The 138,090-nt window shown below is 57.4% G+C and overlaps 1 protein-coding gene across 5 annotated transcripts; it reads right to left on the reverse strand.

Moving 5' to 3' along the window:
- Positions 1 to 3,377: 3,377 nt before the first annotated feature.
- EPN2 (epsin 2) lies at positions 3,378 to 103,553 on the reverse strand. Of its 5 annotated transcripts, none has more exons than XM_066264394.1 (10): positions 103,412 to 103,553; positions 50,229 to 50,989; positions 48,236 to 48,406; positions 26,941 to 27,053; positions 24,508 to 24,603; positions 22,189 to 22,363; positions 10,305 to 10,460; positions 9,739 to 9,825; positions 7,602 to 7,817; positions 3,378 to 5,795 (listed from the first exon to the last, which is right to left on the reverse strand). In XM_066264394.1, the coding sequence occupies exons 2-10, from the start codon at positions 50,821 to 50,823 to the stop codon at positions 5,515 to 5,517; spliced, it is 1,890 nt and encodes a 629-aa protein (XP_066120491.1). In that variant the 5' UTR covers positions 50,824 to 50,989; positions 103,412 to 103,553; the 3' UTR covers positions 3,378 to 5,514. The 5 variants fall into 5 exon arrangements, with proteins under 5 accessions (XP_066120491.1, XP_066120489.1, XP_066120490.1 ...); XM_066264392.1 differs by having other exon boundaries at positions 24,508 to 24,666; XM_066264393.1 differs by lacking the exon at positions 103,412 to 103,553 and adding an exon at positions 68,077 to 68,334 and having other exon boundaries at positions 24,508 to 24,666.
- Positions 103,554 to 138,090: the final 34,537 nt, after the last annotated feature.

The raw sequence follows: 138,090 nt of genomic DNA on the forward strand, positions 1-138,090 counted from the left end.
TGAAACACCCTTACCGGGAACACCCACACGTCAACCACTTAACCATTTTACCGGTGTTTTCACCTCTGCCCGGCTCCCCCGTCGCCAAGCCATCCTGTTGTTAGAGCTTTTCAGACCGACTGCTTCAGCACACCTGCCATCAGCTATAGTTCAATGTGTGTTTCAAGTGTTGTTTTTTTGAGGGAACACTTACGTCCGATGAAATGCATAAATCTTACGTGTTCTCCATGCTGAGCTGAGGGGGCAGGCCCAGGCCCCACCGGGTGGCAGCACGTGCTGTCACCCCAGAGAGCCCCCTCCACTCGCCCCAGTCGAGGCAACGGAAGGATCCAGCGAGGAGGTGGTGGCCGAGGGCGTGCTGGTACCCGGGAGGCGGGCGGTGTGTGAGCTCGTGACCACCTGCCTGAAGAGCCAAGGCCTGGCCCTCAGCCCCCCAGCTGTGCCCGGCCCTTGGCCCCCCAGCAGAGCCCCCCAGCTGTGCCCCGGCCCTCGGCCCCCCAGCAGAGCCCCCCAGCTGTGCCCCGGCCCTCGGCCCCCCAGCTGTGCCCGGCCCTCAGCCCCCCAGCAGAGCCCCCCAGCTGTGCCCCGGCCCTCGGCCCCCCAGCAGAGCCCCCCAGCTGTGCCCCGGCCCTCGGCCCCCCAGCTGTGCCCGGCCCTCGGCCCCCCAGCTGTGCCCTCCTCCTCCGCTGTGACGGGGTTGTCGCCAGGCCACGCCCTTCCCTGCTGGTCTCCCCACATCTACGTGGGTGGTGGGATGATGTCACTAGCCGGCTGAGAGAATGTGGCTGAAAGGACACTCACCACGTGGACGTCTGGCCCACTGACCACCTCCCAGAGCAGCCCTCCAACTGCCTCCTTCCCCAGGACACGGGGCCAGTGTCGGTCTAGGGTGGCCCCTCACAAGGAGGCTGCTGGGAACACCCGCACGGGCGTTCTGTGAGCGAGAAACTGCGTTCAGCCACAGAGGACTTGGGGTTTATTTGCTCCTGCGGAACCTGCCCCACTCTGATACGGAAGCTGGCGTCAGAGTGGGCTCCTGGGCGCTGGCCTGACGGCTGGGTGGCAGGCGGGAAGAACGCGAGTGGACGCCGGACGGCAGGACAGCCCTCTTGTGGAAGACAGCAGGCTGACCCGGGCTGGCTGTGGGCTGCTGGGCCGCCCTCCCGGGAGAGGGTGTGGTGAGCACCGGCCCCTGTGGACAGCCACCTCGTGGGAGACAGCGGGCTGGCTGTGGGCTGCTGGGCCGCCCTCCCGGGAGAGGGTGTGGTGAGCACCGGCCCCCGTGGACAGCCCTCTCGTGGGAGACAGCGGGCTGGCTGTGGGCTGCTGGGCCGCCCTCCCGGGAGAGGGTGTGGTGAGCACCGGCCCCCGTGGACAGCCCTCTCGTGGGAGACAGCGGGCTGGCTGTGGGCTGCTGGGCCGCCCTCCCGGGAGAGGGTGTGGTGAGCACCGGCCCCCGTGGACAGCCACCTCAGGGACCAGCGCAGCTCAGGAAAGGGCTGGCCAGACTGCAAGCGGAAGTGACAAGAAATAAGAGAATCCAAAAACAGCATCAAAGATTGGAAAAGGAAACTTTCTGGAACTCCTACGGGAAGGGGTGAGGATGACGTCTGCTTCAAGCCACAACCGCCTGGTCAAACTGCTCACCAGAGAGGTAACCCGCCTTTCAGGAAACCTCTGACTCACAGGATGGCACATCCGCCAGGGTCCCAAACGGCCTCACAGCAGTGACCACTAAGTTGAAATGGAATAAGCCCAGGGAGTGCGGGGGGCAGGGGGGCAGCAGGGAAGAGGAGGCTTCTCCTGGGGAGGGGCCAGCGTGTGACAACTGGGGGACAGGGAGGCAGCAGGGAAGAGAGGAGGCTTCTGGGGAGGGGCCAGCGTGTGACAACTGGGGGACAGGGAGGCAGCAGGGAAGAGAGGAGGCTTCTGGGGAGGGGCCAGCGTGTGACAACTGGGGGACAGGGAGGCAGCAGGGAAGAGAGGAGGCTTCTGGGGAGGGGCCAGCGAGTGACAACTGGGGGACAGGGAGGCAGCAGGGAAGAGAGGAGCCTTCTGGAGAGGGGCCAGCGTGTGACAACTGGGGGCAGGGGCCGCGCTCGGTGTCTGTTGCTGTGTAACATCTACCCCCAAACCCTGGAGCTGAACCACTACCCAGCGCTTGAGATTCTACAGACCACCGGACTGGAGGGGACGGAGGGAGCCCCCAGGGGAGGGAGGTCTGTGTGGGAGAGTGAAGCGTTTGGTGACCAGAGGGCCAGCTGCGACAGACTGGCCAGGCGCTACCTGAACCCACTCCCACCCCCTGGGCACAGGGGGAGCCTGCACTTCCTCCCCTGCACCTAGATGAGCCGCAAGACCAGCTCGGGGTGGGACGGGGTTTACGTCCTGCACTCCCAGGCCTGGCCCCTAAGTCCCCCTCCCCTCTGCTCCCTGTGCCCACACAGCAACCGGCAAGCCTGTACGCGGAAGGAGCCCGCGTCCCTCGTCACTGCCCAGAGAGCTGCCCGATGGGAGCACCTAGGGCACCCTCCCAGTCCTGCACGGGGACCCCGGAGCCCCAGGCTCTGCCAGACCCCCCGTCAAGCACTGCTCCCTGAGTGGGCAACAGGACAGGTCTTTTGCACAGAGAGGCGGGCGGCCATGCAAGGGGGCCCCACGGCAGAGGGTGGAGCTGGGGGCCCCCGAGAGAAGCTGCAGCCTCCCCGTCTCTGCACCTTCGTCCCCTCCGGCCAGCGCTGCCCGTGCTGCGTGCCTGCCATCGGGGCGCCCTCCCACCCCTGCCTGCAGAGGGTCTATGCCTCAGCCGCCGCGCCTGCTCCGAGCACAGGTTCTTAGGGGTGGCCCCGGCCCGGTCAGCTACCGGCCCAGTCAGGCCACACAAGCCACCCAAGAACCAGCGGCCACGACCACCGTGGTCTAGAGCGTGCAGGCTGGCCGGCAGCTTCCTAAGGATCAGCCTTCTGGTGGCCTGGACGCAGACTGGCAAGTCTGGGGTGAGCCCAGAGGACACTGGTGGTAAAGGTGCGCCCCACCGACAAGACCACAGGGAGGGGCCAGCACCCCACCCCCACGCCCCTGGGGGCCCAGAGGGCCGAGGCTGCATCCCAGCCCATCGCCCGACACTCGGAGCCTCGCTCGGCACCAGGGCGGTCAGTGGCCTTGTCAACTGCAGGTCACACAGGGTTCCAGGCGGTCAGTGGCCTTGTCAACTGCAGGTCACACAGGGTTCCAGGCGGGACGGGCTCCCAGCCTGCCCGCCCCACTCCAGGGCCGTGGGGTTGATAAAGAGGGGGGTGGGGGAAGGACAGCCAGAGACCGCGTCATGATACAAATGATAAATTATATTTATACAGTAAGTAAGTATCAATGGTCAACACAATCTGAACACCAGCTACCAGCCCCGGGACTGAGCGCGGCTGGTGAGGGCCCTGCCAGCGCCCCCGGGAGGGAGCAGGGTGGCCTGTGCACGGCACGTGTGCGGCAGCTGGCGGCGTCATGATCAGTGCAGCGGGCGACAGGGAAGGGTGGGAGGGACGCCCCTGTGCGGGGCGGGGTCCAGGGGTCTGGGGGCCACACTGCAGGGGCTCCTGAACGCCACCAAGAACCACTGACCTAAGCAGTCGGTTCAGTCTGACCTGGGAGGTGGCCAGGACACGGCTCCTGGGGCAGCACCGGTCTGAGCCCACCTGCCTCGACCCGCCTCCAGACCGAAGTGGCCTTTGATGTCCTCGGTCAGGCCCCAGGAGACCTGAGGAGCAACACTGGCGGTAGGAAACGGGCCAGCAGAGGGGCCTGAGAGGGCTGTTCTGAGTCAGGCCTCCAGCCTCTGCCAGGGCTACGGGTCAGACCCCTCCTTGAACCAGAGCGGGGACAAGCCCACTCCGAGGGACCACACAGTGGTCAGCTGCCCTGGAGGTTCGAGTTAAGAAATCCTCGGTGGAAGGTGAGGCAAGCTGACCAGACACAGGGTTCAGGGGGGTGGGGGAGGTCCCTTTCTTGAGGAGAAGCATGTCTTTTCTGGTCTTTAATTCCTGACCTAACACTTCTTTTTTGTAGCGGTAGGGGGTGAGGTGAGGAGAGCAGGAAGTGGGGGAGGGAGGTTAGTGTTAGTGCACGTTTGTGAACCGTCTCCTCTGTGTGAGGATCCTCTACTTCCTCTCCAAAACCAGAGACGCTGCCTCTCAAGTCTGCAATCTGTGCCTGGGGCTAGCAGGTGGGTGGGTCAGGGCCAGCCCTGGCCTCCACTCCCTCTGGGCCAGGAGACCCCAGGGAGCGAGGGGACACCGGAGGGCATGGCTGGCTCCACAGGACCCCATCCCCACCCTGAGCGTGGATTAAGACAGAGGAGGTCACAGGCACACAAGGTCCAAGGTGTCTCTTCCATTGCCAGTTCTATCCTAAGCGGAAGTCCCTGGTCATCCACGCGAGCCTTGTTACAAAATGGAATAAGCTGATAAAAAATGGTGAGTCACATTCACACGTTAGATTTTCTCTTTTAACTTTCTTGGTGCTGGTGTATTGGTAAGGAAAAGAGCCTCTTTCTTAGCATCTGGCGGAAAGGGCAGGAAGTCAATCAGTTTGTAATTCACCAAAATGGGAATTAAAGGAAAAGGCAACTGGAGGCTAGAGTTCTGTTGTTGTAGTCTTTGTTTTTTTAATAAACATCATCTTTTAAGTGTAATCAAATTCTCATATTTTTTCCTATAAAGAATTTGCTTTAGTTTTTCCATAAGGCATTTTTTGTCTCTTCCTATTTAAATTTTCTTAGAGTTAAAACCATAAATAAGAGAATTTAAACTACTAATGTGACATGTGCCAATATCTTAATTCAGTCCAACCTGGTAAATCCTATCAAAACTAGACAGTTAAATAAGAACCACGTTATAAAAATATTAGCCAAAAAAAGACTATTAGATAATTCTGCAAACTCAAATAAGAAACTGTACTAAACAGAATGTGTGCAAACGTGTACAGCATAGAGCCACGTGGCGGTTACGCTCGGGTTAGGTTAAAGCTTGCCCTCGTGGGTTTAATTCAAGAGCTGTCCACGGTGGTTTTTACTTGGAACTCCCACGCGAGTCAAAGGGATGCACGCACAAACACTTTCCCAAAGCCAGTGTCTCATGGACCAGGACTTCCTCCCAGCCACAGCAGGACCGCCCGGTGTCGGCAGGGCCGGGGCCGGGCGAGGACGAGGCGGCGTCCCTGAGACCCTCGGGCAGAGGCTGGAGGCAGGGACAGCACCGGGGAGCCCGGGGAGCCAGCACCCCGCACTTGGGAGGAGGCGGTCGGGACGGCCACGGGGTCAGGGTGCGTCGGCGCCTCCGCAAGCCGCCAGCTCAGGCCTGAGGATCGGGGCATAGAGACGGCCCTGCTCTCAGGAAGCCAGGACTGGAGAGCCCCAATGCCCACCCCCCAACTCTGGACACCATTCCACGACAGCGCCCGCTCCGTGTCCGCGGGCAGGGACCCTCGGGGCGTCTGCTCTGCAGCGGGCCCCAGGCCTGGGCACTAGAGGAGGAAAGGGTTGGTTGTGCCCGGAGCCTGTGCAGCCGATGGGGGGATCCCCACACTACCCACCATGTTCATTGTAGGGCCCAGTGGCGTCAAGGAGGAGCCGCCGGCCCCCAGAGCTGGGTGGGAGGTTGTGGAGGCCACGGGCTCCACACCCGGGCCAGGCCTAAAGGATGTGCTGGTCCCCGGTACTGGGCTCCCCCGCAGCTGGTTGAGCGTCAGTGGCTGGGGCTGGTTCACCTGGAAGGGGTTGACAGGGCCGGAAGCCACCGCTGCAGCTGTGGAGAGAGCAGGAGGGACAGTGGGTGCTCAGAACAGCCGCACCCAAGCCAAGGGCTGGGCGCATCTGCATCCAGGTCCTGGTGGGGTCGCTGAGCCCACAGCAGCACCGACCCACTCACGGTGGACACGTCTGCGTGCTGAGTCACCCTCCACTGTCTGGGGGAGGAGACGAAGGGTGTGACTTTGGAGAAGCCAAGTGACTTGTCCTGGTCACCAAGCCTCAACAAGGCAGTGCCAGGAACATGCCAGGCTCGTGGGGCTGCAGCTCCTCCTCAGGGCTGGCACCCTTTGCTGGCTTCAGCAGCCAACAGGAGAGACGCCGCGCCCTCAGGCGTCTGCGGGGCTCTGTGACAGCAGGTCCCGGGGGGCTCTGTGACAGCAGGTCCCGGGCGGGGCAGCTGTCTTCCCACTTCCAGCACCAGCATCCCTTCAGAAAGTCTTCCCTCTTAGCAAAAGCATCTATGGACACTCTGCTAAAAACACGCTCGCTGCCGACACACAGTCTCCAACAGGGCCCAGACCCCTCACACAGGCTCCCCGCGAGGGCGCCCCACAAGGCCCCGCAGCCACAGGGCTCCCACACTGCTCCCCACCGCACACCAGGGATGCGCCTGAAACTACTGCATCGCCCGCCCAGTAACCCTGGCAGGGGGCTCTGCAGACCACCCCCCGTGCAAGAGAACCAAGCTGAGACTACAGAGCAGGACAGTGACTTGCTCATCATTGTTAGAACCAGCACCCCACAAATGAGCCTGGAGGTCCAGGATGGCCTCCGAAATCCCCGACATCTTGGCTGCAGCCCCAGGGACCATGACCTGTTGGCGGACAGCACAGCTGCCCTAAAGCCCTGACAGGTCCATCCCCAAAAGCCCGGAGGAGGGTGCCGACGGGCACGCTGCCAGCGGACCCTGTGGACTCCCAGGAGCCCTTGGGGACAGGGACAGGGACAGGGGCTTCCTGCTGACTGAGGAGGCTTCTGATCTAGCTCCGCCCAGGAAGCCAAGGAGCCACAGAGCCACCCCCCCTGTGGGCAGCCACGTCCTCACCCATCCCAGGACCAAGGGGTTCAGCAGGACCCAGGACTTCACACACCCCACTTCTGCCCCAGGGTTCCCAATCTCAGCCCCTAAGTACTTGGGAGCTGTGGTCAGACCCTCAGATCCCTTCACCATGGGACGGGTCTGGGCTGAACCCCTTGAACACAAGTTCTTGCCCGTGGGGAGCCCAAGGTCTTGCTGAGAAGACTGTGGGGAAGGAGGGGTGCCCAGCGAAGGGGCTATCTGGGGCGGGAGCTGGAGGGCAACACGACTCCCACAGGCACAGAGGGTGTCCAAGGGTGGGGACAGGCCACAGCGCCCGGTCTCCGAGGCAGGGACGGGCTTGCCCTGCCATCCGCATGGAGCCCGGGGGAAGAGCAGGAAGGCAGAACCGAGGGGGTGGGAGGGTGAGTGAGGACAGCCCGGCTGAGGGCCCAGGGACGCTGCACCTGAGGGCGCTGGGCAGCAGCCCCCCGCCCCCTCCTGCGGGCACAAACTGGCACTCGCCTGAGGGTCTCCCTGCCTGAGGCACCAAGCTTCTGCCCAGCGCCTCCACTGCGAGGGCCTGCTTTTTTCCCTGCCCCCCAAAACAAAACGGCAGCTTTCACGGCCCACCCACCAAGTGCTGTCCCGGCGTCTGGCTGGCTCCAGCACGGTCCTCACACGAGGGACAGCAGAGTCCCCTGCAGGTGGAGGACAGAGGCCCCCACAAACCCACTCCCAGGAGGAGTGGACAGCCAGTAGAAGCAGTGGGAGCCAGCATACCTGGAGCCAAGAAAGGGTTGAGGGATGGGGCCGGCGGGGCCGGCCTGGCCACCAGTGAGTCCAGGTTCACCAGGGCTGCATTGGGACCCAAAAAGGACTCCGGTGTTTTCCGGGCACCGCTGGGCTTGCTCGAGGTGACGGTCAGGGGCTGAGACTCAAAGGGGTCAGGGCTCGTAGTTCTGTTCTTCGGGGACGGCAGAGAGGCCGCCGCCTCAGCTAAAAGAGAGCACAGACACAGGCCGTGAACGTGGAGGGTGCGCCCGAGACCAGTGCACCCAGTGCTCCAGCCGCCCCAGGGACACCTGAGCAAACACAGACGCCCCAGACCCTGGGGCTGTGCGGAGCTCTGTGGGGACGCTCACTGCAGGGCTGTGTCCAGCAACCAGGCCCGGGCAGGTCCCCAAGTGCAAGGACAGTGAAGACAAGGAGGAGGAGGCCGTGTCACTTTCGGACGAGGAGCGCAGGGCCCGATGGCACATGCGGCACAACCCTCAGACACAGCGCGACCTCCTGGGGTGGCTACGCCTGGGTAGTTTCCATTTTTAATGTTTTCTATTCTAAAATTTCTACAGCAAACATAAAATTTCTTGATAACTAGGAGAAAGCAAATTATTTTCTAAATTTTAGCCAACAGAGAGGGTGTGCTGAGACAGGCCGGTGGGAAGCTGTCGCTCTGCCAAGATGCAGGGTGGCAGGGTGGCACAGGGGTCCCAACACACAGGCATACTCTCCGCTCAGCAGTCCCACTTCTGGGAACTCGGTTCCAGGAAGTAATGCAGAAGGTGAACACGCCGGTCAGCACAAAGATGTTCGACATTGTATTATTTACTTTAACAAAACCTGAAACCAACCTGAAATGTCCTCCCAAAAACTAAAGATTAAATACAGTACTGCTGAATGATACCAAGATGTGAAATACTCTCTAAGGTGTTTTTAATGTTATGAGAAAACGTTCTCCATCTGCTCTTCCACGGGTGGGGGCGGGGAAGCAGAGGACTGCGGTCTGAGCTCAGGAGAAACCCGGAGGAACACACGGCTGGGGTCGGAGAGGGTCACAGGGGGTTTCCGTTTTCTCCCATAAACTCTCCCGGATGTCCTACAACAGGAGTCCTTGTAGACTTGGGGGGGGGGCTCTGCAAGTCGACGGGGGGGGGGGGGACATTCAGGCAGCGAGCCAGGCCGCCTTCTTGCGGAGGGGGAGGCGGAAGGGGGCAGGAAGGACCGTTAGGGTGCCCGGGCCTGCAGAGGGTGACGGGATCTTGTTGCTTTCTAACTCAGCGAAGGAAAGGCCCCAGGCGCTGCACAATCTACGTTGCCTCCAGTCCCGGGCTGAGAGGGGCCGGACCAGGACCACCAGGCTTCCAGCTGCGGCAGGGGGGAGGGTGGGGGGGAGGAAGGAGGTGGAATGGGGGGAGCTGAGGGAGGAGAGCAGAGAAACTGTTCTGTCTGAGGAGGAGGTGTGGTGGCCCCCCTGAGATGTGGAGACGCACCCCGGGCCAGGACACTCTGCACCCACTCTGACCCTGCCCAGCCTGGGGACACCGGGAAGAGGTGACCCTGGAGGCCACCCACTCTGACCCTGCCCAGCCTGGGGACACCGGGAAGAGGTGGCCCTGGAGACCACCCTCTGACCCTGCCCAGCCTGGGGACACTGGGAAGAGGTGGCCCTAGAGGCGTGACCACGAGTGTCCTGGGAGGGGCCTGCACAGGGGCTGAGCAGGTGCACAGCTGAGGGGATGGAGTGGGAGACAGGTGCCCGTCCACGCCCAACGCCAGGCACGGGAGTGGGAAGTTAGGAGGAAGGTGAATGGAAATCATGGCTCAGACCTGGAGGTGGGACCATGCTGGACTGGGGGGCCAGGGCGGTTCTGAACCTCATGGGGACTGAGGTCAAGACAAAGAAGTGACCACGGAGAGAAACACAGGGCCCAACAGGAAGGACACTCAACCACATGCCTTCTCACTGCGGAGGCGTGGACTCGGGTGGGCTCATGCAGGAACTCCACGGCTCCCAGGATCAAACGCACAGAAAATGCAGGAGGCTGACATGTTCTGGAAGCTAGTTATTGTTTCAATACAGTAACTGTGCTGGTCAAACACACAGAACTTTATGGAAACTACCACAACTGTTACATACCTGTATTTTTTGAAGTGCGGAGGTTGTCAAATTCGGAAAAGTCATCTTTAACCGTCCCATTCAAATTACTGAAGAGATCAAAGGCCCCTGGTTGGACACAAGAGGCCAGTGACCGCGGGCACCTCACGGCTTCTCCGTGTCCCGCCTCCCAGTGTCCAGCCCATGGGCAGGTGGGCCCGACGGGGGCGACCCCACCCCCCCTCCCAGGAGGGCATGCTGAGCGGGCAGCTCAGGTTCCGGGTCAGCTGGCAGGCTGGAACGAGACCGGGGAAGAGACCCAGCCAGGGCCGCCAGCCTCCCGGTAAAGGGTGGGGGGTGCTCCCTGCCCACGCGCCCACCACCCCCGAAACTAGAGGAGGGGCTCGTGGAGGCGGGCTGGGTCTGGGGGACAGGATGGGGCCTGCAGGGAGTGGCGGGACAGAGGCCCCGGGGAAGCTTCCTCTGGAGGGAGGGTGTGTGCCCAGAAGGCCTGTGGGTTCGCCCCACGGGCGGGCGGGGTGCATGGCGTGGAGACCAGGGACAAAGGCCGTGGGGGACGGCAGGGCCCAGGCAGAGCAGGGTCTCACCAGAGGCTGCTGCCCAGGCGTCAGCTGTTTTCTCGGAACCGGCACTGGGGGCTGGTTGCTGTGGGGCGGCCCAAGAATCTGAGCTCTTGGAGACGGGGTGCGTACTGGGCCCAGGGGGAGGCCCCCACGGGTCGACAGAGGAAGCTGACTTGGCACCTGTAGGAAGGTAGGACAGGGCTCAGAGACGCCCCAGAAAGTTCCAGGCAACAGGGACAGGGCCAGCAAGGGCGCTGGGTCTGAGACACAGCAGGGTCTGCACCCATGTCAGGAGCGGCCCAAAGGGCGCTGTCCCACACCAGCACCGCAGACAGTGCCCAAGCCCAGGGCGGAGAGCCATGGGGCCCTCCCCCTCCTGGGCGCTCCTCCTGAGCAAGGCCCGGCTGGGACGCCCCTCCTGGGCGCTCCTCCTGAGCAAGGCCCGGCTGGGACACCCCTCCTGGGCGCTCCTCCTGAGCAAGGCCCGGCTGGGACACCCCTCCTGGGCGCTCCTCCTGAGCAAGGCCCGGCTGGGACACCCCTCCTGGGCGCTCCTCCTGAGCAAGGCCCGGCTGGGACACCCCTCCTGGGCGCTCCTCCTGAGCAAGGCCCGGCTGGGACACCCCTCCTGGGCGCTCCTCCTGAGCAAGGCCCGGCTGGGACACCCCTCCTGGGCCCCCCTCCTGAGCAAGGCCCGGCTGGGACACCCCTCCTGAGCAAGGCCCGGCTGGGACACCCCTCCTGGGCCCCCCTCCTGAGCAAGGCCTGGCTGGGACACCCCTCCTGAGCAAGGCCTGGCTGGGACACCCCTCCTGAGCGCTCCTCCTGAGCAAGGCCCGGCTGGGACGCCCCTCCTGGGCGCTCCTCCTGAGCAAGGCCCGGCTGGGACACCCCTCCTGAGCAAGGCCCGGCTGGGACGCCCCTCCTGGGCGCTCCTCCTGAGCAAGGCCCGGCTGGGACGCCCCTCCTGGGCGCTCCTCCTGAGCAAGGCCCAGCTGGGACGCCCCTCCTGGGCGCTCCTCCTGAGCAAGGCCCGGCTGGGACGCCCCTCCTGGGCGCTCCTCCTGAGCAAGGCCCGGCTGGGACGCCCCTCCTGGGCGCTCCTCCTGAGCAAGGCCCGGCTGGGACGCCCCTCCTGGGCGCTCCTCCTGAGCAAGGCCCGGCTGGGACGCCCCTCCTGGGCGCTCCTCCTGAGCAAGGCCCGGCTGGGACGCCCCTCCTGGGCGCTCCTCCTGAGCAGGGCCCGGCTGGGACGCCCCTCCTGGGCGCTCCTCCTGAGCAAGGCCCGGCTGGGACGCCCCTCCTGGGCGCTCCTCCTGAGCAAGGCCGGGCTGGGACGCCCCTCCTGGGCACTCCTCCTGAGCAAGGCCTGGCTGGGACACCCCTCCTGGGCCCCCCTCCTGAGCAAGGCCCGGCTGGGACACCCCTCTGGGAAAAACCAGGTGGTAACTGCTGAGAACCCCCCCACACTCCCGGCCACGCCTCGTCCTGCACAGAGCTGTCTGGGCTGAGTCTGAGCCACCTTCCCAGAACCCACGGGCACCCTTGTCAGAGTGAGCGCTGCCCGGGCACCCACTGCTCCAGCCTGGCCCTGGCACTGCCCTGTCCCGCCTGCGTGGAGCGGATTCTGCTTTGAAAGCAGGTTACTGAAGCAGCAGGTGCAGGCAGAGAGGCAGTACACACACCTGGCACCGACCTCCCGGCTCCCACTTCAAGGACAGACTGGGAACACTCGAGCAAACGACCGCGAGGTGCCGGGCCTGCCACGCGGGTCTTCCCCGCCGTCCGCACGGACACACCACGCGCCTCCCACCCTCCAGGGGGTGTGGCCAGGCCTCCCCCAGGGCACCCTCGCCCGTCCCTGTGGACTCTCAGCCTCTTGGTTCCCCCTGGTCACACAGTACATGGTCACCGAGCCCACTTTCTGGACCATACACAAATGGAAACACTGTGCACCTTCCCTCACGAGAGGACTATCGGTGCTCAGGTGCAGCCACAGGAGCCCGTCTCACTGCTGTGAGCTGCTTTCCGTAGAAAAGGCCATGCGGGCTCCGTCTGAAAGCGCCGTCTGGTTTCCACCGTGCTGCTCTGTTCTTGTCTCATGCAAACACACGTGTGCACCTTCCCTTGACTGGGCAAGGCCAGAACGGCACCCGTGTGCTCGGGCCAACGCCGCCCCCCGCCCCGCCCTGGGCCACGCCCGTGCTCCAGGAGGTGCCCCGTGACCCACAGACGCTCAGTGCCAGCTCACTCTTCCAAGGACGCCAGCCTGCTGGGCCTGGGACGTTACTTTCTCGTGGTTTGTCTGTCTGGCCTCTCCTGCTCCTGCGAGAAGCTGTGGGTCTCACCATTTCCCTGTGGGTCCTCTGCGACTTCCCGCTGAACGCCGCTCCTGTCCTCTGAGGATGCCGCAGTCATCACCCCCTGTCTTCCGGCCGTTTTTCTTACGGATTTCATAGCCTTCTTTTCATGTTCTAAATACTGATGCTTTTCTTTGTGTCTCAAATATCTTCCCCTTCACTGTCCGTTAAGGTATCTTTTTAGGAACAGATATTTTTCTTTTTTTAGTAGCAAGAGTGAGCGAGAGACAGAGAGAGAGAGAGAGAGAGAGATAGGGAGGGAGAGAGATGAGAATCAACTCATCGTTGTGGCTCCTTAGTTGTTCATTCATTGCTTCTCATATGTGTCTTGATGGGGGGGCCTCCAGCCAAGCCAGTGACCCCTTGCTCAAGTCAGCGACCTTGGGTTCAAGCCAGCAACCCTGCACTCAAGCTGGTGAGCCTGCGCTCAAGCGGTGACCTCGGGGTTTCGAACCTGAGTCCTCAGCATCCCCGTCTGATGCTCTATCCACTCACCACTGCTTTTCATTTTTTTTAAAAAGATTTTATTTAGTGATTTTAGAGACGGGAGAGAGAAAGAAAGCAGGGGGTGGGAAGAGCAGGTAGTATCAACTTGCAGTTGCTTCTCACATGTGCCCTGACTGGGCAAGCGCAGGGCTCCACCCCCATGTCATTGCTCTAGCTATTGGGCCACCACTGGTCAGGCTGTTACTGACTTGTAACTTGTACTGTGGTAGAAAAATACATTCTATGAGATCCCAGTTTTCTGAAATCCTTGGAGGCTAGCGTTCCTGCCTAGCACATGATCCGCTGTCTGTGAGTCACACTGTCACTGAGAAGCACGTGTGTCCTCCAGTGGCCGGGAACACACTCACAGGTTCAGAGCCTCGTTCCTTCACGGACATTCTCCCCCCGTGAGTCCCCACTCCCGACGTCGTCACTGTCCTGAGAGCTGGGTGCCCACCGGGCGTTCTTCCCGCAGACTGAGGAGCACACCTCGGCACCCCCCGGGGCCGGCGTGCTGGCCACAGGCTCTCCTAGCCTCCTGTTACCTGGGCGGGCACTACTTTGCCTTAACTGTTGAAGGATACTTTCACGGAATAGTGAATTCTGGAGGGTGACAGTTGTTTTATTTTGCTCTTCATTTCAGAACTTAAACTCTCTTTCTTCTGCATCGCTGATGCTGACTGGTGCCTGCTCGGTAACCGATGGGGACCCGTGAAGAAAACCACAGGCCTCAGGCTGCAGGGTACCCGGCTCCCTCCAGTGGGCATCTGAACCCCGAGTTCAGTGACCACCTCCAGAGGTTCCAGGGAGATGTCTGGTCAGGTGCTAGAGACACAGGCCGGCAAGAGCTGCTCCCAGACTCAGACAGCCCACACAGGAAGCTTCCCAGCACCTGGGACCCAGGGGGCATCACTCCCCGTGCAACTCAGGGGGCACCAGCCCCACGTTCTCAGCTGCGGCCGCCCCTGCCAGTCTCCCGAGGGAGTCTCGTAAAGCACCGATGCCAACCCCTTCCGCCACCACCCCCACGGAGCCCGGGAGGCCTGGGCACCGGGACTCTCAGCCGCGCCCCAGGGGACCGAGACGGGCGGCCCGCAGGCCAAGGACCCCTGAGCTCCCGCGGCACCCCTGCTCTCGGCCGAGACTCTCAGACGTGAGGCCCGTCTGATAGCCCAGCTCAGACACACAGACTGGATGGATGGACATCCATTCCAGCCAAGCCCTGCCTCCCAAGGACAATCCAGGAGTCACTTCACTGTCTGAGTAACACCTGGCCCGTGTCCCTCAGGCCCCGCCCTCCTCTGAGAGATGACACCTCCGGTCACTGCCCATGAGCCCTGCCTCCCTTTAGAGGCTGCCGAGACCCCAAACACAACAGCGTGGCCCAGGAGTTCAGAACTCCACATCCTGCGTGATGCACAGTGTTGCCAGCAACAAGCATCGGCCTGGCCTGACCAGGCGGTGGCGCAGCGGATAGAGCATCGGACTAGGATGCGGAGGACCCAGGTTCAAGACCCCGAGGTCACCAACTTGAGCGCGGGCTCAGCTGGTTTGAGCAAAGCTTACCAGCTTGGACCCAAGGTTGCTGGCTCGAGCAAGGGGTCACTCGGTCTGCTGAAGGCCCGAGGTCAAGGTACATATGAGAAGGCATCAATGAACAACTAAGGTGTTGCAATGAAAAACTAATGATTGAGCCTGACCAGGTGGTGGCGCAGTGGATGGAGCACCGGACTGGGATGCGGAAGGACCCAGGTTCGAGACCCCGAGGTCGCCAGCTTGAGCGCGGGCTCATCTGGCTTGAGCAAAGAGCTCACCAGCTTGGACCCAAGGTCGCTGGCTCCAGCAGTGGGTTACTCGGTCTGCTGAAGGCCCGCGGTCAGGGCACATGTGAGAGAGCAATCAATGAACAACTAGGAAGTCGCAACGTACAGCGAGAAACTGATGATTGATGCTTCTCATCTCTCTCCGTTCCTGTCTGTCTGTTCCTATCTCTGCCTCTGTAAAAAAAAACCAAAACTAATGATTGATGCTTCTCATCTCTCCATTCCTGTCTGTCTCTGTCTGTTCCTCTCTCTGACTCTCTGTCTCTGTAAAACAAAAACCCCAAACAAGTATCGGCCTGAAAGGAACAACCGCTCCCAGTCAGCCAGGCACAAGGACAGATTCAGCCACAGCCTGGGGCGACTCAAGTGTGAAACTAAAGATCAGCCCAGTTCAAACCCTGCTGACCCCAAATCAGCCAGATGACCTTGGACAAGCTGCTCAGCCCCGGCGAGCTCTGTGGGTCTCCAGCCCGCAAGTGGCAGTTGGGGACCTACGTGTGCACAGGATGCCACACACTGTGGCAACACACCTTATTCAAACCCAGCGTGGGCACCATGCCTCCTCCACCTCCACCTGCCCATGGGTGCCTACACCAGCCCGTGGGAAAGCGGGCAACAGGGCGGGGCACAGGATGCCCCATGAATGCCCACTGGCAGTGCTCTGTCCGCCCCGTGAATGGACAGTGGCTTCACTGCATGGCTCCCCTGCGCGCTGAGCCCCCACGCCCTCAGTGGGGCCCTGGCCGCGCCACACAGCCAATAAATAAACGCTTGTTGAGAGCTGCAGTGAATGAGAGGAAGGGGGATGAGACCTCGAACACAAGGATCCGGCAGCTTCCCGCCTTGGTCTGAGGGACCATTCACACGCAGCATGTGGCCGCTCACAGACCAGCCTGCTGCATCCCCAGCCTCCCACATGAATATTCACGAGCACAGGGGGAAGCCACAGCCCAAGCCACCTGGGAGTCATGGAGACACAGCGCCACCACCTGCTGCCACCAGAGCGGAAGAGGCCCTGCCCGGCCTGGGCGGTGGGGGGAGAGGCCCGCGCCTGCCAAGGACTCGGAGTCGCCAGGCTGTGTGCCCTCCGCCTGCCAGGTGGGCTGCCCGCGTGTGAACAGGGCAGGAAGCGCCCGCTGGCCTGGCAGCCCCCAGCCCCTCCCCTGGGCCCTCAGCACTTCCTCCAGGCCCTGTGGTCAGGCTGCACCACAATCGTGCCGCCTGGAAGCAGTGGTCACGGCGGGGCTTGCCAGACAGTGGCTTTCAAAACAATGTTTCTTTCATCCAGAGGGTGCGACCAACGCTGGAAACGAGACGCTCTGATCTTTCTAATTTCTGATTCAGGGCAGAGGGCGGACCTGACCGCAGAGAATCGTTAACCCGACACCCGCCTTAGAGCACGGGGCGTCACCGTCCCTCGTGAGCTTGGGAGCCGGTGCCAGACTGTCCCCTGCGGCATCCCTGACAGCAGAGTGCCGGACATGCAGCCTGGGCCGCGGGGTCGCGGCTGGCAGCCTGCACCGGGGCCCTCTGTGGCCACGCCCGTCAGTCTCTGCGAACGATGCCCAGGAATTCTCACCATCCAGTCAGTGCACACGGAAACCTCTCTTTCTACACACACACACACACACACACACACACACACACACACGGAATTCTACACACAGTGTAGCACGGACGACATAAAAGCGTCTGCTCAGAATAAACAGGAAGCGGATGAGCTAACATTGAACACTGCCTCTCTCTCCGAGGGGACCTTCCCGGGACCTTCGCAGCAGGCGAGGGTACCAGGCTGACTCCGGCCCTGAGCCTGCCTCGAGCTGGCTTTGTGACCCTGGAAGGTGAACAGCCTCTCTCCACTATGGTGGCCCGTTTTCTCCCCACGGCACTGGTAAAAACGCCGGGTGCCTCAGAACCCGGGCGAGGGCCCCTGGGGGGGGGGGGTAGCGGCCTGCCAGTGTGTTCCGAGTCACCCACAGGTTCTTCATTGTTTAAATTCATTGTCAACATTTAAAAAGCTAACACGCAGGTTTCAGTCTTCTCTTTAAAACAACTGGATTCCTAACAGTAGGATTGACCCAAATATCCATCAACTGCTCAGTGGCTAAACAAACGTGGTATTCTCTGGAGTGGACGTTGCTCAGCCGTGAGGCAGCGTGAAGCAGGGCGCGGCAGCACGCAGACGAGCTCTGAACACACGCGAACTGGAGAACCCAGGCACGCAGGCCTCGTGCCGTGCGACCCCATCACGCACACGAAATGTCCAGAACAGGAAATCCAGAGACAGAAGCAGCTGTGGTGGCCGGGGTGGGGGCGGGCAGGGCGGGGGTGCTCACTGGGCACAGGGTGACGGGCGTGTCCTGCCATCAGCACTGACCCTCAGCACTGTGGCTGGGGACCACTGAACTTTAGCTTACATGAATTTTAACTTTTTAAAAATTGGAAGAGCCAGCCCGTGTGGGTAGCATCCCACGTGGTGCTTGCCTGCTGCTGGGCACCGGCCGCCTTTCCTGGCCACGCCCCGCCTCTGGCCAAGCCACTCTGGGCCGCCTGCCGGGCTCTGAGAACCCGGGTGCTGCAGGTGGTCCTCCCCGCCAACAGGAGGTGCCCCAGCGCCCCAGGAGGGCCCTGTCACTGGCTCGATCAATACACTGAGTTCTAGGGCACAGCCCCGTCCACCAGCCGGGCAAACTTGCTCTCTTATAAAATATTTATTTTACCCCTCCCTACAAGGTAACACAGACAGCAGCAGAAAGGCCTGGGGGAGCGTCTCTCTCTGTGCCACCACCCCAGCCCCCAAGTCGCCCCATCATCAACCACGATTCAGCACAACCCAATCTTAACCCCATCTGGCTCCTCCCACAGTGACCGCCTCTTTTCTGAGCACTGAGAAAACGACACATTAGGTTTTTGATTTTTGATTTTAGTGACAGAAATGGGGAGGCAGTCAGACAGATTCCCACATGCACCTGACCGGGATCCACCCGGCATGCCCACCAGGGGACGATGCTCCGCCCATCTGGGGTGCTGCTGCTCCATTGCAACCAGAGCCACTCTAGCACCTGAGGTGGAGGCCATGGAGCCATCCTCAGCGCCCGGGCCAACTTTGCTCCAATGGAGCCTCGGCTGCGGGAGGGAAAGAGAGAGACAGAGAGGAAGGAAGGAGAGGGGGAGGGGTGGAGAAGCAGATGGGCACCTGACTGGGAATTGAACCCAGGGACATCCACACGCCAGGCTGATGCTCTAAACTACACATTAATGATCAAGTATAACTCTGAAAGGGATTACTAGTCTTTTCTGAAGAACAAACATCCTTATTCATAACATAAGGGACTCATCCCTTTATAGACCTATTCTCCAGATTTAAAAATACTAAAGTCAAAGATACAGTCTGGAGAGACCTGCTGTCCTCGTAGGCAGTGCTGAGTGGGCATTTCCAGTGGACCTGCCCTCACTGTCCCGTGTGTGTTCAGCAAGACTGTATAGTACAGGCTCCCTGGGACAGCGACAGGCCCGGACCGTGCACAGGCTCCCGGGGACACAGCGACAGGCCCGGACCGTGCACAGGCTCCCGGGGACACAGCGACAGGCCCGGACCGTGCACAGGCTCCCTGGGACACAGCGACAGGCCCGGACCGTGCACAGGCTCCCTGGGACACAGCGACAGGCCCGGACCGTGCACAGGCTCCCTGGGACACAGCGACAGGCCCGGACCGTGCACAGGCTCCCTGGGACACAGCGACAGGCCCGGACCGTGCACAGGCTCCCTGGGACACAGCGACAGGCCCGGACCGTGCACAGGCTCCCTGGGACACAGCGACAGGCCCGGACCGTGCACAGGCTCCCTGGGACACAGCGACAGGCCCGGACCGTGCACAGGCTCCCTGGGACACAGCGACAGGCCCGGACCGTGCACAGGCTCCCTGGGACACAGCGACAGGCCCGGACCGTGCACAGGCTCCCGGGGACACAGCGACAGGCCCGGACCGTGCACAGGCTCCCTGGGACACAGCGACAGGCCCGGACCGTGTAGACAAGCTCCCGGAGACACAGCGACAGGCCCGGACCGTGCACAGGCTCCCGGGGACACAGCGACAGGCCCAGACCGTGCACAGGCTCCCTGGGACACAGCGACAGGCCCGGACCGTGCACAGGCTCCCTGGGACACAGCGACAGGCCCGGACCGTGCACAGACTCCCTGGGACACAGCGACAGGCCCGGACCGTGCACAGGCTCCCTGGGACACAGCGACAGGCCCGGACCGTGCACAGGCTCCCTGGGACACAGCGACAGGCCCGGACCGTGCACAGGCTCCCTGGGACACAGCGACAGGCCCGGACCGTGCACAGGCTCCCGGGGACACAGCGACAGGCCCGGACCGTGCACAGGCTCCCTGGGACACAGCGACAGGCCCGGACCGTGCACAGGCTCCCTGGGACACAGCGACAGGCCCGGACCGTGCACAGGCTCCCTGGGACACAGCGACAGGCCCGGACCGTGCACAGGCTCCCTGGGACACAGCGACAGGCCCGGACCGTGCACAGGCTCCCTGGGACACAGCGACAGGCCCGGACCGTGCACAGGCTCCCGGGGACACAGCGACAGGCCCGGACCGTGCACAGGCTCCCTGGGACACAGCGACAGGCCCGGACCGTGCACAGGCTCCCTGGGACACAGCGACAGGCCCGGACCGTGCACAGGCTCCCGGGGACACAGCGACAGGCCCGGACCGTGCTCAGGCTCCCTGGGACACAGCGACAGGCCCGGACCGTGCACAGGCTCCCTGGGACACAGCGACAGGCCCGGACCGTGCACAGGCTCCCGGGGACACAGCGACAGGCCCGGACCGTGTAGACAAGCTCCCGGGGACACAGCGACAGGCCCGGACCGTGCACAGGCTCCCTGGGACACAGCGACAGGCCCGGACCGTGCACAGGCTCCCTGGGACACAGCGACAGGCCCGGACCGTGCACAGGCTCCCTGGGACACAGCGACAGGCCCGGACCGTGCACAGGCTCCCTGGGACACAGCGACAGGCCCGGACCGTGCACAGGCTCCCTGGGACACAGCGACAGGCCCGGACCGTGCACAGGCTCCCGGGGACACAGCGACAGGCCCGGACCGTGCACAGGCTCCCGGGGACACAGCGACAGGCCCGGACCGTGCACAGGCTCCCTGGGACACAGCGACAGGCCCGGACCGTGCTCAGGCTCCCAGGGACACAGCGACAGGCCCGGACCGTGCACAGGCTCCCTGGGACACAGCGACAGGCCCGGACCGTGCTCAGGCTCCCGGGGACACAGCGACAGGCCCGGACCGTGCACAGGCTCCCTGGGACACAGCGACAGGCCCGGACCGTGCACAGGCTCCCTGGGACACAGCGACAGGCCCGGACCGTGTAGACAAGCTCCCGGAGACACAGCGACAGGCCCGGACCGTGCACAGGCTCCCGGGGACACAGCGACAGGCCCGGACCGTGTAGACAAGCTCCCGGGGACACAGCGACAGGCCCGGACCGTGCACAGGCTCCCGGGGACACAGCGACAGGCCCGGACCGTGTAGACAAGCTCCCAGCGGCCTTGGTTCTGCTTTCAGTGAGCAAGAACTCTGAACAATCTGAAGGTTTGCCCCAAGGCCCAGATGGCTCCTGCCAAAGGGGGTGTGGGCACCTCCGTCCCTGGTGTCAACATCACCCAAGGACATTTGGGGCCAACACTGTCCTCCGGACATGTCCACGCACTTGGGAGGCGGTCAGCTGGAGGAGCCGGGGAGCCACCCGCTCCCGCTCTCACGCCCTGTCCTCCTCGTGCCCATGCAGAACCCCCGCTGCCCAGCTCACACCAGGCGGGTCCCCGTACCTGTGCCCACCACACCACTGCATGCCCTCAGACCTCTCATAAGCCAAGCTTCTGCTGGGAACACCTTGCCTCTTCCTGGCCTGACCACTCCTGCCCTTCTCTGAAGAGTCCTCCAAAACGCCCGCCTCTCGCTCCCCGTTCTGAGCTCGCCCACCCACAAAACTCTCCCTCAAAGAACCGAGGAGGCCCAGCCCGCACACGCTGCTGCTATGCTGCTGCTCCCATCCTGCCTACACCTGCCCAGGGCCTTGAGCGCAGGACCATTACCTGGTGGCGTCTGGGACCCTGTAGGACAAGACCGAGCCTGGCATTTGGGACACTTCGGCAAACACCCAGAGAACCCAGCTGAACACCAAAGATGGTTCCAGCTGGGGAAACAGAGACCCCTCAACAGATACAGGCAAGGCGCTACAAAGTATACCGTTCAAAGTTCCTAGAGGGAGAACTCGCAGACCCCCATGGCCAGCAGGGTCGGAGCACCCAGCGGGGATGGCCAGGACGCCGGCCATGTGGAGGCCCCCACGAAGCGGCAGGTCCAGCCCTGTGTCTAGCAATCCAGAACCCACGGGCGCAAGACCTCCACCCAGATCACACCAATCAGGCTGCACTCACGCTTCCAATCTCTTCCTACACACCCTCTGACGTCTGCTGTTGAAGAGAACTTTAAACTGTTCATTCAGCCCAGTGTACTGAGTTACTACTATTCATTCAGCCCAGTGTACTGAGTTACTACTATTCATTCAGCCCAGTGTACTGAGTTACTACTATTCATTCAGCCCAGTGTACTGAGTTACTACTATTCATTCAGCCCAGTGTACTGAGTTACTACTATTCATTCAGCCCAGTGTACTGAGTTACTACTATTCATTCAGCCCAGTGTACTGAGTTACTACTATTCATTCAGCCCAGTGTACTGAGTTACTACTGCCAGAAACAAAAGGAGAAGAATGTATCAAATGCATCCCCTCGTCATCAGCAGTCACGTTAAGCACACCATCATTTCCAGCGAATGGTAGTAACTCGGTTTCCATATTTCGGTTTCCATATTTCGCATAGCATGTCACCATTTCTGAACCAGGGGCCGTGTGCAGTTCAGAGGCCGAGAGCTGACACAGGTCCCAGAGGTGGGACAAGCCACCTCGGACCTGCGTGGCAGCAGAGAAGCAGCCAGCTCCCTCCACCAGAGCAGAAAACCACTCAAAACAGTCCTCAGGACAGCAGCGGCCTGGCCGACGCTGCAGCCGGGGGTCGGAAAAGCTGGGACACCCACTACCATCAACCTGGCTGGCCCCCACCTCCCCCGGTGAGAGAGCAGGAGGCCCCACCCTGTCCCCTCTCCCGTTAACAAGCAGGCATGAGAGACAGATGAGGGGGTCTTTACCGAACGATGGCCAGGGGTCCGAAGCGCTGGTTGGGGCTGCTGGCCCACCCCACGGGTTGGGCTGGTTAGCTGAGGCTGACGGGCCCCAGGGCTCTGCTTTCTGGGCCACAGGGCCTGAGCTGGGGAGGGCGTCCATTAAGTCCAACAGCGTGGTCTGCTGTGCGTAGGAGCCAGGCTTTTGAGACAAAGAGAAGGGGACAAGCTTTACTTTGCTACAGTAACAGCAAATACCGTGTGTTAGCCTAAAATATCATCCTCCGTTCTTCCTGGAGCTGAGGCCCTGGGGTGGCGCTGAGAGGACCCCATCTCCTGCCCTGTGCACACCCCTCTGCCCCACCGCCAACATCAGAACAGCCGCACGGAGCTGCTGACTCTGTGGCAAGCTGCCCGCCCACTTTGAGACGGTGCTCAGGGTTTCCCTGCAGGACACCCGCCTGGTCCCGGGCTTCCTCCTCCTTCCAGACTGCACCCCGCCATGTTCCCCTGCTGCCAGCCACTGCTCAGGCCCCGGGTCCTGGGGCTGTAGGTAGGGACACCCCAGGCCACTGGACAGGGGAGGCCACTGGTCTGAGGGGAGCTCGAGTCCTGACTGGACAGTGAGCTTGTGGGGAGCAGAGCCACGCCCCCTGGTCCCCTTGAACACGGGGCCCTCGGACCAGGAAGCCCAGTGTAGAAAAGAGGACGGCGAGGATGACCAGCAGGACAGTGAAGATGACCAGAGGAGGACGGTGAGGATGACCAGAGGAGGACAGTGAGGATGACCGGAGGAGGACAGTGAGGATGACCGGAGGACAGCAAGGATGACCAGAGGAGGACGGCAAGGATGACCAGAGGAGGACAGCGAGGCAAGGATGACCAGAGGACAGCGAGGCGAGGATGACCAGAGGAGGACGGCGAGGATGACCAGAGGAGGATGGCGAGGATGACCAGAGGAGGACAGGGAGGATGAGCAGAGGAGGACGGCGAGGATGAGCAGAGGAGGACGGCGAGGATGAGCAGAGGAGGACGGCGAGGATGACCAGAGGAGGACGGTGAGGATGACCAGAGTAGGACAGGGAGGATGACCAGAGGAAGACGGTGAGGATGACCGGAGGAGGACGGCGAGGATGACCGGAGGAGGACGGCGAGGATGACCGGAGGAGGACAGCGAGGCGAGGATGACCGGAGGAGGACGGCGAGGATGACCGGAGGAGGACAGCGAGGCGAGGATGACCGGAGGAGGACGGCGAGGATGACCAGAGGAGGACGGCGAGGATGACCGGAGGAGGACAGGGAGGATGACCGGAGGAGGACGGCGAGGATGACCGGAGGAGGACAGCGAGGCGAGGATGACCGGAGGAGGACGGCGAGGATGACCGGAGGAGGACGGTGAGGATGACCGGAGGAGGACAGCGAGGCGAGGATGACCAGAGAAGGACGGCGAGGATGACCAGAGGAGGACGGCGAGGATGACCAGAGGAAGACGGTGAGGATGACCAGAGGACAGCGAGGCGAGGATGACCAGAGGAGGATGGTGAGGATGACCAGAGGAGGACAGGGAGGATGACCAGAGGAGGACGGCGAGGATGACCAGAGGAGGACAGGGAGGATGACCAGAGGAGGACAGCGAGGCGAGGATGACCAGAGGAGGACAGCGAGGCGAGGATGACCAGAGGAGGATGGCGAGGATGACCAGAGGAGGATGGCGAGGATGACCAGAGGAGGACAGCGAGGCGAGGATGACCAGAGGAGGACGGCGAGGATGACCAGAGGAGGACAGGGAGGATGACCAGAGGAGGACAGCGAGGCGAGGATGACCAGAGGAGGACAGGGAGGATGACCAGAGGAGGACGGCGAGGATGACCAGAGGAGGACAGTGAGGCGAGGATGACCAGAGGAGGACAGCGAGGCGAGGATGACCAGAGGAGGACGGTGAGGATGACCAGAGGAGGACGGTGAGGATGACCAGAGCTGGTGAGAGCTGAGCTGTGCCAGGCCAAGTGGACCAAGCATGACCGCGGCTCACGTAGCGAGCAGCCGCCACAGCCGCGCAGTGGGCTTGCTGTCTGTCCAGTTCACAGGGAGGGAAATGAGGGCAGCTGGACGGGGGGCATGCGTCCAGGTGGCCAGGCCAGGCCAGGACGGCCAGAAAGGCTGCGTGTCCAATCCCGTCCTCATGCCCCAGTGCCCGTCACACCCTCAGCGCTACCTCGCTACCTGCTGACGGCAGAGACGCCGGCCCGCGCGAGAGCCCAGCGTGCCACAACGCCCCGCGGGCTGGGGTGCTGCAGGTCAGCGACCCCCGGGCCGGCCTCAGACCCCTCCCCGCGGAGCCCTCACCTCTCTCTTCCTGGGCACCCTGCCGGCCGTGTCCCTCCGGCTCTCCTCCAGGGCCATCTGCAGCCTGAGGTCATCGCCCCGCCGGAGGCGCTCCTCCTGTGGGAGACAAGGGGACCTGACGCCGGGGGCCACGGCGGTGACGGCACCGGGAGCACGGGACTGCAGCGTGTCGGGCGGAGAGAGGGTTCGGACACGGCTCATCAGACACAGCGGCCCTTCCCCAACTCCCCCTCCTGTGCCCTCGCTCACTCAGGGGCCCCGCAGGGAGACGGGCGCACGGCCACCCTCACGCCATCACGCCGGGGAAGGAGGTGACCAAGTCTAAAACTGTTTTTCTGAAAACGAAAATGGCTTCCAGATTTCTAATAAAAACTGATTCATTACAGCCGCCATTTGCAAAAGACTGGGTCATCCTAGCTTTTACTTATTGATTTTTTAAAAAGATTTCTTTTACTTATTGATTTTAAGAAAAAAAATGGGAGGTTGGAGTGGGAGGCATCAACTCGTAGTAGCTACTTCTCGTCTGTGCCTTGACCAGGGGAGCCCAGGGTTTCGAACAGGCGACCTCAGCATTCAAGGTCGGCTCCCTCCCTGCCGTGCCACCACAGGGCAGGTCTAGTTTTTAAATAATGATTATATGTGGCCCTGGCCGGTTGGCTCAGCGGTAGAGCATCGGCCTGGCGTGCAGGGGATCCGGGTTCGATTCCCGGCCAGGGCACATAGGAGAAGCACCCATCTGCTTCTCCACCCCCCCCCCCTCCTTCCTCTCTGTCTCTCTCTTCCCCTCCCGCAGCCAAGGCTCCATTGGAGCAAAAGATGGCCCGGGCGCTGGGGATGGCTCCTTGGCCTCTGCCCCAGGCGCTAGAGTGGCTCTGGTCACGACAGAGCAACGCCCCGGAGGGGCAGAGCATTGCCCCCTGGTGGGCGTGCCGGGTGGATCCCGGTCGGGCGCATGCGGGAGTCTGTCTGACTGTCTCCCCGTTTCCAGCTTCGGAAAAATACAAAAAAAAAAAGAAAAAAGATTCAAGGACAGTGGGGACTGAAAAAGTCTCACACACACTTCCTCATCCAAATATAAGAACTTTTATTTCTTGACTCATTTCCTTCTAATCTTCCTTTCCCACTTTTCCCCAGTGTTCAGATGCTGACTCATCTCCCCAAACTCCTTGGGATGGAGCCGACCGTGAGCCCACACACCACGCCGTGCGGGGGCTTGTGGCCTTGGCTGGTTCAGAGAGAGCCCGCGAGGCCTGACCACGTCTGCAAACGTGGGTCTGGATCCCCTGTGACTAGTCTGTCCCTTGGCAGTAACTTCCCTGAAAACCTTTCTGAAATGTAACTTTGCATAGGACCTCTCCCTGGCTGGGGCCGCAGGGGACAGAACACACTTGTGGCCACATAAGTCCTACTCGGGAAGCACATCTGGGGTAGTGGAGGGCAGGACCCTGTCTGCGCCCCTGTGCCCCCTCCCCCAGGGCCATGTCTGTGCCCCCTGTGCCCCCTCCCCCAGGGCCATGTCTGCGCCCCTGTGCCCCCTCCCCCAGGGCCATGTCTGCATCCCCTGTGCCCCCTCCCCCAGGACCCTGTCTGCATCCCTGTGCCCCCTCCCCCAGGGCCATGTCTGCATCCCTGTGCCCCCTCCCCCAGGGCCATGTCTGCATCCCCTGTGCCCCCTCCCCCAGGGCCATGTCTGCGCCCCTGTGCCCCCTCCCCCAGGGCCATGTCTGCATCCCTGTGCCCCCTCCCCCAGGGCCATGTCTGCATCCCCTGTGCCCCCTCCCCCAGGGCCATGTCTGCATCCCCTGTGCCCCCTCCCCCAGGGCCATGTCTGCGCCCCTGTGCCCCCTCCCCCAGGGCCATGTCTGCATCCCTGTGCCCCCTCCCCCAGGGCCATGTCTGCATCCCTGTGCCCCCTCCCCCAGGACCCTGTCTGCATCCCTGTGCCCCCTCCCCCAGGGCCATGTCTGCATCCCTGTGCCCCCTCCCCCAGGGCCATGTCTGCATCCCCTGTGCCCCCTCCCCCAGGGCCATGTCTGCATCCCTGTGCCCCCTCCCCCAGGGCCATGTCTGCATCCCTGTGCCCCCTCCCCCAGGGCCATGTCTGCGCCCCTGTGCCCCCTCCCCCAGGGCCATGTCTGCATCCCTGTGCCCCCTCCCCCAGGGCCATGTCTGCGCCCCTGTGCCCCCTCCCCCAGGGCCATGTCTGCATCCCCTGTGCCCCCTCCCCCAGGGCCATGTCTGCGCCCCTGTGCCCCCTCCCCCAGGGCCATGTCTGCATCCCCTGTGCCCCCTCCCCCAGGACCCTGTCTGCATCCCTGTGCCCCCTCCCCCAGGGCCATGTCTGCGCCCCCTGTGCCCCCTCCCCCAGGGCCATGTCTGCGCCCCCTGTGCCCCCCGCCCCTGCACCGGGCACCACACCGGCCTGGGCACCACCTGCTCGGCCACTTCCCGGCTCATGGCGAGCGCCAGCTGCAGCTGCAGCTCCTCTTCTCCGCTGGTCTGGGGCCGGGCCTGCTCCAGCTCGGAGGACACCCGTGGGGAGGTGGCTGTGGGGAGAGGACAAGGTCAGGTCAGGCGTCACCCAGGCGGACGCAGCCCGTCCCCACCTCACACCCACGAGGTCGGCAACATCCCAACAAACTGCACAAGGATCGAAAGCCTGTACACATTTCAGGGTTTAAGTCACGTGGTGCCACGTGTGGTTTCACAACTGCTGCGTGGCGTCCCCCGAGGAAGGACGGCCCGGGCCGCCCAGCGCGCAGGCCTCCCCAGGGCTCCCTCGGCCTTCAGCCTGTGGGGCGGAGCTGCTTCCAGACGGGCTCGCTTCTTAGAACACGGCGAGTCCAGTTCTCGGGAGCTGGGTCAGGACGTCTGTGGCCCGAGCACTCCGCCTGCGACCTCAGCACTGAGGACCTTTGCTTTGTGTCTCGTGGAAGTAAGGGCCATGCAAAAGGAAAGCCAAACATTTCTGCAGTGACCCTGCTTTTGTTTCTTTGGGTTTTTTTTTACGTAAAACTGTACACATTGACTTGAGAAAAAAAAAAGTGCTCGTTTAAACACCTGTGAGCAGCTCCTGGAAAGACAGCTATTGCTGGAGGGATGAGACACGAATCCCTGGCTGATGCCCATGAAGTCTACAGTAAGCAGCGACCGCGGTCGCACTGTGAGACACGCTGGGCCCCCACTGGGAAAAGCCTGGGCTCGCTCAGGCTGTCTGGATGTTCGAGGATCCAGGGGATCCCCCCAGAAATCAGGCAGGAAGCTCTGGAAGCATGTCCCTCACCCCCGGAGAGGGCCCACGGCTCCTCAGACACCCTCAAGGGGAGGTCGGCCAACTGAAAGGCTTGGAACCGCATCCTGGCTGGCCCCTCGCTCTGCCTGTCCACCCCAGGTCCTCCCGGCTGGCCCCTCGCTCTGCTGTCCACCCCAGGTCCTCCCGGCTGGCCCCTCGCTCTGCTGTCCACCCCAGGTCCTCCCGGCTGGCCCCTCGCTCTGCTGTCCACCCCAGGTCCTCCCTGGCTGGTCCCTCGCTCTGCCTGTCCACCCCAGGTCCTCCCGGCTGGCCCCTCGCTCTGCTGTCCACCCCAGGTCCTCCCGGCTGGTCCCTGCTCTGCTGTCCACCCCAGGTCCTCCTGGCTGGTCCCTCGCTCTGCTGTCCACCCCAGGTCCTCCCGGCTGGCCCCTCGCTCTGCTGTCCACCCCAGGTCCTCCCGGCTGGTCCCCACTCTGCTGTCCACCCCAGGTCCCATCCCAGGTCCTCCCGGCTGGTCCCCCGCTCTGCTGTCCACCCCAGGTCCTCCCTGGCTGGTCCCTCGCTCTGCCTGTCCACTCCAGGTCCTCCCGGCTGGTCCCCCGCTCTGCTGTCCACCCCAGGTCCTCCTGGCTGGTCCCCACTCTGCTGTCCACCCCAGGTCCTCCCTGGCTGGTCCCTCGCTCTGCCTGTCCACCCCAGGTCCTCCCGGCTGGCCCCTCGCTCTGCTGTCCACCCCAGGTCCTCCCGGCTGGCCCCTCGCTCTGCCTGTCCACCCCAGGTCCTCCCGGCTGGCCCCTCGCTCTGCTGTCCACCCCAGGTCCTCCTGGCTGGTCCCTCACTCTGCTGTCCACCCCAGGTCCTCCTGGCTGGTCCCCGCTCTGCTGTCCACCCCAGGTCCTCCCTGGCTGGTCCCTCGCTCTGCCTGTCCACCCCAGGTCCTCCCCGCTGGTCCCCGCTCTGCTGTCCACCCCAGGTCCTCCCTGCTGGTCCCTCGCTCTGCCTGTCCACCCCAGGTCCTCCCGGCTGGTCCCTCTCTCTGCTGTCCACCCCAGGTCCTCCTGGCTGGTCCCCGCTCTGCTGTCCACCCCAGGTCCTCCCGGCTGGCCCCTCGCTCTGCTGTCCACCCCAGGTCCTCCCGGCTGGCCCCTCGCTCTGCTGTCCACCCCAGGTCCTCCCGGCTGGTCCCCGCTCTGCTGTCCACCCCAGGTCCTCCCGGCTGGTCCCCGCTCTGCTGTCCACCCCAGGTCCTCCTGGCTGGTCCCCGCTCTGCCTGTCCACCCCAGGTCCTCCTGGCTGGCCCCTCGCTCTGCTGTCTACCCCAGGTCCTCCTGGCTGGTCCCCGCTCTGCCTGTCCACCCCAGGTCCTCCTGGCTGGCCCCTCGCTCTGCTGTCCACCCCAGGTCCTCCTGGCTGGTCCCTCGCTCTGCCTGTCCACCCCAGGTCCTCCTGGCTGGTCCCCACTCTGCTGTCCACCCCAGGTCCTCCAGGACCGCCCTCCGCCGGGCGGGGTCAGCACTCCCCCTGTCTCTGACAACAGCGCCCTCCCGCGCCCTTTGCACTCTGGTAGGACCCGCCAGAAGGCACCCTGCTTGGGGAGGGCCCGGGCCTGTCTTCTCACATCCACTCACAGAGTCTGACAGAGCAGCTAGGAACACCCACTGCGTGGGTGGAGGGGCGTGCGCGCACAAACGGATGAACGGGTGGAGAGATGGAGAATTCCACTCACTGGCTGGTGGGTAATTGCAGGAAAATGTTCTCACTGTGTATTAGTCGGCCTCCTTCCTTCGTCACATCCATTATTTTTTCTCCAGAGAGAGAGGAAGAGAGAGAGATGAGAAGCATCAACTCGTAGTTGCAGCACTTTAGTTGTTCATTGATTGCTTCTCACATGTGCCTTGACCAGGGAGGGGCTCCAGCCGAGCCAGTGACCCTTGCTCAAGCCAGTGACCTTGGGCTCAAGCCAGCCACCTCAGGGCTTTGAATCTGGGTCCTCAGTGCCCCAGGTTGACAGCCTGTCACTGCGCCACTGCCTGGTCAGGCCTAAATCTCCAATCTTACCTCGCCTCTTGGGATGGGCCTGTCTGGGTGGAAGTGAAAGGTGGGGCTGTTACTCCTGACAGAGGAGCTATCAGCGGGCTGGACTCAGGCCGCAGTGAAGAAAATAGAAGGCCAGCTACACTCGGGGCCGTGGCGGTAATCCACAGAAAACCAGGTGAGGGCGCAAGGGACTGCTCTGAGCAGGGGCTGGGGCAGGGCAGGGCGCAAGGGACTGCTGTGAGCAGGGGCTGGGGCGGGGCAGGGCAGGGGCTGTGAGCAGGGGCTGGGGCGGGGCAGGGCGCAAGGGACTGCTGTGAGCAGGGGCTGGGGCGGGGCAGGGCAGGGGCTGTGAGCAGGGGCTGGGGCAGGGCAGGGCGCAAGGGACTGCTGTGAGCAGGGGCTGGGGCGGGGCAGGGCAGGGGCTGTGAGCAGGGGCTGGGGCGGGGCAGGGCGCAAGGGACTGCTGTGAGCAGGGGCTGGGGCGGGGCAGGGCGCAAGGGACTGCTGTGAGCAGGGGCTGGGGCGGGGCAGGGCGCAAGGGACTGCTGTGAGCAGGGGCTGGGGCGGGGCAGGGCGCAAGGGACTGCTGTGAGCAGGGGCTGGGGCGGGGCAGGGCAGGGCGCAAGGGACTGCTGTGAGCAGGGGCTGGGGCGGGGCAGGGCAGGGCGCAAGGGACTGCTGTGAGCAGGGGCTGGGGCGGGGCAGGGCGCAAGGGACTGCTGTGAGCAGGGGCTGGGGCGGGGCAGGGCAGGGCGCAAGGGACTGCTGTGAGCAGGGGCTGGGGCGGGGCAGGGCGCAAGGGACTGCTGTGAGCAGGGGCTGGGGCAGGGCAGGGCGCAAGGGACTGCTGTGAGCAGGGGCTGGGGCGGGGCAGGGCGCAAGGGACTGCTGTGAGCAGGGGCTGGGGCGGGGCAGGGCAGGGGCTGTGAGAGACACTGCCGTCACACAGCTGAAAGAATCGCCCGCGTGGACCCAGCCAGGTCCGAGCGCCATCCCAGTGCAAGGCTGTGGTCTCCACTCCGGTCAGGGCATGCACCAGAACAAATCAATGTCTCTCTCTCTCTCTCTCTCTCTCAAATCAATAATTTTTTTTTTTAAATACGGCAACAAAATTTAATTTGGAGCAATTCAGTGGTGTGAAGACCAGTGTGTCTATGACTTACTGTCAACAAAAGAAGAATCTAGCCTGACCAGGCGGTGGCGCAGTGGATAGAGCGTCAGACTGGGATGCAGAGGTTGCCAGCTTGAGCGTGGGCTTATCTGGTTTGAGCAAAAGCTCACCAGCTTGGACCCAAGGTCACTGGCTCAAGCAAGGGGTCACTCAGTCTGCTGAAGGCACACGGTCAAGGCACATATGAGAAAGCAATCAATGAACAACTAAGGTATCTCAACGAAAAGCTGATGACTGATGCTTCTCATCTCTCTCCGTTCCTGTCTGTCCCTCTCTCTGACTCTCTCTCTCTGTCTCTGTAAAAAAAAGGAAAAAGAAGAATCCAAAGGAAAAGGCCCAGCAGCCCACTGCCACCATCCTCTCTAAGCTACAGGAAAGGGGGGGCGCTATTATGAAAACAAATGCTTCTAAGTAAAATCGAGTTGAGTCCCAGCCTAGCATCACCACAATATTTTCCAAAGCACTTCTTCATAAATAAAGCTAGAGGTATCCAAGTGTCCTCAAATCCATCTTAATCGTTTGATTGCTTAACCAGAGACCAAAACACATTGTGCTCCTTTTGTTCCCACACCTCACCTAGACCCACCCCTCGTGCCCTAGAAGCAAAGATGTCCTCATCCAGATTGGTAGGAACAGAGGGAGCCAGATGGTTTGGGGGACACTGGGGGGGACTGTTCTCGGGACGGTCCTGGAAGGGGCGTCTCCTCAGCTGACCGCGGCTCTCCCGTCCACAGGACGGCCGCTCTCCTGATGAGAGTCCGCGGCTTGCTTCCACACCGCCTGGTGTGGGCCAAACGCAGCACACCGACACCCTCCATGGCGACCCAACAGAAACCACGGGTGGAGAGGAGACGGCCTCACAGCCGCTCCACACTCCAGAGCACGTCCCAAGGGAGACCCTCCTGGCCGGGAAAGCTGAGCCTGGGCTGCCACAAGGCCAGACTCCACCCGCCCGGAGGAGGGGCCAGCACTCTGAACAGCAGCCTTCTGGAGGAGCGAGCCCTCCCCCCAACCCCCTGAGCCTCTCTGCACAGCTAAGGCCATGGCTGGCTTCAAGCGCCAACGGTCCCGCTTACATCCTCCCCACGAGGTGTCAGAATACTGCAGAGCCAGCACCTGCGGAAACAGCTCACCACATCAACGTGGAAACTAGAGGAAAGGGTCTTCCCCTAAATGCTGTGGTTTTATACCCGGAGGTGCGAGCTCTCAGCTCTGCAGAGGGCAGAGTCCACAGCCTCCAGCCCCGACTACCAGCTGAGCTGCTCAGAGGCCTCAGCTGTGAGGCAGGGTTCCAACCGAGATGTCCTCGCCTCGGTGACAGCCTCTCGGCCCCACAAAGGGCTTCTTGTGCCCGTGCACAGGACAGTGAACACAGGCGTGCTTGTGAGATGGGTCTGAATGGACCCTGCTGACCACCTGAGCATGGCCCGTGCACAGGACAGTGAACACAGGCGTGCTTGTGAGATGGGTCTGAATGGACCCTGCTGACCACCTGAGCGTGGCCCTGAATGGACCCTGCTGACCACCTGAGCGTGGCCCGTGCACAGGACAGTGAACACAGGCGTGCTTGTGAGATGGGTCTGAATGGACCCTTCTGACCACCTGAGCGTGGCCCGTGCACAGGACAGTGAACACAGGCGTGCTTGTGAGGTGGGTCTGAATGGACCCTGCTGACCACCTGAGCGTGGCCCGTGCACAGGACAGTGAACACAGGCGTGCTTGTGAGATGGGTCTGAATGGACCCTGCTGACCACCTGAGCGTGGCCCGTGCACAGGACAGTGAACACAGGCGTGCTTGTGAGGTGGGTCTGAATGGACCCTGCTGACCACCTGAGCATGGCCCGTGCACAGGACAGTGAACACAGGCGTGCTTGTGAGGTGGGTCTGAATGGACCCTGCTGACCACCTGAGCGTGGCCCTGGCCCCTCTCTGGGGATCTGAAGGTCCCCAACTCACAGGGACCCGTAGAAAAAGCAAGTGCCCGAGGCGTGCCCGTGCCTGGGTCCGCCGGCTGCTTGGTTTCCTGGCCACCCTCTGGGGGAAGAACAGGGACTGTCAGCATGAGCTGACCATGACAGGAGCCTCAAGTCACCCTCCGCCCCTCCCACCACCACGTCCCACCTGGAAGAGCACAGCCTCCACTTGCTCTGGCCGAGGAGAGAGCAGGTCGGCCTCCTTTCTGTCCCTCCGGTCTGAGTGATCCTGAGGGCAGAGGCTGACCAGAGAGCCTGTGAGAGCCCAAGGTGCCCCTCAGAATGCAGGCTGAGAGGAAGGCCTCCGCTGCAGGGGACAGGTACCAGGGCCTCCGTCTGCTCCTGCCCAGGGCCTGCGGGCCCAGCTCAGCTGCCGCACCCTGCACTGTGGGGAGGGCCTCTCCCAGCCTCTTCCCGGGCAGAGATGCTTCAGCTGGCCACGCTGAGTATTTTGTTTATTCATCTTTTTTTTAGAGGGGAGAGAGAGAGAGAGAGAGAAAGAGATGGGGGCGGGGAGCAGGAAGCTCCAACTCCCATATGTGCCTTGACCGGGCAAGCCCAAGGTTTTGAACCGGCAACCTCAGCGTTCCAGGTCGATGCTTTATCCACTGTGCCACCACAGGTCAGGCTACGTTGAGTATTTTGAAAGAAGAAAGCAAATTAGTCAAGGTAACAGAAAAACAGGAAACAGGCTCTTCTCGTCGGCGAGGTTTTGCAATTTTCCTAGAAAGTACGTGAGCAGCTTCTACGATCGTATGTGCTGATTCATGGGAACAGACACTGTGGGGACACGGTGCCACTGTCAACAGCTCTTTGGGGTGACCAGCATGACTTCTGTCAAGTTCCCTGGTGTGTGGGCCTCGTGCAGGCTGAGGGCCTCACCTCCAAGTGTCCCCTGCTGATGCTGGACACACAGGGCTCATATGACATCTTGGCAAGGATGTCAGGTCACCAGGCCTCAAGGCCCAAGAAGACCTCACCTGCTGCCACCACTTGTAACTGTGCCCATCAGCTGACAGAGACACTGGGGTTCACACCCTGTCGCCACCGTCCACCAGCAGTGACCACATGCAAACGGTCCCACCTCTCCAGGCTCCTGTGTCCTTGTCTGTGGAGTGGAGACCAGCAGGCTTGTGGGAGGGTGAGGAGTGACCACACAGCCAGCTCCCCCCAGAGGACACAGGCCTTGCCCAGGTCACTGCTCTCTCTCTGCTTCACCCCGGGACAACCAGGCCACCGGGACCAGAGCTCTTCTGGGCACTCCAGCTTTCTGCTCACATAGTAGAAAGCACAGATGCGTGGCCTAAGGTGGCCCAGGCCTTCATGGGGATAGGTCTGTGGCTCCACCCGGGCCATGGTCTCCACCCTCCACTTCCCACCGCCACGGAGGGCTGAGGAGCACCCTGAGCCCAGGGCCAGTTACATCCTCCAGGGACCAGGTCCTCCGTCCAGCTAGGTTCCCGCCTCACCAGGACACTGCCAGGAAGTGCTCACTGGGTCACCCGGGCGAGACAGCGCCTTCCTGAGGTTCTGCAGGCCGTTTCCTGCATCAGTGCCCTGGGCTGCCGGGCACACCCTCCCCACAGCACTGGAGCTGAGGCTCCCAAGCCCGCCCCCCTGGGACCCTGCTGGCCCTCACCACCCCTTCACAGGGCGGAGCAGGAAAGACTGCTTTCAGTTTAAGGAGGCAGATGATGAGACAGGAAGTCCAGACTGCCCCAGGCGAAATTAAAAGAGAAAAAAGATGCAACTCCACGGTGGAAAAGACAAAAAGGGAGAAGGTGAGACGTGCACCAAAGCACCATCTCAGCCAGGTCACTCGGGCTGCAGGGTCTGGTGGCCGTGTCTGCCTGCACAGCAGGGGACAACCCCGGCACGTGGTGCCTACCCCTGCCCGCGCGTGACATTGTTCCCACACCCGTGACGGCCCTGGCAACACCTTGAACTTGAATGCAACCCAGACTCCAGACCCGTCTCCCAGCTCACAGAAGCACAGGGCGAGGACTGAGCCCAACCCCACACGCGGCCACGCACAAACCAGACCCGACCAAGGGACGCCGTCGGCCACTGCACAGGCCTCTTGCGTGTTAGGATCATGAGAAAAAGGGAATTCGCTGCAGTATGACTAAAGGGACAACCAGATTCAATACGTGGTCCTGGGCTGGTCTAGGTGCAGACTGATCGGCCAGAAGACGCTTTAGGACCCCTGGCCACACTGCACACGCATGGCGATGACACTGGCACACGGCAGATGACACTGGCACACGGCGGTTGACACTGGCACATGGCAGATGACACTGGCACATGGCAGATGACACTGGCACACGGCGGTTGACAATGGCACACGGCGGTTGACACTGGCATGACTGGGTGTGCGAGGTGTGCCTGGCTCTCCCTCGCTCTTCAGGAACCGTCGCACGCTGAAGCACTCATGGGTAGAATGTGATGACGCTCGGAACTTTTAAACACTTGAACATAAAGGGAAGTGAGCGCCACCCTCTCCCCAGAGGAAGCAGCTGTGGACATTTCTTGGGATTCCACCCAGAACCCACTTCAATGCACACTGCAGGTGTGGGCGCGGGCGCGTGTCCGCACCCACCCACGGGGAGCCGCGTCCGTCCCTCGCTGCGCGTGCCACCATGTGTGAGCACCTTGCCGCGGCCTGACCTAGGCTTCAGGGCATTTTCAGCTTAAGAGAAGCAGCCCAGGGTGGAGGTCAAGTCGAATACCTAGGCTCCGATCGGGCTCTGCCACCTCTGAGCACATGGCCTCGGCACCTCGGTGCTCTCATCTTTGGGTCGGAGAGAGCCCCTGCCTTCCGGGGGCCAGGGGATTGAACGGGTTAACGTGTGCATGGCACTCGGACCCTCCACCCCAAACGCACAGACCCCGTCTGGGGGGCTGGAGGGGAGGGGACTCTCCAGCGAGACAGCGTGACCCTGAGACCCTTTCACAGAGATAACTAGGGCCCGAAGAGGTTATAGGGCTCAGCTGCCATGAGACCTCAACGCCAAGTCTTAGAGCCAAACCCCACGCTTGCGCCCAGCACCCCGTGGGGCTCTGAGACCCTCAGTCCCGCACCCTCCTCCAGGCCTGGGGAGAGCCTGTTCTCCGGAGCGTGCGTCTGGTCAGCAGAGACCCGCGCATGTCAACAGAGCAGGGAGAGGAGGCGCAGGGCACAGCGCTGTCCTGGGTGGTCAGAGGTCAGAGAGCAGGGCCCGGGGTGTGCGCAGGGCGGGGGCTGGGCACGGAGTGGGTGGGAGCTCTGCTTGTGGGCTGGGGGCCCGGAGGCTGGTTCAGGCAGCAGGTGCCATGGGGTCAGGTGGACGGGCCAAGGACGGGCCGTGGACGTCCCAGGGGTTCCTGGAAGGGCTTTGGGAGGTTCAAGCAGAGGAGGGATGCAGTGTGACCGCTCTGGGGGCAGTGGCGGAATCCTGGGTCAGGACTGGAGCTTTGACGGTGAGGAGCAGCCAGGTTCTGGCTTACCTGAGGTTCTGTTACACCTGGAAACATCCCTGGACCACCGAGCCAGGGCCCTGGCTCACGGTGACCTCCACAGCACCCCACTGTCCCCCACGGTCAGGGTGCAGCATGTGATGCTGTGGCTACTGTAGGCTCAGCACTCGGAGGGCTCTCTCCTGACCAGCGGTGGTATCAGAATTGGGCCCCGGAAAAGACACACTTTAGTCCTGACCTCCAGCACCTCAGATGACGGCTGTATTTGGAAACGGGGCTCTACAGGTGTTGCTGGCTAAGAGGTCATACTGAGGCAGGGTGGGGCTGCCATGCAATAGGACTGTCGCCTGACAGGACAGGAAAGAGACACACACACACAACGGCAGGACTGGAGCGTGGCAGCTGCTGGCCGGGAACACCAAGCACCGCCGGCCACCACCAGAAGCCAGGCCAAGGCAGGAAGGATTCTCCCCTGCAGGTGTCAGAGGGAATGTGGCAGTCTAACACCGATACTCAAACTCTGGCCTCCGGAAGGTGACACAACCACTGTTGTTCTAAGCCCAGCCTGGCCCGATGCAACATCCCCAGAGCACACGAGGTGCCCCCACCGCCCTGCCCACACTGAAGCGAGCATCCACATGAGGCGGGACAGACTCCTGCTCCATGGGCTCCCAATCGACCCCCTCCACCAGGACCCACCGGCCCAGCCCTGCACACGAGCTCGGCCTGCTCCGGGCTCCCCCACCTACTCAGTTCCTGGAGTCCCCCAGCTCTTCCAGCCTGTGGGTTGCCACGCTCTCTCTGCTCCTCACGTGGGAAAGAGAAGCGTGCCCTCGTGTGTAAGTGTCCACTCCTGTGCTGACTGTCCCACCGTGCCATCAGAACCCTGCACAGGGCAGGTGGACACCCCACCCCTGGGCACAAAGAACAGGCAGGGGCTCTGGGAGCACACAGGGGGCTCGCCTGCGCCCCTCACCCTCAGTACTCCTGCGTTCTACAGGGGGGCTCGCCTGCGCCCCTCACCCTCAGTACTCCTGCGTTCTACAGGGGGCCTCGCCTGTGCCCCTCACCCTCAGTACTCCTGCGTTCTACAGGGGGCCTCGCCTGTGCCCCTCACCCTCAGTACTCCTGTGTTCTACAGGGGGCCTCGCCTGCGCCCCTCACCCTCGGTACTCCTGTGTTCTACAGGGGGCCTCGCCTGCGCCCCTCACCCTTGGTACTCCTGTGTTCTACAGGGGGCCTCGCCTGCGCCCCTCACCCTCAGTACTCCTGCGTTCTACAGGGGGGCTCGCCTGCGCCCCTCACCCTCGGTACTCCTGCGTTCTACAGGGGGGCTCGCCTGCGCCCCTCACCCTCAGTACTCCTGTGCTCTACAGGGGGGCTCGCCTGCGCCCCTCACCCTCAGTACTCCTGTGTTCTACAGGGGGGCTCGCCTGCGCCCCTCACCCTCAGTACTCCTGTGTTCTACAGGGGGCCTCGCCTGCGCCCCTCACCCTCAGTACTCCTGCGTTCTACAGGGGGCCTCGCCTGCGCCCCTCACCCTCAGTACTCCTGCGTTCTACACTGCGGACCTGTCTGCCGGCCAGAGCAGCGTTCAAACGCCTGTCAGTTCATTCTCAAGTTTAGTTTCCCGCGAAAACAATGTCTGTGATTTCCAAGCACACAACCTCCCACGCCGGGCACCCCAACGGTGCTGCCGCCTCCACCGCCTCCGCCTCTGCCGCCGCCTCCGTGTGCGGGCACAGAAGCTGACGCCCAGGGGGCAGGCACAGGGCCAGGACAACGGCCAGGCTCCCGCAGGGGGCGGGGCTGGCGACTGAGGTGGGGCAGGTGGCACGGAGACAAAAGGTAGTTCTTTCATTTGTCTGCATGACTCAAAGCCCACCCTCCATCTGAATCGGAAGAACAAGTCTGGGCTGTTTCCCTGCGACAGACGAAGCCCCGCCCACGACAAGACCCCAGCCCGTGTGGCAGGGAGGGGAGGCTCCTCGCTTCCCTCACTGCTGTTCTCCCAGGGGGTCCCCATGGTTCCTGGGGCTTCATCCCCCAGGGAAGCTGCTCTTCAGGTGGAAGGTGGGGAGCATGGTGGTGGGGGCTCTGGACACTGACACTCAAGCTTGTGAGGAAGTGCAGGGTAAGGCAGGAATTTCAATAAAGTCATAATCTATCTCTTTTCTTTTCTTTTTTGTATTTTTTTTTTCTTAAGCTGGAAACGGGGAGAGACAGTCAGACAGACTCCCGCATGTGCCTGACCGGGATCCACCCGGCACGCCCACCAGGGGCAACGCTCTGCCCCTCCGGGGCGTCGCTCTGCCGGGACCAGAGCCACTCTAGCGCCTGGGGCAGAGGCCAAGGAGCCATCCCCAGCGCCCGGGCCATCTTTGCTCCAATGGAGCCTCGGCTGCGGGGGGGGGGGGGGGGGGGGGAGACAGAGAGGAAGGGGGGGTGGAGAAGCAAATGGGTGCCTCTCCTATGTGCCCTGGCCTGGAATCGAACCCGGATCCCCCGCACGGCAGGCCGATGCTCTACCACTGAGCCAACCGGCCAGGGCCTCTCTTTTCTTAATTCAATCAAAACTTAAATAAGCTATATGCCTATAGCAGTTTCTTAGAGCAGCGACTATTCAACCCATGTGCTGCAAGGGTTTTTAAAAAAGATTTTATTTATTAAAAAATAAAGAAATAAAGATTTTATTTATTCATTTGAGAGAGAAAGAGAGAGAGAGAGAGAGAGAGAGAGAGAGAGAGGGAGAGAGAGAGGGAGAGAAGGGGGAGGAGCAGGAAGCATCAACTCCCATATGTGCCTTGACCAGGCAAGCCTGGGGTTTTGAACCAGCGACTTCAGCGTTCCAGGTCTATGCTTTATCCACTGCGCCACCACAGGCCAGGCAATTTTTACCCAACTAATTAAAGCCAGGGGCACTGATCTCTTTTCCATTAGACCAGGCGTCCCCAAACTACAGCCAGCAGGCCACATGCGGCCCCCTGAGGCCATTTATCCCCCCCCACCACCACACTTCCGGAAGGGGCACCTCTTTCATTGGTGGTCAGTGAGAGGAGTACTGTATGTGGCGGCCCTCCAATGGTCTGAGGGACAGTGAACTGGCCTCCTGTGTAAAAAGTTTGGGGACGCCTGCATTAGACTGTCAAATTAAAAAACGACAATAGCCAACACAAGCCAATACAGCAGTAGACGTCTGGTGTGTGTGCATCAAACGTATACCTATATTTTTGTCAGACTGGCAAAAAACTTATTTTTTGGTGTGCTGCAGAATTTTAGTAATCAGTGTATGTGTGCCATTAGATGAGAGAGGTCAAAGACTGCTGTCTTAGAGGAATACATACAAGCAGGAAGCTCACTTTTAACGTGTTTTGATAGTATTTTCCATTAAATTAACACTGACCTTTGAGAAATCCCAGGACCTGTCCTGGGTTCGGGGGCTGTATAGCCTGAGCACTGTCATCCCCGAGGGGGGCCCCACAGATGGGCACAACCTGTCTGAAGAGCACTTGCCGCATTTTAAGGGACAGGATAATGTTCTACACTTTTCCCGTGAACCCCAACTCCCTTCGGGGAATTCTACATCGAGGGGCTCACCCAGAGAACCCTTGGGGAAGCAAGCTTTCTGCAGGAAGACATTCCCACAACGTCACTCAGACCAGTGAGAACCTGCGGGCAGCTCTGAATGGACCAATGGTCACGCCCTGTGTACGAGCACTTCCTCTGAATGGACCAATGGTCACGCCCTGTGTACGAGCACTTCCTCTGCATGGGGGAGGAGGGGTGTCAGGGAACAACAGCCCTTAACCCCACCTAACAGATGAAAAGACAAACATGCAGAGGTTAGTAACCTACCTAGTAACCTGCGGAAGCTCTGCCCTTTAGGTTACAAGTGTAAGGTGACACAGCCTGGAAAACGCAGAGGAAGGTGAAACAATCGGAATGCAAGGTCGTGCATTTCCCGCAGGACGCGGTGGCGAGGCCCCATGGAGGGCGGCACGTGCCACGGCAGCGTCCGCTGCGACCTGCCCACGCCCGTCCTCCCGTGCGCGGGGTGAGAGCCGCTTCACGTCACAGGAGCTGCGAGCCACCAGCACCGCCCGCCCCAGGTGCTGCACACTTGGTGCAACGGCGTGTCTGCCTGTCCTGAGCGGGAAGACCACCGAGGGCAAGGCCTGTCGCCAACGGGGGCCCCTTCACCGCTCCTGGCCAGCCCCCAGCACGCACGACTCTACCAGGAGGAGCAAATGGACACACTAACACTTTGAAACTGTCCCGTGGCTCTATGGACAACACTCCTACAATTCTGTTGTTGTTCTAATGCCTGCACAGAGCAAACCATGAACGGCCTCCTGTCCTCATGGAACCTGTGGTCAGCTCTGTCCACGCAGCAACGTCTGGGGATGTGAGTCCTGGCCTGGCCTTCCATTCCTCTCCACGTGAAGAGCCCGCCTGCCTTGCCCACAGACAATGGCCACACGAATCTCACAACCAGGGCTCTAGACTGCCCACGCTCATCGTCTAGGCAGCTGGCACTGAGAATGGCTGGGCAGTCTGGTGTGAACATCAGGAGTGAGTGACTGTCCAGCATCAGGTAAGGGTGACTTAGGAACGGTCTCCCAGTGTAAGGCAGAATAGAGCTGTTCCTTCTGCTACAATGTTGCAAGACAAAAAGCAGGGGTGGTGGTGTGGGGGGTGAGGTTGAATTTACAATGTAACTGTGATCCTGAAAGAGAAAATGCTTTTAAAATACACAGTGCCCAGCCTGACCTGTGGTGGCGCAGTGGATAAAGTGTCAACCTGGAAACGCTGAGGTTGCCAGTTCAAAACCCTGGGCTTGCCTGGTCAAGGCACATATGGGAGTTGATACTTTCTGCTCCTCCCCCCTTTTCTCTCTCTCTCTCTCTCTCTCTCTCTCTCCCCCCCCCCTCTCTATAATGAATAAATAAAATCTTTTAAAAAGAAAAAAAAATGTGTTGGTATAAAATACACAGTGCCCAGAAGGAAGTACACTGACATGTGAACCCCGGGTCTTTGTGTAGTCAGATGAGAGGATTTTTATCCTTCCCGCATCTCCTTCGGCCTCCGTCAGAATGAACATGCTCTACCAACACAGAAAGGTCTCACCACTTCCCATCGCACCACGTGCAGAGGCAGAACCAGAGAGGCAGGCCACGTGAACTCATCATGGGATGCTGGCGAGGCGGCTGGCTGACCCTGCGACCCAGCCTTCCACCAGCGGTCAGCAGGAGGGGCCTAATTCAATCAGCAGCAGCAATTTCCAGCTGCTGAAAGCCTGAGTCCTTCCTGCTGACTTAACTTTCCCAAAGGGCATTGCTACTGGTCAGCAGCTGAAGGGAGAGGGGAGGGAGCTGGGTCAGCAGCTGAAGGGAGAGGGGAGGGAGCCTCCCACAGCACAAAATCTACACTAACTGGACCAGACGAGCAGAGGCACTCCGCCCCAGACACACACCACGGTCGCCAGGAGCTTGACCCCACAGTGACGCCTGGGCCTACCCCAGAGTTTCCAACTTGACTGGGCAGACATGTGGCGCAGGCTTTGGGACACCGTGGGACATTAAAAATCTCCTGGGCAGCCAGCTTGAGAGCTGGTGGCTTGAGGGGGAAAAGCAAGCAGGCCAATGAAGAATATAGTCTTTTATTACTAAGCAGTAACTGCAACTGTAGATCACACTGGTGTTAAACTCAACGTTAAAGCACCAAGAAAAGATACAGACGTGCATGTTTCTATACTGCTGGAAAACCTCCAAAATGTACTTTCAAAAGACTAACAATACTCACGCCTGGGCAGACACCAACAGAGATGGGCACATCACATAGAAATACCCCCCTCCAAGTTGGGTTTATTCAGTACTCTTCTCTTAGCAAGTGTTCACTGAACAGCCCCCAGGACCAGGCACGGTGCAAGTAAGACAGAAAACAAAGTAATACCGTCATTTCAGGTGGTGAAAAAGCACTTTGAAGACAACAGAATACCATGATACACACAGATTATGTAAATTATATGCATCTTTAGACCTTCCTCCTCATTTTTGTTTACAAAATTTTTAAACACCCCCTTTAATTTAAGCTGATGACTTGAAATTAGCCACTAAGCAGCCATCAGTCAGACCCTGTTACCAGCTGTGTGACGTGAGGGACAAACTCCCCTTCCCCTTTCTCAGACTCCACTCTCCATGGTTTATTTAAAAAGTTTGCCTGTATCACAAAAGACACTTTAGAGACAAGTGGATAGATATAAGTATTGTATTCACAACTTCAATTTTCTATGGCATAAGTCAACATCAACTCCCCTGCCTGCCAGAGATGCAGGGCCATGGCTTCCAGAACACATCTGTCCCAGCAACAAGGGACGCCACAGAACCCGTCTCCCACCAGGTTCCTAGGCCGCCCCCTCAGAAAACAACCTGCCAAGATGCAGCCCAAAGCCCAGGGGAAGGTCCCTGAGGGCCGGCTGTCCCTAGCCTTCCCCGACACCGGGGAATCACCTGGCCAGCAGCCACCAGCCACCTCTCAGTCCTGGGCATGTCCCCCACCCCCATTCCAGGGCAGTGCCCCTCAGCCCTGCACCTCCCCCGCACTCCCCAGAGGTCTGGACTGACCCGGCCTCCTTCCAAGACCACAGCCCAGAGGGCTTCTGAGCCACGTGCTGGCGAGGATGGATTTTATTAAGCAGTTAATGTATTTTCCCACATCCTCAAGTTTTTGGAACAGATCTATATAAGACTCTCTTTCTCAGATGCTAGTTGTCATGGAAAGAGCTCTCCCGTGGGTGGGGTGGGCCCCCCCAGCCCTGACCCCCCCCACCGAGTCTGCGGGCAGAGCTGCTGCCACAGTGACTGACCCCTCTGCACCCCTGAGATGCCCGTGCGCAAAGTGGCCAGCTGTTTCCCGGTCCTTCTCACACACATGAGAGAGAAAGGATGCACACAGAGGCTTCCAGACTCTGTCTAATGGGCTCAGAATGGCTGCTCACCATGCAGAGAGGGGGAGGGCGTCCCACCCCGCCCGCAGAGCCCAGGGGGCCACGCAGGCTCCTCCCAGCCCGCCGCTCCTGCCCCATGAGCACCTGGCCTCCCTGGGCGGCAGCTGGATGCTGGACAGGTGTCCGGCAGCGAGAGAGAAACTGCCCTCTTTGGTACTTGGTGGCCGAGAAATTCAAAGCCAAGTCTGGACTCATCTCCAGCAGTTATATGTGACCCTGGCCTTATCTTCTTATCTTTCTTTTCCTTTTGCCCTAATTTTTCCTGGTATCTATTTAATCCTCCAGCACAGTGTGTTTTGTAAGCCAACCCCAATCTGTTCTGCAGCGAAGCAGGGAAAATACATGAAAAGCCATGACCTCTCGTGCTCATGTGGTGGTCACTGCTGATGGTGGGTGGGGGCAGCCCCAGCCACACCACAGATGGCTTCTCTGCGTTGGCCAGAGTGCTGACGGTGTCACTGAGACAGGGGTCATCAGGACAGCTCGAGAGACTGGCCACGGGTGCAGCACGCACCCTGTGCAGAGCCTGCCGCTGCCGCTCTGGGTCAGGGAATGTGGGCTGGGTGCTAATTCACCTGAGGGACTCAGAGGGCGAAGAGAATTTCTATTCTCCATCTCCCTTCCTTTTCTTTTCTTTTTCTAAGAACAGGAATGCTGACAGTTGACCTCCCACCTGGAAACCCAGGGCACCCAGCAACACGGCAGGCAGCAGGGCGAGGACAGCGCTGGCCGGACACGGACGCAGGGCGCGTGACAAGGGACCTGCAAGCCAGCTGGGCGCTCTCCTTCTCGCAGGGCCTGCCCTCTGCCCCGGCCTCGGAGCACCCATGTCGGAGGGCAGCAGCAACCTTTATGTTCCAGGCCTGCACCCCGACTCAGGGGCGCGTCTCCAAACCCCATGGAGCGCCTTCAATGTGGGTGCCCGCTGCCCTGAGCGCGTCTACAGCTTTCCCGTAGCGTCAGGACCAGCCCGCGGAGGTGGGAGGGCGGACAGAGCCCCGGGCAGGGGGAACAGGTGAGCTGCTCACACCTGGCTCCATCCAAGCTGGCGGGCCCGTCTCTGTGCTCTCGGCAGACCCTACCCCTTGGCCAGAACCAAGTGAGGCAGCCCACACATGGCAGGCCAGAGAGCCAGCCTCGGCAGGCGGGGCAGCCGGGTCACCAGAACCACAAGACCACTGTGTGAACCTGAGAGCCAGGGGCGCAGAGCGCTGAGGGCGTCTCCAGCCACAGAACCCTAGTCCTGAGACCCACCGCCCGCTCACCTCCACCTGCGCGTCTACTGGACACGTCAGCCTCTCCAGACATAACCCCACCCCTGCTCAGCCTGCTCTACTCACAGCCCCCTCACAGCAGGTGACAGCAGCCCCGGCTCCCAGCGGTCCCCCCCCCCGCCCGGTCCCCCCCGCCCGGTCCCCCCCACCCGCCCCCGGCAGGCCCTGCCGCTCGCTGCTGTCACACACCCAGACCGCCACAGCCCAGCGGTCCCCCCCACCCGCCCGGTCCCCCCCACCCGCCCCCGGCAGGCCCTGCCGCTCGCTGCTGTCACACACCCAGACCGCCACAGCCCAGCGGTCCGCGTCTCCCACCTGGACAGGGCTGCAGTCTCTGGACTGGTCCTCCTAAGCCTTCTCATCCCAAAGTGGATTAAGTCCCTCCTCGGTCCCAAACCCACCTCTGCCTCCCAAGGCACTAAGGAAGAGCCAGGGTTTTGCAATGACCCAAAGGCCCTGTACCAGCCTGCTCAGCATGTGGCACACACAAGATTAAGTGCAGTGAGAGAAACTATTTACAAAATTCTATAGCAACCTGACATAGCTACAAAATCTAAACACTGACACAAGAGTATCATTCTGAGATGGATTAGGAATGGAAAGAACGGCTCCCCACCGGGTCAGTGTGAGAGGCAGGCACACCCCTTCCCAGGCCCGCCCTGGCTACCCCCGCCCTGACCTCATCTCCTGTGTCCTCACGCAGCTCTAGCCACACTGGCTGCCTTCCTGCTCCGCACACTCCCTGAATAGACTCCCACCCCAGGGCCTTTGCACTGCTGCTCCAGCTCTCTGCCTGGGACACTCTTTCAGACCTTCAACAGTTCATGCCTCCTCCTCCTCCAATTCTTGCTCCAGAGTCACTTTCTCAGAGAGGCTGCTCTGATGCCCTCAACACCGTGGGCTGCCTTCCCCGCTCTGCAGGCCCGGTGGGGTCGTCCCAGACTGTCTGCGGTGCACGGGGCACTCAACCCACAGCATGCCGACTCTCCTCCAGGCGGCAGCGGTGGGGCCTGCTCTGTGCCCAGCTCCTCGCCGGGCGCACGGTGGGGACAGCACACACGTGTCGAGTGAACGGGCAGATGCAGGAGCCAGCTCCACCGACAGCACTGCCCTGAGGCAGACGCAGCGGGGAAGGGCAGGGAATGTCTGCTGTGCCGCCTCTGGGGGCCCCTGGGGTTTAGGGGAGCTCCCTGAGACCTGGGATCGGGGCACCGTTTGTAAAGCTGGAGGGTGGGTAAGAACGGCGGCTCACAGCAAGAAAGCCTCCAGGCAGGGAGGCGGGCCATGAGACTGAGATAAAGGACAGCATGGGAAAGGTCTCCGAGGTCAGGGCCATCGACCCCGTGGTAGGGAGAGGGAGGGAGGAGACCCAAGGAGGACACACGGACACAGCATGCAAGAGAAAAAGCGTCTCCTCCACCACCGTGACTGCTGTGGGTACAAACAGCAGCCAGGGCACCAGAGCGTCCCCTGTGCCCGCCCTGAGTCTGCACCCTGCCCACCAGGCCTCCCCTGAGGGGTCTGGGGTCCTAAGAGTGCCTCTCACAAAGTCTCCCCTGAATCACAGCCTGCATTTCACGAGACCATTTCTGAATGGCCAGCGTCTGTCTGTCTGGGCTGCTGGGTTCAAGAGCAAACCCACTGAGGCCGTGCAGTGAGCATGTCCCCCACCCCCCCTTACACTGGCATAGCGTCTGTCTGTCTGGGCTGCTGGGTTCAAGAGCAAACCCACCGAGGCCGTGCAGTGAGCATGTCCCCCCCACCCCCCTTACACTGGCACTCGTCAGTGCTAAGACAGACAGAGGCGTCAGGGGCCGGAGCCCTGCACGCACACCCCCCACCGTGGAGCGTGTGAGATGTGGACAGGAACGCACACACCCAATGGCTGGGAAATGAAACATGACAGCATGTGACACTTGTTTCCCCAAAACTCCTCTAGGGCATGAGAAATTGTCAAAAATTTTTCATTTTTATCCTAATTTCTCCCAGAGCTGGAGAAGAGAAATCTGCCTGGGTCCTGAGCACCTTCCAGATGTGCAGGGGAGGCCCCCAGGAGAAGGAATTGCGGGATAAGGTGGAGCGTGGAGCAAGGTGCCTGGTCCAGGCCACAGCGGGGGGGAGAGGGCGTGGAAGGGGCCAGTCAGCCTGATTTTAACATGTGGCTGTCCCAGCAGAGCTGGGGGGCGGTTAATGCAAAGTTAACCAGAGACTCCAAACAGCCCTTCCCTGTTACCGAGTGTGTAGAACCTGGCAGGACAAAGGGGACCCCCTGGGGCTCTGGGGACTAGCCCCCGACCTGGTGGCACCCAGACCTGGGACGCTGGCCCTCCCGCTCCTTGTCCGTGCACTCTGTTGTGTCCTGCTGCATTCTCTGCAGGGTGCAGCTGGTCTCCCCCCCCAGTCCTGTGGGAACTGTCAGGGGCAGCTGGAGGCCTGAAGGAGAAGGTCCCACAGCCGAAGACAGTGATCACACAAACGCCCAGTCAGACACGCTGTAATATTAATGAGGCACGAATAAACAGTAACTGTTTCCAGCGCTGAACAAAGGCTGACCACACCTTGTGGGGAGGCACACAGAGGCTCTTTGTCAGGCCCCTGCTAATGCCAGCTTTCTCCTCTGCGGCAGGGCCCCACTTGGGACCGAAGGTAGACTAGATTGAGAGCACTTTCCCGTAGGCAACAGTGACATCTGTTTTCAGTTGAACCTGCAACAGTTGTGGGCTCTGACCAGGATACATTATTAATCAGTCAAAAGAGAAGCCCCATTTTTAACTACCCATTGAATTAGGTATCTTCAAACACCGTGACCTAGAATTGACAGTACAGCTAACTCTCTGTTTACCATGGCAATGGGGATTTTAGGAAGAACAGCAGTTAATTGAGAAGCAGAAACAATCCCACTTTGTTCTCAGCAAGGGACGTATCACTGCACCAAGGATGGTGGCTTCCCACGGCTGGCCGCCAGGCCCCTGGGCTTGCCCGGCGTGGCGGAGATTTAAACCACACCTTTCTGGCTCCATGAGCCAAGTGGTCTGGCTCTCTGCTGCACCTGGGCTGGGCAGGCAGGGGAGCCCCTCGCTTCTCAGGGCACAGAGACACAGGCGAGCATGGACACCTAGGCTGGGCAGGCAGGGGAGCCCCTCGTTTCTCAGGGCACAGGGACAGGAGCCCCGTTTCTCAGGGCACAGAGACACAGGCGAGCATGAATACCTGGGCTGGGCAGGCAGGGGAGCCCCTCGTTTCTCAGGGCACAGGGACACGAGCCCCTCGTTTCTTGGGGCACAGGGACACAGGCGAGCAGGGAGAACGACCCGTGCCTGGCCCAAACAGCAGCTCCCCGGCTGAACTTTCAGCAGTTTCTAGCCAGGAGCACGAGGGTGAGGGGCATGGCTGGGGTCTGCACTCCTAGCGGGAGGAGGAGAGGGGCCCTGGGTCTGGCAGGGCTGGATCACGAGGTCCAGAGGAGACAGGGAGAGAGTTGGCTGTATCTGACACAAGCAAACCCCCAGCAAGCTGCCCAGCATTTCTAGGAAGGAGAAAAGCAAACCACTGTCCCACCTCGGACTGCCCGGTCACAAGTGAGGCAGGGATGGCCCCAGTCACCGTTTGGGTGGGAGGCCAGCCCCGGGTGCGGCCCGAAGGGGTGACGCTGGTTCAGCGGCTGCAGCTCCTCGCTCTGACCCAACGGGGCCCCTGTGCGGTGCTGGGGGCACAGCGAGGCCTCGGGCGCTGCAGAGCAGGGACACACACACACACACACAGAGAAAGACAGGGCGTTAGAGGGACAGGGAGCGCAGGACTCGAGCAGAAGCCAGTGCCTGACTGACATTCTCAGAGGCAGGGAGCCGCCTGCTGACCCACCACCCGACCCTGAGCATGCAGCCACGCTCGGGGTCAGAGGGCACCGGGACCCGTCAGAGGTGGGGCTGTGGCAGCCGCAGCTGGTCCAGCACAAGGCCGGCAGGACCTGCGTGGAGAGGCCTGTCCAGAAGCCCAGGCTCCGGCACCCCGAAGGCCTCGCCTCGCACCTGAAGTACCCACAACCACGGCCAAAAGGGAACACTGGCTACTGAAGCTCCCCGCTGGGTCCCCCGGCTTCTCCAGAACACTGGCTGCAGAGGGCAGAGGGCAGAGGGCAGAGGGCAGAGGGCAGGCGGCGCGGGGAGCTGCTCCAGGGCCACGGAGCACGGCCACTCCCAGCTCCAAGAAGGGAGCCGAGGACACCGGACAGCAGCTCCACCCCGGGGGCCTCTCGGGACGGGGAGAGGCCCCGTGAGAGGAACAAACACTCCACTGCTTACAGGGCCATCTCCGTTTCCTGGTGAGCCCTAGCCTGGACAGAGACATCTGGAGATACACAGGTTCAGGTCTCTCAAGCGCATTCCTGAAGGTCACAACCTTCGCTCAGGCAGAGTTCAAGTTCAGAGAGAAAGCGCTGGGCGAGAGCACTACCTCTCTGGGCTCGACAACAGCTCCGTCCCAGGGGGCGGGAGCCTGACTTCACTGTGTGAATCTCCCGTCTGACCCATTTCCCCAAACGCTACCGCTGGCTGCACCACGTCACACTGACACCCGCCAACGCAGGGAGTGCCAGTAAGCAGTCTGGGGACAGAAACGCTGACCGGGCAAGGGATGACAGGTCTGCCCGTCATACGACAACTTCCTAAAAACAAAAAACCCATCATGCCGACACAGTGCCACTGAGTCCACAGGAAGGGGCCCGGGTGCTGCACTTTGACAGACAGACAAGCGCTGCGTCCTCCACAGCAGCCCTGCCCACAGGCCACCAGCACGCCGGGCCAGCACCACACCGTGAGGGCAGAGAAGCACGCGGCTGGGACCATCAGCGAGCAACCAGGACGCCGGCACTGCTCAGGGATCGGCCTCCAGGCTCTGCACTCCACCCCGCGCCCTGAAACCTCTTCCGGATGCCGGGCCCAGAGGAATCCGACAGGCGGGAGGAGGAAACGGGGCAGCCCCACCCAGCACGGGCCCAGCCGTGCAAACAAACTCAAGCACTCCCGTCCACATGTGGGAGAGGAGGCCTAGCCTGTGGGGACACCGCAGGGCTGCCTTCTACCTCTCAGGGTGACAGACACCATCTCATGCCCCCGGCGCCATGGGAGAAAACCCACCAAGCCCGTCAGGAGACCTGCAGCCCAGTCGTTAGGACACTGGCTGAAGCAGAGAAACAAGACGACCGGAAAAGGCACTGTGCCTCCTCGCTGCCACACAGCCAGGCCCAGGCTGGTGGGGGGCCGGACCCTGTCACCCAGACCCTCCCGGAGGAGGGAACAGAGAGCCTTCCTCCATGCCCACCTTCCCCCCCAAAGGCCAGTCCGGCCCAGGTGTACAGAACCGGACCCAGAGCAGCGGAGGGTCTTGAGACACCCGCCAAAGCAGCCAACGGGCCAGAGGTCCCTCTGTAACAAGGGCACTGGCGCCTAGGCGGCCAGGGCCGGGACAAGGACAGTGCCACGGAGCTGGGCCCCCGGCCATGCCCGCAGACCCGCACCGCCCCTGCGGGGCGGAGAAGCACCCCACTACTCACAGCCGTGATAGGAGGCGGGCGAGCCCCCGGCCTTGCCGTACTCCTGCTCCGAGTAGGTGGTGGACAGGTTGGGCTGGCTGGAGCCGCGGCCGAAGGTGACCTGGCTGCTGCCCACGCCGGTGGCCACCTGGGCCATGCGCTCCTTGGTCTTGAGGGCTTGGACCCGCTCGGCCTTCAGCCGCTCCTCGTCCCTGAGGAGCGCCACCAGCTGCTTGGACTTCTCGCGCACGTTGATGCCCTGGTCCTTGCCGTCGCGGTCAACGTACTGGAAGTCCCGCAGGGTCTGGACGGCGAAGATGTTCTCGCGGCACTGCTGGGCCACGCGCTCGGAACCCGTCTTGACCAGGTAGTCCAGCAGCGTCAGCGCCTTGTACACGTGCCGCCAGTTCCGGCCGTGGTCGTTGAGCCGCTTCCACACCATGCTCATGATCTCCGCGAAGGCCACCACGTTGTAGGTCAGGTCCGCGATCTCGGTCATCAGGGAGCTGGACGGGCCCCACGGGTCGTTGGAGGTGGCTTCCCGCACTTTGATTTCAGCCTCCGAGTAGTTGTTCACGATGTTTTTCACCTGCCGTCGGATAGACGACGTCGCCATCTTTGTGTCTGTCACAAACGTAAAGCTCTTCGGAGAGAGAGACTCTTCTGTCCTGGGCACGTCGGCTCCTTGTGAAGGTTCAGTCTCTGTAACGGACCTGGAGCAAGGGCTCTGGCGGTCATTTCCTCCGCTGGAGACTTGGGTCCAAGCAGCCGGGAGCCATGACCTAGAGAGAGAGAGAGAGAGAGACACTCACTGTGCCACAAGCTCAGCCGAGACGCAGGGCCAGTGGACGCCCATGCACACAGAGGTTCTGCAGGGCCCTGGTGCAGACGCCCATGCACACAGAGGTTCTGCAAGGCTCCGGTGCAGACGCCCATGCACACAGAGGTTCTGCAAGGCCCCGGTGCAGACGCCCATGCACACAGAGGTTCTGCAAGGCTCCGGTGCAGACGCCCATGCACACAGAGGTTCTGCAAGGCCCCGGTGCAGACGCCCATGCACACAGAGGTTCTGCAAGGCTCCGGTGCAGACGCCCATGCACACAGAGGTTCTGCAAGACCCCGGTGCAGACGCCCATGCACACAGAGGTTCTGCAAGGCTCCGGTGTAGACGCCCATGCACACAGAGGTTCTGCAGGGCCCCGGTGCAGACGCCCATGCACACAGAGGTTCTGAAAGGCTCCGGTGGACGCCCGCGCAGGACCCCGGTGGACGCCCATGCACACAGAGGTTCTGCAAGGCTCCGGTGTAGACGCCCATGCACACAGAGGTTCTGCAAGGCTCCGGTGCAGACGCCCATGCACACAGAGGTTCTGCAAGACCCCGGTGCAGACGCCCATGCACACAGAGGTTCTGCAAGGCTCCGGTGTAGACGCCCATGCACACAGAGGTTCTGCAGGGCCCCGGTGCAGACGCCCATGCACACAGAGGTTCTGCAAGGCTCCGGTGGACGCCTGCGCAGGACCCCGGTGGACGCCCATGCACACAGAGGTTCTGCAAGGCTCCGGTGTAGACGCCCATGCACACAGAGATTCTGCAAGGCCCCGGTGCAGACGCCCATGCACACAGAGGTTCTGCAGGGCTCCGGTGCAGACGCCCATGCACACAGAGGTTCTGCAAGGCTCCGGTGCAGACGCCCATGCACACAGAGGTTCTGCAGGGCTCCGGTGCAGACGCCCATGCACACAGAGGTTCTGCAGGGCTCCGGTGCAGACGCCCATGCACACAGAGGTTCTGCAGGGCTCCGGTGCAGACGCCCATGCACACAGAGGTTCTGCAGGGCCCCGGTGCAGACGCCCATGCACACAGAGGTTCTGCAGGGCTCCGGTGCAGACGCCCATGCACACAGAGGTTCTGCAGGGCTCCGGTGCAGACGCCCATGCACACAGAGGTTCTGCAGGGCCCCGGTGCAGACGCCCATGCACACAGAGGTTCTGCAAGGCTCTGGTGCAGACGCCCGCACACACAGCAGTTCTGGGGCTGCAGGGCAGGCCTGGACACACGCCAGCCCCCCCCCCCAGGAGGAAAGAGATTCCCTCTTTCTTTCAGAACTAAGGTAAGATCAATATTACAGGTTAATACTGAATAAAATTTAAACTCAAGTTTAAGCCTTTGGAAGAAAACATTGTGACTATTTTCAAAATGTCCCCATCGACATGGTTCTTGCATAGGCTGTGTCTCTACAGTGTGGCCAAAGCCAGCTCCAGAAACACCAGGTGAGAGGGTGGTCCTGACAGAGCCTAAGTCATCTCTGGAAGGAAGAGAGCTTCTCAGCTCATGCATTATCTTCACCCAGAAGTGCCTGTCCACACCTCTTGAGCAGCTAAATCCTGGCTTTGCTCCACCACGCTCATGACTGCCCACAAGCAGGGACTTCTCCACAAGCCCCACTTTATAAAGGTTCCCAGCTCCTCTTCCAGAGCACAGCTAAGACCCTCCCTGGGGCTTCCACGGGTCCCAGCACCGGGCCTGAGCTGTGGAACACACCTTAGAAGTCATCTGGCTCCAGCCTAATCCCCTCATTTCCAGAGGAGAAAACGGAGGCTCGGGGTCACACACGAACTGGTTCGCCCAGCCCTGTGCCACGAACACGTCTGTCCGCTCCCCAGGAAAGGAATGCTGACCGGGCCAGCGCGAGGCCCAAGGCCCCAGCAGTGGGTGCTGGTCCACATGCTTGTGCACCCATGAGCAGCCAGCACTCAGCACTGTGCCCGACATGCTATCAACGCTGTCGAATACATGTATGAAGTGAATACATGTATGAAGTGAATACATGTATGAAGTGAATACATGTATGAAGTGAATACATGTATGAAGTGAATACATGTATGAAGTGAATACATGTATGAAGTGAATACATGTATGAAGTGAATACATGTATGAAGTGAACTAGAAACGCCCCCTTCCTCGGGAAGGCCTGTCTGGCAGGGACGGAGCCCAGGGATCTGAAGACGCAGAGCCGACAGCCCGCTCAGCTGCTGCCGGCCGCAGGGGCAGGCACGGCCTCCCCAGCCGAGGGGCCTGAGGGCCTGGAGGGGCAGAGGTGACAGCTCACTCCTCATGTATAAAATGAGCAACAAGGCCCCGGAGACTCCAGGGCCGGCCAGAGGCGGAGCAGCACAGCGGGCAGGGACAGGAAGCTCCCCCACTGCCCAGGGCTGGCTGGGCTCCCCAGCTGCCTCACTCAGTGTGCAGGGACACCTTCCAGAAAAGACTGCTCTTCCCAGGACAGACAGGCCTGGCACTGACCGGGGCAGGAGAGGACCCTCCCCACCTCCTGCAGTGGCCTTCACTGTGTCCAACTGCTGGGCTGCTCCTGCCAGGGAAACGGTGAATGGTTTCCACCTTCATCAGCAGCCTCAAACAGGCAACGGGTCCAACAGGAAAGGAAGCCATTGGCTCAGTGGATGTGGGATCAGGACCCTCCCTAGCAACCTCATTGTACCTAAGTCCCCTCTGTTCACGTGCAGACTCCTGGTGACTCCTGGTGAGCCTCCTGTCCCAGCCACTCACTGAGGGGCATCAGGCTCTGTCCCAGGAACACGAGTGTCTGTGTCCTTGTGACAATCCGGATGCCTTATCGCCCCACTGTCCTCGCACAGACCCGACATCCCCTCCCGACCCTGACACGTCACCCCCCACAGGAGGCTCCATGCTGCGGCAGCTCTGACATGCAGACATCGCAGGCTCCACCCCCAGGGCACACAGCAGAGGTGGCCACCTGCTTCTCTCCCCCTTCTCTCTCTCCCTTCTCTCTCTCCCTCTCCCCCTCCCTCTCCCCCTTCTCTCTCTCCCTCTTCCCCTCCCTCTCCCCCTCCCTCTCCCCCTTCTCTCTCTCCCTCTTCCCCTCCCTCTCCCCCTTCTCTCCCCCTCCCTCTTCTCCTCCCTCTCCCCCTCCCTCTCCCCCTTCTCTCTCTCCCTCTTCCCCTCCCTCTTCCCCTCCCTCTCCCCCTCCCTCTCCCCCTTCTCTCTCTCCCTATTCCCCTCCCACAGCCAGTGGTTCGACTGGTATGAGTGTCGGCCCTGGGTGCTGAGGATATCCAAGCATCGGCCCCAGACGGGAAGGGGGTGGGTGTTGCTGGGTGGATCCTGGTTGGGGCTCATACAGGACTCTATCTCTCCTCCTCTCACTTAAAAAAAAAAAAAAAAGGCAGCAGCAGCCAACAAAAGGAGTCCGGAGGGGGGGGAAAGCCACAGGAAACACAATCAGCGATCATTCTTCATGAGCAGCCACACAAATAAGAAAGACACCTCATAAAATCTCATCCTGGTGACAATCACTACATCTGCTCTGGCCAACAAGGCCTTCTCTCCCCGTTCCAACTCCACAAGATCTCTGCCTCGGCTGAAGGCAGGCATGTGCTGCCTGTCCACTCCCTGGCTGGCTCTCACAAGTGCTCTGACGCCCGTGAGAGGACTAGGGACAAAAACATTCACGGGGCCCTGGCCGGTTAGCTCAGCGGTAGAGCGTCGGCCTAGCGTGCGGAGGACCCGGGTTCGATTCCCGGCCAGGGCACATAGGAGAAGCATGCATTTGCTTCTCCACCCCTCCGCCGCACCTTCCTCTCTGTCTGTCTCTTCCCCTCCCGCAGCCAAGGCTCCATTGGAGCAAAGATGGCCCGGGCGCTGGGAATGGCTCTGTGGCCTCTGCCCCAGGCGCTAGAGTGGCTCTGGTCGCAACATGGCGACACCCAGGATGGGCAGAGCATCGCCCCCTGGTGGGCAGAGCGTGGCCCTATGGTGGGCGTGCCGGGTTGATCCCGGTCGGGAGCATGCGGGAGTCTGTCTGACTGTCTCTCCCTGTTTCCAGCTTCAGAAAAATGCAAACAAACAAACAAAAAAAACATTCACAGTCACGCACACTTGATTTTAATCAGGCTTCTCAGTCACGCAACATTCACTGCTGGCAGATACGGACCTTGAAAAGGAAAATAATACTCTGATCATTTCAATAAACACCTCCCAGGTTGAAGTGCAAAAGCACTCGTCAAAATCAGCAGTAACAGCGCCTGATCTGGGGTGGTGCAAGGGACAGAGCGTGGACCTGGAATGTTGAGGTCGCTGGTTCAAACCCCGGGGCTTGCCGGGTCAGGGCGCCTGTGAGAAGTACATAGTTATCATAGCTGTATGCTTGCTTCCACTCCTCCCCTTCTCGCTCCCTCTCTCCCCTCCCCTAAAACCAATAAACAAAATCTTTAAAAAAAAACCCAGCAGCATTCAGATGTGCCAATGCCCAGGGGTTCTACGATGCGCCCAGGACCACTGAGTGGTTCCATCCGGTGCAGAGCAGGTAAGACTGTCCCCCTTCTCGAGGACAAGCAGGTGGCACTGGGGCCACCCCTGTTGTCTTTCTCCAGGTAAGAAAGCAGCTTTGAGTAAGCATGAGAGCAAACAACTCTGGTAAAAAGTCCACAAATGGGCCTGACCTGTGGTGGCGCAGTGGATAAAGCATCGACCTGGAACGCTGAGGTCGCCGGTTCAAAACCCTGGGCTTGCCTGGTCAAGGCACATATGGGAGTTGATGCTTCCTGCTCCTCCCCCCTTCTCTCTGTCTCTCCTCTCTCTCTCTCTCTCTCTCTCTCTCTCTCTCTCTCTCTCTCTCTCTGTCTCTTCCTCTCCTCTCTAAAATGAATAAATAAATAAAAATTAAAAAAAAAAGTCCACAAACGGTTGAACATATAATGGAAAAAAGAAGTTTACTGAGGGAGCAATGACATTCTGCAGCCCCTGCACACCCCGCCTCCTTGGGGGACGGACCGGAACAGCTGGACCTGTCCCCCCAGGGAGAGGCCCAGCCAGGGCACCCCTGGTGCTTCCCAGGCCCCTGGCAGCAAAGAAAGGCTGCAGCCCCGTGAGCCAGGGTCAGGGAGCTTCTGCGGGCATGGGCGCACCTGTCGAAGGGAGAGCGTGCCAGGCAGCTCCGGGACAGGCTGCAGCCGAGGAAGCTTCCTCTGCCGGGCCCAGCCGGCAAGGACATCTGTCTGCAGGCACTCTGAAACAGGCTTCCAGAAGGAAAAAGCTAATAAAATATGTGTTATGTTCAGAAAACTGTATCAAGTCTAAATAACACGAGTGGCTGCCTGCCTGCCACTTTCTTGAAGCCACAGACAAGAGCCACTTCCAGGACCAACACGTGGTGCGGCCTGGAGATAAGAAATTCCCGGTGGGGCCTGACCTGGGGTGGCGCAGTGGAAAAAGCATCGACCTGGAACACTGAGGTCGCAGGTTCAAAACCCTGTAACTTGTCTGGTCAAGGCACATATGGGAGTTGATGCTTCCTGCTCCCCCCCCCCCTTCCTCTCTCTCTCTCTCACTCTCTCACCTCTCTAAAATGAATAAATTTTTAAAAATTAAAAAGAAAAGAATTCCTGGTGGGAGGAAACGCACCAAAGGAACTCTTTTCAGGCCCCACGGGTGACACCCCTCCCCCCGAAACTGCAGATCCAAACCCAGCCCGTCTGGGAGAGAGCCGGGGACACACGAGTGGCCACAGGGGCCCCAGGGGGGCCAGCGGGGGCATGCGGCCTCCCAAGCTCCTCCAGCTGGGGACGTGTGCCTTGGGCTGCACACCTGCCCGTGTGGCCCTCAAACCTCAGCATTCCCACTTTAAAAGATCTCCAACTCAACCTCAGAATCGGGCGGTAAATAAACATCTCTCCTCTCCAAAACATCTGCCAGCTGTTCCCCCCTCAAAAGCCAGCCCCGAACACACACCACCCTCAAGTGCACACACTATGTCAATCCTAGGACCGAGTTTTGATTTGTTCTCACTCTCTTGAATAGTTTGCATACCCCACTTTCCAAACGTCCTTTTTAATCTGCCAGCCCTCTCTCCAATTTGCTGAGCCTGAATTAACATACAGGCAAAAGCACCTAAAACAGGAGAATTTGTTACCGTCTGGGCTCTTCACTCAAGCCCGAGGAAGTGTGGTCAGTTCCTCAATATCCAATCACTGATCAAGGACCTCCAGGACAGATACGGGGAGAAGAGCAGGTAGAGGGACGGAGCCAAAGCAAGAAGGAAAAATCAACGTTGTTCAAGTCTAGGTCACAAGGAAAACAAAGTGGGTGGACTCCTTTTCATAAATTATACGCTGACAACTAAAGACACAAATGCTCTCGGGGCATCAGTGACCAGAAATGCCTCTAGAACATACTTCTACGTCAGGTGTGACTCAGAACTGTTTTACAGTAAGTGCTGAATGAAGCAAGGAAGTTTATACAATTCTGTGACAATTTTAAGTATTTCTGAATGGAAACAGCTGACTTCAAGTTGGGATTTACTGTTCAGGGCACAAGAATCTCTGTTCCTCGATCAAGAGAGTGGGGACTGAACGAGAGGATGTCCACTGACTCCCCTGGGTGAGAGGACTGGGGGCCCCCACCCACCCCACCCTGCACCCCACTCTACTCCTGAAAAGCCTGTTTTAAACAGTATTCATTAGCCATTCATTTTATTAAGAATCAGCGTTTCTGAAACACGAGACAGCCACTGGCGACCACAGAGAGTTAATAAAAATCCAAGCGAAGCAAAGGAGCTGACACGTCTCCGATCCGGGAAGCCCACAGCCGGCGGCCAGCATTGCTGTCAGGCCCTTCCAAAGGAAGGGGACACTGAGGACGCCACCTCCAAAGCCACAACTATTCAGACAGAAGGGGACACGCACTTCCTCCAGTCAGCCCAGCATGACGGACGGTTCTTGCAGCCAGAGAATACTGACTGGGAATGGACTCTGTTGTTTCCTCTGCTGAGCGACATCCATTCACCTTGTCTCGAAAAGGATCACGGTCTTCCAGGGCGGGGCGGGAGTGACCAGGAGCAGGGCCGGCCCCCAGCCACAGTGGCCAGATCAGGGGCCAGCTGACAATGAGACTGGACACCTGGAGCCCTCTCTGGGCGGGCCCTGAAGCTCCTGGGAAACAGCAGGGTCGCTGAGCTGCTAGAAGCCCCCTCAGGGCCAGGTCTCACCTACGCCTGAAGCCCGTGCAGAGGCAAGCAAGAAGCCCGCAGGAGGAGCAGGACAGACCATCCTGTGAGCCTCTGGGCCCATCGGTCCTGAGCCCGTCCATCCCTCGGCCTCCTCAGGGGCCTGTAGCCCACAGCAGCGTGTGCTGGTGCCACCCGCAGCAGCGAGCTCTGCCCCTTCCTGAGGGGAGCTGGCAGCCACCGCGGCAAACGTGCTGAGCACCGACCGACCGACCGCCCCCCCCCGCCCCCGCAGGGCCGCTGGAGAAAGGCAGGGACATGGCCAGCCCGGCTCTCCGGACACACCCTGACCAGGGCTCCAAGTTGAACGAGGCTCCACGTCCCTCCCAGGGAGGCCGTCGCCCTCAGCGTGCAGGCACCCCACTCAAAGCCTGGGACCGCCGCTCTTTCCTGAGTGGCTTATGATGGTGGCCGTCAAGTACCAGCTGAATCACCGCCCTGCGGGGTCAGGCTGCCAGATTTGAAACACAACGCGAGTTCAAAAGCCTGGAAACAGACAAAAAACAAACAAGAAAAAACAGCAAACAGAAAAAAACTAAGCAAACAAAAAATTCCAGGGCCAGTAGAGCGCAGACCCTGGAGACAAGAAGAACTCCGTGAAAAGGCTCCGTGGGCTTGCGCGCTGGGTGGGGACACTCCCTCCAGCCCTGGGGGCTCCGTGCTGGGAGAACGGGGAGGCCTGCACGGTGTCTGGGTGGCTCGGAGGGTCCCCGGTCAGAGCCCACGTGTCTCAGCCACGGTGCTTCCGTGACGAGGCCACGGCCAGTCCTGAGCTGGGACCACGTCCACCCCATCGGACAGGAGACTGGGCAGTGGCTTCTCAGGGATCAGGGATCGATCGGGACCAGAGGTGAGAAGAGAGCAATCATCATCTCCCTCTCGCCCCCAAACCTGACAGTTACAGGTCAGTCGACAGTGACCGTGACAATGCAGTCACGATCAACAAGTATGACTGTGTGAACTGCCTCTTCAGGCCAGGGAGCTGTTCACACTGTGACGGGCAGCCTCCCCTGACTTCACACAGATTTCATTCCTCCTGACGTGGGTGACGGGGACAGCGGGGAGCAGAGTGGACAGCCACCCTTCCTGCAGCCCCCTGGCCATGCTCACCAGAACCTCCGGGGGGCGCTGTTCAAGATGCCAACCCCACAGTCATGGGGGGGTGCTTTGGGGACGGAGCGTTCTCACCGAGCTCCCAGGGGGACCTGCCACGTGTCACTGTACGACACACACCAATGCTTTGTGAGCCCTGATGAGCCAGCTCTGATCTTTCCCGTGCGTGCTGTCCATGGGAGCGGGGACGTCTGTCCCTTCCTAGTAGGGGAGAGTGTGCCGTGGCCACGACAGGAGGTGCGACAGGGGTGGGGGCAGGGGGCCGGGACGCTGAGACTGCGGCTCCCATGACCAAACCAAGCTGACCGTCCAGAAGACAACGGTCCAGTTAGGACAACATGGACAGTCGCCACATTCTCCTCCACAGTGACCGTTTCAGCCGGAGAGAAAGGACGATTGTGACGCATCGGAGGAGCCAGCAGCCACTCAGAGCTTATCACCACTCTTCATGCCGGCGAGGGGGCTGGAGAGCGGAAAATCCTTCACCCTCCCCAGGGAAACGGCAAGATTCAGCCAAAAAAAAATAAAGTTCTCTTCACTAACTGAATGCGGGCTTCTAATGAATTCCAATGACTTTTTGGGTAGAGAATCAAATTTTATATCACTATCCAAAATGTGGGCTTAAAGAAACTGCCTGTACATGCTTAAAGAGTTTCAAGGAAAAACAAGCATTTTAGACAACTCTGTAGACCAGTGGTCCCCAACCTTTTTTGGGCAACGGACTGGTTTAATGTCAGAAAATATTTTCACAGACCGGCCTTTAGGGTGGGACGGATAAATGCATCATGTGACCGAGACAAGCATCAAGAGTCTCTTGACGGATGTAACAGAGGGAATCTGGTCATTCTTTAAAAGTAAAACATTGTTCAGACTTAAATATAAATAAAACGGAAATAATGTAAGTTATTTATTCTTTCTCTGTGGACCGGTACCGGTCCGCGGCCCGGGGGTTGGGGACCACTGCTGTAGACCACAAAGCAGGTAAACTCTCCGCCCACTCCCCTCTCCCCCTCCCAGGGGCAGAGGAGCCCGAGGGGTGTCACAAGGGGCGTCCCGTAGCCGGCAGCCAGGTGGAGATGTGAAGGGCTGACCAGGAGGGCTGCGCTGGCGGGAAGCACCCGCCCTGTGCCCCCTTCACACAGAGAGCGCGCCCACCCCACGCTCCTCTCAGGAACAAACACCGGACAGCTCAACTTAGATCTCAGCCTCCTATGACTTTACCTGCACTTAACTTTTCTGAAAGCAGAAACCTACTACTGAAAACACACGAGAAACTTCCCCCAGCAGGTCCCCGACCACGTGGTTGTGGGAAGAGCACTGGAGGCAGACCACACAGGCGCTGAGACGCAGTCCTTGTGAAAGGCCCGTAAAGCCCCAGCCCGGGAGACCAGGTCCTGGCCACCTGGGCTGCACGCTGGCCCTCGAGCCCAGTCCCTGGGCCTCACTCTTTCCGTCTAGGGAACGGGGTGTGATGAGCCATGTCTCCCTCACTGGGTCAAGGACCACACACCCTGACAACTGGGCCAAAGGAAGGAGAGTTCTCCATGCCCCCGCCTCGCTTCTACTCCTCGTGGTTGTTCTGCAAACGACAAGTCCTGGACAGCGCTCTTAGAAAACCAAGCCAGAGAGCAAACAGTGTGGTACGGTGGAGCACAGAGTCAGGACACAAGAAACCAGGGGTCTAAGTCCAGCCCTGTGACCACTCTGTGGCACCAGGCAGTGACCAGGCACCTCACTAAAATTATGGGGTAAACCAGAGGGTCTCCCCAAACCTTTAATTCCCAAGATCCCAAGACGGCTCAATTCCCTGCCACCTCCAAGGTGTCCCGGAGAGCCCAGCTCCCGACCAGCCGACCACAGCCTGGCGCACGCTTCCCGTGGCCGTGGGGCTCCGTGCTGAGCCCGACGGTGGAGCTTCCCTTGGAAGAGCGGCCCTCAGAGCCCTTTCCTCCTCCAAGAATGGCAGCCCTTGTGTGGCCCCTGGGCCCTCCGCCTCCACTGCCTCCTCTCTGACTCTGCTACCAGAATACCCACTGAGGACAGGTGGCAATGCTCCTCCGAGACTGGGACCTGTGGAACAGTGTCTGACGGCCTGACACACCCACCCTGCCCCCAGGGGCAGGCGCAGCTATGAATTATGATTTGATTGGTACAATTTTCCAGTTTGAGACATGTAAACAAAATGCAGAGCGGCACGGGAAAACGTAGGGTTCCCGGTACTTCACAGGGATGGACCTGCTGGTCACTATGGTGGCCCTCAGTGCCGCGCTGTCACCCTGTCGGGAAGAGCCGGTGAAGAACGGAAAGCCAAGGGAACGTGAGCTGCAGACCCCCCCCCGCCAGGACCCCACAGGCTGGCTTCAGGCCCAGCAGTGACCGGACACTTTCTCGCAAGGAGCTCAGGACACTCGCCAGGAGAAACCTCGCTGGCAAAGGACAGGTGTTTCCACAGTGTTCGTACAGAACCAAAACCAGCAGAGAAACAGGTGGTCTGCTCACTCTGCCCCTAGACCCGCAGCCCTGGGAGGTCACGCGGACCTGCCCAACACCAGGTGTTCCGACACAAGGCGGATTTCTGTGGCCGCTGAGGGAGCTACTTCTGCAGACCTCAGGTGGTGGTGGTTGACGTCCAGCAGCCCTCACAGGGCGGCCTGGTACCCACCCCCGTGCGATGAACCAGAGCCCCAGAGACCAGAGGATAAGCCAAACTCCCCTACACTGGCCACTGGGGTCCCCGGACGACGGACTTGAAGGTCACTCGCATGCTGCTCTCTGCCAGTCGCTCTCCTCGTCGCTGGGACAGTCCCCTCAGTGCCACTGCAGAGAACCCACACTCCATGCTACCTCCGCCTCCCGCGTCCCCTCCGCCAGCCACCCTTCCCGACTGTCACCCGTTCACATCTCAGTTCATACCCGCCTCCGGGAACCGCCAGCTTCCCTGGCGGCAGAGCCCATCTCTGCTGGGCATCTTCCTGGTCCCGCTCCGGTCTGCCCGCTGACCTCCTGTACCCCTGCTGCCCCGACAGGGTCCCGCTCCGGTCTGCCCGCTGACCTCCCCCGGCTGCCCCGACAGGGTCCCGCTCCGGACTGCCCGCTGACCTCCCGCTCTGGTCTGCCCACTGACCTCCCCTGGCTGCCCCGACAGGGTCCCGCTCCGGACTGCCCGCTGACCTCTCCCGGCTGCCCCGACAGGGTCCCACTCCGGTCTGCCCACTGATCTCTCCCGGCTGCCCCGACAGGGTCCCACTCCGGTCTGCCCACTGATCTCTCCCGGCTGCCCCGACAGGGTCCCACTCCGGTCTGCCCACTGACCTCCCGTGCCCCGGCTGCCCCGACAGGGTCCCACTCCGGTCTGCCCACTGACCTCCCGTGCCCCGGGTGCCCCGACAGGGTCCCGCTCCGGTCTGCCCGCTGACCTCCCGTGTCCTGGCTGCCCCAACAGGGTCCCACTCCGGTCTGCCCGCTGACCTCCCCCGGCTGCCCCGACAGGGTCCCGCTCCGGTCTGCCCGCTGACCTCCTGTGCCCCGGCTGCCCCGACAGGGTCCCGCTCTGGTCTGCCCGCTGACCTCCCGTACCCCGGCTGCCCCGACAGGGTCCCGCTCCAGTCTGCCCGCTGACCTCCTGTACCCCGGCTGCCCCGACAGGGTCCCGCTCTGGTCTGCCCGCTGACCTCCCGTGCCCCGGCTGCCCCGACAGGGTCCCGCTCCGGTCTGCCCGCTGACCTCCCGTGCCCCGGCTGCCCCGACAGGGTCCCGCTCCGGTCTGCCCGCTGACCTCCCGTGCCCCGGCTGCCCCGACAGGGTCCCGCTCCGGTCTGCCCGCTGACCTCCCCTGGCTGCCCCGACAGGGTCCCGCTCTGGTCTGCCCGCTGACCTCCTGTACCCTGGCTGCCCCGACAGGGTCCCGCTCCGGTCTGCCCGCTGACCTCCCCCGGCTGCCCCGACAGGGTCCCACTCTGGTCTGCCCGCTGACCTCCCCCGGCTGCCCCGACAGGGTCCCGCTCCAGTCTGCCCGCTGACCTCCCCCGGCTGCCCCGACAGGGTCCCGCTCCGGTCTGCCCGCTGACCTCCCCCGGCTGTGTCCCGGCTGCCCCGACAGGGTCCCGCTCCGGTCTGCCCGCTGACCTCCCCCGGCTGCCCCGACAGGGTCCCGCTCTGGTCTGCCCGCTGACCTCCTGTACCCCGGCTGCCTCGACAGGTCAGGGCCCATCTTCACGGCGGTCTCCTCCAGGCCCAGAACAGAGCCAGCCTGGGGAGCGCTCAAGCGCTGGCTGAGTGAAGGAACACAGAGGCCAAAAAATGACCCCAATCCGGCCTACTCAGAGACCACCAGAGTGAACCCCAGAGGGTGGTCCCCAGTTCCAGGTCCCCTTTGGTCGCTCTCACTTGAGTTAAAGCAGCCGCTGTACCCCGTGCTGACTGCCCAATGGTGACCTGCCTGAGGGCAGGGTGTCCATGTCTGGTGGGTTCTTCTGTTTTACTGAGACAGAGAGAGAGACAGGAAGGGAGAGAGATGAGAAGCATCAACTCATAGCTGCAGCTCCTTCGTTGCTCATTGATTGTTTCTCATGTGTGCCTTGACCAGGGGGCTCCAGCCGAGCCAGTGACCCCTTGCTCAAGCCAGCAGCATTGGGCTCAAGCCAGCAACCATGGGGTCATGTCTATAATCCCACACTCAAGCCAGCAACTCTCTGCTCAAGTTGGTGAGCCTGTGCCAGGCATGAGACCTTGGGGTTTAGAATCTGGGTCCTCAGCATCCCAGGTCAATGCTCTATCCATTGCGCCACCACCTGGTCAGGCATATATCTGGTGTTTAATACATGCTCACCACACAAACGAAGAGTCACCAAAGCCTGAGGCTGAAGGGCAGCACACAAGCCACAGAGCAGAGACCACTGGACACCCCAACAGCCTGGCACAGGAGCAAAGCCAGCCAATCTTGGGTAGCAGGCAAGGGCTCAAATGGCCATTTCTCATTCTGACCAGATAGGTCTACATCCTGCCTTTCCAGCTGGGTGACCTGCTGCAAGTCAGTGAGCTTTCCTGAGCTTCCATTTCTGCACTTGTCAAACGGGGGTAACAACAGCTGCTGCTCGGAGGTGCCTGGAGAGGGACCAGCGCACAGGAGGCATCCAAATACCTGCTTCCTGTCCCAGGCCCTCAGACGAGTCTGTCTAGAAGGACGCTCCTCAGCACATCTCCTGGACACCCTGACGAGAACGCCCAGGGCAGGAGAGACCAGTCTCCTGGACACCCTGACGAGAACGCCCAGGGCAGGAGAGACCAGTCTCCTGGACACCCTGACGAGAACGCCCAGGGCAGGAGAGGCCAGTCTCCTGGACACCCTGACGAGAACGCCCAGGGCAGGAGAGACCAGTCTCCTGGACACCCTGACGAGAACGCCCAGGGCAGGAGAGGCGAGTCTCCTGGACACCCTGACGAGAACGCCCAGGGCAGGGAGGCGAGTCTCCTGGACACCCTGAGGAGAACGCCCAGGGCAGGAGAGACCAGTCTCCTGGACACCCTGACGAGAACGCCCAGGGCAGGAGAGACCAGTCTCCTGGACACCCTGACGAGAACGCCCAGGGCAGGAGAGGCCAGTCTCCTGGACACCCTGACGAGAACGCCCAGGGCAGGAGAGACCAGTCTCCTGGACACCCTGACGAGAACGCCCAGGGCAAGAGAGACCAGTCTCCTGGACACCCTGACGAGAACGCCCAGGGCAGGAGAGGCGAGTCTCCTGGACACCCTGACGAAAACGCCCAGGGCAGGAGGGGCGAGTCTCCTGGACACCCTGACGAGAACGCCCAGGGCAGGAGAGGCCAGTCTCCTGGACACCCTGAGGAGAACGCCCAGGGCAGGAGAGACCAGTCTCCTGGACACCCTGACGAGAACGCCCAGGGCAGGAGAGACCAGTCTCCTGGACACCCTGACGAGAACGCCCAGGGCAGGAGAGACCAGTCTCCTGGACACCCTGACGAGAACGCCCAGGGCAGGAGGGGCGAGTCTCCTGGACACCCTGAGGAGAACGCCCAGGGCAGGAGAGACCAGTCTCCTGGACACCCTGACGAAAACGCCCAGGGCAGGAGGGGCGAGTCTCCTGGACACCCTGACGAGAACGCCCAGGGCAGGAGAGACCAGTCTCCTGGACACCCTGACGAGAACGCCCAGGGCAGGAGAGACCAGTCTCCTGGACACCCTGAAGAGAACACCCAGGGCAGGAGAGGCGAGTCTCCTGGACACCCTGACGAGAACGCCCAGGGCAGGAGAGACCAGTCTCCTGGACACCCTGACGAAAACGCCCAGGGCAGGAGAGGCCAGTCTCCTGGACACCCTGAGGAGAACGCCCAGGGCAGGAGAGACCAGTCTCCTGGACACCCTGACGAGAACGCCCAGGGCAGGAGAGGCCAGTCTCCTGGACACCCTGAAGAGAACACCCAGGGCAGGAGAGACCAGTCTCCTGGACACCCTGACGAGAACGCCCAGGGCAGGAGAGGCGAGTCTCCTGGACACCCTGACGAGAACGCCCAGGGCAGGAGAGACCAGTCTCCTGGACACCCTGACGAGAACGCCCAGGGCAGGAGAGATTAGTCTCCTGGACACCCTGACGAGAACGCCCAGGGCAGGAGAGACCAGTCTCCTGGACACCCTGACGAGAACGCCCAGGGCAGGAGAGACCAGTCTCCTGGACACCCTGACGAGAACGCCCAGGGCAGGAGAGACCAGTCTCCTGGACACCCTGACGAGAACGCCCAGGGCAGGAGAGGCCAGTCTCCTGGACACCCTGACGAGAACGCCCAGGGCAGGAGAGACCAGTCTCCTGGACACCCTGACGAAAACGCCCAGGGCAGGAGGGGCGAGTCTCCTGGACACCCTGACGAGAACGCCCAGGGCAGGAGAGACCAGTCTCCTGGACACCCTGACGAGAACGCCCAGGGCAGGAGAGACCAGTCTCCTGGACACCCTGACGAGAACGCCCAGGGCAGGAGAGACCAGTCTCCTGGACACCCTGACGAAAACGCCCAGGGCAGGAGGGGCGAGTCTCCTGGACACCCTGACGAGAACGCCCAGGGCAGGAGAGACCAGTCTCCTGGACACCCTGACGAGAACGCCCAGGGCAAGAGAGACCAGTCTCCTGGACACCCTGACGAGAACGCCCAGGGCAGGAGAGGCGAGTCTCCTGGACACCCTGACGAGAACACCCAGGGCAGGAGAGACCAGTCTCCTGGACACCCTGACGAGAACGCCCAGGGCAGGAGAGGCGAGTCTCCTGGACACCCTGACGAGAACGCCCAGGGCAGGAGAGACCAGTCTCCTGGACACCCTGACGAGAACGCCCAGGGCAGGAGAGATTAGTCTCCTGGACACCCTGACGAGAACGCCCAGGGCAGGAGAGACCAGTCTCCTGGACACCCTGACGAGAACGCCCAGGGCAGGAGAGACCAGTCTCCTGGACACCCTGACGAGAACGCCCAGGGCAGGAGAGACCAGTCTCCTGGACACCCTGACGAGAACGCCCAGGGCAGGAGAGACCAGTCTCCTGGACACCCTGACGAGAACGCCCAGGGCAGGAGAGGCGAGTCTCCTGGACACCCTGACGAGAACGCCCAGGGCAGGAGAGACCAGTCTCCTGGACACCCTGACGAGAACGCCCAGGGCAGGAGAGACCAGTCTCCTGGACACCCTGAGGAGAACGCCCAGGGCAGGAGAGACCAGTCTCCTGGACACCCTGAAGAGAACACCCAGGGCAGGAGAGGCGAGTCTCCTGGACACCCTGACGAGAACGCCCAGGGCAGGAGAGACCAGTCTCCTGGACACCCTGACGAGAACGCCCAGGGCAGGAGAGACCAGTCTCCTGGACACCCTGACGAGAACGCCCAGGGCAGGAGAGACCAGTCTCCTGGACACCCTGACGAGAACGCCCAGGGCAGGAGAGGCCAGTCTCCTGGACACCCTGACGAGAACGCCCAGGGCAGGAGAGATTAGTCTCCTGGACACCCTGAGGAGAACGCCCAGGGCAGGAGAGACCAGTCTCCTGGACACCCTGACGAGAACGCCCAGGGCAGGAGAGATTAGTCTCCTGGACACCCTGAGGAGAACGCCCAGGGCAGGAGAGGCCAGTCTCCTGGACACCCTGACGAGAACGCCCAGGGCAGGAGAGACCAGTCTCCTGGACACCCTGACGAGAACGCCCAGGGCAGGGAGGCGAGTCTCCTGGACACCCTGACGAGAACGCCCAGGGCAGGGAGGCGAGCCCCCAGAGCGCCCCAGAGCCCACGCTGGGAGGAGGCTCTCTCCTGCCCTGCGGACACCGTCCACGTGCCACCAGCTCCCGCTCACCCCCTCCACCGCTGCCACGTCCAGGAAGCTCTCTGACGGGCTCCCTCTCGATACCAGTCACCCTAACAGGACAGACTTAGGAGGTCTCAGAAAATGGAAGAGGCTCTCTAACTAGAAGCTAGCCAACACTCACTGAGCCCTCACGATACGCCAGGCATGTGCTAAGACCTTCATACGCGTGTACTGGGAATCTGTAACAATCCCACAGGGAGCTATCATCATCATCCCCATCATCCTCACTTTACGGAGGAGACGGCTGAGGCACAACAGCTACATACCCGGCCCACGCCCCTGTGCCAGCAAGTGGCAGGGCCAGGCTTTGACCCCAGACCTCCGGCTTCTGGTCCCACCCTCTGAATCCCCACTTCTTACTCCGTCTGGCTTCAGACAAATCCAGTGCTCAGTGTTAGAAACAATGAATTCCCCCTTGCCGAATCTGCAGGTCTTGAGAAAGATCCCTCTCGTCTCGATGCTGAAGGTGGCGGAGAAGCAGATGTTCCCCAACCCCTCCCAGTTCCGCTGGCCGCACGCCCGTCCCTGCCAGGTCACCACGTCAGGCACGCAGGGGCAGAGGCGCCGGGCTCGCCCGAGGGCCGACCCCGAGGCCTGGGGAGGTTCCGCGCTGCACCTGGGTCAGGCCCGGCCACTCCTTCCTGTGAGGCTGAGGGAAGCAGTGGCCACAGTGCTCCTCGGGAGAGCGTCACCTGGAAGCGTGTGACATTCTACAGACTGCAAGTACAATGGGACCAGCCAGGGTGGAAGTCGAGAGACCACAGACACTCCCAAAGTATTTTTAAAGACGTGTTCTTGAGAATGTGCAGCCCGGAGAAGTGATGTCTCTCTAGCTGTAACTGCACCTTCTACGACACCAGTCACAGCGACTCCAACAACCAGGAAGTCTGCATTCCTGTCAGACAGTTGTCATCTGAAACAGCACTCGGAAAAAATGAGTCTCGGTGCTGAAAGGTTAACTTCCTTTTTTGGTCCAGAATAAAAATATGACTTCCCTCCTCCTCCGCGGGAGACATTCCCAGCGCCGTACTTACTGTGCGGCCCCGACTGGCTGTCAGGAGGAAATGCCAGAATCTGCCCCAGAAAAGGCGTGAGGCCCTGGGCAGACGGCTCCGTTGCCCCAGAAAAGGCGTGAGGCCCTGGGCAGACGGCTCCATTGGCCGGAGCATCTTCCTGAAGCCTAGAGGTTGCCAGGTTCAATCCCCGGTCGGGGCACATACAGGAGCAGACTGATGTTCTGGTCTCTCTCTCACACTCTCCCTTCCTCTCTCTAAAATCAATAAAATAAACAAAACAAACAAAAAAGGGTGGGAGGGAGAAAGGAAAAAGGCACAAGCCAGCCCGGTGCTCCTGTCCCCCGATGTGTGTCAGCCCCACCGGTGATACAGACCAGGGTGCAGAGGACACCAGAGGCACAAACACAGGAGCAGATGTGACCCCATGGTCTCCTCAAGGCCATGAGCAGGACGACAGTGCCCACACCCCCCTCCCCACTGCCTCGGCCCCAGAAAAACAGCCCAGGTTCAGGGTTCTTTGGTATAAAAAAAGAAGTTTTATGGAAGTACTGTAAAACTCAACACTGCATTCTTCTACAACTTGCTTCTGCCGCAGTTACTGTCTGAGGTTTGATGGTGTTCTTGTGCGCAGTCAGCTGTGGTTCCGCCACGATCACTTCTGTGTAACACGGGACCATGTTCATATGTAACAACTTTCCCACTCGTTCTCCTGTCAGCCGACATCGGGCCACACCCAGATTTACCACCACGACCAGAGTGGGTTTGTCCGTGTCTCCCAGACACCTGCACCAAGCTTTCTCGAGCACATTCCCAGAACTGCTCCTCCGTAGAGCACGTCACGTCAATGTTCTCTGCACTGTTACTTAAGAAAGACTTTTGCTGTCTGCTCTACAACATCGTTTTATCACGACAGTGCCAGAGCGTGTGAGTGGTGTGGCCGGGGCTGGATGTGACGCTCAGGGTGCAAACAACAGTGCCGACAGGCACAGGGACGCGGGAAGCACAGAGGGGACTCTCAGCCTGGCCGGGGGGGGGGGGGGGGCACCCTCACAAAGGACATCAGGAGTGGATTCTAAATGGGGCGTTCCGGATGCCGTGGAAGAGTGAGGGGGGTCCACAGGGTGCAGGGGGCAGTGGCCGCCCAGCCGAGCCCAGGCCTGGGGAGGCCGATGGAGCCTGGGTCCTCAGGGACAACAGCGTCTGGCTGCAGCGGCACTGAGGGCCACCCCCGCACACTGGGAAATCTGGACCTCCCATTGGGTTAGTCACCTTCAAGGTTTCTGCCGTGTCCCCAAATAAGAACGATGTCTAACACTTACAGCCAACTTAATGTGCCAGGCACCGTCTTAGGAATGATCTCATTAAAGTCTTTATTTTTAATTTTTTTATATTTTATTTTAGAGAGGGGGGGAGAGAGAGAGAGAGAAAGAGAAGGGGGAGGAGCAGGAAGCATCAACTCCCATATGTGCCTTGACCGGGCAAGCCAGGGTTTTGAACCGGCAACCTCAGTGTTTCCAGGTTGACGCTTTATCCACTGCACCACCACAGGTCAGGCTCATTAAAGTCTTACTATCAATGGCACTGCTGTTTGCTCTGGCATTGGTCGGGAAAGTGTTTTGTTTTTTTTTATTGTATTTGGGCAATTACATTTAAAGGGGTAACACTGATCAATAGAGTACAAAGGTCTCAGGTGAACATTTCTATAGCATTTGAACTGTGGATTGTGTTGTGTGCCCATCGCCCAGAGTCAGACCATTTTCTGTCACCGTGTAACTGTCCCTCTCCACTTCCTTGTCCCGACCCCCTTCTCACATAGCATAAAATTCTCCATTTAAAGTGTACAGTTCACATAACAAAAATAAATAAATTAATTAATTAAAAAATATATATATATATATTTACTTATTTTAGTGAGAGAGTTAGAGAGACAAGAACAGTGATCTGTTCCCATAGGTGCCCTGACCAGGGACTGAACCAGCAATCTCTGCGCTTCAGGACAGCACTCTAACCACACGAGCCACTGGCAAGGGCTACAATTTAGTATATTCACAATGTTGTACAACCATTAGCACCATCTCAATCCAGAACATTTTCACTGTACCTGCTATTGGTCAGCACCCCAGCCCTCACCCTCAATTCCTGATAACCACTGATCTTTCTGTCCACGAATTTCCCTACTCTGAACATTTTATATGGGTAAAATCAAACATGGTCTCTTATGTCTGACTTATTTCACTGAGCTTATTTTAAAGGTCCATCCATGTTACATTATGTATCTGTATTTCATTCCTTAAGCAAGAGGGGAGATAGAGAGACAGACTCCTGCATGTGCCCTGACCTGGAACCTGTGTCTGGGGCCGTTGCTTGAATCAACTGAGCTATTTTTAGCACCTTAGGCTGGCTCAAATCAACTGAGCTATCCTCAAGGCCCAGAGCCAACCCTCAAACCAATTGAGCCACTGGCTGCAAGAGAAGAGGGAAAGAAGGGAGAGGGGGAGGGGGGAGAAGCAGATGGTCACTTTTCACATGTGCCTTGACCAGGAATGGAACCCAGGACGTCCATACACCGAGCCAATGCTCTATCCACTGAGCCAACTGGCCAGCACCTACTTCATTCCTTTTTACAACTAAATAATTTTCTGTTGTATGGATACACCACATTTTACTTATCCGTTTATCAGGTAGAGAGCATCTGGGTTGTTTCATGTTTTGGCCATTATAAATTCCACGGCCATGAACATTTGTAAGATTCTGCATGGAGCCTGACCAGGTGGTGGCTCAGTGGATAGAGTGTCGAACTGGGATGCTGAGGACCCAGGTTCGAGACCCCGAGGTTGCCAGCTTGAGTGCGGGTTCATCTGGCTTGAGCAAAAGTTCACCAGCTTGGACCCAAGGTCGCTGGCTCAAGCAAGGGGTTACTCGGTCTGCTGAAGGCCCACGGTCAAGGCACATATAAGAAAGCAATCAATGAACAACTAAGGTGTCCCAACGAAAAACTAATGATTGATGCTTCTCATCTCTCTCTGTTCCTGTCTGTCTGTCCCTCTCTGACTCTCTCTGTCTCTGTAATTAAAAAAAAAAAAATTCTGCATGGACATATGTTTTCAGCTCTCCTGGGTAGATACTAAGGAGTGGAATTAATTGTTGGATCCCATGACAATTCTATGTTTAGCTTTTTGATATACTGCCAAAGTACTAAAGTATTTTCAAGATAAAGAACTATTAAAATGGGCAAGTCAACTGTGTATGACTTAAAATTATTTTAGGAATACCGCTGAAGGCAGAGCCACTGAAGCTGGTACTACGTTCTCAGAGCAGAAGAATGATGCTGTCGGGACAGCACTTCTGAGACCCTGGGCCAGTGGCTGCGGGAGGACTGTGGGAAAGGGAGGACGCTGGGGGCGGGGAGAGCACCCAGGAGCCCAGGCAGAGGTGCGAGCACAGACCTGGCCCTGCACCCAGGAGCATTGGGGACGGGGAGAGCACCCAGGAGCCCAGGCAGAGGTGCCGAGCACAGACCTGGCCCTGCACCCAGGCGCATTGGGGACGGGTAGAGCACCCAGGAGCCCAGGCAGAGGTGCCGAGCACAGACCTGGCCCTGCACCCAGGCGCATTGGGGACGGGTAGAGCACCCAGGAGCCCAGGCAGAGGTGCCGAGCACAGACCTGGCCCTGCACCCAGGCGCATTGGGGACGGGGAGAGCACCCAGGAGCCCAGGCAGAGGTGCCGAGCACAGACCTGGCCCTGCACCCAGGAGCAGCTGGGGACGGGGAGAGCACCCAGGAGCCCAGGCAGAGGTGCGAGCACAGACCTGGCCCTGCACCCAGGAGCATTGGGGACGGGGAGAGCACCCAGGAGCCCAGGCAGAGGTGCGAGCACAGACCTGGCCCTGCACCCAGGAGCAGCTGGGGACGGGGAGAGCACCCAGGAGCCCAGGCAGAGGTGCGAGCACAGACCTGGCCCTGCACCCAGGAGCAGCTGGGGACGGGGAGAGCACCCAGGAGCCCAGGCAGAGGTGCTGAGCACAGACCTGGCCCTGCACCCAGGAGCAGCTGGGGACGGGGAGAGCACCCAGGAGCCCAGGCAGAGGTGCCGAGCACAGACCTGGCCCTGCACCCAGGAGCAGCTGGGGACGGGGAGAGCACCCAGGAGCCCAGGCAGAGGTGCGAGCACAGACCTGGCCCTGCACCCAGGAGCAGCTGGGGACGGGGAGAGCACCCAGGAGCCCAGGCAGAGGTGCTGAGCACAGACCTGGCCCTGCACCCAGGAGCATTGGGGACGGGGAGAGCACCCAGGAGCCCAGGCAGAGGTGCTGAGCACAGACCTGGCCCTGCACCCAGGAGCATTGGGGACGGGGAGAGCACCCAGGAGCCCAGGCAGAGGTGCTGAGCACAGACCTGGCCCTGCACCCAGGAGCAGCTGGGGACGGGCAGAAGGCAGGAGACAGAAACACAGAGCGAAAGCATCAGCCCGATGACGCCCCGTCAAGCAGGGCGGGGCAGCCAGGATGACACAGGCCCAGTGACAGCGGGGAGGGGACGCAGACCTCAGGAAAAGAAAGAGGCAGAGCCAAGTGGATTCATCAGACAGATGAGACTGACACAGGCGTGGAGAACGAGGGCGGCCCCATGGCCGCAGGCGCCAGGGCGGAAAGGGCTGCTGGGGCTGGCACGTCTCTCTGGGAGGAGAGGGCCTTGGCCAGGGGTGGAGCCGGGCAAGGATGCTCATCAGGAGGAGGCGCCTGCCCATCAGTGAAGACTGGGGACTGGGGAGGGGGCAGCGAATGGTGGACACACAGGAGAACCACGCAGTGCGGCGGAGGGAGACTGGAGAGGCCGGTCTCAGAGCGCGATGACAGCCACAGGGACAGAGAAGAGCCCTGAGGACAGGGTGGGAAGCATGCTGGGGTGCTGCACACAGCAGGGGTCGGCTGGAGACCGTGCCTTCTCACGATGCCAGCAGACCCACAGCACGGAGCTCGTGCAGGGAGGCACGTGGGCTGCTGTTACGGCCCACACCTCTCACTACTGTGCTCACCAAACCCGCCTCCAGTCTCAGGACAACACTGAACCCAGCACCCCAACTCCGCAGCTGCGCCCCCTCCTCTCTCCCCCAGGGATCTCTGCTGGGGGAGCCGCCACCTGCTGCCACCAGGGCTTCCGCCCCCCCCGCCGCCTGCCTCCCACCACCTCTGAACTGCAGGCTCTCGGGGGACAGAGGCCCCGACTGTCTCCGAGCTGCCGCCTGACTTGCAGAGCCTGGCACAGCGCCTGGCACACATCTGCCACGGAAGGGATGACTCACAGGGCACCAATCCACCCCCACCTGCCAGAAGCACCCCTCCCCAACCTCCCCACTCCTCCCCAGTCCTCACCCACCTTCCAAATCCAGGGCCCACACACGCTCTCTCTGAAACACAAAATGGGGCAGGAGACGCTGCTGTGGTTTAAGAATTAGCGTGGCGGGTGGAAAGGCGCTGCCCCCTACGATATGGATGGACCTCAGGTCCCTCCTCTGGGGAGCGGGCGGCGTGGCCAGACAGGCACGAGGAAACAGACACGAAGGAGCTGCGTGCGAGGGGTGACCCTTTCACTGCTCGAGTCCACGCCGCCCGCGGGGTGCTGCCGGTCCCAGCTCAGGTCCTGCTGGTCCCCTCCACCTCCTCGCAAGGACAGCAAGAACGGGAGCAAGCTGACAGGGAAGGGGACTTTGGAGTCCTCGTCACCCTGCACTGAGCAAGCTGACAGGAAAGGGGACTTCGGAGTCCTCGTCACCCTGCACTGAGCAAGCTGACAGGGAAGGGACTGCGGAGTCCACGTCACCCTGCACTGAGCAAGCTGAGAGGGAAGGGGACCACGGAGTCCACGTCACCCTGCACTGAGCAAGCTGACAGGGAAGGGGACCTCGGAGTCCACGTCACCCTGCACTGAGCAAGCTGACAGGGAAGGGGACCTCGGAGTCCACGTCACCCTGCACTGAGCAAGCTGACAGGGAAGGGACTGCGGAGTCCACGTCACCCTGCACTGAGCAAGCTGAGAGGGAAGGGACCTCGGAGTCCACGTCACCCTTCACTGACAGGGAAGGGACCTCGGAGTCCACGTCACCCTTCACTGACAGGGAAGGGACCTCGGAGGCCACGTCACCCTGCACTGAGCAAGCTGACAGGGAAGGGACCTCGGAGTCCTCGTCACCCTGCACTGAGCAAGCTGACAGGGAAGGGACTGCAGAGTCCTCGTCACCCTGCACTGAGCAAGCTGACAGGGAAGGGACTGCGGAGTCCACGTCACCCTGCACTGAGCAAGCAGACAGGGAAGGGGACCTCGGAGTCCACGTCACCCTGCACTGACAGGGAAGGGACCTCGGAGGCCACGTCACCCTGCACTGAGCAAGCTGACAGGGAAGGGACCTCGGAGTCCACGTCACCCTGCACTGAGCAAGCTGACAGGGAAGGGACTGCGGAGTCCACGTCACCCTGCACTGAGCAAGCTGACAGGGAAGGGACTGCGGAGTCCATGTCACCCTGCACTGAGCAAGCTGACAGGGAAGGGACTTCAGAGTCCTCGTCACCCTGCACTGAGCAAGCTGACAGGGAAGGGACCTCGGAGTCCTCGTCACCCTGCACTGAGCAAGCTGACAGGGAAGGGACTGCGGAGTCCTCGTCACCCTGCACTGAGCAAGCTGACAGGGAAGGGACTGCAGAGTCCTCGTCACCCTGCACTGAGCAAGCTGACAGGGAAGGGACTGCGGAGTCCACGTCACCCTGCACTGAGCAAACAGACAGGGAAGGGGACCTCGGAGTCCACGTCACCCTGCACTGAGCAAGCTGACAGGGAAGGGGACTTCGGAGTCCACGTCACCCTGCACTGAGCAAGCTGACAGGGAAGGGACTTCAGAGTCTCGTCACCCTGCACTGAGCAAGCTGACAGGGAAGGGGACTTCGGAGTCCACGTCACCCTGCACTGAGCAAGCTGACAGGGAAGGGACTTCAGAGTCCTCGTCACCCTGCACTGAGCAAGCTGACAGGGAAGGGACCTCGGAGTCCTCGTCACCCTGCACTGAGCAAGCAGAAGCACAGGGAAGGGACCTCGGAGTCCTCGTCACCCTGCACTGAGCAAGCAGAAGCACAGGGAAGCTCACACACCACATCATTCTTTTTTTCTAATTCTTTTTTTTTTAAGACTTTATTTATTCATTTTAGAGAAGAGAGAGAGAGAGAGAGAGAGAAGGGGGAGGAGCAGGAAGCATCAACTCCCATATGTGCCTTGACCAGGCAAGCCCAGGATTTTGAACCAGCGATGCTTTATCCACTGCGCCACCACAGGTCAGGCCTTTTTCTAATTCTTGAAAGATTAGAATGCTGACAAACACCAGAACACAAAACCCAGAAAAGAAACCAAAGTTGTTATTCTCCTGGTTTTATCTCCAACAGCCAAACGCTTCTGTTCAAATGTTTACACTGCCTTTGTCCTGCATTGTTTAGAGAAATAATAATACAGACCAGGAGGCGTATACGTGGGCCCCCTGGTGTCCCCAGTGCCCCAGGACACACCCCAGTTTAAAAAATCAGGTGCCAGAGGCTGAGGGAGAATGTTTATTTGCCTCGGAATATTCGCGGCCATGTCATGATACCAAGTCCTCCTCGGCCACCCTGGGGAGAAGCAGGCCCTGAGAACAGGGCAGTCCTTCCGCACACTCACGCCTACCCAGGAGAACATGATCCAGTGGCCCAGGCCAGGCCGGTTCACTCAGTGACCACAGGCGAGGCTGGCACTGGTCAGTCACCAGGGTGACAACTGTCACTGACTAGGGGCCTACTAAGTGCTACAGTTCTGCAAGGGAGGCCCTGTACAGGCGGGATGAGTGAGGACAAGTAGAGAGCACGTCACAGAGCTGGGGTGAGGTCCGTGCCCCCCTCCTGAGCCACAGTGCCCCCCCCCCAGCCTGGAAACTCATAAGCCCGGTCCTGTACCAATTCGGCAGTGCCCCCGTGGGGCCGCTCCTGTCCTCTCCCGGGTCACCACATGCTTCTCAGCCGCTCTGGAAAGATCCGAGGTCTTTCCACCACCCAGCACTCAAGGTAGAACACTAGTTCCAGATCACTCCTAAGCTGGAGTTCCCGCCACACCAGTGAGCCAGTGGGCCCTCCCGGAGTGAAGTGCCAACGCAGTATCACTCTCTCGGTCCCAGGAGCACCCATGTCTCTTCTCTGTGGTAATTACTTCTGCTCAGCAAACGCTTCCAGTTTACCTTCTGCACTTCCCGTCTGAACTCAGCCACGGCACTGGCCAGTGAAATGGGACAGAAGTGTGCCGCTTTCTGTTGAACGTTTTAAAAGCCAGTGTGCAGTCCTCCACATTTCCTCCCCAGCGTGGTGAAGACAGGAGCCTCCCTATCAACCCAACAGACAGGAAAACACGTCCACGTGCAAATTGTGCACCAGTTCTCAGAGCAGCATTGCGTCTGGTGGCGAAAAAGTGGAAAGAGCGCTGCCCATCAGCACAGACCAGGTAAATACGGTGTGGTGCGTGCACAGAGGGAGCACGGCTCGGCCTTAAGGAGGCGGGAAGGCTGGGCACACCACCACATGAACGGACTCTGAAAACATGCGGAGTGAAAAAAGCCAGACACAGAAAGTCCACACACTGTAGGACTTCATTTGAATAAAACGCACAGAACAGCAAACACATGGGGACAGAAAGCAGACAGCTAGTCACCAGAGGCTGGGGGAGACAAGGAAGGGAAGGACCCTTAATGGGGACAGGATTTCCTTTGGGGGTGATGAGATGCTCTGAAATAAGGTTAGATTGCCGGGTGCACAACGCTACACTAAAAACGACTGGGCTGCGTATTTCAAGAGTGAGGTTGACTGCACGTACAGGAACTGATTGTCAATGAAGCACCTCCGTCATGCGGGGTCCACGAACAACGATGACACCACACACACTGCAGGCACAGCACGGACGAGAACTGAGCCTTTGCTGGGCGGGGTCACATGCACGTGAGGGGCTGGTGGTCTCCACAGCGTGTGGGACCCCTCCCAGCGCACACTCAGCCACCTCCACACGGCTGCAGGTCCCTGTTGAAAACATGCCTGCGGCCCATTAACTGAAAACCCTGGTAGAAAGCGATGGTTGTTCTGTCCCACCAGTGCCCAGACTCTGTCCCAAGGCCAGTCTGAACCTTTAAGCGCAGGAACTGAGTGGGACGGGCAGGCGAGGGAGGCAGGTAACTTAAAGAATCCGACTAGATCAGAAACAATCCGTAACCTGAAAAAATATGTACAACTCCTATCACAATGAACTAACCTTCTGAAAACATAAACCGGTCACACAAATTGAAAAGCAACCAGTAACCCAGGAGAAAAATAAGAAACGTGCACAGAAAAGTCAAAATGGTCCTTCAACGTACTGCAATGTGATCAGCTCGCGCTTCAGAAAAATGCAAATTAAAACTATACTGCGATAATGCCCTTCACACCTGTCAGGCTGGCAGAAGCCCAAACGTTTGGCCACACCCTCTGCTGGTGAGGCTGTGGGGAAACAGCGCTCACACTTGCTGGTGCTGCAAGATGGAGTCACCTTGTGGAGGGCCATCGGGCGGAGTCTACCAGAATGACAAACGCCCCAGGGTGCACTGCCCGCCAGCTCCCCTGCAGGGGTGGGAGACGCCCGGAGGTAAGACTATCCTATCCCTGCATTGGCATCAGGAAACAGCACACTGGAAACATGCCCAGATGCCTTTGTACAGGGGTCGGGATTTAAACACAACAAAAGGGCCTGACCAGGTGGTGGTGCAGTGGATTGAGCATCGACCTGGTCGGTCACAGATTCAAAACCCCAAGCTTGCCTGATACAAGCACACACGAGAAGCAACAGGTTGATGCTTCCAGCTCCTCCTCCCACCCCTCTCTCTAAAATCAGTAAATGTTGTTTTAAAAACAATAAATCAAGCATGTATGAGTTGATGCTTCTTATTCTCTCTCCTCTCTCTCCCTCAAATCTATTTAAAAAAAAACACCAGAGCCACATAAAAGCCTTTGGCCAATGGGTCTCAGGCACCAGCGCTGAGCAGCATGGGCACAGCTGGGAGCTGGCTCTCCTTCCCGTCCCCCATCCATCTGTCAGAGCCCTCCCCCACAGCGCCCTCAGACCACACACCTGGAAGGCTGCAGATGGTGCTCCCCAGCCGCCCACCCACTGTCCAGCTGGTCGGGGCTGCCTTTCCCTGGCACTTCTCCTGCCCCGCCCACGGATGTGTGCAGTCTCCCCCAGCCCCACGCCCCAAACCCACGTAGCCCTGAGCAGGTCTGCCTCTCCAACCCGCATCAGGGCAGGGTCAGGCGGAACAAGCGCTCCGAGCTGCCACCTGTGTGGCAGATGTGCCCTCAGCACCCGCTGGGCAGTGAGCACACAGCGCTGGGGGACGCATACCAATCAGACACAACCCTGGCTGCAAGGAGCTCACGTGACCCAGCCGCGGGGAGCAGGGAAACCCAGATGGATTGAGCCTACGCTGGAAGCCTGACCGGCACACACAGGCTGTCGCGTGCGAATGGATGGCCACGCAGGTGAGCAGCAGGCGAAATGTGTCCCGGCCCCAGGCTGGCAAGTGAAAAGAGAAAACAGTGAGAGGTGAAGCCAGAGAGAAGAAAACAGGACACACAGGGATGGGCGCTGGACACCAGTAGCAGAGAACCTAGACTCCTCCTCCAGGCAGGCCTTCAGGGCTGAGGAGTCAGGTCTCCAGGCCCATCCATGGGCCAATCTCATCCGTCTCACCCCAGGCACACCTCCACTGTTCCCTGGAGACCAGCGCTCCCAACCAGGGCCAGTCCCGCTGGCCCAGCTCTGTGCAATCGGGAGCAGGGAAAGCAGATGGAGGACAGACGGACACTGGAGGGAGAAGGGAGTGCACTGGTCTGCAGAGCTGACGCTCACGCCCCCTGCACTGGTCTGCAGAGCTGACGCTCACGCCCCCTGCACTGGTCTGCAGAGCTGACGCTCACGCCCCCTGCACTGGTCTGCAGAGCTGACGCTCACGCCCCCTGCACTGGTTCAACACGCACAGACGCCAAGTCAGCGAGGCCCTGCACTCGTACTTCACAGAAACAAGGGCAAACCGAATTTCTACATCACCTACTGAGAGACACTAGGCTGACCAGTTCCAAATAGTATCTCCACAAGCCTCACAAGGCAGTGTGCTCTTTAAAAATCTCCTATTCCTGAGAGCTTGATTCAGAAGATAATGTGTTAAAGAATGAGGTTATTTTTCTTTTAAAGAAGGCTTCTGGGCCCTGGTCGGTTGGCTCAGTGGTAGAGCGTTGGCCAGGCGTGCGGGGGACCCGGGTTCGATTCCCGGCCAGGGCACATAGGAGAAGCGCCCATTTTCTTCTCCACCCCCCCTCCTTCCTCTCTGTCTCTCTTCCCCTCCCGCAGCCAAGGCTCCATTGGAGCAAAGATGGCCCGGGCGCTGGGGATGGCTCCTTGGCCTCTGCCCCAGGCGCTGGAGTGACTCTGGTCGCGGTAGAGCGACGCCCCGGAGGGGCAGAGCATCGCCCCCTGGTGGGCAGAGCTTCGCCCCTGGTGGGCGTGCTGGGTGGATCCCAGTCGGGCGCATGCGGGAGTCTGTCTGACTGTCTCTCCCTGTTTCCAGCTTCAGAAAAAATACAAAAAAAAAAAAGAAGAAGGCATCTGTTTTCCTTTTTCCAGCTTTTCATTTCTTCCAAATGAAAAAAATAAATTCTTCATAGCGGCCTTTAATTTTCTATTGAAAGGATTTTAAATATCCTCCAGTTGGTAGTGAGTTGCGGCACACAGATACACTTCAATTGACAAGTCTGTACCCAGCCATCCCCCTCCATGAGGCTTGCACCAGGCACAGCACAGCAGGACCGCTGCCCCCCTGGGGGTGTGGCCTTGTGGAAAGGCTGACATCTTTTGACTGCAGTTGACTCTGGGACCAGCCCAGTGGACCTACCACCACCTGGGAGAACATCAGAGACCTCTTTCCCCAGCACAGGAGATCTGCTCTCAGGGACGCACAGACTACCCGTCTGTGCACATGCAGCCCCCATGCCAAGGACCTCAGAAGGAAATTACTAGACGCTGACATGTCATGGGTATGAACCCTGAGAAAAAAGACACCTTCTAAGAAGGGCTCCTTATGGCTAACTGGCCTCAAATTTTAAACATTCTAGCAGCATCTACTTCTTTTTTTTTTTTACAGAGACAGGGAGAGAGTCAGAGAGAGGGATAGACAGGGACAGACAGACAGGAACGGAGAGATGAGAAGCATCAATCATTAGTTTTTCTTTGCGTTGAACACCTTAATTGTTCATTGATTGCTTTCTCATACGTGCCTTAACTGCCGGCCTTCAGCAGACTGAGTAACCCCTTGCTCGAGCCAGAGACCTTGGGCTCAAGCTGGTGGGCTTTTGCTCAAGCCAGATGAGCCCTTGCTCAAGCTGGTGACCTCCGGGGTCTCAAACCTGGGTTTTTCGTATCCTAGTCTGACGCTCTATCCACTGCGCCACCACCTGGTCAGGCTAGCAGCATCCATTTCTACACAGGAACCTCTCACACAAACAGCACTTCACGGAAAAGCCTGCACTGAACCACCGTCCCGGCACTGAGCTGCCTGTCTACACTATGTTCCTGCCCTCTGAGCCAGTCCGAATTCCTGTTTCAACCAATAGGACCGAGGCTTTCCCATTCAATCCGATCTGCACAGCTATATCCATCAACATCTTCAGCTACAAATCAAAGCAACTCCACTCTGACCAATCAGAAGAGTGCCTTTTTGGACCAATCAAACTGTGAGAATTTGGAGTCCTCGTTTGCCTGATGACAAACTGATCAGAGACCAGGGGCAGGGACTTCTGTTTGTAAAGGCCAGCATCCCTCTGGCTCTGAGAGCACTTTCCCTTGACACAGAAGTCTGCAGACCGTGTCTCTGAGGCTCAGCTGAAACACGGAAGATGTCCTGTGGGAGCAGTGGCCAAAGCAGACCGGCACAGATAGGAGCAGAACAGAGCAGAGCTGTCTAGCCAGAGAGGGGCTTGACCCCCCAGGGCTGCCTGACCCCAGGGCTGCCACAGGGCCACACGCTCTCACAGCCCTGCTGTATCACAGTTGAGCTCTTTTGCCCTGAATAAAGTTTCCTTCTTCACCGCACCCCAAATAAGGGATTCCAGTTGGCGTTGAGTTGGTGCCAATGACCATTAGTTGACATGAGTCACCCTGAGATGACCAGGTTGATCTACAGCCTGAATTAGCATTTTTGGGTTGAATCAGAGTGAGCTAGTTAGGCCTCAGGCAAACGTATTTCCTAAGGAATTGGCCCATCCTCTCCTCTGAAGACTCCTCTGAAGCTGGCAAAGGAGAGGTGATGAACTCCCATTGCCAGCTTCTCATGGTCAACCCAACTTCAACCACGGGAAAAGATACATTCAGAAACAACAAAACACCTGCCGGTTTGAATGCTGCTTTTACCTAAGAATGAGAAGGTTTGAAGACCCAAACCTTCCGGCCCCAAAGCATTCTGGCCCAGGGAAGAACTTGGATATATCTCTCTCAGTCCTACTGCTCTCTCGTTTTCTATTGTAGACAAGAAAACTGAAGCCCACAGAGCAGAAGCCCACAGAGCAGTAAGTGACTTTGCCCAAGGACCCGGTCCACCCCACGCCGTAAGTCTCTTAAGTGCCTGCCGTGCTTCCACTGTCCAGTCCTGAAATTAGAAACAGCCCAGGAGACCTCGTTACAAAGCTGTGCTCCCACTGGGCAGCCCCTAGATCTTCAGAGCAAAATCGCTAGTCTGTCCTCGCCTCCCCAGGCTGGAGGAGTTCAGGCTCCCGTGGCTCTGGCCGAGGAGAGGAACCCTCTGAGCTTTCCGCGGCTCCAGCACCAAGAAGACCAGTGGCAGACAGCCTCTCGCTCAGCTTCTCTGGACGCAGAGCACCATGCTCTGGGTTGGCCGTCCCACCAGGCCCCCTTTTTCCATCTATTTATCAGCCTTGTTGCTAAGAAGATGTAAAATTGGCCCATCCACAAGAAGCCACAGCAAGGGGTCCTCAGGAAGTCACCATGTCCCAGTTCAGACTACCAGACAGCAGCACACGGAGGTGTCTAGCCTCGTCCTTCACACAGCACACTGGGCCTCTGAGATAACTGCCCCATTCAGCTGCCAGCTGGGGTCTCAGCGACACCTGGGAACGAGGGAACCTTTCACCGAAACCTTTAACAGACCCCCGAATCCCTGACCACTCAGACAGAGCTTACTGTCAGGCCAGACCCTCCCCTACACGAAGTAGGTTAGTACTGGAACTGCCTGTTTCTCCTCCTCCCCCTCTTCTAGACTCGTATCTGGAGGTGGGGCGGGGCGGCCGGCAGGTGTGTCTATCTCATTCCCTCCTCTAGAAAAGGGTGTGGCACACAGCACATATTCAATGCTTGTGTGATCCTGATTCTTTTTTTTTTTTTTCTTTTTCATTTTTCCGAAGCTGGAAACGGGGACAGTCAGACAGACTCCCGTATGCGCCCGACCGGGATCCACCCGGCACACCCACCAGGGGGCAACGCTCTGCCCACCAGGGGTGATGCTCTGCCCCTCCGGGGCGTCGCTCTGTTGCATCCAGAGCCGTTCTAGCGCCTGAGCAGAGGCCAAGGAGCCATTCCCAGCGCCCGGGCCATCTTTGCTCCAATAGAGCCTCAGCTGCGGGAGGGAAAGAGAGAGACAGAGAGGAAGGAGAGGGGGAGGGTGGAGAAGCAGATGGGCGCCTCTCCTGTGTGCCCTGGCCGGGAATCGAACCCAGGACTTCCGCATGCCAGCCAACCGGCCAGGGCTTAATCCTGATTCTTGATAGATACTGCCCCAAAGGTACATTACAAATACTTTCTTTTTCAAAAGCCAATCAGGATGTGGAAGATAACAATGTAACAGTGCTGGGGCAATAAAGAAGTGGAAAGAGACAGGATTTATGCCTGGTGCACACAGTACCACCTAAAACAGTATCAATAGTATCAGAGATGCTCCAGGACGGAGAGCCCTGGGTCAGGGGGAGGACGGCATGGAGGGAGCGGTGAGCAGTGTCAGGCGGAGGGGGTTCAGGACAAGGGTCAGAGCAGGGAGGGGGTACAGGGGCAAGGAGGAGGGCACCGAACAGGGTGGAAAGCGAACTCTGCCACCCTGAACACTGGACTCTGTCATGACTGGTCCCTGTGGAAGGTCTTGGGTCCCCAGAGCAGGGCCCAAGCAATGAAGGAAAATGAGTGGCGAGGACCCAGTGTTGTCAGGCAACAGTGCAGGCCCCCAGCTGCCAAGTGTTCTGATTTGTCAATGAGGCTGCCAGTCTGAACTGCGATGTAAGACCTCCTTATTTTCATGTTGGCAACTGTGGCAGACGGAATCACGGCCTCCCAAACGCTTCCATGTCGCCATCCCAGTCATGTGGCGAAGGGAAATCAGGCAGCAGATGATCAGCTAACCTTAAAACAGGAAGAGAACCCTGTTGGGCAGATAAAATGTATTATGCTCACTTTGTTAAAGATAACACGAGGAGGCCGTCACCCAGGTGATATTAATGTGTGTTGAGAATCCTTGTAGCCTGGGGCTTGGTTTTGGGATTAAGCCTTTCCCACCCTTTTTGATGAGGGGCAGTACAATCCAATCATGCCTCAGAGAAGTGACTTTGTATTAGAGACTTCCCTATTTTGTATATTGGATTAAGGGTTTGGATTTCTACACTATAAAACGGGGACAGAGCGGGAGCTGGTGCTCTTGGTTCCTGAGATGATTAGCATGAGAGAGGAGAGGAGAGCAGAAGGAGGCCACGTGGAGGAGGCCAGGAGAAGCAGCCAAGATGGCGGAGTGCTGAGTGAGATGCCAGTTTGTGTAGAGTTTGTATCTGGGATAAGGAAGGAGATGGGGAACAGAGGTGAATAAGTCTGGTGAGCTAGAAACCTTTGATTCTAGGAAACTCAGATAAGTCAGTAGCTTTGTGAGCACTGAATGTGAGTGGGTTTTGGAGCCCAGTGTGTATTTTTACTTGCCCGCCGGGTGCAAGCTAGAATTAAAGACTATGGCTCATCAGTTTGTGGCTCCGCTGTTTCTTTACCGACTGTCCGAATCCAATGCGAACCTGCATGGGTCGGGCGGCTGTGATAGTGGCAGCCATGGCCACTGGCTTTACAAACCCTGAATTACCCAGGGTGCTCCAGGCAATCGGAGGGTCCTCACCAGTGGAGGGGGCAGAGAAACCAGAGTGTGGCGACGCAGCAGGAGGAGGAGAGAGCCAGAGCTACAGACCCAGGGACACGGCCGCTGCACCAGCTAGGAAACAGACCCCCCCAGCCTCTGAGAGGCATGCCACACTGAGACCAGTGCTGACCTCTAACCTGCAGACCTGCACTGTCTCAGCCCCGTCTGCAGTAATGTTAGGAAACTCATACAGCAACCAGTCTAATTTTTTCAAAACGCTCGGTACAGCCCAAACAAGATGCATCTGTGGGCTGGACCAGGCAGGGAGGACATCCATCCAGTCCACACAGAGGAGGTCCGAGGGTTGGGGCCTCCCCTGGACACCCAGCAGAGCCCGTCACACTCCCCAACATGCATTCCACGGTACCTTCACACACGGGCCGGGCCGTCAAGTTCTGCAGGAATTTCGGGAAAACAAAAACGCACGACTGTAAGGAGCTCTATTAGGGACCTGCTAACCACAGCGCGGGCACACTGCCTAGGCATCACTGAGACCCGGAAGCCGGCTCAGCTCCGAGCAGAGGACTGGAGCAGAACCCTTCCCAGCTCCACCCCGTCGTGCAAACAGCAAGCGGTGAAAGCTCTCCCTGGTCCCTGGGGAAGCCCCCGCCCCGCCCAGGCTCCGCCCCCAGGCCCCCCGGCCCCGCCCCCCAGACCCTGGGGGCACTCTCCCGGCTCACAGCAGCTCCCAGGCCACCACTGCCAGGAGATTGCTCTGATTTTTTTAAACAGCAGAGGAAACTTTCCAAATAAGCTCTTTAGTGACCCATGTCCAGATCAGGGCTGCTCCGGTTAGAGGCAGAGTAGAGGACTCAGGGCCCTGCTCACTCGCCAAGGAGAGGCTGGTGAAAACCACAGCCCCCCTCAAATCTCACAAGCTCTCCACCTGTCCTGCCCGGCTGGACCCCTGTCCCATGCCCAGCCCTTCCTGCTCGCTCAGCCCAAGCCTGTCACTTCACCCTGAGGTGGTGACACAACTCTGTCCCCTCAGCCTGCAGCCCTCCCAACTCTGTCCCCTGGAATCCCTGCTTTTCCTTTGAGACTCTACTCCACACCCCTTCCTCCAGGGCCTCCCTGACACCCAGGTCCGTTCGCAGCCTGGGACACCGCCTTCTGAATGCCTCCCTCCAAGGGCTGACATAACTTCTCCCAGTATCAGGAGCCGCTCTGCAAACCAACAGCAACGTAAGGGTAGGAACTTATCACCTATGTATTCCCAAACATATGTGCTCAATAAACATTAAATAAAGACTGAATAAATTAGCCTATAAACTCATTTTTTTCTGTAACTACTATAAGTCATGATACTGTAACATTCATTAAAGACACCAGGTAAAACCTCATTTCTAATCTTTAATAAAGTGAATCCACCTAAATTAGGAACTCTAAATTGCAGCTTTTTTTTTTTCTGAGAGAGAGAGGGTGGGGAGAGAAAGAGGGTGGGGATGTACGGAGGAGCAGGAAGCATCAACTCATAGTTGCTTTCATATGTGCCTGGACTAGGCAAGCCCGGGGTTTCAAACTAGTGACCTCAGCGTCCCAGGGCGAGGCTATACCCACTGCGCCGCCCAGGGCAGGCTCAACTGCACTCTCTTAGAATGGTCATCTTAAAGCAATGCAGCTTCCAATTCCACCCGCAGTGCCGGCCGCAGTCGTCACAGAGCCGTGCGGCCCGGCTGCAGGGCTACGAGCGCGGACCCTGCTCCGCAGGCCGGGCTGAGACCCATGCTGGAGGAGGCTCACGGGCTCCTCTCTCGTCCTCACTGCGTTTACACCTTTGCTAAGGCGAATTCAGCCAGGTCGGCAACTGACGCCACCTCAAGCCGCCGCCTCCCTGCTTCTCGAGCTACCCCCAGACCCTGGGCGGCGCTCGGGCCCCAGCACCCACACCCTGTTCCTGCAAAGGCGTCTTGCTCCCCCTGCCTCGTTTCCTCCCACCTGCTAGCACACGACACCCCCAGAGTCCCTGAGCACACAGCTCCGCATCTCAGCCCACACACGCCCCCAGCACCCACACCCTGTTCCTGCAAAGGCGTCTTGCTCCCCCTGCCTCGTTTCCTCCCACCTGCTAGCACACGACACCCCCAGAGTCCCTGGGCACACAGCTCCGCATCTCAGCCCACACACGCCCCCAGCACCATCAGGAGTGCTTCAGAAAACACGACTGGTTCCCACCGCCACGGTCTGGAGTGGGGCCCCATCATGGCTATTTTTATCTTTTATTTTCGAGAGGGAAGGAGGGAGGGGAGGAGAGAGAAAGAGAAACACTGATTTGTTGTTCCATCTACCCATGTATTCTTTGCTTAATTCTTTTTTTTTTTTTTTTTTTTTTTACAGAGACAGAGAGAGAGTCAAAGAGAGGGACAGATAGGGACAGACAGACAGGAATGGAGAGAGATGAGAAGCATCAATCATTAGTTTTTCGTTGCGACACCTTAGTTGTTCACTGATTGCTTTCTCATATGTGCCTTGACCGTGGGCCTTCAGCAGACCGAGTAACCCCTTGCTCAAGCCAGAGACCCTGGGTCCAAGCTGGTGAGCTTTGCTCAAGCTGGCGACCTCAGGGTCTCGAACCTGGGTCCTCCACATCCCAGTCCAACGCTCTATCCACTGCTTAATTCTTGTATGTGCCCTGCCCAGGAATTGAACCTGCAACCTTGCTGTACAGGGACAACACTCCTACCAACTGAGCTACCTGGCCAGGACTCATCATAAGCATTTTTTTTAAAGCTTTCCACCTGACCTGGTGCAGTGGATAAACCATCAACCTGGAATGCTGAGGTCGAACCCCAGGCTTGCCCGTCAAGGCACACAAGGGAAGCAATGGCTACAAGTTGATGCTTCCCGCTCCTCCCCCTCTTCTCTCTTTCTCTCTCCTGTCTCTAAATCAGTAAATAAAACCTTAGGGGAAAAAAGAAAGCTTTCTTACAGGTACATCCAAGAATAAGAACTGCAGCTCACAGGGTGTCCCGTTCACACTTCCCGGCTGGCACTGAGGCCTGAGCCCTCAGCTCACCCCAAACAGAACGGGCTCCCGACCTCCCGACGCTGTGACACACACTCCTGTGCTGTCCCCAGAACCACAACCTGCCCAGTCTCAGGAAGCCACCATAGACACTTGCCACTCGCCAAGGCGCCGCCGGCCAGAGGACACCTCCCCAAACACCTGAGCTCCCGCATGCCAACGCCACCAAGTCCCAAGACCTCCGCCCCTCTGCCCTCACTGCCCCAGAGGGCGTCCCCAGACACAGCTGCTCTGAGCCTGCGCTGTGTACGCACCCCACGTGCACACGCGCCCCACGTGCACACGGGCACCAGCCCACGTCCACCCAAGCGCACACGCACCCCACGTGCACACGCGCCCCACGTGCACACGCGCCCCACGTGCACACGGGCACCAGCCCACGTCCACCCAAGCGCACACGCACCCCACGTGCACACGCGCCCCACGTGCACACGCGCCCCACGTGCACACGGGCACCAGCCCACGTCCACCCTAAGCGCAGCCTCCTGTTCCCTCAGGAAGAGCTTCCCACCTGCCGTCCACTCCTGAAACTATCCCATCCTTTGCTGCCAGCTCACATCCTGTTGTTTTTTATTTTAATAACATTGTTTTTTAAATGTATTTTTAATTGTATTTATGGGGTGACACTGGTTAACTCAGATCTGTTTCCCCCTGGCACCTGTCTTTTCAACGAGGTGCAGGTCTGGGTGGCAGAAGCACAGCACCTTGCTGGCACCCGCCCGCTGCCTCCAGAGCCTGTATGCTGCCTGGGTCCCCGCCAGCCTGGTCTCAGTCCCCTTCCTGTCACGACGTCGTCGTCTGGGGTCGGACACTCCCGATTCCATATCAGCCAGGCTGCCTTTCATAAAGCAGTCCACAAAAATTATTTCTCTGCTCACGTTCCCCAAGTTTTTGGACCCAAAGTATAGTGATTACCCCCCAGGACAGTTCTGGGTAATGAAACAGGCACAGGGAGGACCTGCTTTCAACTAAAAACGTGACTTCCCAGCCCATCAGCACTCCTCTGCTGCTAGGACTGTTGGGGACAAGGGAGAGGGGCGAGAGGGGGCAGACTTTGAATAGTAACTTCAGCTCTCACGATTATCCACCTCAGAGTCTTCAAGAGCTTGCGAAACAACACGCTGGCGTCCACACCTCCAGAGCGCAGGGCAGGCACCAACACAGCCGCTTTCCAGCCTGGGCTTGGGCGCTGCAGGCAGCGAGCACACCCTGGGACGCGCTCACACCCGCCTGCTCCTGCCCCTGCCCGGCAGAGCAGGAAAACAACCGTTCACCAGAAGGCACGAGCTCGTCTCCCACTGAGGACGGAGATGTGTGCACCTTTGTTCGCGTGGAACTGCTGGAGACTATCGCGTTCTGTACGAATGAGGTCGTATTCTAACGCACTGCCAGAGCCCTTAGTCTCTCACATCCACGTGTCCCCTCTACAGAACTGACGAGCAGAGCGCGTCAGGACAACAGAGGAAGAGAAATGCCACCTTGCCTCAAAGGGCAATTACTTTAACACAACTGCACAAACACAGAAGACCTTGCAAGCCCACAGACTTCCTTCCAGATAACCGACCAGGGTCCTCCCGCCAAGGCCCCCACTGTCCTCATTCAGGCAGGTTCAGGTCTAGACTTCACCTCTGTGGCCCTGGAGGTGTGGCCACAGAACCAGCTTCCTCAGGCTCCAAAATCAGACACGTGTGGAACCTAGTTCAGGGTGGACACACTCGAGCAGGTGACCCCGCGGCGTCTCAGCCCGCTTGGTGGGTGTGACATTCCCCCCTCCTGGGGGTGCTGTGCCGGCACAGGAAGGCCTTGGGGGACCCTGGGTAGCTACAGAGTGACGCAGCGGGAATAATGTGGTTCTGAATCCGACACAGGTGAGCAATACCAGCGGGGGCACTTACTGACTGCAGCTGGGCAGGCGGCTGACCCCTCTGAGCCTTAGTGTTGTTCTTTTACTGACTGGTTTTAGAGAAGAGAGAGAGAGAGAGGCGAGGTCAGGGAGGGAGGAGCAGGAGTTGCTTCTCGTGTGTGCCTTGACCAGGCAAGCCCAGGGTTTTGAACAGGGGACCTCAGCATTCCAGGTCCATGCTTTATCCACTGGGCCACCCCAGGTCAGTTCTGCATATGCAATGGGAACAGTGACAGGCCTTGCAGGAGCCTGGTGAAAACGCAATGAAATGCTGCCCAAACAAAGGGGCAGAGCGCCTAACACACAGGGACACCCTAAAATCATCAGGGCTCACACACACCCCCACCCACGTTTAGTGTTCACAAACCAATCATCACTACTGGGGAAATAACTTTTTTCTCCAAACTCTAAACACCAAAGAATATGACAAACCACAAAGGACAGGACATCAGTCTGAACTGTCGGAGAGGGAACAGGTGACCTGCACTAAGGCCCCGGGAGTCTGCTGGGGGCCCAACCCCCACTCCGGGCCCAGGTCCTGCCCAGCTCTCTGTCTGAGAAGCCCTGACAGTAAACACCTTCCCTGATGTGTGGGAATGACGGCTCCTGCCCCTTGGAAGGGCCCTGACGTCTTACATTCCTTTCACTAAGAAAACATCCAGCTCACCCGCAGGAGTGATGATGCCTGTGACCGCAGTCCAAATTATAACCACGTAAGGGCCAAGTGAAAACATCTCTTTGAGAAACCAGATTCCCCAGCGCCCTGTCACCGCCTCTGAACGACACTCAGAGGCATGCCGTGGGCGGGGAGGGGTTGCTCCTTCCGTTTCCCCGCTCAGCTGGCCAGCAGGCGCTGACCCGACCCGCCTTCCCACTCAGTCCTCTGGGCCAGGGTTCCCGAACCTGGTCCCCGGACTGGCAGCATCAGCAACACCAGGCAACTGGTTGAAAATGCACACTCTCGGGCCTCATCCCAGACCTACGGAGTCATCTGGGGGTGGAACCCAGCAATGTGTCTAACAGGCTCTCTGGGTAATTCTTTTTTTTATTTTTTATTTTGTTAGTGAGAGAGAGAGAGACAGAGATAGAGACAGGAAGGAAGAAAGATGAGAAGCATCAACTTGTTACAACACTTTAGTTGTTCATTGATTGCTTCTCACATGTGCCTTGACCAGAGGGCTCTTGAGCAAGAGCCAGTGAGCCCTTGCTCAAGTGACCGTAGGCTTCAAGCCAGCAACCATGGGATCACGACCTCAGTGTCCCAGGTCGACGCTCTGTGCACTGCGCCCCCACCGGTCAGGCTCTCCAGGTCATTCTGACGCACAATGGGGTCTGAGACAGACCACTGCAGTCCCGCAAAGTGGTTACTGTCAGCCCCTTAGAGATGAGGGAACCAGAGAGCAGTAATTAAAACGCTCAAAGCCCTGCAGCCAGGAGGCCAGGATGTACTTTGCAATCAGATTGCAAAGCCATTTGTCGCAAGGCCCTGGTAGCCAAATTGCCTGTACCATTTGGTGCTCTCAGCTGCTGAGCCACCGGGATGCAGTGATGACATTACTTTAGGAGGGGCGGGGGTGAGAGGCAGGATGAACCCTGCCCTCAGCAGTGATCCATTATAGATGCTTTTAACGTCACACCGCGCATCATCCCCAGACGTCCACCACCCCTCAGGGCAGACCTGCCCTTCCCTGCTCCCTTCATCCGCCAGGTTGCCCTGAAGAGAACATGGGGGGTCCCTTCACTTACGGCCCTGTGTGCACCCAATTCCTCGCACCGCTTTGAATAGAGGGAGAATCAAATCACCCGTTCTGTCTCCAGAGGGCTGAAAGCAGAGCCGAGACGCTGCCCAGACCAGGACAAACAGAAAGGCTCCTCTGTGCCTGGGCACCAAGTGGGTCCGGTACCTGGGCATGTTGAGAACGGGCACCAGAAAACACTCAGGGGCCCGCACGTGCAGGGCACACTTTAACAACACTGCAGATCTGGTTCAAAGGAGACAAGTCTTGTTTTCTTTTTTTCTTTTTTTCTTTAATCAAACCCTAAATCTAGCATCTATCAGTTCAAGCTGTCCATTAAATTCCTGACATTCAGTGTTTCCACAGATTGTAAGATTAGGAGAAAGACAGAAATGTCATTCACAATTCCCAGCCCTCTAAATAAAGCTGGGGGTGATTTTCAGATCACCAGTTTATCCTAAATTTAGATGAGAATCCATTACACTAGAGGGCTTTCTACGAGAGCTGATGGAATAGGAGGGAGCCAGGTTTGGGAATCACACATTCCTGGGTTTGCCTCCCAGCTCTGCCAGTTCCTCAAAAGTTACCTAGCCCCTTGGAGCACTCAGAAGGCTGTGGCGGAAACGGACATCCCATGGGCAGGACATGTGAAACCCTGTGTGCACCTGTGGGACACCTGCTCTCACTGTGCACTCTGCGACCACCACGCAGAAGTGTTCCCTCAGCTGTAACCCAGTGTACTCTGGATAAGGGCAGGAACCGTCCACATGTCATTATTTACAAAGTCACCTGCTGTTCGCCTGGTCAAGGCACAGACGACAAGCAACCAATGAACAACTAGAGTGAGGCAACTACGCGTTGATACTTCTCTCTCCCCCCAGCTCTCCACTCTCCGTAAAATCAATAAATAACATCTTTAAAAAAAAAGTTAAGCCTGACCTGTGGTGGCGCAGTGGATAAAGCGTCGACCTGGAAATGCTGAGGTCGCCGGTTCGAAACCCTGGGCTTGCCTGATCAAGGCACATATGGGAGTTGATGCTTCCAGCTCCTCCCCCCTTCTCTCTCTCTGTCTCTCCTCTCTCTCTCTCTCTCTCTCTCTCTCTTTCTCTGCTCTAAAATGAATAAATAAATAAAAAAAATTAAAAAAAAATAATCTCAGTCTTTAAAAAAAATCTTTTTTTTTTTTTTTTTTTTGTATTTTTCTGAAGCTGGAAACGGGGAGAGACAGTCAGACAGACTCCCGCATGCTCCCGACCGGGATCAACCCGGCACGCCCACCAGGGGGCGACGCTCTGCCCACCAGGGGGCGACGCTCTGCCCCTCCGGGGCGTCACTCTGCCGCAACCAGAGCCACTCGAGTGCCTGGGGCAGAGGCCAAGGAGCCATCCCCAGCGCCTGGGCCATCTTTGCTCCAATGGAGCCTTGGCTGCGGGAAGGGAAGAGAGAGACAGAGAGGAAGGGGGGGGGTGGAGAAGCAAATGGGCACCTCTCCTATGTGCCCTGGCCGGAAATCGAACCCGGGTCCCCCGCACGCCAGGCTGACGCTCTACCACTGAGCCAACCGGCCAGGGCCAAAAAAAATCTTTAAAAAAAAAAAAGTTAACCACTGTTTGCTTTCTTTATTTTTGCTACACTCATTTTATTTGTATTTCAATACTTTGGGCCACCTAGGAACAAATGTACAAAATGTGGCAAAATGGCCTGACCTGTGGTGGCGCAGTGGATAAAGCGTTGACCTGGAACACAGGTCACTGGTTCAAAACCCTGGGCTTGCCCGGTCAAGGCATATATGGGAGTTGATGCTTCCTGCTCCTGCCCCCTTTCTCTCTCTCTCTTTCATTCTAACTCTCTCTTCTCTCTAAAATAAATGAATAAATAAATAAAAATTAAAAATTTAAAAAAAAATGTGGCAGAATGAACTGTTTGACACACGTACGGAAGTGAAGAAAAACCATGTACTTCACTGTTTTAGGTTTTGTGTGTTTTTGCTTTTGTGATTTTCTTTTTGATACTGGCCTAACATGCTTGTGCTATAAAAATAGTTAACTGGGAAATAACTTGAGATGATGGCTTGCTTTGTTTAATGTCTTATGAAATATGCATTAGCAATCTAAGCATAATGGTTAAGAACACATCTTAGCCCTGGCCGGTTGGCTCAGCGGTAGAGCGTCGGCCTAGCGTGCGGAGGACCCGGGTTCGATTCCCGGCCAGGGCACATAGGAGAAGCGCCCATTTGCTTCTCCACCCCTCCGCCGCGCCTTCCTCTCTGTCTCTCTCTTCCCCTCCCGCAGCCAAGGCTCCATTGGAGCAAAAGATGGCCCGGGCGCTGGGGATGGCTCTGTGGCCTCTGCCCCAGGCGCTAGAGTGGCTCTGGTCGCAATATGGCGACACCCAGGAGGGTCGCAACATGGCGACGCCCAGGATGGGCAGAGCATCGCCCCCTGGTGGGCAGAGCATCGCCCCTGGTGGGCGTGCCGGGTGGATCCTGGTCGGGCGCATGCGGGAGTCTGTCTGACTGTCTCTCCCTGTTTCCAGCTTCAGAAAAATGAAAAAAAAAAAAAAAAAAAAAAGAACACATCTTAAATTCATGTAAGTTTTTCAACCTGGAGATGCTGAGGTCGCCAGTTTGAAACCCTGGGCTTGCCTGGTCAAGGCACATATGGGGGTTGATGCTTCCAGCTCCTCCCCCCCTTCTTTCTCTCTATCTCCTCTCTCTCTCTCTCTCTCTCTCTCTCTCTCTCTCTCCCCCTCTCCTATCTAAAATGAGTAAATTAAAAAAAATTGTCCCTGGCCGGTTGGCTCAGCGGTAGAGTGTCGGCCTGGCGTGCGGGGGACCCGGGTTCGATTTCCGGCCAGGGCACATAGGAGAAGCGCCCATTTGCTTCTCCACCCCCCCTTCCTCTCTGTCTCTCTCTTCCCCTCCCGCAGCCGAGGCTCCATTGGAGCAAAGATGGCCCGGGCGCTGGGGATGGCTCCTTGGCCTCTGCCCCAGGCGCTAGAGTGGCTCTGGTCGCGGCAGAGCGACGCCCCAGAGGGGCAGAGCATCGCCCCCTGGTGGGCAGAGCGTCGCCCCCTGGTGGGCGTGCCGGGTGGATCCCGGTCGGGCGCATGCGGGAGTCTGTCTGACTGTCTCTCCCCGTTTCCAGCTTCAGAAAAATACAAAAAAAAATTAAAAATAAAATAAAATAAATTCATGTAAGTTTTATGAATGAGCTTCGCAACTAGTGTACTTCTCTACAACTTTTCATGTGAATTAGTCTTTTGGTTCTGAAACTTCTCTAAAGAAAATTGTACATTTTTGGAAATTTACTCCTTACTCCTCCTTGGCAGCTAATGGGCTTTTATCAAGTGTAAATACAAAGTTCATCATAACGACAAAATACTGGCCCTGGACGTTTGACTCAGTAGTTAGAGCACTGGCCAGCATATGGATGTCCCATGTTCGATTCCCAGTCAGGGCCCACAGGAGAAACAACCATCTGCTACTCCCCTTCTCTCTCCTTCTCCTTCTCTCCTCTTCTCACCTTCTTCCCCTCCCGCAGCCAGTGGCTCAGCTGGTTTGAGGAAGGCCCTAGACACTGCGAATACTCATTGGAACGCATCAGCCTCAGGTGCTAAAAATAGCTCGGTACTCGAGCATCGTCCCCAGATGGAGTTGCCAGGTGGATCCCAGTGGGGGCACTATCTCCCCTCCTCTCACGTAAAAAACAAAATACTACCAACAGAACAACTACTGTTCCAAACCAAGCCCTATACCCCTGCAATTCCCTGAAAGAAAAAGGGCATTCCATTTAAACTTTTAGGATATGGCATTTTCTAACTTCAGAAGCGACAATGTTCTTTGGCCCATCATGACATTGGGTAGCATTAACTGTAAATTTTGTCCTTCCAAAATAATTTTAATTTCTTTTTTTTAATTGATTTTAGAGAGACAAAGAGAGGAAAGGAGAGACGAGGAAGCATTCATTTGTTGTTCTATTTTGTTGTACATTCATCAGTTCTTCCCACATGTGCCCTGACTGGGGATCGAACCCACAACCTTGGTGTTTTGAGACGGTGCTCTATCTGCCGATTGAGTTAACTGGCCAGGGCCTTAAGCATTTCTTCACACTCTGACAGCCTGACTTCAATTTTGATCCTTTATTTTTTTCTATTTTCCAGGCACACAGGATTACCTTTCTTGTCACCGACCATTCCTACCTGACAGGTGTGTCCTGAGGAGAAGGACGCATGACCTTCCTGCTCCACTCAAGCAACTGAGGACACCCTACTTCCTGTGCTTGCATCCCACCACCCTCTCGTTCCCCCTCCTTACTGCAGCAAGTCTTCCCGTGGCTGCTGAGACTGTGTTATCTTCCTCTATACCTATGCTGAGTGGTCTGTTCCTGTCTGCCTTTGAAATCTTTCCTCTTTCTCTCTTCTTTAAATAATGGGGCCAAGTTACTCCCAAAGCTCACCCAACAAGTATTTCCTCAGTTCCTTGCAAAGACATCAAACAAAAATACCGTCTTAAAGAGGTGTCTGGTTTTTCTTTTGGAATATAAGCTCCTCCAGAAAAGGGGCTGCCTTCTCGTGTGCTCTGCTGTACCCAGTACACGTGGACACTCCACACTGACGGGAGCTCCTCCAGAGCAGGGGCTGTGTCTTCTCGTGTGCTCTGCTGTACCCAGTACATGTGAACACTCCACACTGACGGGAGCTCCTCCAGAGCAGGGGCTGTCTTCTCGTGTGCTCTGCTGTACCCAGTGCACGTGGACACTCCACACTGACGGGAGCTCCTCCAGAGCAGGGGCTGTCTTCTCGTGTGCTCTGCTATACCGAGTACACGTGGACACTCCACACTGACGGGAGCTCCTCCAGAGCAGGGGCTGTCTTCTCGTGTGCTCTGCTATACCGAGTACACGTGGACACTCCACACTGACGGGAGCTCCTCCAGAGCAGGGGCTGTGTCTTCTCGTGTGCTCTGCTGTACCCAGTACACGTGGACACTCCACACTGACGGGAGCTCCTCCAGAGCAGGGGCTGTGTCTTCTCGTGTGCTCTGCTGTACCCAGTACACGTGGACACTCCACACTGACGGGAGCTCCTCCAGAGCAGGGGCTGTGTCTTCTCGTGTGCTCTGCTGTACCCAGTACACGTGGACACTCCACACTGACGGGAGCTCCTCCAGACCAGGGGCTGTCTTCTCGTGTGCTCTGCTGTACCCAGTACACGTGGACACTCCACACTGACGGGAGCTCCTCCAGAACAGGGGCTGTCTTCTCGTGTGCTCTGCTGTACCCAGTACACGTGGACACTCCACACTGACGGGAGCTCCTCCAGAAAAGGGGCTGTCTTCTCGTGTGCTCTGCTGTACCCAGTACACGTGGACACTCCACACTGACGGGAGCTCCTCCAGAGCAGGGGCTGTCTTCTCGTGTGCTCTGCTGTACCCAGTACACGTGGACACTCCACACTGACGGGAGCTCCTCCAGAGCAGGGGCTGTCTTCTCGTGTGCTCTGCTGTACCCAGTACACGTGGACACTCCACACTGACGGGAGCTCCTCCAGACCAGGGGCTGTCTTCTCGTGTGCTCTGCTGTACCCAGTACACGTGGACACTCCACACTGACGGGAGCTCCTCCAGAGCAGGGGCTGTCTTCTCGTGTGCTCTGCTGTACCCAGTACACGTGGACACTCCACACTGACGGGGAGACTCACCTAACCTTCCCTGCGGATCTCAGGCTTTCTACTCATGAATGGGTGGCAATTCCTATGTTACACAAAATAAAATTTTTTTTTTTCTGAAGCTGGAAACGGGGAGAGACAGTCAGACAGACTCCCACATGCGCCCAACCGGGATCCACCGGGCACGCCCACCAGGGGGCGATGCTCTGCCCATCTGGGGCGTCGCTCTGTTGCAGCCAGAGCCACTCTAGCGCCTGAGGCAGAGGCCAAGGAGCCATCCCCAGCGCCCGGGCCATCTTTGCTCCAATGGATCCTTGGCTGCGGGAGGGGAAGAGAAAAACAGAGAAGAAGGGGGGGGGTGGAGAAACAAATGGGCGCTTCTCCTATGTGCCCTGGCCAGGAATCAAACCCGGGTCCCCCGCGCGCCAGGCCGACGCTCTACCGCTGAGCCAACCGGCCACGGCCTACACAAAATAAAATTTTATGTGAAAAAGCAAAACCAGCCCTGGCCCAAGTAGATCAGTTGGTTAAAGCATCATCCCAAGATGCCAAGGCTACAGGTTTGATCCCTGGTCAGGGCACATAACAAGAATCAACCAATGAATGCATAGATAAGGGGAACGGCAAATTGATGTTTCTCTCTCTTCCCCCCCTCTCGAAAATCAATAAATACTTTAAAATGAAAAAAAGAGGGGAGGGCTGCTATAACAACTTTGCATTTCAAGACCCCACACACTTAACTGCCTGACTGAAGAACAGGAATGGTCAAACGAGTCCATAGATGGACGGTACCGAATACACTCACTTAACTACATGGACACTCATTTCACGGCTTCCGCTTTCTAAGTTTCTATTTATAGACACCTTGAACAAACTACTGAAGACCAAAGACTATATAATCCACTGACAAACTTACCAGAGAACATGCCTATTTTCAAAAACTCAAGAGACTGGACGTACAGTCACTTCAACAACGCAGTCTGACAAAAACAAAGCATGCTCTCTCCCACCCTCACCGATCTTCGCCAATCACACCACCTCACAACACTCAGCTGCTGTCCATCTGCAGCAGGCTTCTGAGCAAGCTCTTCATTCCCGAGACTGGGAGTTCCCAAGGGGGTCACAGGTATAGTAACATTCTGAATCCAGCAGGACCTGCTCAAATCCCAGCTCCATCACATAGGAGGGGGTGTGACCCTGAGCACATGACTTAAGCCCCTGGGTCTCAGTTTCCCCATCTGCAGAAGGGGGATAACACTCACCCAACTTGACATGACTGCCGGACAAACAGCAGTGGTTTTTGCAAGAACAAGACAGAACAGTGAAGCCTGTTGTTAAGATCAATAAAAGGAGCCCTGGCCGGTTGGCTCAGCGGTAGAGCGTCAGCCTAGCGTGCGGAGGACCCGGGTTCGATTCCGGCCAGGGCACATAGGAGAAGCGCCCATTTGCTTCTCCACCCCTCCGCCGCGCCTTCCTCTCTGTCTCTCTCTTCCCCTCCCGCAGCCAAGGCTCCATTGGAGCAGATGGCCCGGGCGCTGGGGATGGCTCTGTGGCCTCTGCCCCAGGCGCTAGAGTGGCTCTGGTCGCAACATGGCGACGCCCAGGATGGGCAGAGCATCGCCCCCTGGTGGGCAGAGCGTCGCCCCTGGTGGGCGTGCCGGGTGGATCCCGGTCGGGCGCATGCGGGAGTCTGTCTGACTGTCTCTCCCTGTTTCCAGCTTCAGAAAAATGCAAAAAAAAAAAAAAAAAGATCAATAAAAGGCCTGACCAGGTGGTGGCGCAGTGGATAGAGCGTCGGACTGGGATGCAGAGGACCCAGGTTCGAGACCCCGAGGTCACCAACTTGAGCGCGGGTTCATCTGGCTTGAGCAAAAAGCCCACCAGCTTGAGCCCAAGGTCTCCAGCTCCAGCAAGGGGTTACTCGGTCTGCTGGAGGCCCGTGGTCAAGGCACATATGAGAAAAGCAATCAATGAACAACTAAGGTGTTGCTACACGCAATGAAAAACTAATGATTCCTGGCCCTGGCCGGTTGGCTCAGTGGTAGAGCGTCGGCCTGGCGTGCAGGAGTCCCGGGTTCGATTCCCAACCAGGGCACACAGGAGAAGCACCCATCTGCTTCTCCACCCCTCCCCCTCTCCTTCCTCTCTGTCTCTCTCTTCCCCTCCCGCAGCCAAGGCTCCACTGGAGCAAAGTTGGCCCGGGCGCTGAGGATGGCTCCATGGCCTCTGCCTCAGGCGCTAGAGTGGCTCCGGATGCAACAGAGCGACGCTTCAGATGGGCAGAGCATCGCCCCCTGGTGGGCACGCCGGGTGGATCCCGGTCGGGTGCATGTGGGAGTCTGACTGCCTCCCCGTTTCCAACTTCAGAAAAATACAAAAAAAAAAAAATATATATATATATATATTAAAAACAAAAAACTAATGATTGATGCTTCTCATCTCTCTCCGTTCCTGTCTGTCTGTCCCTGTCTATCCCTCTCTGTGACTCACTCTCTGTCTCTGTAAAAAAAAAAAAAGATCACTAAGAGGTTTCTCTCCTGCCCCCAGGACTACTTCCTCATATCCCCAGACCCTTACTGACCCTCTACTGTGCATGTGTCAGGGGCAGAGCCGTGTGCCGGAGAAGTAAAGAAAGACAGGACAATCCCTGGTCTCAAAGACAGCACAGTGTCACAAGTGCCCCAGATATACAACGCGGTAAGCGCTCCAACAGGCTGTCTGGGGTGGTGAGGCTTGGGAGTGCAGAGTCAGAGGGGCCCAAGCACTCGATGGACTGGGCTGGCAAAGCCTTGTCTTAGTTTGAACTAAAGACATGAGTTGAAAGTCCGGCAGAAAACACGGAGTAGGACTAGACAATTCCTTCTATCCTCTCTAACCTCAGATTCCCCAAATGCAAGCCCTCCGATTTCTCTGAGGCTCCGATCACCAGGCAGGTGCTCCTGCTGTAAAACGACAGCCACCCTGGTCATTCATGCCCCACCAATCTGACAGGAAGGTTCTGGGAACAATGAGAACTGTCAAAAACAGCTTTGAAACCCCGAGTGTGCTTCCCAGGAGCGTAACAGTGACAATCCCCCGCAGAAAAATCTCTCGGCACCTCGGTCCACAAAGAACTGAAAGCTGCCACCACCTGCCTTTTAAGTTCAGGAAAGCCAAGCCATTAAAACAAATCAGAGTCCCAAGAACTTTTCAAGTGCTTTTGCAGGATTCATCAGAATGTCAACTCTTAGGAAATCCACTTATTATGGAGGACAGAAATAGGCAACTGTATATTTCTACCAAGAATGTCTGCAAAGGATGGGTCATTTTTCAAGACTGCACATACCATGCTAGGAAGGTATCACAACCTGAAAGTTGCACATTTTCCACACCTCACACACAGGTGCTTGGCACACACACCTTGCTGGGAGAGAGTTCTCCACACAACTCCCTATCTGCCAGGCTCAAGGTGCAAGGAGGGGGGAAAAGCTTGTGTAAACCAGAAGAAAGCAGTACATCCCACGAGACAACCCAAACTTCTAGAGGCTTCTGCAGTCCTGAAGCACACTTTAGAGTAATCTGCACTTGACCAAACTCTTTTTTTTTTTTTTTTTGTATTTTTCTGAAGCTGGAAACCGGGAGGCAGTCAGACAGACTCCCGCATGTGCCCAGCCAGGATCCACCAGGCACGCCCACCAGGGGGTGATGCTCTGCCCATCCGGGGCGTCGTTCTGTTGCAACCAGAGCCATTCTAGCACCTGGGGCAGAAGCCACGGAGCCATCCCCAGCGCCCGGGCCATCTTTGCTCCAATGGAGCCTTGGCTGTGGGAGGGGAAGAGAGAGACAGAGAGGAAGGAGAGGGGGAGGGGTGGAGAAGCAGATGGGTGCTTCTCCTGTGTGCCCTGACCGGGAATCGAACCCGGGACTTCCGCACACCAGGCCAACGCTCTACCACTGAGCCAACCGGACTGGGCCCCAAACTCTTAAATAGCCAGTTATCTCACTCAGTGCATATAAAAGAAAAGCCCACTGAGACTGATAAGGATGACTAGCCCAATATCAAAACTAAAGAAACAAATAAGCTTTGAAAATGTAAAGATAAAAATACAGCCTGACCAGGCGGTGGCGCAGTGGATAGAGCGTCGGACTGGGATGCAGAGGACCCGGGTTCGAGACCCCGTGGTCGCCAGCTTGAGTGCGGGCTCATCTGGTTTGAGGAAAAGCCCACCAGCTTGAACCCAAGGTCGCTGGCTCCAGCAAGGGGTTACTCGGTCTGCTGAAGGCCCGCGGTCAAGGCACATACGAGAAAGCAATCAATGAACAACTAAGGTGTTGCAACGCGCAATGAAAAACTAATGATTGATGCTTCTCATCTCTCCATTTCTGTCTGTCTGTCCCTGTCTATCCCTCTCTCTAACTCTCTCTGTCTCTGTAAAAAATAAATAAATAAATAAAATTTTTTTTAAAATGTTGTTTAAAAAAAAATACAGATAAAAAAAGATAAGACAAACTTGGTGGTTTCTCCAGCACAACCACTTGTCCCAAATACAAAGGGGGGGGGGGACAAGTACTATTCCAAAATAAACCATAGCCTCTTTCGATGTTTAAATATGAATGAAAACTTAATTTTCAGTGCTAGCTCAATCACTGCTGTGCAGGATTCAGAATGATTTTGTCAGCAGCCCTCATCTGGTATCTACAGCTACAAGATGCACAGGTAATTGGGAAGGAGGGGTAAGGAGAGAGAGGAGGGTAGGGATATTCAAGTTCACCTTCTAAAATCATTTCAACACCTTATTCCAACCCCTTCTTTATAGGGCATATTCTGGAGGTGGAAATGAAGAACTCCCACTTCTCATCTTTTCCTAACCGTTTTCTTGTGTGAATGTTAAAAATAAAAGAGGAGGGAGATAATCCTGAACACCTCTCTTTAAAAATAAAAATTCAAAATGTCACGGAGGGAGCCATGGAGATGGTGGAGCTTCTACGTTCTGGTACTGACACAGAACTGCTGTGTGACCTTGAGCAAATCACTGTATCTCTGGGCCTCAGTTTCCCCCACCTGAATCCCAAAAATGGTTAAACAAGCCTTCTCCTCTCTTCAAGCACACACTCACTAAAGATGCCTTCCCATGGGCAGCCAAACTGTGAAGGGTGCCCCCCCCCCCAAACGGAAGGATGGCCTTTCACTGGCCCGTACTGGGGTCCCTAGGGGAGAACAAACTGCCCCTTCCGCAAAGCCACTTCGGCCGACTCTAGGGCGCAAAAACCTGTTGGCAAGGGCTCCTGTAGAGAGGACCAGCCTCCTCCACCGCGCTGGGCTCCCAGGGAGCCGCCCCACCGGGGCAGGAGAGGACGGGTCTTTCTGGACGCAGACTGCCTGGGAAGAGCCAGGCACCCCACGCACCCATTCACCCACACCCATCAGCCGAAAGGACCGCCGGAACGGGGTCTCTGCCATCCCACGCGGAACAAAAGGCAGCTGGAGCCTGGCTCCGCCGCCCCCGTCCCCGCTGTGCTGTGAGGATAGGGGTGGGGGTGGGTGGGAGAGCCTGGTCCCTCGGGAGGGGAAAAGGGGGGCCCCCGCTGCAGCCCGAAGGAGAGCTGGGGTCGGGCCGGGGTCTCGGAACCGGATTGCTGGAGGGAGGGATGGGGTCTGGGTTCTGCACGGGGGCGGCGGGGAGACCCGGCTCCGGCTCCCGAGGAAAGGAGCGCCTGGCCCGGGAGGGGCGGAAAGTGCTCCGGGGAGAACGGGCGGGGTGGTTCCCAGCAGAGAGGTGGAGGGCGGGGGCCGGGACGGGCGCCCGGGGTCCCACATGCAGAGCCCCCAGGCAGGAGACGGGGTGCGTGTGGGCGTCCGGGGGCGGCGGGGGTCCCCGCCGCGGAAAGAGGGGTCCACTTCGGGAGGGGCCGTGCTCGGGCGTGTGGGACGGGGTCTGATTGTGAAGAAGGGGGTCCCGCGGGAGGGCAGGCCGGGCGGGGGCAGACCGGGCGGGGGGCAGCGGGGGTGCACGCTCGGGGCTGACTCCCGCAGCCTGTGTTCCAGGGGCGGTCGCCCCCGGGGAGGGGAGGGTCCGCGCTCCGGGCCCCGCTCCAGTCCCCGAACCCGGCTCACCTCCGCTCCTTCGGGCCGGCCCGAGTGCGCCCCCAGGGCCGCCGGCAGCGCTGGGGAGGCGGGAGCGACCGGAGCCCGCTGAGCCGCCGCCGGCGCGCCACCACGTCTAACTCCGTTTGACACCCACACACCAGCCAACATGGCGGCCGGGAGGGGGCGCGCCGGCTGCGTGCGCGCGCGCGCGCGCGCGCGCGCGAGCCCGCAGCTCCGCCCTCATCCAGCCCAGGGCCCGCCCCGCGCCCGCAACCCCGCCCCCGTTCAGCCAAGACCACGCCCCGCGCCTTCAGCTCCAGCCTAAGACCACGACCCGCGCCCGCAGCCCCACCCTAATCCAGCTCAGACCCCGCCCCGCGCCCGCAACCCCGCCCTCGTTCACCCAAGACCACGCCTCTCACTCTCGGCTCCGCCCCAAGTTCACGCCTCGCGCCCGCAGCCCCGCCCCCGTTCAGCCAAGACCTCGCCCCGCGCTTTCAGCCCCGCCTTTGTCCAGTCTAGACCCCGCCCCCCGGGGCCCCGCCCCGCCCCACCCCAGCTTCCCACGGCTCCGCACAGACCGCCCAGCTGTCCCCCAGCTCCCAGAATCTCTGCGTGAATCCCACAGCCCCCAGCCCCCGCACACCTCGTCGCCCTCCTCCCGCGCGCACATGGGCCGCTGTATCCTGAGCTGGAACACTCGTTCTTACCCTTGCAGTTCACCCTTGTATAAATATTGTAGGATGGAGGCCTCCTGGGAGATGGTCCTGGAAGGAGCGAGGAGCTAGCTGCCTGGAGCTCAGCTCACACCCGCGTTCCTGAGCTGGGTGCCGGAGTCACGTGTTCACTTTGTGAACATTCAATGATGTGTGCGCTTCAATCAATGTACGTGCAAAATACTTCCATAAGGCCAAGGTGACCAACTTTTTTACAATGAAAAAGACAAAACTAAACGGAAGAAATCAATATCGTCAATAAAAGAAACATTTTATTACAATAATACACTATAGCCTGACCTGTGGTGGCACAGTGGATAAAGTGTCGACCTGGAATGCTTAGGTTGCCGGTTCAAAACCCTGGCCTTGCCCGGTCAAGGCACATATGGGAGTTGAAGCTTCCTGCTCCTCCCCCCTCTAAAATAAATAAATAAATAAATAATTTAATTTTTAATAACTAAGAAAAAAGTATTTGTTTAGATACAAATACATCACATCACACACAGTGGATCGACTCTGCATCAATCAAATACGGACATGTACTAATCTGTATTAGTCTTCCAATATCAAGAAGGAGGACATGTAGGAGGACGCTTTTCGAGGGAGGACGGAACTTAAGAACAGATTGGGCCTGACCAGGCGGTGGCGCAGTGGATAGAGCATCGTATTGGAACCCAGAGGACCCAGGTTCGAGACCCGGAGGTCACCAGCTTGAGCACAGGCTCATCTGGTTTAAGCAAAGCTCACCAGCTTGAGCCCAAGGTCACTGGCTCAAGCAAGGGGTCACTGGGTCTGCTGTAGCCCCACCCCCATCAAAGCACATATGAGGAAAAAAAATAATCAATGAACAACTAAGGTGCCGCAACAAAGAATTGATGCTTCTCATCTCTCTCCCTTCCTGTCTGTCTGTCCCTATCTGTCCCTCTTTCTGACTCTGTCACTAAATAAATAAACACATTGGCTTTGCCAGACTGCCCAAGTGTTGGTGGCACCAGCCAGGTGAGGCGTCTGGGCTGAGCACAGCCCTGACACGAGTGTTATAAGCCTCACACTTTCAAAGGAGCAACGGGATCCCCCTGTCCCCTTCGGTTCAACCAGCACCGGCAAAGCCCCTGTCCTTGGCCCAGGAGGAGACAAGGACAAAGCCGGAGAAGAGGCAGACCCTGGGGAGATTCTCAGGACCTCATTCCTGACTGTCCTGCCCCAGTCAGGGTGGGCACTGCAAGAGACCCCCTCACAGCCAGGTCTGGGGAATGGGTCAGGGCTTGCTAGATCGGTGCCCAGGTGACATCAATACAGTGGCCAAGCCCTGGCGTTGGGGAAGCTGTGTGCAGAGCTGGCACTCTGCCCTCTCCCTCACCAAAGGAGCTTGGGCAAGCTCGCTGCACTTCTCTGAGCTGCACACTCCTCTTCCACCCTGTGAAGGAGCCATAGACACGCATCCCTTCTGTTCCCTCAAGCTGGGATCTAGACTAGACTTCCCATCTCTGGCAGAAATATAGGCGAGAGAAGAAAGGGGAGGGAGAAGAGAGAGAGAAAGAGAGAGAAACTAACACATTTGCAAACCCATATGGCCACTGTTTCTTTGAAAACTTCCACGCTGGTTTTAGATGTCCGAAACTCCTTCCTGCCAGCTTGCTGCCCTCCCTCCCAGGGCTCCGTGTCCCTCCCACTGCTCAGTGTCCCTTCTCCACCAGGACAGTGAATTAAACCTTATGTTGCCTGCCTGCCTTGTGGCAGGAACTCAATCTCTCCATCCTATTGCAGAAACGTCCAGACAACTTGATAAAGGAAATAGGATTTATTCAGCTGGCGGAGCTGCATGACCCCAAAAGAGGCAAAAAGAAAACAAAACAAAACACGTGCTCGCCTGACCTGTGGTGGCGCAGTGGATAAAGCGTCAAACGGAAATGCTGAGGTCTCTGGTTCAAAACCCTGGGCTTGCCTGGTCAAGGCACATATGGGAGTTGATGCTTCCAGCTCCTCCCCCTTCTCTCTCTCTCTCTCTCTCTCTCTCTCTCTCCCTCTCTCTCTCCTCTCTAAAAATGAATAAATTAAAATAAAAAAAATAATAAAAAAAAAAAACGTGCTCCCCGAAGTTAGATTTTGTACCTCTCATGTACCTTTTTGCAGCTTCAGCTTTCATGGGACAAATACCTGATTTCTGCGACTTCTTTGTTTGCAGGCCTACATGTGACTTTCGAGTCTTAGGGAGGGGAAGGGGAGAGGAGGCCGGAGGGTCTGTCCTTGATAATCCCATCACTCATTCTTTTTACTGGAGCTGCAGTTCATTTCAAGGAACTGATAACAAGCAAGGTCCACACCTGTAGTTTGTTACCTTTCAACCTTTTCTGTCTGCCCTTTTACCCTCAGTCAAGAACACTGAGGTCACAGGCTGGCGTGTCAGACCACAGACACTGCAGGCCCCCCTCTCCATTCTTCTGGTTTCTCCTCCTTCAATCCCAGAGAAGGCCCTCACCCAGTCCAACGCTTTTTGTAAACCACAGTCTAGTACTTTATGTGCCTTCTTGAGCCTTCCAGGAGAGCAGAACTGTACACGAAATCATGGCCCCTAGCCTCAAAAAGTTTGTAACTTTAAGTGAATTATGCCAATACATACTCAGTGCCCAGGGCAGGCTTGAGTGTTTTATTTTACATAGGTTGTCTAAACCAGCACTGCCAGGTCCCGCTCCCTGCAGTGATGGAAAATGTTCTGCAGTGAAGCTGTCCCCAGGTGAGCACTGAACTGTGACTACCGTGACCAAGGATCTGAATTTTTAAGACCTTATTTAACTTTTTAAATTTTTTAATTCTATTGCCTGACTGGTGGGTGGTGGCACAGTGGCTAGAACGTCAACCTGGGACAGGTTCGAAATCCCGAGGTCACTGGCTTGAGCAAGGGGTCACTGGCTCAGCTAGAGCCCCTGGGGTCAAGGCACGTATGAGAAGGTGTAAAGCCAGGAGCCACGGCCAGGGCCACTATCAGAGGAGCCCAGCCCATGCAGGTTCGCATTGGATTCGGACAGTCGGTAAAGAAACCATGGAGCCAAAAACTGGTGGGCCATAGTCTTTAATCTAGCTTGCACCCGGCGGGCAAGTAAAAATACACACTGGGCTCCAAAACCCAGTCACACTCAGTGCTCACAAAGCCACTGACTTATCCGAGTTTCCTAGAATCAAAGGTTTCTAGCTCACCAGACTTATTCTCCTCAGTTCCCCATTTCCTTCCTTATCCCAGATACAAAGTCTACATAAACTGGCATCTCACTCAGCACTCCGCCATCTTGGCTGCTTCTCCTGGCCTCCTCCACGTGGCCTTTCTCTGTTCTCCTCTGCTCTCTCTTGCTAATCTCAGGAACCAAGAGACAAGTTCCCGTTCTACCCCTATTTTATAGTGTAGCTTTACAACCTCTAATCCAATATACAAAATAGGGAAGTCTCTAATACAAAGTCACTTCTCTGAGGCATGATTGGATTGTACCACCCCTCATCAAAAAGGGTGGGAAAGGCTTAATCCCAAAACCAAGCCTCAGGCTACAACAATTCTCAACACACATTAATATCACCTGGGCAACGGCCTCTTTAACAAAGTGAGCATAATACATTTTATCTGCCCAACAGAAGGTAAACAAGGAACAACTATGGTGCCGCAACTATGAGTTGATGCTTCTTATCTCTTTATTGCAAAAAAAGAAAAAGAAGGAAAGATTTTCTTTCTTTCTTTTTTTTTTTTTTTTTTTTGCATTTTTCTGAAGCTGGAAACGGAGAGACAGTCAGACAGACTCCCGCATGCGCCCCACTGGGATCCACCCGGCACGCCCACCAGGGGCGAAGCTCTGCCCACCAGGGGGCGATGCTCTGCCCCTCCGGGGCGTCGCCATGTTGCGACCAGAGCCACTCTAGCACCTGAGGCAGAGGCCACAGAGCCATCCCCAGCGCCCGGGCCATCTTTGCTCCAATGGAGCCTTGGCTGCGGGAGGGGAAGAGAGAGACAGAGAGGAAGGCGCGGCGGAGGGGTGGAGAAGCAAATGGGCGCTTCTCCTGTGTGCCCTGGCCAGGAATCGAACCCGGGTCCTCCGCACACTAGGCCGACGCTCTACCGCTGAGCCAACCGGCCAGGGCAAGATTTTATTTCTTTTTTCTTTTTTTTTTTTTACAGAGACAGAGAGAAAGTCAGAGAATGAGAAGCATCAATCAATCATTAGTTTTTTGTTGTGACACCTTAGTTGTTCATTGATTGCTTTCTCATATGTGCCTTAACGGGGGGGGGGGGCTACAGCAGACCGAGTAACCCCAACAGATGAGCCCGCGCTCAAGCTGGCGACCCCGGGGTCTTGAATCTGGGTCCTCCGCATCCCAGTCCAATGCTCTATCCACTGCGCCACCGCCTGGTCAGGCAAGATTTTATTTCTTGATTTTAAGAGAGGAGAGAGAGAAAAAGGGGAGAGGCGGGAAGCATTCAACTCATCTTAGTTGCTTCTGGTATGTGCCTCGACCAGGGCAAGCCCGGGGCAGGTGGCAGAGGCGGGGGTGGGGGGTGGTTCGAACCGGCCACCTCAGCATTCCAGGTCAAGCTTTACCACTGTGCCACCCCAGGTCAGGCCAACCTTATTTAACGTCAGTTCATACATTTAAATAGCTGCATGCAGCTAGGTGCCGCCACACTGAGGAGTGCTGCCCTAGAACCTCACAGCGCCGCACACTGTGAGCCTTCTTACTGCCCACATTTTACAGACCAAGAAATTCAGGCTTGGGGAGATGCCAGGTCTTGATCGCCGGGGCTGATTTTCCTGCACGCTGAGCCCATTCTTTTCCCCACCCAGCTAGCAAACCTGCGTCATCCCAGAGATAAGATGAAAAGCTTCAGAAAGACAACTGGACGCAGATAAAGAAATGACAGCCCGGGGAAATGAGTTGGAGGGCATGAGCTTGAGCCAAGCTGGAGTGTGGGGGAGGGTCTCCAGAGGCTGGAAGCCCACCACTCCTGTGCAAGATCAGAGAGAACATCCCTTCATTCCTTGAAAGCATTTCTCCTTTCTGCACCCCCTCTGCAGCGCACCACCACCACCGCCGCCGCCTCTCACTTCCCTCTCCCAGCGCATTCTTGTGAGGAGTCTCTTCTCATTCTAGTGATGAAAAACCAGCGGTAGCACACTGCAGTGCGGGACTCAAACCGGGGTTCTGCTCCGTCCAGGTCGATGCTTGATCCACTACGCCACCACCGGTCAGGTGCAGGCTTCTTTACCTGTAAAATGAGACCAGTCATTGAAAGGCAGAAACCGTGGGTTGAACTAAAAAACAGGAGGCTAGGGTGTTGCAAAAGGAAAGTTAATTTTAAAAAACACCTGGGTGCTGGAGGGCGGAGACCAGCAAAGGGTGTCAGCCCCGAGGGAGGGATGGCGCAGGGGTTACAGGGATTCCTCAAAGGGCCTTGGGCAAAGGCAGCTGCGAGTTCACTTCTGTTTGTGGCTGGGAGTGGCCTCAGTTCCTCAAAACTGTCTGCACCCTCATCCAATGGTCCCTGTCAGCATCCAGCTAACAAAGGAAGGTCTGAGCTGGATCACTGAGTAAGCAAGTCCTTCTTCCTCCTTCAGGCCTGCAGTGTCCTTAGGAAAGATGGTGGCTGAGTAGCCATTTTATCTATCAGTGATAAAACTTCATAGACCCGACCTGCGGTGGCACAGTGGATAAAGCCTTGACCTAAGAACACTGAGGTCGCTGGTTCAAAACCCTGGGCTTGCCTTGTCAAGGCACATATGGGATTTGATGCTTCCTGCTCCTCCCACCCCCTTTTCTCTCTTTCTCTCTGTCTCCTCTTTAAAATAAAGAAATAAATCTTTAAAAAAGAAAAACTTGCCTGACCTGTGGTGGCGCAGTGGATAAAGCGTCGACCTGGAAATGCTGAGGTCGCCGGTTCGAAACCCTGGGCTAGCCTGGTCAAGGCACATATGGGAGTTGATGCTTCCAGCTCCTCCCCCTTCTCTCTCACTGTCTCTCTCTCCTCTCTCTCTCTCTTTCTCCTCTCTAAAAATGAATAAATAAATAAAAAATAAAAAAAAAAAGAAAAACTTCATGGTACCAAGATGATGAATGGAAAGCATGTATTGCAGGGTGTTGGGTGGATAAAATGTATTATGCTCACTTTGTTAAAGATGGCGCTGCTGCCCACGTGGAGGCCGTTGCCCAGGTGATATTAATGTGTGTTGGGGTGAGCTAAAGGCAGGCAGAATCCTTGTAGCCTGGGGCTTGGTTTTGGGATTAAGCCTTTCCCACCCTTTTTGATGTGGGGTGGTACAATCCAATCATGCCTCAGAGAAGTGACTTTGTATTAGAGACTTCCCTATTTCGTATATTGGATTAAAGGTTTTGAATCTACACTATAAAATAGGGGTAGAACGGGAGTTTGCTCTCTTGGTTCCTGGGATGATTAGCATGAGAGAGCAGAGGGAGCAGAGCAGAGAGCAGAAAGAGGCCACGTGGCCAGGAGAAGCAGCCAAGATGGCGGAGTGCTGAGTGAGATGCCAGTTTGTGCAGTTTGTATCTGGGATAAGGAAGGAGATGGGGAACTGAGGAGAATAAGGCTGGTGAGCTAGAAACCTTTGATTCTAGGAAACTTGGATAAGTCAGTGGCTTTGTGAGCACTGAATATGAGTGGGCTTTGGAGCCCAGTGTGTGTTTTTACTTGCATGCCGGGTGCAAGCTAGAATTAAAGAAAATGGTCTATCAGTTTTTGGCTCCATTGTTTCTTTACCGACTGTCCGAATCCAATGCGAACCTGCATGAGCTGGGCTGCTGTGATAGTGGCCCTGGCTGTGGCTACTGGCTTTACACAGGGCTTCTTGCAGAGTAGACACTCGTAACTCAGTGTTGTCGGAAGAATCCAAGAGGGCCGGCTCGGGATTGGAAGAGGTCCAAGGCCAAGGCTCACAGAATGGAGTGTCAGGCTCTACCAGTCTGCCCAGAGGCCTTGGCGCGCACACTCAGCCGGGTTCTCCTCCCACTCACCTCTACTCTCTCCTTTCACCATGGTCTCCTGAGCCCCTGCCGTCTGCTGCTGGGGACTGGAGTGGAAGCAGGGATGGCTAGGACCACCAGGCTATAGGGCCGGTTGACACAGACACAGCAGTCAAAGCCAAGAGGTGGGGGTTCCCAAAAGAGGGCAAAAGGCCAGTGACTCCAAGGGGTGAGAAAATGTAAAGATTGGGGCCATTTAGTCCAGAAAAAGGCAAAAAAACTTTTTTTTTCCAAAGCTTTCCTTTTTTTTTTTTTTTGCCTCTGTGTCCTATTTCTTATTCCCCCCCCTCACATCTCCCCTCTCCTTTCCCTCCTTCCCTCCCTCCCTCCCTCTCTTTCTTCTTCCTATCTTTAATCCTAAAGAAATGCAAGCTGAGGACATGAAACAAGGATTATTGTCATAAATTGTGTAAATGTACTTGTCCAAGAAGCCTGGGAAAAAAGATGAGAAAATTATACTGCCGTTGGCCTGACCAGTGGTGGCGCAGTGGATAAAGTGTTGACCTGGAACGCTGATGTTGCTGGTTCGAAACCCTGGGCTTGCCCGGTCAAGGCACATATGGGAGTTGATGCTTCTTGCTCCTCCCCCCTTTCTCTCTCTTTCTCTCTCTCTCTCCTCTCTAAAATGAATAAATTAAAAAAAAATTATACCTCCAGCCCTTTAATCTGTTTGCTGTATCCAAGCCTCCCACACCCTCCGGCAAAGGCAGGAGGGACAAGTCAGCTGACCCTGACCCTGACCCTAACCCTAACCCTAACCCTAACCCTAACCCTAACCCTAACCTAACCCTGACCCTAACCCTAACCCTGACCCTAACCCTAACCCTGACCCTAACCCTGACCCTGACCCTAACCCTGACCCTAACCCTGACCCTGACCCTAACCCTGACCCTGACCCTGACCCTGACCCTAACCCTGACCCTGACCCTAACCCTAACCCTAACCCTGACCCTAACCCTAACCCTAACCCTGACCCTAACCCTGACCCTGACCCTAACCCTGACCCTAACCCTAACCCTAACCCTGACCCTAACCCTAACCCTAACCCTGACCCTAACCCTGACCCTAACCCTGACCCTGACCCTGACCATAACCCTAACCCTGACCCTGACCCTGACCATAACCCTAACCCTGACCCTAACCCTGACCCTAACCCTGACCCTGACCCTAACCCTGACCCTGACCCTGACTGTAGCCCTAACCCTGACCCTAACCTAACCCTGACCCTGACCCTAACCCTGACCCTGACCCTAACCCTGACCCTGACCCTGACTGTAGCCCTAACCCTGACCCTGACCCTAACCCTGACCCTGACCCTGACTGTAGCCCTAACCCTGACCCTAATCCTGACCCTAACCCTGACCCCTGACCCTAACCCTGACCCTAATCCTAACCCTAACCCTAATCCTAACCCTGACCCTGACCAGCCCAAAACCCTCCCCTGGACCCCTTTCTGTTCCTGGTCTCATGGATTCCCTGTGATCGGTCACTGAATAGATCAGGAACAGCTCCACAGTGAGGCAGGCACTGCCCTCTGGGCTTAGCTGTTGGCAATGGTCCCCTACCATCCTGGCACTGCCGCCGCTGGCCACACCAATCAGACGGGAGTCCTCAGGTGGCCTGCGTGTGCCGACTGCACTGAGCTTCCCTGCGTGCTGCTCCTTCTGCTGGGACCCCCTCTCCATCCCTCGGGCCCCACCTGGCAGGTGGCCCCGGCTGAGTGCTAGCCGGCTTGCAGGCTTCAGTAGGCATCCTGCTTGGAACCCTGTCTGATGGCCACAGGCCACACTCAGGATGGTTTGTCAGGCTGCTCATCATCCTAGCACCTGCCCCTCCCCCCATCGGTGACAGACAGACCGTTTAGGTTCTGTTCCTTGTGGTCTGGCAGCTTCTGGAGGGAGGGCAGGGACCGGACCCCTTCCTTATCTGTGTCTTCTACCCTGTAAGGTCCTAGCCACAGAGCACAATGTCCTGTCTGAGTGTATTTGCTGAGTCAAGAACGGGAGACAAGACATCCCCAGTGGAAGCCACTCGGTCAGCCCCCGGCGAGCTGGGTATTGCCAGGTCAGGAGAAGCTGGCGAACTGGGTATTGCCAGGTCAGGAGAAGCTGGCGAACTGGGTATTGCCAGGTCAGGAGAAGCTGGCGAACTGGGTATTGCCAGGTCAGGAGAAGCTGGTAGCTGCCCTGGCACCTCACACAAATGGCAGATTCAGGTGGAAGCCAGGCTCAGGTTGCAGTTCCACCCTGGTAAGGTGACACCTCAGATGAGGACGGGGAGGCTCTGGGAGCCTGTGCCTCCTCCCTGCGACTCAGGGCGCTGTCCCTCGCTGGCAGGGCGCTGTCCCGTGCTGGCAGGGGGCGGCTGGGAAGACCAAATCAGACTAAACCCTCCAAGGACTTTGCATTACACTTAGCATCAAATTGACAGCCCCCTCTAGGACTAGAAGCCCCCACCCACCCTATCTCCTACCACCTCATTTCCACACTGAGCCTCCCTCACTCTGCCCCTTGCTGTTCCCTCTGCCTGGAATGCCCTTCCCCAGTGTTGGGCAGATAAAATATATTATGCTCACTTTGTTAAAGATGGCGCTGCCCACGTGGAAGCTGTTGCCCAGGTGATGTTAACGTGTGTTGGGGGTGGGCTGTGGGCAGGCAGGATCCTTGTAGCCTGGGGCTTGGTTTTAGGACTAAACCTTTCCCACCCTTTTTGATGTGGGGTGGTACAATCCAATTATGCCTCAGATAAGTGACTTTGTATCAGAGACTTCCTTATTTTGTATATTGGATTAAAGGTTTTGATTTCTGCACTATAAAATGGGTGCAGAATGGGAACTTGCTCTCTTGGTTCCTGAGATTAGCTTTAGAGAGGAGAGAGCAGAGAGGAGAGGAGAGAAAGGCCACGTGGAGGAGGCCAGGAGAAGCAGCCAAGATGGCGGAGTGCTGAGTGAGATGCCAGTTTGTGTAGAGTTTGTATCTGGGAGAAGGAAGGAGATGGGGAACTGAGGAGAATAAGGCTGGTGAGCTAGAAACCTTTGATTCTAGGAAACTCGGATAAGTCAGTAGCTTTGTGAGCACTGAATGTGACTGGGTTTTGGAGCCCAGTGTGTAGTTTTTTACTTGCCCGCCGGGTGCAAGCTAGAATTAAAGACTATGGCTCATCAGTTTTTGGCTCCACTGTTTCTTTACCGACTGTCCGAATCCAATGCGAACCTACATGGGCTGGGCTGCTCTGATGGTGGCCCTGGCCCTGCCTGCTGGCTTTACAATGGCCCACCAGCTTTTGGCTCCGTTGTTTCTTTACCGACTGTCCGAATCCAATGCGAACCTGCATGGGCCAGGTGGCTGTAGTGGTAGCCCTGGCTTCTGGCTCTACACCCAGACACCCAGCTGCCCCTTCATTCCCTCTGCTCCGTCTCTCCCACCGAGATGGTGCTTCCCTCCCCCACCCTCTCTGCTCCCTTCCTGCTCTGCATGAACTTTGCAGCATTGGTCACTACCTGGCTGTTAGGTTCTACATTGATTTCTCAGCTCTGTCTCTCTCCCCTCGTAGAAGGCAGATCTGTCTGTCTGTCTGTCCTCAGCACTTAGATCAGGGCCCAGCACCCAGTGGGTGTTTCAGCAGAGATTTAGGGAACCATCTGACCTGGGGTGGCGCAGTGGATAAAGCGTCAACATGAAAATGCTGAGGTCACCCGTTCGAAACTCCGGGCTTGCCTGGTCAAGGCACGTATGGGAGTTGATGCTTCCTGCTCCTCCCCCCTTCTTTCTCTCTCTCTCTCTCACTCTCCTCTCTAAAATGAATAAATACAATCTTAAAAAAAAAAGTGTCAACCTAGCATACTGAGGTCACTGGTTCAAAACCCCAGGCTTGCCTGGTCAAGGCACATATGAGAAGCAACTACTATCAGTTGATGCTTCCCACTCCTCTCCTCCTCACCCTCCTCACCCTCCTCTCTCTAACAAAAAACAACAACAATAAAAAAGAGAGAGAGAGATTTAAGGAACGGAGATAAACGGTCCAGAGAGGTGCTCAGGGAGCTGTAGGCAGAGCCGACCAGGTGACTCGCTCCTTCCAGCCTCTCCTCCATCACCTGGGGGCCCCAGGACGCCTGTGCCAGCCTGAGCACCCCCCACACTGCCAAGGAGTGAGCCCAGGTGGCAGCGGTAGCCGGGCCGAGGCACCAAGGTCCAGCTGGAAGTCCAGCTGATGCTGTGGAAGCCACGCAGTCCCGGCAGGCCGGCCGTGCGACTACGTAACTCTTTTTTTTTTTTTTTTAATTTCTTTTTTATTATTTTATTTTATTTATTTATTTATTTATTTTTTTTTTTACAGAGACAGAGAGAGAGTCAGAGAGGGATAGACAGGGACAGACAGACAGGAACGGAGAGATGAGAAGCATCAATCATTAGTTTTTTGTTGCGCATTGCAACACCTTAGTTGTTCATTGATTGCTTTCTCACATGTGCCTTGACCGCGGGGCCTTCAGCAGATCGAGTAACCCCTTGCTCGAACCAGTGACCTTGGGTCCAAGCTGGTGAGCTCTTTGCTCAAATCAGATGAGCCCGCGCTCAAGCTGGCTACCTCGGGGTCTCGAATCTGGGTCCTTGGCATCCCAGTCTGACGCTCTATCCACTGCGCCACCGCCTGGTCAGGCACGACTACGTAACTCTTGAGCCGGGTCCCTGGCCGCTCCCTGGCTACGTGCACCAACCCCAACACACTTCCCCTTCTGAGAAAGCGGAGGTCACGATGCCCTTCCGTGCTCGCTTACCCCAACCCCTCCTCCTCTTCCTGCAAACGTGAGTCACTGGTGTCCCGTCTGTGTCCCGGGGGCAGGGAGCTCCCGGGGGACGCCTGAGTCAGTTCCTGTCCCCACCCCGTGAGACTCTGGGCCACCTCTAAACCCCGCTGAACTTCCATCTGGCGTGTGTGTGAAGCCCCGGTGTGAACGCACTGACCTCCGAGAGCGGCCGGGAGGACTGCTCAGGCCTTGGAGGTTGGTTCCTCTGCGCAGGGTCATAGGAGGTGTGGAACAGTGACAGCGGCCACCGTGGCAGGCCCTCGCCTGCGTGCCTCCCTGTGTTACCTCATTCACGCCAGTCCGACCAGGAAGGCGCTAGCACGATCCCACTTCACTAGTAAGGTGGCCAACCGTCCTCCCTTAGGGAGGACCGTCCTTCTTTGGGAAGTTCCACCCTCCCTCGAAAAGTGTCCTCCTACATGTCCTCCTTTTTTTTTTTTTAATTTTTAATTTAATTTTATTTATTCATTTTAGAGAGGAGAGAGGGGAAGAGAGAGGAGAGAGAGACAGGGGGGAGGAGCTGGAAGCATCAACTCCCATATGTGCCTTGACCAGGCAAGCCCAGGGTTTCGAACTGGTGACCTCAGCATTTCCAGGTTGACGCTTTATCCACTGCGCCACCCCAGGTCAGGCCATGTCCTCCTTTTTAATATTGGAAGACTCATCTGTAAATGTCCATATTTGATCGATGCAGAGTCCATCCGTTGTGTGTGATGTGACGTATTTGTATCTAAACGAGTACTTTTCTTACAATGATTATTAAAAATTAATAGGCATGTAAGCATAATGACAGTATAAAATATTACAAATGTTTTTATTATGCATTGATCATATTATAGTATATTATTGTTGCAATAAATAAAGTGTTTCTTTTATTTACGATATTGTTTCCTTCCATTTATTTTTGTCCTTTTCTTTTTTTTTTTTTTTTTTTTTTTTTTTGTATTTTTCTGAAGCTGGAAACGAGAGAGACAGTCAGAGAGACTCCCGCATGCGCCCGACCGGGATCCACCCGGCACGCTCACCAGGGGCGACGCTTTACCCACCAGGGAGCGATGCCTGGGGCAGAGGCCAAGGAGCCATCCCCAGCGCCCGGGCCATCTTTGCTCCAATGGAGCCTTGGCTGCGGGAGGGGAAGAGAGAGACAGAGAGGAAGGAGAGGGGGAGGGGTGGAGAAGCAGATGGGCGCCTCTCCTGTGTGCCCTGGCCGGGAATCGAACCCGGGTCCCCCACACGCCAGGCCAACGCTCTACCACTGAGCCAACCTGCCAGGGCCTGTCCTTTTCTTTTTTTATTATTATTATTTTTTTTTTTTCAGAGACAGAAAGACATTCAGAGAGAAGGATAGACAGGGACAGACAGGCAGGAACGGAGAGGTGAGAAGCACCAATCATTAGTTTTTCGTTGTGACACCTTAGTTGTTCATTGATTACTTTCTTATATGTGCCTTGACCGCGGGCCTTCAGCAGACCAAGTAACCCCTTGCTCGAGCCAGCGACCTTGGGTCCAAGCCGGTGAGCTTTTTTGCTCAAACCAGATGAGCCTGCACTCAAGCTGGCAACCTCGGGGTCTCGAACCTGGGTCTTCCGCATCCCAGTCCGACGCTCTATCCACTGCGCCACCGCCTGGCCAGGCTATTTTTTATTTTTATTATTATTTTTTTCTGAAGTTGGAAACAGGGAGGCAGTCAGACAGGCTCCTGCATGTGCCTGACCAGGATCCACCCGGCATGCCCACCAGGGGGCGATGCTCTGCCCATCTGGGGCGTCGAGCCATCCTCAGCGCCCGGGCCAACTTTGCTCCAATGGAGCCTCGGCTGAGGGAGGGGAAGAGAGAGACAGAGAGGAAGGAGAGGGGGAGGGGTGGATAAGCAGATGGGCGCTTCTCCTGTGTGCCCTGGCCGGGCATTGAACCCGGGACTCCTGCACGCCAGGCCGATGCTCTACCACTGAGCCAACGCCAGGGCCCCTCCTTTCCATTGTAAAAAAGTTGGTCACCTTATTCACTAGTGAGAAAATGAAGGCACAGGAAGTTGAAGTGACACAGAGCTCACAACTGAGTAAGGTGTTAGATTGCGGAATCTGACCCCAAAGTCTGCACTCGTCCCCACCCCCGCCACATAAATACGGGTAACTCTCTTAGATGGAGGCTATAATAAATCACACCCTTAGAGCCTTGTCCTGTGTGCCTGGGGGCAGGGCTCAGGGTCGGAGCTCAATTATCTGTGAAGACCGTCAGGCTGAACGTCTTCATTTGGTGCAGCCAGAAGCCCACGGAGGAGAACGAGGTCGCAAGTGCAAGCTGTTTGTTCGAATGTGATCCCAGGAATCACCTTTAGGGGAACGGGGAAAATGAGACCGGGAAGGGGAGGAGCCAGGGAGCTGCGGAGGGGGTGGGGCGGGGCGGGGCGGGGCGGGGCGGGGCTGGCTTGTTGCAGCCTGGCCGTGGGTGTGGTTGGAAGGGCTCCAGGGACTGGGAAGAGTCTCATCCGGGGTTCCCAGCCCCAGCTCCTGGTGCGGGAACATGTCCCAGCAACGGCTCTCTCTGTGGGTGAAGAAGCCACAGGTGGCAGGCACAGTGCCTAGGTTGTTATCAGGGGGCCTGGAGAAACCGCATCGCGGCCAAGCCCAGCCTTCACCACTCCGGGGCGATTTCTGCCTCTGCCCCGCTCTAGCAGCAGCTGCCCCCCGGTGTTCCAGCACTGGGCCTGGGCTGCTGCAGGGAGGCTGGCAGCTGTTCTCGGAGGAACGAGCACTGAGCCCCGGCGGGAGCTCCATGCTCCACTCGTGACCCTGGGCACATACATCACTTCACTGCCCTGAGTCTCACTGGCTAATGGGTCAAATGGAGCTCTCAGCCCCCTGCTCCCAGCCCGCCCCCCGTGGCTCAGCTCCCCCAGCAGGGCCCCCCTGCACCCCTAGTTCCAGCCCTTGTGCTGGTTGGCCATTTCGTCTAGCACCCCTTGCTGCTCCTCCCTGCTCGCTCAACCCCTGCTCCTGCTTCCGCAGTCGTTCCAACGTCCTCTCCCGGGGAGGGGGAGCCCTCACTGACCGACTCCCCCCTCAGATGAGCACAAGGCCAGCCCCTCTCACCTCCCCCTGTGAGGCTCTTCCTCACCAGCTCCGCCTCCAGCTGCTGAGACGGATTTGCTCCTCTGCCTCCTCCAGTGACAAAACGCACCAGAGCACAAACTTAACGTGGCCTGTTGTGCAAACCCCACGGCCAAGCATGGGGACAGGCACAAAGGAGGCGCTCCACCGATGACTGTCGAATAAAATGGATTGCGATCTGAAACACTTGAGCCTGGTTAGCTCCATGCCGGTCCTGTCCACTTACGCGCCATCTTCACCAGGCAGCCTTCCTGGATAGCTTCCCTGGTTCCTATTCCAGGTTCCCAGAACCTCCCGGTCTCTTCCCGCCTCCTAACAGCCTTGCCCTGGGGTGGAGCAGCCCAGTTTACTCAGACCCAAGCCCCACTCTCCTCGCTGGTCTTCTCCAGGCGGGCTGAGGTTCCACGTGGCAGGGGAAGCCTTGACGGCACCGCCCAGGAGAGCTGGCTCTCACTCCCCTTCTACAGAAGGGGAAACTGAGGCACAGAGCACTTAGGTGACTTGCCTGGGCTCACACAGCAGAGAGTGGTGTACACTTGGGATTTTAACCCACAGTGGCCACTCTGGTACCAGTGTCCAGGCAGCCGGACACCATCCCCTGACGCAGGGCGGACTGCTCACGTCTAGCTGAGTTCCAGGGCTTAGCAGTTCCCAGGCCGAAGGGGGGAAAGGGGCCTCCTCCTCCGTGGGCCCTCCAGGTCACTCGCCTGCGGAGAGACATCTGGAGCCACGTTCACCTCTGTGTTCAGAGCAGGGCCGAGGTTTGAGATCTCTATTCCTGGTTTGGGGTTCAGGACACTCGACTGACCTTAGGGACCAGAGGCTTTGGAGCAAGCCAGGCCGCTCATTCCCAGCTGCTGGGCTTCGGACAAGTCACCTCCATCCCTGGGTCTCCTTCCCTTCATCTGCAGATGGCTTCAGAAAAGGGTGGGCAGAGCTGGGAGACAGGTGGGGGGTGCCGCTGGGTGGGCTCCCTGTGGGGGTGCGGAAGTTCCCCACACTCAGGTCAGAGGCATCAGCACGGGGGAGAGGCCAAACGCCGATGCTCCCAGGAATTGCTGCAGTGCTGGTGGCCAGGGCTGGGGACACTGCCCAGCCTTGACCCTCGGTGTCTCCTCCTGGACCTGAGACCCAACAAGGCAAGGCTGGAGGCGGGAGGCACTCGGGCCGTTTTGTTTTTTTTTGTTTTGTTTTTAAAGCATTTTTTTATTATTTAGTTATTCATTTTAGAACGGAGAGAGAGAGAGAGAGAGAGAGAGAGAGAGAGAGAGAGAAGGGAGGAGCAGGAAGCATCAACTTCCATATGTGCCTTGACCAGGCAAGCCCAGGGTTTCGAACCAGCGACCTCAGCACTTCCAGGTTGACACTTTATCCACTGCGCCACCACAGGTCAGGCTCGGGCCGTTTTTTAAGTACAACTTTGCCCTGTCCCAAGTTTTACTTTAACTGATCCTGGAGACCTCCTGGGACCTTTACTGCTCCCTTCACCAGACTCCCTTGCCTTTCTCAAACTCCACTGCCCTCTTATTTTTTAGGATGCAGTTAAAATATCATGTGAGCCCTGGCCGGCTGGCTCAGCAATAGAGTATCAACCCCGCCTGTGGCTATCCCAGGTTCGATTCCCGGCCAGGGCACACAGGAGAAGCGCCCATCTGCTTCTCCACCCCTCCCCCTCTCCTTCCTCTCTGTCTCTCTCTTCCCCTCCTGCAGCCCAGGCTCCATTGGAGCAAAGTTGGCCAGGGCGCTGAGGACAGCTCCATGGCCTCTGCCTCAGGCACTAGAATGGCTCTGGTCGCAACAGAGCGACGCCCCAGATGGGCAGAGCATCGCCTCCTGGTGGGCATGCCAGGTGGATCTCGGTCAGGTGCATGCGGGACTCTGTCTGTCTGCCTCCCCACTTCTCACTTCAGAAAAAAATATATATATATGCATCATCTGGGAAGTCTGCCCTCATTTTGCTTCCCTCTCCAGACTATTAAAGGTCTTCCGACAGGCTCCCGTAGCCTCCCTCGGGTCTGGGTCTCCTCCCTGGCCCGCTCCTGCCCCTCCCCCCCCGCAGTGAGGGCCCCTGGCTTCCTCTTTTTTCCAGGGTTCAGCCTGTCCTGCCCGACCCCGCCTGCGGTTCGTGCCTCCGCAGGGCCCTCCACCATAGACTCCTAGATTGCAGAGCGGCCTCCCACATCTGAGTCTCAGCCCTGCCTGGGGCTCCACTGGGCCAGGGGTCCCAGGGTCCAGCCCTGATGACCACAGGAGGCCGGACATCCCGGGGAGAGTGCCTGAGGGGACCCTGGGACCATTGATCTTGCCCAAACCCCTATCCTGTCTTCTGTCCTTCTCTGAACCTCATTTGCTACTTCTGCAAAATGCTTTCCCCTCGCTATTTCCTGAGTCCTACAGTGTGCAAGGCACTGAACTGGGCGCTGGACTGGGCACTGGACTACAGCAGCGACCAGGAGAGCACAGTCACCACCCAGGGTGTGGAAGGACAGGCAGTATGATGTCGGGCCCACTCCACAACACAAGTGCTGTAGAGCAGTGGTCCCCAACCCCCGGGCCGCAGACCGGTACCGGTCCATGGGCCATTTGGTACCGGTCCGCAGAGAAAGAATAAATAACTTACATTATTTCTGTTTTATTTATATTTAAGTCTGAACGATGTTTTATTTTATTTTATTTTATTTTTTTATTTTTTGTATTTTTCTGAAGCTGGAAACGGGGAGAGACAGTCAGACAGACTCCCGCATGCGCCTGACCGGGATCTACCCGGCACGCCCACCAGGGGGCAATGTTCTGCCCACCAGGGGGCGATGCCCTGCCCCTCCGGGCGTCCCTCTGCCGCAACCAGAGCCACTCTAGCGCCTGGGGCAGAGGCCAAGGAGCCATCCCCAGCGCCCGGGCCATCTTTGTTCCAATGGAACCTTGGCTGTGGGAGGGGAAGAGAGAGACAGAGAGGGGGAGGGGTGGAGAAGCAGATGGGTGCCTCTCCTGTGTGCCCTGGCCAGGAATCAAACCCGGGACTTCTGCACGCCAGGCCGACGCTCTACCACTGAGCCAACCGGCCAGGGCAGATGTTTTATTTTTTTTTTTAAATTTTTTATTCATTTTAGAAAGGAGAGAGAGAGAGAAGGGGGAGGAGCAGGAAGCATCAACTCCCATATGTGCCTTGACCAGGCAAGCCCAGGGTTTTGAACCGGCGACCTCAGCATTTCCAGGTCGACGCTTTATCCACTACGCCACCACAGGTCAGGCAGATGTTTTATTTTTAATAAATGACCAGATTCCCTCTGTTACATCCGTCTAAGACTCACTCTTGATGCTTGCCTCGGTCACGTGATATATTTATCCGTCCCACCCTAAAGGCTAGTCTGTGAAAATATTTTCTGACATTAAACCGGTCCGTGGCCCAAAAAAGGTTGGGAACCACTGCTGTAGAGGAGTAAACTGGGGAGGTGACCAAGCCAGCCCGTGGAGATATATGTTGGGTGAGCCACCAGGAGCAACCTCACGGAGACAGTGGGGACATCAGTGTGCACACCGTGGGGGTCCGTGGGGGTGCCTGGGGGTGCAGCACACCATGGGGGCTCGTGGGGGTGCCTGGGGGTGCAGCACACCATGGGGGTCCGTGGAGGTGCCTGGGGGTGCAGCACACCATGGGGGTCCGTGGGGGTGCCTGGGGGTGCAGCACACAGCCCCTCACTCCGGAAAGAGTCTCCCCCCAGTTTGCCAGAGGCTTCCTCCACTGGTTCCTCCTCCTCCCTCCCCCTGCCAATGTCAGGGCACCCCCAGGCTCCCCCCTGGGCCTGTCCTATCTGCATTCACGCCCCCAAGGTGACCTCAGTCTGGAGGCTGTATACACCAGCTACGCCCTGACGAACCCTGAAATACCATCCTCAGACCAGCAGATGCCTCTGAACTCCAGGCTCCTGCTCCAACACCGTCACCCTAACAACAAGCCACCTCCCCGTCTCTCTCCAGGACCCACCCCACACACTGTCTTCTCCATCTCTGTAAAACCTGCTTCAGCCCATTGCTAAGGGCAGGCACTCTTTCTCTCATTCCCTGCCTCCGGTCTGCCAGCAAATCCTGTCGGCTATCCCTGGAATGTCCTAGGACTCTGACCCCCAGCCCCACCTTCCTGGGGGCCCCTGACACCGCTCAGCCTGTCCCTCCACCTCTGTGCCCAGTCTGACCCCTCCCCCAGCCCCACCTTCCTGGGGGCCCCTGACACCGCTCAGCCTGTCCCTCCACCTCTGTGCCCAGTCTGACCCCTCCCCCAGCCCCACATCCCTCCTCCGCTCCCGATCTGCTGGGCCCCCAGCTCACTCACAACCTTGCTGTGGTCTACAGAGCCACCCCTCAGGGGCAGCGTCAGGCTTTGACGCTTCCACATGCAGGATGCCTCTGGCCCTTTATTTTTTTATTTTTTTATTTTTTTCTGAAGCTGGAAACAGGGAGAGACAGTCAGACAGACTCCCGCATGCTCCCGACCGGGATCCACCCGGCACGCCCACCAGGGGCAATGCTCTGCCCACCAGGGGGCGATGCTCTGCCCATCCTGGGCGTCGCCATGTTGCGACCAGAGCCACTCTAGCGCCTGAGGCAGAGGCCACAGAGCCATCCCCAGCGCCGGGACCATCTTTGCTCCAATGGAGCCTTGGCTGCGGGAGGGGAAGAGAGAGACAGAGAGGAAAGCACGGCGGAGGGGTGGAGAAGCAAATGGGCGCTTCTCCTGTGTGCCCTGGCCGGGAATCGAACCCGGGTCCTCTGCACGCTAGGCCGATGCTCTACCGCTGAGCCAACCGGCCAGGGCTGATGCCTCTGGCCCTTTAATAAACATAATAAAACCTTGCAAATACAAAATGAGGGAATCTGTCCTGAAGGGGAGTCCGAATGGAAGACAGTGGTCTTAGCCGACTGCCAGGAAGATAGCTCGCTTGTCTGGTAGGACCACTTTGGAAAACAGCTCAGCAGCGCCCAGTGAGGCAGAGCACATGGCCACCTGGCCACCCTCAGAGCCAGCGGCTCCACCGCGCCTACGCCCACAGGAATGTGCGGGTGTGTGCACCAACAGGCAAGTTCTAGAATGCTCACAGGACTATTCAAAATAACCCCACCCTGGAATCAACTAAACATTCATCAGCAGAGCACAGAGGGTGAAAGGTGGCCTCTTCCTACCACAGACGACACAACCACAAGAACAAGTGATAACCAGCCAGGCGGACAAGGGTGTTTGCTCCACAATTCCACTAGCAGGAAGTTCAAAGCCAGGCAAGCTAACCTCGTTGTGAGAAGTTGGGATCAGTGGTGATCCCTGAGATGTGCTGGCCAGGAGGGAGCAGGGGAGGTGTCAGAGAGCAGGTCAGATTCTGTTTCTTTCTTTTCTCCCTCCCTCCCTCCCTGCCTCCCTCCCTCCCTCCCTCCCTCCCTCCCTTTCTTCCTTTCTTCCTTCCTTCCTTCCTTCCTTCCCTCCTTTCTTTTTCCCAGCAAGAGAAAGGGGGAGAGAGACAGACAGGGACAGAGAGACAGGAAGGAAGAGAGAGGAGAAGCATCAATACTTCGTTGCAACTCCTTAGTTGTTCATTGATTGCTTTCTCATATATGCCTTGACTAGGGGGCTCCAGCCTGGCCAGTGACCCCTTGCTCAAGCCAGCGACCTTGAGCTCAAGTCAGAGACCTCAGGGTTCGAATCTGGGTCCTCAGCATCCCAGGCCGACACATGATCTACTGCGACACCACCTGGTCAGGCTTAAACCAATAGTTGTAAAAAAAAAACCACAAACCCAACACTCTTTAATTTGCAATTTCTGAACATGCAGAGAAATAAAAAGTACTGTATAAACCAGGGGTCGGGAGCCTATGGCTCGTGAGCCTGATGTGGCTCTTTTTAAAAAAAAAAAAATTTTTTTTATTCATTTTAGAGAGGAGAGGGAGAGACAGAGAGAGAGAGAGAGAGAGAGAAGGGGGGGGAGGAGCTGGAAGCATCAACTCCCATATGTGCCTTGACCAGGCAAGCCCAGGGTTTCGAACCGGCGACCTCAGCATTTCCAGGTCGATGCTTTATCCACTGCGCCACCACACGTCTGATGTGCCTCTTTTGATGGCTGCATCTGGCTCGCAGACAAATCTTTAATAAAATAATAACATTAAAAATATAAAACAGCCCTGGCCGGTTGGCTCAGCGGTAGAGCGTCGGCCTAGCGTGCGGAGGACCCGGGTTCGATTCCCGGCCAGGGCACACAGGAGAAGCGCCCATTTGCTTCTCCACCCCTCCGCCGCGCTTTCCTCTCTGTCTCTCTCTTCCCCTCCCGCAGCCAAGGCTCCATTGGAGCAAAGATGGCCCGGGCGCTGGGGATGGCTCTGTGGCCTCTGCCTCAGGCGCTAGAGTGGGTCTGGTCGCAACATGGCGACGCCCAGGATGGGCAGAGCATCGCCCCCTGGTGGGCAGAGCGTCGCCCCTGGTGGGCGTGCCGGGTGGATCCCGGTCGGGCGCATGCGGGAGTCTGTCTGACTGTCTCTCCCTGTTTCCAGCTTCAGAAAAGTGAAAAAAATAAATAAATAAATAAATAAAAATAAAACATTCTCATGTAGTACAATCTATTCATTTCCTACTGCTCATGTTCATGGTTGCAGGTGGCTGGAGCCAATCACAACTGTCCTCCGGGACAACACCAGATTTTTATTGGATATGTGTAAAGTACACGGGTGGTTGTATGGCTCTCATGGAATTACATTTTAAAATATGTGGCGTTCATGGCTCTCTCAGCCAAAAAAGGTTCCTGACCCCTGGTATAAACCATCACGCAGCGTCAGTCCCACCAACATTTTTCTGTACTGGTACATCCACCTGCCTTTGCTATTTTACAAAATAAAACAGATTGGATAAACTAGAGGAGAAAATAGCAGGGGAAAAAAGGCATTACTTTTGTGGAAATTTGTTTCTTTCTGTCTCCTGGATAGAAACGTAAATGTGTTGAAAATCCCTCCTGATGCTGGGCTGCCAATCTCCCTTCTCAACAAAGAGCAGGCGGTGCCGCTTTTGTAAGAAACAGTATCCAACAGCATTGAACACCATTGTCTCGTTTGTATCTTTGTTTCCTTGTTATGCATAAAGTGACACAAAGTTTCCACTTAAGAGAAGCAATATGCAAGTTCTTACCTCTCCTTTAGAAAAACATTTATTGACGTTTTAAGAGACATCTTTCAACAGAGTCCCCTGTTGGTAGAAATATTTTAAGTTTTATTGAGTTGTAGCAAGAGCGACAGGAGAATTGAAAAGGGTGGAAGGCTGTCCGCTGTCTTGTTTGGGCTCTCCTGTCTGGGAGCCCCAGGCTCCTGGGCTTGGCCCCCACTGGTCCCCAGTCCCCGCAGGGGAGGAGGACTTAGGCCACCGGGTTCCAGGGCTGGCCCTGGCTCCGCTTGCAGCGGGGGACGGACACTTGTAGGTCAGAGAGGTGCCGCAAGAGGGCAGAGGAGGCCACCACTGAGAAGCTGCGAGTAGGCGCTGCCGGAGGGGGGGTGGGGCAAGAAGGGAAGGGACCCGGAAGACCCTCAGGTCCTGGCGCTTGGGCGCCTTGGGTTTGAGTCCACACTCCTCCGCCCCCTAGACCGTCCCTTAATCCTTCCCCCAGCAAAACAGGTTACTGCAAAGATTAAACGAACGTGACTGTCACAGACCTCGTTTGTGAGCCCAGCTGTGGACCTCTCTCACAAGGGCTGCGGGCCACTTAATGAGCTAGAACAACTTCACGATTTTTTTATTTAGCACGTGGGTGGTATGAAAAACTTGCGAGCGGCCGGAATGGCATGATTACAGATGGGTGGGGTAGGAAAAAAAGGAAAAGAAAAAATGCACTTAAAAAAAAAAAAAAAGAAGAAAAAGAAAAAGCGCCTGGCCTGACCTGTGGTGGCGCAGTGGATAAAGCGTCGACCTGGAAATGCTGAGGTCGCCGGTTCAAAACCCTGGGCTTGCCTGGTCAAGGCACATATGGGAGTTGATGCTTCCAGCTCCTCCCCCCTTCTCTCTCTTCCTCTCTCTCTCCTCTCTAAAAAAATGAATAAATTAATTAAAAAAGAAAAAGAAAAAGCGCCTGACCAGGCAGTGGCGCAGTGGATAGAGCGTCGGACTGGGATATGGAAGGACCCAGGTTCGAGACCCCGAGGTCACCAGCTTGAGCGCGAGATCATCTGGTGTGAAGAAAAACTCACCAGCTTGGACCCAAGGTCACTGGCTGGAGCAAGGGGTTACTCGGTCTGCTGAAGGCCCGCGGTCAAGGCACGTATGAGAAAGCAATCAATGAACAACTGAGGTGTCACAATGCGCAACAAAAAAACTGATGATTGATGCTTCTGTCTCTCTCCGTTCCTGTCTGACACCCTGTCTATCCCTCTCTCTGACTCTCTCTCTGTCTCTGTAAAAAAAAAAAAGAAAGAAAGAAAGAAAAAAGGTACTTATAATCCCACTCCTCGTCAATAACCACAGGGGGTAATGGTATAAAATTTTGCAGTCTTTTTTTTTTCTTTTTACTGAAAATACACACATATAAATACAAAAAAGGTCTGAACATTTGCTCCCAAAATCAAGGGTGCAAGAAATGTCCTATTCATTATTATAATTTTTTACTTTGAATAATTACTGTGTTGTTGTTTTTATTTATTTTTAATTTTTATTTTATTTATTCATTTTAGAGAGACAGAGAGAGAGAAGAGAGAGAGACAGGGGGAGGAGCTGGAAGCATCAACTCCCATATGTGCCTTGACCAGGCAAGCCCAGGGTTTCGAACCGGCGACCTCAGCATTTCCAGGTCGACGCTTTATCCACTGTGCCACCACAGGTCAGGCTGTGTTGTTGTTTTTAAATAAAAGTAATGCATGCTCAACAGGGGCGGAGGAAAATGCAAACAATTTAGGAAGTACAAAGAAAATAAGCAGTAAATCATCATCCTAAGTGGGATTTTAATATTTTATGAATAAATAGTATTATAGATTTCTCTCTACACAGTCCTGTCTCCACCGGTTGAATGGCTAGATGGACAGATACAATGATTAAGACAGGGATCATGACCCACAGTGTGTGTGTGTGTGTGTGTGTGTGTGTGTGTGTATTTTTTTGTATTTTTCTGAAGTTGGAAACGGGGAGGCAGTCAGACAGACTCCCACATGCGCCAGACCAGGATCCACCCGGCACGCCCACCAGGGGGCAATGCTCTGCCCATCTGGGGCGTAGCTCTGTTGCAACCAGAGCCATTCTAGCGCCTGAGGCAGAGGCCACAGAGCCATCCTCAGTGCCCAGGGCCAACTTTGCTCCAATGGAGCCTCGGCTGTGAGAGGGGACGAGAGACAGAGAGGAAGGAGAGGGGGAGGGGTGAAGAAGCAGATGGGTGCTTCTCCTGTGTGCCCTGGCTGGGAATTGAACCCGGGACTCCTGCACGCCAGGTCGACGCTCTACCACTGAGCCAACCGGCCAGGGCCACAGTATATTTTTTTCTGTGTACAGTTAATGGCTTGCTTATGCGTGTGTGTGTGTATTTTTTAAATGTCTATTTTGTTGATTTTAGAGAGAGGAAGCGAGAGAGCAGAAAAGAGACAGGAACATCTATCTGTTCCTGTATGTGCCTTGACCAGGGATTGAACCCGTCACCTCTTTGCTTCCAGACACTGCTCTAATCAACTGAGCTATCAAGCCAGGGCCTGTGTGTATTTATTTATTTTATTTTTCATGACAGAGGCAGAGAGAGGGACAGAAAAGGACAGACAGACAGGAAGGGAGAGGGATGAGAAGCATCAACTCAGTTGCAGCACTTTAGTAATTCATTGATTGCCTCTCATATGTGCCTTGACTGGGGGGCTCCAGCTGAGCCAGTGACCCCTTGCTCAAGCCAGTGACCTTGGGCTTCCAGCCAGGAATCTCTGGGCTCATGCTAGTGACCGTGGGATCATATCAATAATCCCACGCTCAAGCCAGTGACCCTGCATTCCAGCCAGATGAGCCTGCACTCAAGCCGGTGACCTCGCAGTTTTTTTTTTTTTATTTTTATTGGCTCTATTGCACTTTATTCTTTTTTTTAAATTTTATTTATTCACTTTTAGAGAGGAGAGAGAGAGAGAGAGAGAGAGAGAGAGAGAGAGAGAAACAGAGAGAGAGAAGGGGGGAGAAGCTGGAAGCATCAACTCCCATATGTGCCTTGACCAGGCAAGCCCAGGGTTTCGAACTGGCGATCTCAACATTTCCAGGTCGACGCTTTATCCACTGCGCCACCACAGGTCAGGCGACCTCACAGTTTTGAATCTGGGACCTCGGGATCCTAGGTCGATATTCTATCCACTGCACCACCACCGGTCAGGCCTAATTAATTTTTTATTTTAGATATTATATTTTGCAACCCCCTAACTTCATTTTGTTTTGTTTTTTTAACAGAAACAGAGAGAGAGATATGGACAGACAGGAACGGAGAGAGATGAGAAGCATCAATCATCAGTTTTTCGTTGCAACACCTTAGTTGTTCATTGATTGCTTTCTCATATGTGCCTTGACCGCGGGCCTTCAGCAGACCGAGTGACCCCTTGCTCGAGCCAGCGACCTTGGATCCAAGCTGGTGAGCTTTTTGCTCAAGCCAGATGAGCCTGCGCTCAAGCTGGCGACCTCAGGGTCTCGAACCTGGGTCCTGGGCATCCTAGTCCAACACTCTATCCACTGCGCCACTGCCTGGTCAGCCTGGTTCCTTTTCATAATTGACATCTCTTTATTGGTATTCTCTCATTGATGAGACAGGTCATCATAACTGCTGCTACTTTTTTTTTTTCTGCTACTTATTTAATCATGGTTTTATTTAGTTTTGTGAACATGTTTATTTTCTTTATTTATTCTTTTTTTTTTAATATTTTATTTATTGATTTTTAGAGAGAGAGAGAGAGAGAAGGGGGAGGAGCAGGAAGCATCAACTCCCATATGTGCCTTGACCAGGCAAGCCCAAGGTTTCGAACCGGGAACCTCAGTGTTCCAGGTCGGTGCTCTATCCCACTGCGCCACCACAGGTCAGGCTTTATTTATTCTTTATAAATTTATTGATTTCAGGGAGAGAGGAAGAGAAAAACGGAGAGAGATAGAAACATCAATCTGTTCCTGCATGTGCCCTGACTGGGGATTGAACTAGCAACCTCTATGCTTCAAGATAATGCTCCAACCAACCAAACTATCCGGCCAGGGCAAGTTCTGTGAACATGTTTAAAATGACTACAGTACTTTTATAATGATTAAAGTCTTTTTCTAACATCTGGTCTCTCTCACAGTTTCTTTTGTCTGATTTGTTTTCCTGGCATGTGAGTCACATTTCCTGTTTATTTTGTGTGTTTTTGCATGTCATATATATATTGGTCAGAAATTAGACAGTTCAGCCAGGTCTGTGGTGTAGCAGTCGGTGGAGCATCAACCTGGAACGCTGAGGTCGCCGTTTCGAAACTCTGGGCTTGCCTGGTCAAGACACATACAACAACCAATCAATGAACAACTAAAGTGAAGTAACTATGAGTTGATATTACTTCTCCTCCCCTCTCCACCTCTTTTTTCTCTATATAAAATCAATAAATAAAATCTTTTTAAAAATTAGACAATTTAGATAATATATTGTAGCAACCATGGGTATGAGTTTCCCTACTCTGGGGCTTGTTATTGTTATTTTCTTATTTGTTTGTTTGTTTATTTTAGAAACAGGGTTGTTTTAAAAACATCTCTGTTCTATCTAACCAGGCGGTGGCAAAGTGGACAGAGCATTGACCTGGGATGCTGAGGACCCAGGTTCAAAACCCTAAGGTCGCCGGTTTGAGTGTGGGCTCACCAGCTTGAGCGCGGGGTAACTGGCTTGAGCACGGGATCGTAGACATGACCCCATGATGATTGGCTTGAGCCCAGCTGTCGCTAGCTAGCTTGAAGCCCAAGATAGCTGACTTGAGCTCAAGGTTGTTGGCTTGAGCAAAGGGTCACTGGCTTGGCTGGAGCCCCCTGGTCAAGGCAAGTATGAGAAAGCAATCAATGAACAACTAAGGTGCCACACTCTCCCTCTCTCGTGCTAAATAAATAAATACTCAAGTCTGTCCTCCCCCTGGTCTGTTGTTGTTTCTCAGAGAGACACAGCTCTGGGTATCTTCACAACCACTCTGGGGTGACAGTGGCTTTGGTAGGGTTCTCTTCCTCTTTTTCCCTTGACCTCACCCACTTAAGCTCTACTCATTTCCCTCTGATATTTCTCCTGTTCGTTGTTGTTTTTTCCTCTCTTTCTACTGTTTTCAACAATGTCCTAGGTCAGTGGTCCCCAACCCCCCGGCCGCAGATCGGTACCAGTCCCTGGGCCATTTGGTACCGGTCCGCAGAGAAAGAATAAATAACTTACATTATTTCTGTTTTATTTATATTTAAGTCTGAACGATGTTTTATTTTTTGAAAATGACCAGATTCCCTCTGTTACATCCGTCTAAGACTCGCTCTTGACGCTTGTCTCGGTCACGTGATACATTTATCCGTCCCACCGTAAAACGGCCGGTCCGTAAAAATATTTTCTGACAGTGCCTGACCTGTGGTGGCGCAGTGGATAAAGCGTCGGCCTGGAAATGCTGAGGTCGCCGGTTCGAAACCCTGGGCTTGCCTGGTCAGGGCACATATGGGAGTTGATGCTTCAAGCTCCTCCCCCTGTCTCTCTCTCTCCTCTCTAAAATGAATACATAAAAAATAAAAAATTAAAAAAAAAATATTTTCTGACATTAAACCGGTCTGTGGCCCAAAAAAAGGTTGGGGACCACTGTCCTAGGTCATAACCTGCTCGACCAACTAATTCAATCAACTTTCGGCTCCTTGGAAGGAATAGCGTGTGAGGTCCATTCTGGATATTTGTTCTGACCCTAGGAGGACTCCTCCTTCTTCTGTTATTTCCTGGTTCTCTCCTTCAGGCTGGCCGGCCTACAGTCTAGCCTGTGTCTTGAATCTCATCCGGATGGCCTTTCCCCTGAACTTCCACTGTTCTTGAGAACACCTTCAGAGTTGAGCATCTCTCTCTTTTTTTTTTTAATGTTTGATTTATTGATTTTAGAGAGAGGAGAAGAGTGAGAGAGAACAGTGGTGGGGGAGGAGAGGATTGTGAAGCATCAATTCATAGTAGTTGCTTTTCATATGTGCCTTCACTGAGCAAGCTCAGGGCTCCAAACCTGTGACCTCAGTGTTCCAGGTCGATGCTCTATGCACTGTGCCACCACAGGCCAGGACAGGCTTGAATTTCTATAAATACAGTTTTTTTTAAAATTGATTTTAGAGCCTGACCAGGCGGTGGCGCAGTGGATAGAGCGTCAGAATGGGATGCGGAGGACCCAGGTTCGAGACCCTGAGGTCGCCAGCTTGAGTGCGGGCTCATCTGGTTTGAGCAAAGCTCACCAGCTTGAGCCCAAGGTCGCTGGCTCGAGCAAGGGGTTACTCGGTCTGCTGTAGCCCCACGGTCAAGGTACATATCAGAAAGCAATCAATGAACAACTAAGATGTCGCAACGAAAAACTAATGATTGATGCTTCTCATCTCTCTCTGTTTCTGTCTGTCTGTCCCTATCTATCCCTCTCTGACTCTCTCTCTGTTTCTGTAAAAAAAAAAATTATTTAAGAGAAAGAGAAGGAGGGGGACAGAGAGAGAGAGAGAGAGAGAGACTGATTTGTTGTTCCACTTACCTATTCATTCATTGGTTGATTATTGTCTGTGTCCTGACCCGGAATCTGACCTGTAACTTTGGCTTATCAGAATGATGCTCTAACCAACTGACTAACCTGGCCAGGGCTGCCTTAATCTCTGTTGCAAATTAGATCATTTCCTTTGGCAAGAGAATAATAGGAGCTATCTGTTTAATCTATTGTGGGGGTTGGAAAAAACTTTTCTTTACCCGCAATGTTCTTTTTGGCTGATCTCATAATCAAATAGATATGAGACAGATTGACAAGCATAAATAACCAAATTTAGTGCCTGTATATGTATCAGAACCCTGCATACAGGTACAAGAGGGTTAGATTTAGAAATGCATGCAAGGCCTTGGCTGGTTGGCTCAGCGGTAGAGTGTCGGCCTGGCGTGCGGGGGGACCTGGGTTCGATTCCCGGCCAGGGCACATAGGAGAAGCGCCCATTTGCTTCTCCACCCCCCCCCTTCCTCTCTGTCTCTCTCTTCCCCTCCTGCAGCCAGGGCTCCATTGGAGCAGAGATGGCCCGGGCGCTGGGGATGGCTCCTTGGCCTCTGCCCCAGGCACTAGAGTGGCTCTGATCACAGCAGAGCGACGCCTCGGAGGGGCAGAGCATCGCCCCCTGGTGGGCAGAGCGTCGCCCCTGGTGGGCGTTACGGGTGGATCCCGGTCGGGCGCATGCGGGAGTCTGTCTGACTGTCTCTCCCCGTTTCCAGCTTTGGAAAAATACAAAAAAAAAAAAAAATTAAAAAAATTAGAAATGCATGCAAGACATCCCGAGCTGGGGGTGAGGTCATGCACCTTGGGGGCTTCGAAGGGTCACAGCAGATGATAAGAAGAGCAGATGTTTAGTAAATCAAAGTTTGCCCTGCCATCCAGGTGAGTGTGATGTGCGTGGCCGAGGCCAGGCAGGTCCATATTGGACTCGGCCAGAAGGTAGGGGGGCTGTGGATCCAGGAAGTGTTGGTTGGGTCATTCCCATATATTAGATTCTCTATAGCAGTGGTCCCCAACCTTTTTTGGGCCACAGACTGGTTTAATGTCAGAAAATATTTTCACGGACCAGCCTTTAGGGTGGGACGGATAAATGCATCACGTGACCGAGACAAGCGTCAAGAGTGAGTCTTAGACGGATGTAACAGAGGGAATCTGGTCATTTTTACAAAATAAAACATCGTTCAGACTTAAATCTAAATAAAACGGAAATAAGCCCTGGCCGGTTGGCTCAGCGGTAGAGCGTCGGCCTAGCGTGCGGAGGACCCGGGTTCGATTCCCGGCCAGGGCACATAGGAGAAGCGCCCATTTGCTTCTCCACCCCTCCGCCGCGCCTTCCTCTCTGTCTCTCTCTTCCCCTCCCGCAGCCAAGGCTCCATTGGAGCAAAGATGGCCCGGGCGCTGGGGATGGCTCTGTGGCCTCTGCCCCAGGCGCTAGAGTGGCTCTGGTCGCAACATGGCGACACCCAGGATGGGCAGAGCATCGCCCCCTGGTGGACAGAGCGTCGCCCCTGGTGGGCGTGCCGGGTGGATCCCGGTCGGGCGCATGCGGGAGTCTGTCTGACTGTCTCTCCCTGTTTCCAGCTTCAGAAAAATGCAAAAAAAACAAACAAACAAAAAACAAAAAAACAGAAATAATGTAAGGTTTTTGTTTGTTTGTTTGTTTTGTATTTTTCTGAAGTTGGAAACGACTCCCACATGCGCCCAACCGGGATCCACCCGGCATGCCCACCAGGGGGCAATGCTCTACCCATCCTGGGGCGTCGCTCTGTTGCAACCAGAGCCATTCTAACACCTGAGGCAGAGGCCGTAGAGCCATCCCCAGCGCCCGGGCCAACTCTGCTCCAATGGAGCCTTGGCTGCAGGAGGGGAAGAGAGAGACAGAGAGGAAGGAGAGGGGGAGGGGTGGAGAAGCAGATGGGCGCTTCTCCTGTGTGCCCTGGCTGGGAATCGAACCCAGGACTCTTGCACGCCAGGCTGACGCTCTACCACTGAGCCAACTGGCCAGGGCTAATGTAAGTTATTTATTGTTTCTCTATGGACCGGTACCAAATGGCCCACAGACTGGTACCGGTCCGCAGCCTGGGGGTTGGGGACCACTGCTCTAGCAAACAGGCAGGGGAAAACCTCCTCTGGCCCAGGCAGCAAGGCTTACGATCAGAAAAACTACCCCCACCCCCACCCCCCCCCCCCCGTGGCAGGCAAGCAACACTGGAGGGAAAGTATCTGCAGCCTCCGGTAGGCTGCACACACACACACACACACACATGCACACGCACACACATGCTCACACACACATGCTCACACACGCACACACGCACATGCACACACGCACACACACACACATGCACACACACGCGCACACACACATGCTCACACACACATGCTCACACACGCACACACGCACATGCACACACACGCACATGCACACACGCACACGCACGCACACACGCACATGCACACACGCACACACATGCACACACGCGCACACACGCACATGCACACACGCACACACGCACATGCACACACGCACACACATGCACACACGCACACACACGCACACACGCATGCGGCTCCGCCTGGGCTCCCGCACTCACCCTGCAGAGCGCAAGCGCACAGGCCTGACACTGCTGTTTTCCCAGCAGTGGGTCAAGAGGCGAGTGAGAGAAAAGGGACCCTCGGGGACAGGTTCAGGGGTGAGCCTGGGACGAGCTGCTGCTGCCCGCCAGTCTCACGGGGACCCTCAGAGTTTGGGAGGTGCACCCGTGGGTGAAGAAGAGGGGGAAGGGCGTGCTGTGGTTGTGCTCCCCTGAGGGAGAGCGTGCCCTGCGGTGGGGGGGGGTCCTTTGTCTCCAGGGTGGTAAAGGCTGGAAGTTTAGGGGGGTCTTAGGGGAGCTCGCAACAGAATACCCATCAGCTGTCCAGGGGTGCCCTTTCCGGGGTCGTGGCCTCCACTGATTGGTCGGAACCAGGCTAGGGGTCAGTCATCACTGCAGCCGGTCCTGGTGTCCCCATCTGGCTTTGGAGCTTTTCTGGGCCAAGAGCTAAACTACATACGACTGAAGCCTAGATGTTATCTCCAGAGAGGAAAGGTGGGGGTGGGTCGAAACCACACGGCCAGGCCAGCGATAGGAAGGGTCAGGGGGTGTAAGTGGCTGCAGCGTGGCCAGTGTACCTGGAAAGGCCACCTGGGTCCGGGCACCAGTTTTGCCCGTTGCTAGCCGGGCTTTGCGCCCCGGTGACCTGTATCTGCCTGTAAATTGCTCTGCCGACCTGTTCAGTTCTCTGTCTCCGTTTCCCGCTGCTCTTGCCAAGAAATCCTCCTCACTTCTCACCACCCCGCCTCGATGGAACCGACACAGTCTCCCGTAGCTGGTTCTGCTGCGGCCAGCGGACGAAGCCCTCCTTCTGCTCCCGAGGCCGCTTGTGTGGGGTCGCCCGCGGGGACCCCCGCTGCAGCCCTCGTGCTGAGGCTCGGTGCTGCCCCAGCCGCTGGCCTTGCTGCGCCCTCCTTCTAGGCCCAGCATCCACCCCCACCCGTGGGTGCCCGGACCCCTCAAGGGGCCCTCCCTCTCTTCATCAAGTCCTGTTTGTAGGGAGAGGGACTCAGAATTGGGCTCACTGCCCCTACAAAGTTCTGCTGCTCACACCCTCCCTGCACTCTCTCTACAGACTCCCTGTGCAACGGGGAGGCCCGGGCGGAGGCCAGGGGACTCAGGGGCTGTGACCGAGGCCAGGGCCCAGACCTGCCCGGATGGGAATGCCAGTCCTGCCCCTTCCTAGCCGTGGCCTCTTAGGAGAGCTGTTCTCCTTGGGCTGCAGGACCCAGCACAGAATAAGTACTTGGAAAAACATGGAATAAACTGGCCACCTGGCCCTCAAGCCCTGAGGCCACGGGCTCAGCTTCATAAAGGATGCTGCCCCCACTCATGCCCCCAGGCCCCTCAGATTGGGGGTGGAATGTGTCCCAGCACGTCCCCCACCACCACACACACACACCCGTCTGAGGCTTTGAACCCTCAGCTGAGACTGAGCAGGAAAGAGCCCTGTGAGAACATCCTGTCACCCTGGGGCCTGGGGCAGGTGAAAGACAGGAAGGGGCTGGAAGGGGACACCACGTAGGAGCTCCAGGTGGGGCCCCAGCCGAGGCCTGGGTCTGGCGGCTCCACCTGCCCCGCAGTCTTGGGGCTGTGGGGCTGGTGACAGCTTCTGCCATCTTCCTCTTTCCCTTTAACACTTTTTTTTTTAACTAAATCTTTTATTTTGAGATCATGGCAAGTTCACATATATCTCAAGTTGGTGCACAGAAAACATTTCTACAGCTTGAGAAAAGCTGTAGAAATAGGACGACGACACCCATATATACCCCTTACCTGCATTGACTGATTTATAAATCTGAGTGAGTTCACGGTGTTTAATCTATTATTCATAACTATATCGACACACCTAGAAATAAAGATGGAAACAGAAAAACATATTCAATCCACTAGGAAATATATTTCTAAAAACTTAATATATATATATATAGAGAGAGAGAGAGAGAGATAAAATGAGTTTATATATAAAATGCATATGTTTATATACATTGAGTGTATCTATGTACACATGTGTATATAGACACACATTTTTTTCTCTACCTTCATCGGCAGAGAGTGTCTAGAGGCAATGGCCCCTCCCTAGGAACAAGCACGCCTGGTACCTGCTCAGTCCTGGTTTCTAAACACCATCTGCCACTAAAAATACCGTCCCCCGTCTCTCTGGAGAGACGGCTGGCTCCAGGGCCAGGGCAGAAAAAAAGCCCCGAATGAGGCTGGAACACACTGGTGGAAAGTTTCCACGTGCTCACTCGGGGAACAGTGGGGGCTTGTCAAAAGGACGAGTAGGCATGCCAGACCAGGCGGTGGTGCAGCGGAGAGAGCGTCAGACTGGGATGCGGAGGACCCAGGTTCCAGACCCCGAGGTCGTCAGCTTGAGCGCGGGCTCATCTGGTTTGAGCAAGGCTCACCAGCTTGAGCCCAAGGTCGCTGGCTTGAGCAAGGGGTCACTCGGTCTGCTATTGCCCCCTGGTCAAGACACATATGAGAAAGCAATCAATGAACAACTAAGGTGCCACAACAAAAAATTTATGCTTCTCATCTCTCTCCCTTCCTGTCTGTCTGTCCCTATCTGTCCCTGTCACACATAAAAAGAAAAGAAAAAAGAAAGCATGGCAGATAGACACGACCTTAAGGTCGCTGGCTTGAAGCCCAAAGTCGCTGGCTTGAGCAAGGGGTCACTGTCTCAGCTGGAGCCCCCTCCCCCGCCCCCCCCCCCCCGTCAAGGCACATATGAGAAAGCAATCAATGAACAATTAAGATGCTGCAACAACAA

The sequence above is a fragment of the Saccopteryx bilineata genome, chromosome 2 (genome assembly GCF_036850765.1).
Source record: "Saccopteryx bilineata isolate mSacBil1 chromosome 2, mSacBil1_pri_phased_curated, whole genome shotgun sequence".
Classification (NCBI taxonomy): Eukaryota; Metazoa; Chordata; class Mammalia; order Chiroptera; family Emballonuridae; genus Saccopteryx; species Saccopteryx bilineata.

What these genes read in the sequence shown, in the direction of transcription:
- EPN2 (XM_066264392.1), bottom strand. Translation starts at nt 50,823, where the DNA reads ATGGCGACGTCGTCTATCCGACGGCAGGTGAAAAACATCGTGAACAAC. An exon ending in GCCCGCCTCCTATCACGGCT is followed by an intron (nt 48,407 to 50,228) that starts GTGAGTAGTGGG and finishes CCTGCTCTGCAG; the next exon opens with CGCCCGAGGCCTCGCTGTGC. An exon ending in CGCCTGGGCAGCAGCCTCTG is followed by an intron (nt 9,826 to 10,304) that starts GTGAGACCCTGC and finishes GTGTCCAACCAG; the next exon opens with GGGCCTTTGATCTCTTCAGT.